The 142,341-nt window shown below is 42.4% G+C and overlaps 10 protein-coding genes across 13 annotated transcripts; 4 read left to right on the top strand and 6 right to left on the bottom strand.

Moving 5' to 3' along the window:
* Window positions 1-5,259: 5,259 nt before the first annotated feature.
* LOC119225117 (piggyBac transposable element-derived protein 4-like) lies at window positions 5,260-7,326 on the top strand. The gene is made up of 2 exons (XM_062562175.1): window positions 5,260-5,448; window positions 5,623-7,326. Exons 1-2 carry the CDS (start codon window positions 5,260-5,262, stop codon window positions 7,324-7,326), a joined length of 1,893 nt encoding a protein of 630 aa, XP_062418159.1.
* A 4,936-nt stretch (window positions 7,327-12,262) lies between these two features.
* Window positions 12,263-15,362, bottom strand: LOC119224480 (arrestin domain-containing protein 3-like). Its single transcript, XM_037481457.2, has 6 exons — window positions 14,996-15,362; window positions 14,851-14,911; window positions 14,617-14,764; window positions 14,442-14,538; window positions 13,363-13,619; window positions 12,263-12,988 (listed from the first exon to the last, which is right to left on the bottom strand). Exons 1-6 carry the CDS (start codon window positions 15,249-15,251, stop codon window positions 12,728-12,730), a joined length of 1,080 nt encoding a protein of 359 aa, XP_037337354.2. The 5' UTR covers window positions 15,252-15,362; the 3' UTR covers window positions 12,263-12,727.
* Window positions 15,363-15,778: 416 nt separating this feature from the next.
* Window positions 15,779-18,723, bottom strand: LOC119225559 (arrestin domain-containing protein 3-like). The gene is made up of 7 exons (XM_037483506.2): window positions 18,461-18,723; window positions 17,922-17,960; window positions 17,219-17,279; window positions 16,865-17,015; window positions 16,637-16,733; window positions 16,303-16,559; window positions 15,779-16,111 (listed from the first exon to the last, which is right to left on the bottom strand). Exons 1-7 carry the CDS (start codon window positions 18,714-18,716, stop codon window positions 15,839-15,841), a joined length of 1,134 nt encoding a protein of 377 aa, XP_037339403.2. The 5' UTR covers window positions 18,717-18,723; the 3' UTR covers window positions 15,779-15,838.
* A 225-nt stretch (window positions 18,724-18,948) lies between these two features.
* LOC119225560 (arrestin domain-containing protein 3-like) lies at window positions 18,949-26,457 on the bottom strand. Its single transcript, XM_037483508.2, has 7 exons — window positions 24,624-26,457; window positions 24,456-24,525; window positions 23,922-24,069; window positions 23,358-23,460; window positions 22,974-23,239; window positions 22,688-22,782; window positions 18,949-19,007 (listed from the first exon to the last, which is right to left on the bottom strand). The coding sequence occupies exons 1-7, from the start codon at window positions 25,039-25,041 to the stop codon at window positions 18,962-18,964; spliced, it is 1,146 nt and encodes a 381-aa protein (XP_037339405.2). The 5' UTR covers window positions 25,042-26,457; the 3' UTR covers window positions 18,949-18,961.
* A 10,426-nt stretch (window positions 26,458-36,883) lies between these two features.
* ssbp2a (single stranded DNA binding protein 2a) lies at window positions 36,884-76,697 on the top strand. Of its 3 annotated transcripts, XM_037482634.2 has the most exons (17): window positions 36,884-37,054; window positions 53,971-54,043; window positions 57,394-57,455; window positions 57,812-57,896; window positions 70,097-70,186; window positions 71,640-71,699; window positions 71,801-71,864; window positions 73,212-73,282; window positions 73,381-73,448; window positions 73,786-73,834; window positions 73,910-73,945; window positions 74,045-74,099; window positions 74,183-74,253; window positions 74,362-74,440; window positions 74,575-74,603; window positions 74,725-74,823; window positions 75,046-76,697. In XM_037482634.2, the coding sequence occupies exons 1-17, from the start codon at window positions 36,999-37,001 to the stop codon at window positions 75,073-75,075; spliced, it is 1,077 nt and encodes a 358-aa protein (XP_037338531.1). In that variant the 5' UTR covers window positions 36,884-36,998; the 3' UTR covers window positions 75,076-76,697. The 3 variants fall into 3 exon arrangements, with proteins under 3 accessions (XP_037338531.1, XP_062418353.1, XP_062418351.1); XM_062562369.1 differs by lacking the exons at window positions 36,884-37,054; window positions 53,971-54,043; window positions 57,394-57,455; window positions 57,812-57,896 and adding an exon at window positions 62,782-62,854; XM_062562367.1 differs by lacking the exons at window positions 36,884-37,054; window positions 53,971-54,043; window positions 57,394-57,455; window positions 57,812-57,896 and adding an exon at window positions 69,001-69,498.
* Window positions 76,698-77,444: 747 nt separating this feature from the next.
* Window positions 77,445-80,349, top strand: LOC119225035 (uncharacterized). Its single transcript, XM_037482635.2, has 6 exons — window positions 77,445-77,612; window positions 78,933-79,075; window positions 79,198-79,265; window positions 79,489-79,617; window positions 79,720-79,815; window positions 79,917-80,349. The coding sequence occupies exons 1-6, from the start codon at window positions 77,502-77,504 to the stop codon at window positions 80,003-80,005; spliced, it is 636 nt and encodes a 211-aa protein (XP_037338532.1). The 5' UTR covers window positions 77,445-77,501; the 3' UTR covers window positions 80,006-80,349.
* Window positions 80,350-87,098: 6,749 nt separating this feature from the next.
* Window positions 87,099-89,351, bottom strand: f2r (coagulation factor II (thrombin) receptor). The gene is given in 3 exon segments (XM_037482632.2): window positions 87,099-87,255; window positions 87,257-88,386; window positions 89,189-89,351. Coding segments are annotated over 3 exon segments (1,272 nt in total). The 5' UTR covers window positions 89,259-89,351; the 3' UTR covers window positions 87,099-87,183.
* A 238-nt stretch (window positions 89,352-89,589) lies between these two features.
* Window positions 89,590-115,634, bottom strand: iqgap2 (IQ motif containing GTPase activating protein 2). 2 transcript variants are annotated; one of them, XM_062562366.1, is made up of 39 exons: window positions 115,616-115,634; window positions 115,292-115,386; window positions 113,469-113,568; window positions 109,290-109,446; window positions 108,748-108,825; window positions 107,984-108,060; window positions 106,073-106,140; window positions 105,362-105,475; window positions 105,082-105,260; window positions 104,192-104,279; window positions 103,794-103,957; window positions 103,602-103,689; window positions 103,256-103,431; window positions 103,012-103,172; window positions 102,622-102,746; window positions 102,332-102,495; window positions 99,074-99,164; window positions 98,158-98,325; window positions 97,901-98,043; window positions 97,543-97,713; window positions 97,254-97,337; window positions 97,041-97,112; window positions 96,889-96,958; window positions 96,363-96,571; window positions 96,079-96,231; window positions 95,814-95,977; window positions 95,437-95,661; window positions 94,926-95,066; window positions 93,849-93,933; window positions 93,474-93,706; window positions 93,024-93,156; window positions 92,618-92,720; window positions 92,309-92,450; window positions 91,642-91,729; window positions 91,332-91,544; window positions 91,069-91,229; window positions 90,784-90,927; window positions 90,293-90,401; window positions 89,590-90,124 (listed from the first exon to the last, which is right to left on the bottom strand). In XM_062562366.1, exons 2-39 carry the CDS (start codon window positions 115,335-115,337, stop codon window positions 90,011-90,013), a joined length of 5,001 nt encoding a protein of 1,666 aa, XP_062418350.1. In that variant the 5' UTR covers window positions 115,338-115,386; window positions 115,616-115,634; the 3' UTR covers window positions 89,590-90,010. The 2 variants fall into 2 exon arrangements, with proteins under 2 accessions (XP_062418350.1, XP_037338526.2); XM_037482629.2 differs by lacking the exon at window positions 115,616-115,634 and having other exon boundaries at window positions 103,268-103,431; window positions 115,292-115,608.
* f2rl2 (coagulation factor II (thrombin) receptor-like 2) lies at window positions 100,246-102,338 on the top strand. The gene is made up of 2 exons (XM_037482633.2): window positions 100,246-100,527; window positions 100,901-102,338. Exons 1-2 carry the CDS (start codon window positions 100,464-100,466, stop codon window positions 101,947-101,949), a joined length of 1,113 nt encoding a protein of 370 aa, XP_037338530.1. The 5' UTR covers window positions 100,246-100,463; the 3' UTR covers window positions 101,950-102,338.
* A 972-nt stretch (window positions 115,635-116,606) lies between the features above and the next one.
* Window positions 116,607-139,936, bottom strand: sv2ca (synaptic vesicle glycoprotein 2Ca). Its single transcript, XM_037483180.2, has 13 exons — window positions 139,762-139,936; window positions 134,308-135,105; window positions 126,742-126,922; window positions 125,963-126,114; window positions 122,409-122,542; window positions 122,000-122,089; window positions 121,454-121,564; window positions 121,266-121,354; window positions 120,785-120,949; window positions 120,566-120,699; window positions 119,992-120,198; window positions 119,616-119,775; window positions 116,607-119,479 (listed from the first exon to the last, which is right to left on the bottom strand). The coding sequence occupies exons 2-13, from the start codon at window positions 134,903-134,905 to the stop codon at window positions 119,296-119,298; spliced, it is 2,205 nt and encodes a 734-aa protein (XP_037339077.1). The 5' UTR covers window positions 134,906-135,105; window positions 139,762-139,936; the 3' UTR covers window positions 116,607-119,295.
* Between the last annotated feature and the right edge of the window lie 2,405 nt (window positions 139,937-142,341).

Here is a 142,341-nt window from a genome sequence, read left to right as displayed (position 1 = left end):
ATTTCCATGCACCAACTCCTTTGGATCGACCTATTGTACAAAAACGATTAAAAAGATGCAAAAAAGCGAACCAGACGCAATGTAGCTTCCTGTACTTAACTTGAATAAGCTAAGTGTGAGAAATATACACAAAAGTCTCTCTGGTATTGTCTCTTAATTAAGTGTTGCCTGACAGCTTGAAACCAACAGTGAAACCACCAAGAGATGTTTTATTCCCTCTCTTTATTGCTCATGGTAGAAATGTTGCCCCCATGATATCCAGTGAGAATAGTCTCCCATGGTTCACACTTGCAGGGCAGGGGGGGGGGGGGTGTTAGCTTCCTCACTTTGAAACGTTTACCTTTTCTTTTATGTTTGCTGAAGTCGTGAGAATGTTAACATACGGTATCACAATCCAGTTAGTGATTTCCATTTAAACGGCTTGGTCCTTATCATCTTCAAAATATTGCCCAAATGGGAGGAAACGATTACAGTGGTTAGATCCCAGAAATAATACCTCAGAAGAGTAGTGGAAGTTGTGAAAGAGTGTCCCTCTGACACACGTGTGTGTGTGTGTCAGAGGGACACCACCTCACACAAACTTTAGTTCTATGACCTGGAGTGTGCATCAAGGGATGGTAACAAGATCCATATGTGGTCATTTCCTCCCACCCCGGCCCTGACATGAGGGGGCAGTGTTAACAGGACTACAGAATCCATTGATTTACCTTTAAGTGGGAAGAAGAAAGACTGAAAGACGGATTTGCGAGAGTCTTCGTTGAGTAACTGTCTCACAGTGGGACGCTTCCCATCATGGATCATGTAACCGAGGGTTGACATTTGGTACCGTCTGTTAAACTAAACCAGGAAACCCGACAAAGATCAAACTGTTAGTGTAATGGCCTTCACGAGAAAGAACTATTTTATTTCAGGGAAATCTCTCAGGGCTGAAATACGGTACGAGCACAAGGGAATCACACACAAATGAAAACTCTTACAGACACTTCCTATCTCCTTGTTTAGCTTTGTTTTAAAGTGTTTGTGACCCACACTGTGGATCTTCCCTGTGAGTTGCCAACATCTGCCGACAACATAAAAGCTTTTGTTTGTTTGTTTCTTACAGTACACAGGAATACCCACAATCCATTCGTTGATAAATTCCTCATCGATGCCATTTGGAACTAATTAAGGGCAACATTTAAACGTTTCTTCTAATCAGTGAGACTCAGATGGATGATTTATTGCTTATAATAAAATCACAGCAACACATTAAACTGCAGGGGAAAAAGCAAATGATGCATACATAGCATTCGTGATGTGTCACACCAATAGTTATGCACAATTTCCCATGGATCAATACAAAGGGTGGAGAAAATTACGGACATATGTTAGAGGATTAGGCACATTCTTCAAAACGATTGTTGTATTGGTTTTTTACTTTCTCTGTATGCTGAAGACAAAACTCTCTTTGCACAATCCCCATTGCGTCATTGTGGAAATCTGTCCTTGGGCTTTATGTCACATGACAACAACGACACCACCCATGTGCTAAGCGAGAGGTGAATGGCAAAATGTGATTCCCTTAGTGACGCAGCACTGTGTTAAAGGTTTCCTGGGGGACATTTCAAGGGAGAGACAATCTCTAGAGACAATATTTCATAACTCATAAAACAATCATTATTAGCTGGGAAGTTCCATTAAGCCGTTTCCCTCACTGACATCTGTAGGCTCTTAATTATCTTTCCTTGATTGATTTTATATGTATCTATTAAAACCACAAAGCAAAATGGTCTCGTGTATCTTAAAACATTAGACTTGATCTCTCAATAAGACTTTAAAGACTTTTATCTGCTGAGCATGTTTTACTTACTATTTTTATTCTTTAAAATAAACCAAAATTGGGATGATTAAAAAGATGATTTGGTGAATAACTGTATAATTACGCCGGGTCACATGTTAATTTCGGCTAAAATAAGAACCAGCAGAGGCCAGTCTCACAGACTCTCTGTCGGTCGTGGTCCAGCAGGCATAATGAGGAACATGTGGCCCGACAAAAAATAGCCATTTCAGATCTTTGTTCAGTGTGTGAGGGGCAGAGAGATACACTTTAATTAAGGCTTTTTAATCAGCTGCTCTGGTAGGACAACATGATATTCAGTACAGTGGAGACTCTCCAATCCTCCCTTTGTATCATGTGTCATACCGCCATCTAGTGGTCATAGAAAGGCATGTACTTGTGCTGTGGCATGACCTGTTGCACACCACCAAAGAGTTTGCTTTTAACGATATCTATTTTTTTTAAAGATGCAGCAGATAAACATGTACGAAGGCCTGATTGCTTTGACAAAACATTCTGTTCTCCATTATCGTTTTAGGACTGTTCACAGTGATTTTAATCATTTAGGATATTAGTAATAGTAATACTAACAAACAAGGACAATGGTTGCCACTGAGAGTTTTATGTAAGTATACTATCTATGTCAATCTATGTTTTAAGGTAAATAATACAAGTTATCTTCATTTTTGTGATATCAAACTTACACTTTGACAATAAGAAATAAAACCCAACATATAACCAGGGCTCTCAAGTATCACGCATTGAGCGTAACAGTCGCTCATTTCGGTCTTTAGTCACGCACTCCCGCCACACATCCAATTTCTCACACAGAAAAACGAAAACGGACTTTGTTCCGAGCCGCGTAGGTTCCTCCTCAAACCGTCGACTGTAGCGTCCGCGCGGGCCTCCCCATCGGCCAACAAAATGTCACTCCAAGGTTTTTGAAAAGTTGAGAGCCCTGATATAACCCCTTCCGAAGTGCTGATGAATAATCAACTTCCCTCCAACCACCACCAGGGGGCAGTGTGACATTGTCGACTGAAGGGTGGGGGGCACCCAGGTGAGTGTTTTTCAAGGTCAATAGTATAGCACCGCGTTGATGATTTGGCCAGGTAATGGTGTTTTCTAAGTGCCACAGATTCAAACCGTGGTTGTCATTAAAATACCGATCGGTTTGAACCAGAAAATACGCCATCGTCAAAGACCATTTGACCAGTTATGTGACGCATCACGATGTCCCGTTGGTTTCAACGAATTGATGTTACTGGCAAACCCACTACATTGCTTATGATTTGCTTTCTCGATTCCAATTAAATCAGCTGACACTTAAGATGCCATAGGCAGTGGAAGAAGACATCACTATTAATAAGCCTCTCACACACACACACACACACTCACACAAACACATAAGCACAGCATAAACTATATGAGGGAATGACAAAGATGAGCGAAGGGTTGGTCTGTCTTCATCTAGGGCTGCAGTGGTTGCACCATTTGCTCACATGCCGGTGCACGCACGCACACACAGGAACCATCCCTGAACTCATCCATGGGAAAAGGATCTGAGCTGTGGAGGAGCTGAGTTAGCCGCACACACACACACACACATATATTCACACACACAGAACGCCTGAGCCCCGATTGGTCGGCGTCTCTCCACCCCACCGCGAGAGTCTCTGAGGGGTCTGCTGCAGTACTGCTCTGCTCCAGGGGCCTGGAAATGCTGGAGTGATTTTTTTTCTTTTTTTCCCTTACTTCTATTTTTGGGTTGGATATCGGAGGTCCACAGCCTTCATTATTTTCCACTTTCTAACATACTGGTTCCCAGTGCACGCTGCTTTGTACAGCTCATGTGCCCTCTCTGCAGACACTAACAGCAGTGGGGCCTGTGAGCTTAGGCAGGCAACATGATACCACTGAGACAACGTGGATCTGTGCAATAAGCGAGTGAGGAAGGACACATAAATTGTTCCTCTGCTGCAGGGCCCAGGGGCAGCAACCCAGTGCTCAGCCAGCCATGTAGGCTCAGGCCACAGCTAAAAGAATTTGGGAAGGACCCTTCCTGCCGCCCATCCCCCCATAAGTGAGGAGATGACTTAACCAGTCTCCTCCCAAGTGAGCAAGGAATTCACCACCACGGGGTTTTTTGTTCCGAGGCCAAACGCAAACGTCTCGTTTTTGCTGTTAATGAAAGTGATTGAATATGTGCTTCATGTGTGGTTAATAGCACCGCATCAATCATTAGAAGGAAATGCTCCTCATTTGCAATCATAGGATTGTGATGGCGGGAGAATATCGAAAACATCTTGGATCAGTATTTTAAGAGGCAAAGCCACTCACGTCACAGGCTTGAGCCTCCTCGGTTTACCACAGGGGGTAAAAACCGGAGGGAAACCGCTGCCACGAATTAAAAAAAGAATCACCATATGAATACAGGTCATCCGCAGGAGTGAATTCTTCTTTTTGAAGTGCAATGGCCTTCTTGTTGTAAACATTCACAAATTGATCATTTAAATGCCTGGCAGAGGGGAATCAATCAATCTCACCTTCATCCTCAGCCCTGGAGTAAAACACAACACAAGAGTATCTGCCCACTTTCATAAAATAGAGGGAGGTCCCTAATTCCACAATAGCCTATAGGGCTTCAGATTCATGTAGGAACCTGTCAGAGGGAAGAAGCATGTTTATGAATGAACAAGCTGCTTCTCTGCCTGAGTTCAGTGTCTGTTTAGTAAAGGGATGAACAAGGAGCCCCCGTGGGATGTGGAAACATCCATCATGGCGATAAATGCCGTTAATCAGGTCGCATTGGCCTTATTTAGGATGTATGCATTTACTACTTACTTAATTCAAAACTTTAAAAACAACTGATATTTGGGCTTGCAGCCTGTGAGGCGTGTTGCCTGAATTGTAGCTCACTGCAAAAGTTTCCACGCCACTAAAGCGCAGGTCGCTCACACGGCTAAATGCACAGCATTGTGATGATAATGTTTGCATTTCCATCGCGGCGGTCCGCGTATCTCTCTCCCTCGGCCTCCGGGGGATGAGGGGTCTCCAGCTTATTGATACTGGTGAATGCCAGCGGGCATTAGAAACAGCGAGCGGCCATCTGCCAGCCTTAGCGCGAACTAGCAACCCCACCAGCTGCAGTCGCAAAACGCCCTACAAAGCAGGACATGCACATGCAGCTTCTGACGTCTGCGGCCACACTGCGCTACAAAGCCCCAGAAAACCCACGAGCGGAAACAATGAGAATCACGCGTAGAAACGCCGCATAGGTCCGCGAGGCAGCAAGTTGGGGCTTTTTTTTTTAATTTATTGTTCGAGAAGAGGCTTCCGTTAAGTGCACGTCGTGAGTGGGTTTTGTGCGATTATTTTTTTTCCCCCACGTTGAGGAAAATATACATAAAAAGACTCATGCAGGGGCACTTTCATACCCCGACATGGCGACGGCAAGAAAAGGGAGAGAGCTTTTTACTATTTTGGAAACTAGCGCGGACGCAGAAAGTAGCACGGCGTGCGACGGCCGAGACTCTCCGCTTAATCTTTCGGCCGATGTGAAGTGGTTTGAAATTCCTTACAGAAAGCCGGACTCGGACGAGGAAAACGGAGTACGGGAGGAGGAGGAGGAGGTGGTGGAGGAGGAGGAGGAGGACGACGACGAGTACGAGGACGAGGACGGCGAGGGGGAGAATGGATTCCCGGCCGCGGCGGCGGGGACCGCGGACGCGGCGGGCTTCCTCGCGGGGGGAGGCTGCAACATAATTCTGGTCACCGGGAGTAACGGGATCAATCACGATGAGGAGGAGTACGCGGAGGACTGCTATTATTCCACCTCCACCAACTGCTCTGACACCGCCTCGAACGATTCGGATATCGATTTCTCCGATTTGGAGGAGGAGGAGCGCAGGAGCTGCTTCGGCTTCGAGGAGGACTCGGACGAGGACTGCACGTCGGCGGACTTCTGGGGCGAACCCGACCAGGTCATTTCGATCGAGCCCTTCGCCGCGGCCAGCGGCCCTCAGCACTCGCTGGGGGACGACGCCGACACCCGTGACTATTTCCGGATACTCTTCCCCGATTCTCTTTTTGAACACATGGTAGAACAAACAAACAAATACGCCCTCTACCGGCAGAGGAGGAGCGGGAAATCCGACCCCCACTGGCACCCCACCGACGTCCGGGAGATGAGGGCGTACGTGGGGTTGAACGTCCTCATGGGCATCAACCAGCTTCCGGACACCGGCATGTACTGGGCCAGCGACATTTTCATAGGCAACGCAGGCTTTAAAAAAACCATGACGGCCAGGCGCTTTGAAAAGCTCACCCAGTACCTCCAGCTGTGCGACCGCGAGACCGAGCCCGTGCGCGGCGAGCGCGGGTACGACGCCCTCTTCAAAATCAGGCCTCTCCTCGACGTGGTGGAGAACACCATGTGGGACTCGTACGCGCCCAATCGCTGTCTGACCATAGACAAGTGCGCCATTGTCACCAAGGGCCGTTTCTCCCCCACCCAGTGCATGCCCTCCAAGCCCCTGAGGAAAGGGCTGACCGTGTGGATGCTGTGTGACGCGCGCACGGGCTTCTGCCACCGGGCCAAGATCTACGTAGGCAAGCCAGACGAAGACGAGGCCGCCGCCTGCCTGGGCTACAGGGTGGCGACCTCCCTAGTGCGCGGCCTAGAGCGCCAGTACCACCACGTCTTCATGGACGGCTTCTTCACCTCGGTGCCCCTCCTCCAGCGGCTGCTGCGGGACGGGCTGTACGCCTGCGGCCCCACCCAGCCCAAGCGCCGGGGTTACCCCGAGGTCCTGCGGCCCAGCAACGTCGGGAAGCTGTCGCAGGGCGAGTTCTACCAGTGTCAGCGGGGCAACCTGGTCGCCACGGTGACGCGGGACGCCAAGGTGGTCAGCTGCCTCTCCACCAACTCTGCTCCCGGCATCGTGGGCATCAGCCCGGGTCGGCAGCGGGCCGAGGCGGACGGGGAGGAGGAGGGCGACGGCGTGAACTGCTCGGGTTCGTCCCTGGGCGTGCCTCGGCCTCTGCCCCTGCTGTTGTACCAGGAGAACATGAGGGGCGTCGACCTGTGTGACCAGCTGAGGGAGTGCTACCAGGTGGGCAGGCCGTGTAAGAAGTGGTGGCGCTACTTCCTGTGGTTCTACGTCAACCTGTGCATCGTCAACGCCTACGTCATCCTGAGGGAGAGCAGGGGCGGGACGCCGCCGGCGGGCTTCAGCGGCAAGCAGTTCACCCAGCGCCACTTCCGGGTGCGCCTGGCGCAGCAGCTGATTGGAGACTACCAAGGGGCGAGGGGCATGGAGCGGGCGGCGCGTAAGAGGCACGCAGATTCCCCCATAGAGTACGGACATCGCCTGGAGCGCATGTCGGAGCGCTCTCGCCGCTGCAGGAACTGCACCAACAAGGGACTGCGTCACGAGAGCGTGTTCGGCTGCAAGATATGCAACGTCCACCTGTGCAGGGGGGGGTGCTTCTCTGAGTTTCATAAATAACGTTGGACTGCTTTTTTTTTGTTTTTATATCCTTTCTGTAATCAAACAACTTGTGTCAAGGGAGGTTTTTTTTAAACCGTGAAACCGTTTGTAATTCCAAAGGTTACCACTACAAGTGCACAATATAGTCACAGACTTTATGTAGAACTAGTTTTAGGGTAGAAGTGTTATTGCACGTATAATGGAGAAGAAAAAAAAAGAGAAACTGTAGATTATTTGAATTAGTATAGAATGTTTTGGCAACTTGCCGTCTTGTAACACTGACAGAATTGCCTTGTGTCACTTTTTTATACGTTTAAAATGATGAGAAGGATTTTATATGAAAAAGAAGAATCAAACTTTTCTGCACTTATAATAGATCAGAAAATGTTTACTATGGGAAGTTTATCTCACTCCTTTTCCAAAATAAAATATTCATCATTATGTACTTTTGTGTGTGGTATTGAAGCATGGATAACATCACCATAGTTGCAAAGAGGGTAAACAATGTGAACATGAAAATAAAATCTGAACTTTAAATTAATTTACACTGGTTTGAATGAGGCTCAGCTCTGGTCTGGAACCTCATGGGGACACAGCTTGGTTCAATTAGGGAGTAGAAAAGGGCCCTCAGTCCTCTCCAGCCAACTGACCAATACTGCCATTTAGTTCTCTGACCACACTACTTACTCAGAGCCATCTGTGGCCTCAAAACATGATGCTTGTCACTGACTTGATTGAAAAATGGACGAAAGCGGATGGAAAAACCAAGTTTTTGGTAGAATAATCTTAATGTGTCAGTTGTTAGAGGAAAAAAAGGGAGCATGTTCCTAGTTCATTGAGGGAGGGTCTTGAATCAAAGCTGCTCATGCTATCTTGAGAGGGTATTAAGAAAGAATTGTTACTAACGTTAAACACAATGTGTATTTTCATCCAAGCTTGAGCAGGTTCTTCCTGTACCTCTTTCTGAGGTCTCACTTCTTTCTCTTTCTCTCTTTCTCTCTCTCTCTCTAGCACAATATCTATCTCCACCTGTGTCTCTCTTTCTCTCTCCATCCTCGGGCTCTGCTCTGCCATCCTACACAGTCACACACAGACACACACACACTACACACAAACCTCCCTTCTCCTTCACTCCGCTCTCTCGCTGGCTCTCGCAGCCGTTCTCCAGCTGGGAGAGGGTTAGTCAACTGGACGGCCATCCCGCTGATCTGCGGGAGCCCCTTTGGGGAGTTACCATGGCAACCGAGGCCGATGAAGACAGGGAGTCGCCAGCAGGCCCGCATGGTTGTCATGGTGCTAGCTCTGGCTACGGAGGTGGGAGGTGCAAAAGGCCACACCTCCCTACCCCTTCTCCAAAACCAAGCACGGTGTGTGTTTGTGTGTGTGTGTGTGTGTGTGTGTGTGTGTGTGTGTGTGGGGAGCGAGCTGGCTGGCTGACAGGCTGCACACTGTGCACAGAGCCAGAGCGGTTACCAGGCAGGCTCTGCTACAGCACAGCCGACACCATCACTGTTGCCAAAAATGAACGGAATGACATGAAACTGCTGCTCTGGAGATGTCTTCATACAGGTGTAGATTCAGGCATCAGAGGAATGTGTCACTTTGTTCTGCATCAATCCAAATCACACTCAAAGTCACTCTTCTGTTTGATTTAAGAAGCAGCCTGCTGCTGTGCGGATATCTTTATGCAGCTTGTGGGATGCAGAATTGACCTTTTTATAATCTGCTCTGTATCCTGTGCTACTTAAAAGAAAATGATGAGCTGTCCAATCAAAGCTTTTGGACCCTACGTCTTGATTTTTTCCAAGATTTGTATTTTAATGGCTGTCATTCAGTCCTCACACACAACGGTATTACAGACACTTACCATAAGTTTGACATACAATTTGAATGACATGTAATGTGTTTCCACTCAAATATGAATACATAACATGCTCAAGTAACACAAAACAATATCAGCATAATTTTCCATTTCTACAACAGCAGTGCAGAGAACATGCACACCTGAACAGCAGGATGTGACGCCTGTGTTTTGGTGGGTATAGGGACTAATTGCTGTTTTGTGGGATAGACGTGAGCTTGTGAAGACTTCTTTGTGTGCGGAGGAACCAAACACTGCACCATCTCTGTCTCTCTACACCACCCCCCCCCCCCCCCCCTGGGCAGGTGGGAGTGCTGCGAGCATGTGGTGTCACAATAGCCAGATCTAATGTTTCCCGGACGGTTCAGTTCCCAACCATAAAATGCTCAGTTCTCAACATGTTTCCCCTCCTAGGCAGGAAAAGAAGTCTCTGTCAAGAACCTGGGCCTGGTTTCACTTAAGAACGGCCGGTTGGGTAACACATGGACTGTTAGAATCATAAATGTGCCTTTGTTCAATACTTTCCTCTGTGGCAAAATTAGTCCATGGTCAAAGATGAGATGAAACCCCCCCCCCCAGCATCTAATTCCCTCTGACTGAAACGTTTTATAGGCTACTCCAGTAGCAAAGGGTAACTAACTAACACATTTACTCAAGTACACATCAGTACGATTCATAGGTAGTTGTACAGATTTGTGTTGGAGAAATATATATTTTTCCAAACACTGAAATGAATAATTTATTACCAGAAGGCTTCTTTGTGACACACATCTCCATCTAGTGGGCAAGAGAGCAAACAGGGATTTATCAAGCAATGGAGGTGGTTCGAACTCATTTTTAACAGTAGCAACGTTAAAAAAGTTATTCTGTGCCTTCCTCATGAAACTCACGCACTTCTGCCTCGTGATCGAATCAATATGTTTAACCGGGAAGGTTGTGAAACAGTCCCTTTGGTTTTTGCAGATGTGGTTGAGGCGAGCCCAGCAGGATGACCAGAGGAAGTTTGATTTCTGAGTCTCGTGGCCCATCAAGAATGACCTGCAACCACAGAAACACATGCATCCCATGATTGTGCAGTTACGACGGTTTCGCTCTTGCACCTCAGAGAGCAACAGATCGGTCTGTAATATGACACTGTGTCCAACACCGAGGCTGTCCCCTCTGGCCCCTCCCCCCCCCCCCCCCCTCTTTGTCTCTCGGTCTCCCACGTGCTCACCCTCACAAAGCCATGTGGCGGTGTCCTCGTGCCTTGCCCAACATACGCGTATAAATACCTTGAGTCTGTACTCAAGCTTCATCATGCAGCAGTTGAAGAAGGTCGGGTGGAGTTGGCTGGGTACACTCAGGACTTTGGACGTGGTCTGACAGGTCTGAGCTGCAATAGGGTCACCTTTCCCAAAGAGGGTTTCGTTTGTGTGCACAATCCTCTTCGAGTCAGCGGCGAAGGTCTGTTTTTCACACAGGTAGAATTTGGGTGTTACTGTGTGTGCAGAGTCGTTGAGGACCTTCACAGAGACTCCCACTGCTTCACCTGTACATGTTCAGGTGGAGGATAACACCATTAGGGCTTCGGTTGAGACGATTCATAAAAAAGATTGATATTTTTAGTAAAAATCTGTTTACCTTGCTGTACTCCCAGTTTTTCGGAGGAAACATTCATAGCAACCTTGGCAGAGCCATGAAATAATATCGTATCCGCAGATTGTTGTTCCTGACAAGTACAAACATACGCCGTCAAGAAGCCAGATCTTTAAATTCCAGTTTGCGCTGACGTTAGCTGAAATGAATGATTATTATTACATGAAAACACGTGGGAAAAAAACAAAAAAACGATTCATATACAGAGGTAAATCTATTCCATACCTTTAGTCCGATGATTATCATTTCTGATTTGGAGGCGAAGGGGAACTCAGACTTGGTCAGAAAAGGAAACCTAGTCTTGGTTTTGTGGACGAGCCAGATTGACTGAGTCAACTGTGCTTTTAAACTATATGTTATTTTGCCCCATTTCCCCTCGTAAGATGAAGGCATGTCTCTGTAAGCAAATATTTACAATGCATAATGAAGATTTTTTTTTTAATTGCTTGGTAGGAAATCTGTTTATTCTAAATATAATTATAGACATAGATGCCCCACTCACGTGTTTGGTATCACAAAGGTGAATGGATACACATGCCTCCCAGAACGGATGATTTCTGAACCTTAAGAAAATACATTTTTTTGTTAAAAGCAAATTCATACATATTTGTTAAGAGACTATGAAGACAAAAATCATACAATTCAAGTTCTATATTATTGTTATTGACAGTGACAATACTAACCATCCCCTTTGTTTTTATCCTGAAGAATTATATGCTCAAAATAAAAGTATGTCTTCTTGTCCATGTGCATCCCTTCGGCTTGTCCCTCTTGTTCGTGCCATTTCACTTTAGCTTTTCCTTTGGCTTTGACCAAAAGACACTGCACTTTGGTTTCCCCGCTGGTCACCACCGTCACTCTTCCAGAGAGGGTGTCACCGGGAGAGAAGATGCCTCGTTCATTCACCTTGTTGTAATCCACCGAGAGCTGCCTTACTGTCATGACAAGTCTACGCCAGATCACCTGACCAAAGGCGATGGACCGATGACTGGACGATTCTCTTTTAGTGATAGATAACTCCTTAAACAAAGCTGGAAAAGAATTGGGGTCTTTCGTCGATGAGCAAGGATCGGGCATGGTTGACTTATTTAGTGTCGCCGTATCTGTGTCACACCATGTGATCCAGAGCTGCAGGTGTCTCTTTCACACAGGTAACTCTAGCTGGCAGCCTTTCAGGCTGAATTAGGCCAAACAAAATGAAATCATGACCAAAGAAACATCCAGATCCAATTTTACAAAGTGAAAAGAAATTGCATCTGCTAAAAAGGTGGTCCAATGCTAACAGATTCGGGTTAGTACACTTCCTCAAGCTTTCCATTTCCAATGATACTTTAATACCTTAAACTTGCCATAGGCATTTATTCTGTAGTTATGAAATATGTATAGTGCTGAGACATTCCGCACGATCAATCTTTCTTTTAAGAATAGAATTTGTGCAAACAATTTACATTTGTGAAGACGATTTGTTGTTAGTAGAAATACAATTAACAGTTTGTTTAAAACATTTTAATTACCCTGTGTGTTAATAGAATTACAAGTTTAAACGTGGTATACAGTTTAGTGATCTTTACTGGTCAAATGGGTATATGTACATACACAGTATGAATTTAAAGTCACCCCACTTTTGTATTATTGATTGAGAAAATATATTAGAAAATGATGTAATTAAAGGAAACATCCCCAATGCATAGTGATGTACAGTGTATCATGTAGAGTCTTACTATATGTTTATTAAACTGTAACTATATCCATCTGATCAAAATTTAGTTAATCTACACATAACACTAACAGAGAAGAATAGACAAATTCACAATTAAATAAATAAAAAAACGTTTGGTGGCAGCATGACTGTAAACTGACCAAAAATGATCAAAGGTCAATATTGTTAGAACCAGGTGTGTTATCACGAACATATTTTATTTACAGGCCACTTGCATGAGGGTACACTGCATGTGCCCCACAGGGCGGTGGGGGCTCTGCAGCCTGGGATGCAGGTTGGGATGGAGGCGGCATGCTCCAGGGCACTTTGTCCGGGTTCCCAAACGCTTCAAATCCAAAAGCAGCAGCAGCAGCAGCAGCAGCAGCTGGTGGCGGATTTTCAGCAAGGACCTCAGAGGATGGCAGGATGACTATGGGGAGCTTGATCTCTGGGTTCCTAGCATATTTCAATTTGAGATGGATCTGTGAAGGACATTGCTGATGTTATATTATTGGATCTTTCTTGGTAGAATAGAGTACAATGTTACATGTTCCAGTATTTATTTTGTGTAGGTTTCTCTCGAGTGTTTGTGGGATTCATTAGATACATTGACTTTTTACAAGTTACTATATTACCCTTATATTACTGTATTATTATTAGCTTTAAGCAGTCAAATCTTGTTCACTAACTAAAGGTACAAATAAGATATATTACACAATGAAAAGAGAAACTTAAATACTCCTACAAGCCTTCATCAGTAGCTAGTCCACAAAAACATAATCCATCAGCATAATCAAGTAATGAGAAGTGGAGGATAACCTTCCACAGCTTGTGACCATGATTGAATAAAGTTTACCTTCAGCTTGTACTCCTGCGTGATGATGGAACAGTTCAGGATGGATGGAGGTAGTTCCCAGGGGATTGTTATCAACGTGCTCACAGTCTCTTTTCCAGAAGAGGCAATCGACTCCATCTTCTCCTTAAGGATCTCATTTATGGAGATTTTCCTGTGCCCCTGGGCGAAGAAACTTTTTTTCTCATACAGCACAAATTTAGGCTTCACCGAACGAGTTGAGTTGTTGATGACTTTCACTGTGAGTTGGATGGCCTCGCCTGTAAAACGGAGAACAGAAAGCTGGTGAGTCTGTTGTCTCAATCAGTGTAGCAGTTCCAATTCTGCATTAGGATAATGTGCATGCCCATGCAGCGTGTTTTTCTGGGTAGACAAAGGGTTGACCACATGGCAAACTCACAAAAAAACTCCCATGTTGTATACTTCCAGTATACATACATAGTATTTAATATATATACTGTATATAGGCACTACCCGTTTTATGGATGACTGTCTGCTTTCATTTTATAAACCACTCATAATCTGATTATCAAACATCCCTGCATTTATTTTATATATTAGTTGTATGTCTCATACACACTGATGGACTAATATATAATGAACTACAACTCTGAACTAGTATAAAACTGTCACTACTATATAGTGTGTCCTTCAGGTTTGTTTGTATTGGACTTCAATTCATCAAAATTGATTCCAAATGCAGTGTCATGTACACAGAATACAAAAAAGAAAAGAAGATTTAAGCAGTTTACATTCAGCCCAATTACTCCTGTGGAGAGAGCAGCACAGGGAAATTAGCTTGTGTTTTCAAGTGCTGCAGCCTCAAAGACTTCTCTTTGCCAGCATCAACTCATTATCAGGGCCAAACAAAAACTGGTCAGCATGTGACGGACTTCCTGACAGGGAGGAGCGGACTGTCACCAAACAAGAATTGCAACTTGTGTATCCGCGAGTGAGGTAGTGGTTAAACAGTATCCAGTCAATACCTGCTGTTAAAAATAGCCCAGGAAGGGAACTGTGGGGAACTGAACGAGGACATGTTTGTGAATCCAAATCCATTACGTGAAGGATTCAATAGTTACCTTGCTTGAAGCCCATTCTCTGAGTGTGAACATCCATTGAAACGTTTCCGGAGCCAAAAACTCCGACGGATTTGTCTTTACAGCCATGCTGAGGATCCTATGAGAACAGACGCTCAGCTCTGATCAGAACATTCTCCTCTGCTTAGACAACATTTATCATTAAATCATTTTTTACCATAAGTCCGGGAATTCCCATGTCTGCTTTGGACACAAATGTGAAGTGGGTTTTTGCCTTTTTCGTCAGCTTCATTGATTGTTTAAGCTCAGCTTTCAGTTTATGAACAATGTTCCCTATGTTGGTTTTCAAAGACGATGGGAACTTCCTGCCAGGTAAACATACAGAAAATTAAAATGACCTTGAAAAAGTAAAATATCTGTTGAAAATATGGATAAATGATAAAACTGGCACCCGTCAGGTATGCTGAATGAAAAAGGAAATGCATGTCTTCCTTTGCCAATGACCTCTGTGCCTGAAACAGAATATGTATCATAAGTCCTCTAACAGTGTATTAATAATGAATCATTGACCAGAATGTATTGTTTTGATACTTTACCATCGTGTCTTTTCTCACTCAAGATATGATGTTGGATATCATAATATTTTTCATTGGACCAGTACACATGATGATGATCTCCATACTGTTCACTCCATTTGACCCGAGCTTCTCCAGTGGCTATAAAAACAAGCGATTTGACTGTAGTTGTCTTAGACGTCTCTACGATGACTCTCCCATTAATGGTATCTCCATTTGTGAAGGTGTTTTTGCTGTTGATGGCATCATATTCAATTGCAAAAGTTTTGATGGTCATTATCCAAAAGGAAACACCGTGTGCAAAATCAAAATCTCTGAAAAGTATTTGAAGCCTGAGAGCTACTCGCTCTTTATCTGATCTCAGGCACGCAAATCTGCTTGAACCGGTCTTTCTCCTCCGTGACTACAGGTGAGAGACACACATGCGCACACTGTTAACCAATGGCTTGGTTTAGAACGCTGTTGGAATAATCAGAGCCATCCATCACGCTGCTTTCCCGATAACACCTCTGTGGGCGGAGCAGAATACCTGTATTTTGGGCTCGAGTTTCATGACTCACATTATACGCTTTCTTAAAGGGTCCCAGGACACTTTTTCCGTTCACATCAAATAATGTGACATAATCGGATTTTAGTCCAAAGGGCATTACAGTATATATTCTAAATATATATTGTAATTTGACTAAAAGAAAGTAGCTTCAGCAGGTGAATTGAGCTACACTTGATTGCAGTGGATAGTGTCCGATTCAACCACACTGGTATTATAACTAAATGTAAGAATAAATAAAGTAAAACACACTGTAATTTACATATATATATGATCTCTTTATTTCATTTCAAAGTCAAAGTATCTTCATGGTGCCATTACTGCTCTTTATTTCTGTGACTCTCTGGTAGAGGAGGGTACATTCCATATGCTTCATAGGGAGGTGGGGGATCCAAAGGTCCAGGATATGCAAGTGGTTGTGGTGGTACAAAGCCCCAGGGTGCTGGGTTTGTGCCCCCGAATGGTTCCAAACCAAAGTCAGACGGAGCAGCTGGATGTGGTCCCAGCAGACCAGGAACCTGCTGGGCCGGCAGGACAACTATACCAAATTTGATCTCTGGGTCGGAGGCATATTTGACATCGAGGTAGACCTGCAGTAAATATGGCAGATGTTACACGGTTGGACTTTGTTCTACCAGCAGAATAAGCACAATGCATTTTGTGCATTCACGATTATTTACATAAAATACTTCAGATTGGTGAAGGTGAATTTCTTCACAACAAATAACATAAAAGCACCACCACAGTGACGAGTAGACGAGCAGTTTGACATTGGCTTTACCCGGAGTCTGTATTCTGCTTTGATGATGCTGCAGTTGAGGATGGAGGGTTCCAAATCAAGAGGGATGGGGATGATCTTTGTCAACTTTTCCGTGGCGGATGGAGGGATGGGCTCTCCCACCTCTTTGATGAGGTCTTTGGTGCAGCATTTTCTTTTCCCTTGGGCAAAGAAACTGTGCTTTCTGTACACACAGTACTTGGGCTTGATATTGCGAGTGGAGTTGTTTTGAATGCAGACCAGAACTTTTAATCCCTCTCCTGTGAAACAGAGCTAATGTCAAAATAGTCCTTGCCATGACACAGACACGTGTCAATATAACTTTACGGGCCGTCACCTTGGAAGAATCCTGTTTTTTCCAGATCCAAATCCATGGCTACCATTCCCGAGTTGAAGATTTTCATTTTTTTATCCTTAGACTCATGCTGGGGTGCCTGAAAAAAGACAAGATGTCTTTTACTTAAACAACAAACCCTCCTTGTTGGTACTAGGTTTGGGTCATTCCACTGCTGCAATGCATGCATGTATTGGAATGACAGAAAAGATGATAAAACTACACAAATACCATTAGCTCAGGGTGACTGGTGAAGTCTTCCTTGGTGACAAAGTTGATGGTAGTTGAGTCTTTGGTGGGAATCCTCATTGATCTGCTCAGCTTGGCTTCCAATGAGTACACGATCTTACCAACAGAGCCCTTGAAGGAGGAGGGTGTATTCCTAAGAGCGGAAGAACATTTGAAATGACTGCACATAGTTTAAAGTATTGTACATACAATACGGTGGATCTAAAATGTTGAGATGTTTTTCCAAAGATTATATGCAACTACCAAATTTTCCTTGTTTTAAAAACTAGGCGTCGATAGAATACATTTGTGTTCAACTCATGAACACAAAATGATTATTACTACATCATTACTTACAGGAAAGGGATCTGAAAGGAGAATGGATAAACATGACATCCTGGGGCAGCAACATTGCTGTCTGAAAAAAATATATATTAAAAATATTACTGCAGGCTTCAATTTTTGTATGGCCTACAGAAGGAAGGAATTTTAAAAACTGCATAAGACCTTACCAAGCTCCTGTGAACATTATCCTAGATGTCAAAAATGTGTTTAAAGAAAAAAAAAAAAAATATGGTGCAGTGTATTTGGTTTCATTTAGGGGACAGTCCGCAGTGTGAGGAACTACAACATTTTAAGTATTTACTCCTCGTGCTTCTCCTGTACAAAACACCTCCAAATTTCAAATAGCTGCTCCTATGATACACCACCAAGTATTTGGTTTGTGGGGAACTTTAAGGACGTGTTTCATGTTTGGAGGCTTTGTTGGGCATTGAAAGCAGCGCCACCATGTGGCTAGTGGAGGTAATACTGTGTGAGAGACACACATGAGGACCAACTTTAAGTTGTTTCTATGTTTCTATGTTATCTCATTGCGGCTCACGCGAATTTCAGCCGTTGTGGAAGAAAAAAACCCAACCAATAATAGTAATAACTACAAACTAAGCTTATAAACTGTAAAAGAAAAAAGGCTCTCCATAAATACTCACAAGCTGTCAATTTTGAACTAATCTGACCACGACTGTAAAATACTACAGTCATACATACATTACATACATACATGTTTCTCCCTGGTTTGACAGCAGGGTTTGGTTATCATCTGCAAAGTAAAAAAAGAAAGAAAAACGAATTATAAGCAATAAAAGCCATTTACTTGAGCTATGAAATATTTTTTCAAAAGGAAAATATCTGGAACAATTTTTGTAAAGCTTAGAAAACCTTTAAGTTCAGTTGCTCATCACAATCAGACAATAATTGCAAATCCGCACAACGGATAAGCTGGAGGCCAACACTGTTTATATCACTCATTACATGACTCATTACTTTTCACATCTGCGGACGGATTGATTGGACAATATAGCCAAATTATCCCAGCATTTTAAACAATGTTGATGTCGAAACTGACAGTTGTTTTCTCGTGCAATAGGAAACAAAAATAATTGAAACACATCACATCAACCTGTGCGTGCTTCCCAGCCCACATATGTCGTACCATTTTTTATATCCATCCCATTTTATATATATATATATATATATATATATCCTCGAAAAGCAGCAGGTGTGAAATTATCACACGTGTTCATGAAGCCAGCCGCCTACCTTTGAGGTCTCTGAAGAAGTAATGTTTGATGCTGAAGTACTTGTCCTTGGAGTGGTACACATGGGTGGTCTGTCCGTGCCTCTCGGTCCACAGCACTTCCGCTTTCCCCTTGAATTTAACCATCAGAGATTCCATCGCGCACTCCTTGGTCAACTCCAGCGTCACCTCCCCCGACACGCAGTCGCCATTGGTGAAGGTGTTCCTCTCGTTGACGGGCTTGTAGGTGACTTTGAGGCTCTTGACGCTGGTCAACATGTCGCGTGTCCCGTGAGGAAAACCCGAGGCGTGAAATGAAGCCGAGCGCAAACTGAGGCAGGTTAAGAACACCTTTGACTTCCGTGATGGGTGTGTCGTCGTCCGGAGGAGGTGAATTCCCTGATGTCGCAGTTACTCGCCGAGAACTTTTCCGACTTCTGTGCTTCACGTTGGAAATTGCTTAAAATTAGTTGTTTTTTTTCAACGTCTGTTTTTAGAAATGACGTCGATGTTCTTACGGGATTTCAACGTGACTTTGAATACGGAAATGTTTCATCCTCCACCTTGTGCCTAGGACAAACAAAAACATAATTATATTAGTTTGTATTTATTATTAATAAAATGACATTGCTGATGACATTTTTCTTAGATTAAAGCAGAAACCAAAAATAAAATATTTCAGGGGAAATAAGTGCAGTAAAAACTACATGGACACGTTATTTCTGTGGTTGTAGCCCAATTTTCTAAATCCTTGGATAGATTTTGGAACAGATTCTGAACCAAGATCTGGCTTCACTTGAATCTGGATACTCTGTATGAGATAACCACCATCCACAGGAACCCGTGGGGAGGGAAAGCATGTTGGGGTGATGTTGGTTTCTGATGCCAGTATTAGGAGCAGCAGCGGGTGGGTTCTAACCCTCATTTACAGAGGTATCTGAACCCCCGTGTGTAAAAGATTGTGTTCGAAGGAGCTACAGCATCGATTTGGGCTTTACGCTCCCTCTAGTTTTAACACATCTCACTAGATAAAATAAGTCATCTGTAACCAAATCATTAAATCTGATTTTTCTCTATTTTTTTTTGTCTATGGAATTAGATATTTGATCACGTATTCATTGTGCATTCAAAAAAAAGTATACACATTTTCTGTAGGACATCATTGCCCACATCATATTCTTATCATTAGCTTGAATAAACAGACAAGTATAGTGACATCTCTCTTGCCATTTATCTGCACATCAGAGTTTAACCAAAAACAGAGGAGGTGTGAGCAGGCAATTGCTTTAAATGTATAGCCCGCCCCGCCATGCTGTTGTCGTCTAATCTTTAGCCTTGGGCAAATCTTTTATGAGTCAAGAGACTTTGAGCTGCACGTGACTCAACAGTCAAGAGGTGGCTATTTGTACAGCTTACCACTGTTTACATCTGTTAGTGAAATACCAATCCGATCATTTTCTATCACACATGGCTAAAATGGCTTCGCATTATTCACATCTATGCCAACTGTTGCCCATGTAAAGCGCTTCCTTTTCTTAATGGCGGTACTGTGCTGTGGAGTCAGGAAAATGAAAAAGTGTTTTTTCAAATCACAGCCACAGTGTTAATGTCTACCAGCCACCACAATAGGCATGCAGTGTGTGTGTGTGTGTGTGTGTGCTGTGAGATGCGATCACTGGTTAGGTTTTCTTTGCACAAAGCAAGCTTCACCCTCAGCTTTGGTGTCTACTCTCATCGCCATGCACTGGTTTGCCTCCAGTGTGCACTGGATCTGTCCAAATGAGCCTTTAAATTAGGATGCCAGGTCTCTGCATAGCGTGACAACACAATGTACACGATACACTGACAGAAGTATTAGCTTTAGATTGAGAAGCTACTCCTGTGAAGATGGGTTATATTCTAATCTTCTTGTTTCATGTTCATTTTTAAAATGATTGGTAGAAAACACAAATGTTGAGAAGACATGGGAGCCCAGGCCAAAAAGTCTTCTAAAGTATGTACTTTCTACATCCGTATTATGTCGCCAACAGTGGTCACTGGGACATTTAGAAGTTTAGAAATACTTCCGTAGCCATTCCCATCAGTACATTATGTAACAATGCGGTTGCGCCTGGTCTTGCGCCAGCGCTTTGCTTTCCCCCATTATGAGATGTTTCTTGTGTCACACCTTTGTTCATGAAATGATATCCCACTAAGGAAGCTTCTAACTATTTGTACTTTTTACACTTTGTGATTTCCAAGCGCTGCTGGAGGCAGCCAAGGTGAGGCCGTGAGGGACAGATTTAACATGTTGTGAGGTGTGTGTGTCTGCATGTAGATAGACACTGATTTCAGGATGGATTCAAATAATTCATAAGCAAGGATCATGTGTGCCAACCACCTGGGTGTAAGTAATGAGTATGGAATCCAGGCAAAGAGCATCAAGTATGTTTTTAAGCGTGAGGGGGAAAAGGTTTGAAAGCAGCAAAAATCAATATTTATGGAAATGAACCCAAATGAGTGTTTTTCTTGTGGGACAGTTTTATTTACATTGTACTTTTCAAAACAATGGTTATAAAGTGCTTCACCCTTATAAAAGCTTCTATATAAAATAGCTTTTATAAAAAAAAACACACCCAATAGTTTTGCGATGTTGTGACCTATTGTATTACGACAAACAATACAAGGTGAGCGCCTACACAGCCAGGTGATTTTCAGTGTCCTGAAGACAGAAGTGGGTTGTTGTTGAGTCACTTTGGACAACTGTCAATGATTTAATGACTACATTTCACCACCTTTGACAGCTATTTCTTTACATCCTGCCATTTGCTGTGGCTGGAGTCATCATAGGAGCAGCTATTTGAAATTTGGAGGTGTTTTGTACAGGAGAAGCACGAGGAGTAAATACTTAAAATGTTGTAGTTCCTCACACTGCGGACTGTCCCCTAAATGAAACCAAATACACTGCACCATATTTGTAAGCAAGACACTAATAAGGGTTGTACAAGCGGAAGAAATACCGAAATCTGTCTTGCAGGAAGACAACGAGTCTCTTTGCATCATCATGTGCCACACCCAAGACCTGATGGATGACTTTGGCACAAATATGACTTTGGGACCAATGTACAATTCCTTTGGATTTAACTTATGACTACAAAAAATCTATATGCACAGTAAATTATCCACAGCAAGAGGCAGTGAGGTTCAAGTTCAGCAGCAGTTGATGCTGTATGCTCGCCGTCTATGGCTGACAACTCATTTGGAATCTGAGCTTACTTGCAGCTAGATTAGTTAGTTAGTTATATAAAAAAAGAAAATCCTAAAATGTTTAATTCTCACACAGTAGCAATATTCAAGCAGCCGCCTGAGATGATGTGAACCCACATTACAAGTTAGGGATTATAAACATACTGGCTGAATAACAAAGAGGAGACTGCTTGAAACTGAAATTGAGATGATCGTGTATAAAATGCAATTGCATATACAATTTGGCTAAAAAGAGCATTTAGTTGACTCAATACTTAGTGTTTTCTCTGCTGAGATGAGCCGTTCAGATAAAACAATGCAACCAGTTCTAAACTTAGAACTTAAAATACTTAAAATAATATATTCCAAACATTCATATTATATTTTTGGGTGTATAGGAGACAATCCCTTGAAGATTTGGATTCAACTTACACATATTCTCCATTTAGACAAGAAAAGTACAACAGTATCTGAATGATAACAGTGAACACAAATAGAGGTAATTATATTGAAACCATAACAAAATTTGAATGATACTTAATAACCAAGATGTTTGCACGTCAATATTAATAATCCTGTGGTGACTTAATTATATACCTTGATCCGCCCATAGTATATTTGACCTCTGAGCAGCCCTGATGCATGAATTATATTCCATGTCATTTAGCGGACACCTTTATCCAAAGAAACTTACATTGCATTTTTAACCCATGGTCTACATTTTGCCCGGGGAGCAATTAGGGGTTAGGAGTCTTGCTCAGGGGACACTTCGACATGGCACATGGAGCCAAACCACCAACGTTGCGGTCTCCGCCGCACCACACTACTCCATGTGCCACCATCGCCTCTGAATACATTCTGCACAGTAAATGAAGGCACTATGAGGCTACTTACTCTTTAACATAATGGCATAATGGGTTTAATTGCATCAAAGTGAGCAATGTAAAAGATAAAAGATCCTTTCAACTACGATCAAACATCCCTGCATGATTAAAAAAAACAGCTTGTAATGTTAGAAAACTCACAAATAAAGAAGAGGTTGAGCATTAACAAGGGCGTCACACACAATGATGGGAAACAGCACCGTGAGGTCGTATGCCGCTCTCACACTGAGGCTCACCTACGGGAGACACAAGAAAACAACATGAACAGATCTACTGAAAACCCACAAAAAGATAGCATAGCTAACACAAGGATTGTGTGTATTCAAAGTAACAAATGGAACCTCTCTGAACAACTGAAACAAGCTGAATACAAAACAGTGAAATCCTTTTCTTTGAACATCTTCTAGCGGCTGTCGCTGGCACCAACCTCAATAAAGTAGTCCACGTCGATGATGCTGCAGTTGGAAATGGTGAGCGATGCTAACACGGGAACAGGGAGCAGGATCCTAGCGTGAACGTCGGAGGCGTGAGCAACGACGGGCTGACCGGTGACACACACTAGGTTTTTGACAACCATTCTCTTGTTGCGCTTGTTGTTGGCGTAGCAAATCTGTTTCTGCTGCAGCACCACCTTGGGAGTAGCGGTTCGAGAGGAAGCGTTGCTGAAGTCGCAAATGACTTTCACAGTTTCACCTGGAGGAATAACAAACACAGGGTTGGGATGGATTTCCCTTCAGCAAACGTATTTAAGCTTCGCTATCGGGGGTGTGTCACCATGAAGGTGGACTGATGGAACGGATGGAAAGAGTACCAGGGATGAAAGCTTTCTTCTCTACACTGACTGTCATGGCGATGGGACCAGAGACACACCAGAGGCAGCACAGCGTCATGGAGTTGGAGCCCGAGAGAGGAGCCTGCAGAGCAACGAGACGGCGGATGAGGACCATTGGAATGCTTCTGATTTTCCAATATTCTACTTTAGGTTTTCTTAAGTTTGATTTGCATTGTGGGAATAGTGTCACACACTCCCCTCCATCTCTGAGGGAGGTTATTTTATAATACAATCATTTCTGTTATTTATTTCTGATAATAGCTAGCCTGCATAATTCCCTCAAGAATGGCTTTAATGCTTTTACTTGTAGGGAAGCCTTTGCGCAGGCTGGAATTTATACCTTTGCTTAAGTAAATAATCTGAATACTTCTTCACTATTAGTTTTCAGATCTTTGTTTTATTTTACTTGGATGCGGTTCCTGAATAATTGTGGTCAATCAAATTGCTCTACAACAAACCTGGAACAAAGTAATAGTTCAATAATGGTGGGAAAACAGTGGGGGTTAAGGCCCTGGTGGGAGAACATGGTCAGGAATTACTTACCTGCAACTGTGGCTGATTTGTATTAATGCGGTTGACAAAGTTCAACTCTGTCACAAAATCCTTGGTCATATGCCACGGCCTGTGGATGCTCACTGTCAGGGTGTACAGTATTTGTCCACAAACTCCATGGAAGGTGGATGGGAAGTCTCTGCATTGATTTAAAAGGAGGATCATTCCCCCAAAAAATTATATAATAACAGAAATAGCAGAATACTGATATCCCTTGGCAATGATAAACATACATTTTTGCAGAAAAAGCTGTAGGTAAATCTCAGATATTACAGAGAAACAAGAATGCTATATTCACGGGACTGGCTTTTAGTTATCAAGGTTGCTTCTAAATAATGATGACTGGCCATTAATATGTATTTATGTATTTAGTACCAAGTGCTCTCTAAGGGCCTCTGGAACAGAAACAAGACAAACAACACGTGAGGATTGAGTGAGCGCGCGCGCGCGCACACACACACACACACACACACACACACACACACACACACACACACACACACACACACACACACACACACTCACCCGTGTGGGAGCTGACAGGTAAACGGATACACGTGCGTGCCCGGCTGCAGTTTGGCCGCCCCTCCTGTGGCTGGAGGGGGAGGACACACACAGTGAGACTTCACTGAACGACGACTTATTGCTCGCATTCAACCCAAAGCCTTCCCGCCCAAGTCACCGCGCGCTCACCGCTGTTCCGCTGCACGATCACGCTCTTGAAGTTGAAGAAGTCCAGTTTCGCCGCGTAGTGTCTCCGATTTCTTCTTCGCTTCCCACCCCCGCCTCCCCCCGTGGACCAGTGGACGTTCGCCTTCCCTGCCATTGCCACCTCTATCAAAGTGATGTTCGTCTCCTTTGAGAGGTCGAAGGAGACGTGTCCCGTTATCAGGTCACCACTGGAGAACCTACCCGTCCATTTTACATCGTTAAAATTGATGTTTAAGTTCTTAATGGAGTGGAGGAACATTTTTAAGAAGCGAGTTTTTAAAAAAGAGCGTAAAAAAGTGTCACTACAGTAGTAGAAAATGGAGAAAAAAAAACTATTATAAAATGGTCTGAATAGTTTCCTTGTAGTAAAAAAGACCAGTTGCTTTATGGACGCAATCATTGACAGATTACAACATCAAAACATGGCATTACGCACGTTGCGCATGCGCGCAACATGCTGAAGGACCAGCCCTGATTGGGGTTGGAGCCAAGGCCTCACGCGCAGGATGCGTGGGATGAAGAGCTGGAGAAGTGGCGAGAAATCTGATCTAATCATCTTTTGGATCTGCTTTGCTGTCTATTTGTTAGATGACATGTAATACCCTGATTTGATTCTTCCATCTTAACTCAGGCTACTTCCTTCTTGTCCAAGCTGGTACGCAGCTTCTGGTCTAATTTATTCAGGATATTTTAGGATATAGTAATCCTGACATTCTGGCCTGAGGTACTACATACCATCATTTTTTGCATATATCGACATTTATTTGTATTAAAAGAAAACAAAAGCTAAAAGCATTCCTTGGTGTCAGTATGATTTGTGTAACATGGGTGAGTTGACCCTGTAAATGTTCAACCACTAGATGGCACTAAATACTTTATTCTGCACTTCAGGTCGTGTAACCCATGACTATAAAGACTGACAACTTAATTTGTCATTATAAACCAGCATGTCTTGTTTCATTGAGATAGGGATCCATTATTTTACAACAATGAGCCTCATAATGGCATTTTAAACATTATGTTTTGTAATACTTAAATACCAAGTCCTTTAACACCCCTTTGGCAGCTTCAAGGTACATGTACATCCATAAAATGCTGATAAATACCCATTAATCAAAAGGCATAAAACAAACTTCTAGCAGAAGTGTACCTGAACACGTACCTTCATACCTGCTTTCTAGCTCTATTTGAAAGGAGAATGGACCTACCAGCAGTTTCCTCCAAAGCAAGAGATGGTCTTTGTGATACTGTAGATCATGAGATTATGTTTGGACTTTTAGAGATATATGGAAACCACAATACTAGACTTCCTCTTGGGCAGCGCTGCTCTGTATTTTGAAACATAGATAGGAACCATCTGCATTCCACCAAACGTACAAAGTACCTCCATCACTTGTTTCATGTTTCATTTTCAATTAGCTGAGTGTTTACATGTGTAACTCTATAAAGTTGAATGTTTGAGAAGACAAGTTTGTAATATTTAGATCAAAATCTTGATGTAGCTCTTGAACTGCATTTTGAAAGAGGAACAGCTCAAAAGCAGATGTCGCTTCAATCAACAAACTTTAATCATCATCATCTGGTATGCGTTGACTGTCCATTAGCTAGACACAAAGACTTAACATTGGGGCCTACAAACAGTGGAAGGTCTGTACTGTAACGTTAGTAAATTGAGACCCAGAGCATTCACATCCGTATTTTACTCATGTTATTGAGGATTACATGTGACACTTGTGGAAAGTCTATCTCATTCTTATAATGTAGCATAATTATTTTTCTCATGTCTATTTATATAAAAATCCCAGAGAAAGGAACAAGAAACAATTTATAAATTTAAATAAAACACTTCTAAATAATCCTATTGTATCATAGTAATTTAATAATAATATTTTAACAACAACAATCTTTAACTCTCAATCTGGAGAGTGACATCATCTGCTCCCGAGAGACATTGTGTGTGTATCAGGTTTGTTTGAAAGGTTGGTTGAGGTCAATGTGGAAGCCTGATGTGGACGAGTGATTGACACATTCTGCTTTTAAGTAGGAGAGCCTGAGCAACATAATGTGTTGATGGGGATCTACAGTACGTGTTGGACATTAATGTGTATGTGGCACTCAAACACATGACCATTAGTACCTGGCTTCTGCCTCCTCTGATAAGGGCACCTTTCAGGTTTAGTGGAGCTCACGGTCACGTTACTTTGTCTGCCAACTCGGCAAACTAACCATTCACAGTATAATGGCTGCACACACACACACACACACACACACACACACACACACACACACACACACACACACACACACACACACACACACACATGCATGCATGCACATCAAGCTCTTCATCTAGATATTGCATTTCTTTGTTAATTGGATCATCCTGCTGACAGCTGTTGGTATTTTGACCAGTCGTGTCTATGACAACTTCTCTAATTAATATCGCATATCGTTTCTCCTCAATGTTGTTTGAGTATACTTTGGGAAAAGGCAAACCCATTTGGAAACAAAACATTTCCTCTTACCATGTGATTGACTTTGGCAGCCCTCATCAGCACATACAGTATATTGAGGCAGCTGGTGCGTGCAACATGTAACCCTCGTCATCAATGTTTGTTTGTACCTCTCAATTCTTTGTACAAGCTCAAACAGAGGATTTTCTCAGGATTAAACACTCTTCAATGTTTGGGTAAGAATTGATATGTTCACTGTGTCACCGAGTTATAACTCTATTGTTTGTTGAACAGGAGCAGAGTAGACATTTCAGCTTTCAGCTCGAAATTCAAAGTGAAGTAAAAGAACACAGAGGATAAGCCGCGTTATTGATCTGTAGTTTCTACACATCCCCTCGCTCTTCTAGTTAATCTACAGGGTCAGCTCTTATGACATTGAAGAGCTACTCTGGCAGTGCACATTGCTACAATTTGCAATTTAGATGGAGGGAAAGGAGGTGTATTGGGGGAACGAGTGGGGAAACTGAATGAGAGGGGAGATGGAGCAGGAACAGCAAGGCAGAAAAAAGGTGACAGGCAAAAGTGGTAAAAGAAATACGGGAAACAGAGGCAACGAGAGGATACGTGCAAGGCTATTATTGAAAAAAAATAGGTACTCATTCGAAGGATTTAGAGGGCGGGAACTTGGAATGTATTGTGCGAATAGATTTACACTCTATTCAAACTAAGGAATGGTTCGAAGACATCAAATCAGACACATTAAACAATCTTACCAAAAGCAAAATTAAACTCAACGAGCTATCTTCCCAAATAGCAGCGGCTAAATGAAGCGGGAATGATAGCGAGAAGCCCAAAGAGTAGTGGATGAGGAGCTAGCATACAACCAACGGCAGTGCAAATCCAGCAGCAAGAGGTCCCTGAGCATGTGACCAGAACTGCCTATCCAAAACAGATAAGCTGTGGACAGACACAGAGGTGCACAATCTCGCAAATGCAGACGTGCACACCCATGGCATGGCCAGAATAAAGCTTTCAATGAGGAACCTGTTAGGAGCGAAGGGTAAACCATTTCCAATTCATGCTGTTGTTAGCTTCTTTTTTCTTTTACCGACTAAAAGAATTCCTGCGGCCGAACAGGAAGCCAGAGAGGGACCCGTTGACCACCATAATCTTGTGCAGATCCTCTGATAGCTTTCTTCTTCACTATCAATGCCAGTCTTGACTGAGGGGGCTCTGACGGAGGAACCGACAACTTAGCAGAGCCGAGATCTTTTTCACCCTCTGACTGATGAACCCTCAGACATGTTCATCTTATACCAAGAAAATACTTTAGTCAGAATGATCAAAATGACTCCCAGTGTTTTCACCTCCTCCTGTCTTCTTCTGCCCTTTTCACTTATATGTAAAACTGTCTTTGCAATGCAACAGTTTGCTCGCCAGCATTTGATTAGGGCTCCGATTCTCCTCTTTTTGCATTTCATTCTGTGTGTGTGCGAGAAAGAGTCTCTGTCTGAGCCCAAGTCTGTATGCTAATTCAATTAACAGTCTGTTCATGCAATAACTGCGAGAAAAACAATAGGAGAGGACCTGTTTGGGGTTTCCTGAAAAGTTTACCACATGATGAAGTCACAGCGAAAGAATCCTTTTTCAAAAGAGCAGCACAGTTCGCTTCCCCTGCGGTCAGACTTTAAAAGCTAATGCTGCCACCATGATGTCATTACCACAGGGCCAATGCTACAGCTAATGAGTCAGTAACAGCATGGAGTCTTTTAATGTAGTCTACAAATCAACCCGTCCATCAGTCTGTCCCTCTCCCCGTGGTTGACACACAAAACACAGAGGCGTCGCACAAAATGTACCCGCCAACCCACATGATACATTCATGTCTAAGTTCATGTCTAAAGTAGTGCTCCATCTCACAGTATAACAGTTACCTTAGTAAAACAAAAGAGGTGCTTTGTTCCGTTGTCAGGCTAAATCCTCCCTCAGCAATTACCGTTCACCTTCCAAAGACCTCAGCCGGGAACAGAGCAACACTCTCTCTTTTAAAGGCAGGCAGTGGAGCATGAAGACACAGGCACTCTAAAGGAAAAGCAAGATCCCTCTTATTTTTCAGTCAGCTATACTGTAAGCTTTGTACAAAATAACTCAGTTGGTGTCTGTAGCTGGTATCTATCTCCATATCCACGTAGTCTATGTAGATCCCCCTAACCTTTATACACATGCAACATATGTATACATATGGATATTGTAGGTATTTCGGCAAAAAAAAAAAAAATGGCTAAAGGTCCACCTCAAGGTGGCAGTAATCTTAGTGAATCTACATCCAGTGCCACCGTACATCGTTCATTTATAGGAACTGCAAATATCTCTATCAGACGTGGTGGCAAGCCAGATGATCCTCAGATGATCCATGTTTATGGAGAAACCGGGGACCAAGAATGTCCGTTGTTTGGTCATTCATCAAGTTGTCTTCTGTCTTCTGAACCAAGGCCAAAGACAGAACAACAAAACCTTTTAATTATTCCACAACTCTGAAATGTTTGAAAATCTATGGAACAAAAATGTATTTTCATTGCCACAATATTATTTTTCTGGGCAGAAGAATTTCCTATGTGGGCATTTCCCTACACATGAAGACATGTAAATCCAAAAAATCCTTCGCCCTGAGCTGTTTCAAAACAATTCTTTCAGCCTGACAGAGATCCTTGCAATCAAATCCAGTTAATCTCCTCTCTGAATGCCACTTTATGACTCAGGGAGGAAAGAGACCCCTTGAACAACTGTACTCCCGAGTCTCACTCAACTTGTTCTCATTTCCTGTTTAAGGGGAATGCAGCTTGATCGCATTATGAGGGACTGAAACACCATAAAAACCAGCTTGTAATGAAACATGTAGACGCCTTTTTTTCCAGGAAACCTCTGATGTATATTTTGTCCACATGTTTGGGGCCGTTTTTTATGTCCTGTCTCTCACCTAACAGCCACTGTTCCTGCAGTTGTTTACATCGGGGCCAATGGGAGGCTTCCAGACGCAAAGGATCTGACAGTCTATCAGTGGAAGAGGGTAGTTAATATTGCTACCCAACCTCTGTCCTGACCTTGTTGCAGGACCATCCATCATCTAGGCTTAGAGAAGGGGTAGAGTCGAGAGGTATATCCAGATAGAGGACAATTTAACCCAGGTTAAAGCCATGGCTCCTGACATTCCTGAGTGAGAACACTGCTTCTTTTGTTATCATATAATGACAGTGGACTGACCAGTCTGCGTTCTAAAGGAGGGACCTACGGTAAGTTGTGACACACTTGCGAAATTAAAAGTAAAGCCAGTTTCATCAAAGGTCTCAGACACAGTGTCACATATGTAGCAAAAGGGTATCCGTCCATAAAAAGATTCATTCAATCAAAGCTATGAGTAATATTGTCAGTTTAATATCAATACCCCTATCTTTAGAATGCAAGTATTTGTGATAGTTGTGGGGTACGATAGATAACAACACTTGGCAGGCTTAAGTGTACGGCCAACAATCAGAGCTTTTCATTGAAACACTGTCCGCCGTGTCTGAAGTAATGAGAGTGAACTCAAGGAATCTAAGTAGGGGTCAGAAAACCAAAACAATGAGCTGGAAGATGAGGAAAATCTGTTATGGGGGGCCAGCGGATGATGGCCGGAGACAACATTTTGCATATAAAAGTAAAAACGCAGTGATTTCATAAATAAACAAATGACGAAATTCAGGCACTAAATACATTGTCACCATTGCTGAAGCTGGCTTCACTGCAGCAAGTGCATGTTTTCTTACTTCATTTTTTTAATCCATAAATGGTTCAGTTGCAATGTTTTTGCATGTGATCCACCTGAATAATGCACAATGTACTGTCTATTCTTTACCTTTTGCATGTTGTACCCTTTGGAGAAGTCTGGTGATAAAAGATATTTCATTCAGCCCCATGTGAACACACACACACACAGGCACTCACAAACATTACCAATCCCCCCTCTCCCATTCCGTTTTTTTGGTTTCAGTCATCTGCAGCCTTATTACCCAGAGTCCTCTGCAACAGCCCAACCGGCGCTCTGCTGCCGGAGTGTTCTGTTAGTCACATCAGCACCCAGCGCACGCTCAGCACAGCTCAGATCATCAGGAATTTTACCAATGGAAAACCTGCCCAGAATTTAGAAAAAGGCTGTGCATACATCTAATTGTGATGGAGTTTTTTCACCGCTGCTCTTCTGCTTTTTTTTCTCTGCTTCGTCCTAAGGATGAAATGCTGTTTTCTCTCCGCACCATAAGTAACCATGGATATCATGTGTACAATACATGGGACAAGTCAAATCAGGAGGGGTTGTTTTTTTTTCTGTCCCTTTCAATTATTATGACAAATGGTAACAACTTGGTGGTGATTACAACAGCTAAGGGTCTTTATATTTGGATTTGCATCATGACAGCATCATATCTTGTTTTACTCTTAGTGGAATCACTGCCTGTAACTGTGTCATCAAAATAAAGTGATCTCATCTGTATGATTTCTGAACATCTGCCGTGTGCCAGAGGCCATTTAGTAATAAACCATTTAACAGCTGCCTAATTGCTGTCGAAATCAGCATCAGTCTGTAAAATAATCTTAACCAATAAAGAGTATGCTCTTCTCCCTTATAGAGAGGTTTAATTTATTATGCCCATGATTGTTAGTATGGACCAATTTGAATATGGAAGAAGTAATAGAGCCAAATGATAACATTTGTTACATATTTTACTTGATGCCCAACATATCTGTTCCTCCCTACTTCCAACACCATTATAGACATTGCTGCTGTGTCAGTATTTGTGTCTTTGTTATTGTTGTGTCGAAAACCATAAGCGCGACAGATTGTTGCATCTCTAATAAATAAAGTACCTTCTTGAATTGCATTTGAAGATGAACACAATAATGTTGATGGATTCCCTGTAAAAAAAACAGCAGGTTATTTTGCAAACAAGCATTCATCTTTGGAGTCAACTGGCATTAGGGAAGAAGAGGAGGCCCAGCAGGGATCCCATTTTCAGAACTGCTTAAGTGTACATGTCCGTTAAAGAAGCAAAACATAAATTGGTACCATTGCTTATTAGGAAGTTGCATCTCTTGCTTTCTTGTTACATCAGCTGTTGAGAGCAAACAACTTTTCTTTTGAAATGCCAAATTTATTGCGCAGCCTAATCTGGATGATGTTGGGGCTGCAGTATTTCCATGTTTATTCTTGTTAGATAAACCATAAAACCAGTTTTTAGGTCGTGTCTTGTTTACACTGCTGATCCAACGAGGTCCAGAGGTAAATAGTTGTGTAGACCATAAGCACTTCTAGAGTTTCGTAGCCAGTCGTTGAGTGAGATCTTGTTTCCACCATTCACAAACCCTTAGTTGGGACGCCCTTTTCATTAGCAGATGTTGTTGCAAATGTTGTTTGGAGCAAATAGTTTCAAGACGCCCCTGAATCAGTGGAAACTGTCCAAAGAAAGTATTTTCTGGTGTTTCAGTTAATGCAGTCCGCCCACCGGGCATCTGCATTGCTCGAGCACGTGATCTGCCTGCGCTGTTGTTTTAGTTTTCTGTATGTATATACTTAAAATGTGTCTGCCACTTGCAGGCAAGACAAGACTGGAAAGCAGCTTTTTTTCTCAAGTGAGAGCATCTTTGTCACATGGGAACCAACTTTTACCTTGGGCAGATCAAGGTGCCGTGGACGGCGAGGTGGTGTAAAGATCTCACAGGTGAAACAGGATGCTTGAAGTATAACAACAGAAGCATTTTCCATATTTTACCCTGCATGAAGCCTACTACTAAAAATGAGATGCATCAAATAGGAGGAGCCGGGCAGTTTCTTCATGCTTGTCATCATGTATAACTTTGTGGTTGAACACTGATATATCCTTAGTCTTGACACCAGCAATTACTCATCTGAAAACAAAAACACAGCGTGACAAGGTGTACCATTGTTCTCGCTGAACTATTTACTAAGCCACAAGCTTTTGTTAACTTTACCGCCAATTAATCTGAAGAACCTCTTTTGTGTGAGAGCTTAATCGTTTGCTAATTAGCGTCCCTGCTAACAGACACTCTCAGTGGAAATATACGATTACAAAGCCCATCGACAGGCTCAGTAAACACAGGCTGTTTGCCAAACTGCCAAAGCAGTTGTTGTAAAACTGGAGAGGGGGCAAATCAATCATTTGTGTGTGTGTGTGTGTGTGTGGACTCACAGCTTTCCTGGGTACCAGTCTTCCAATATTTCTTTGTGAGTGACAGAAGAAACAGCAAAAGTGAAACACATGCAAGGGAGGTAGTAAAACAAAAAATAAAAATGTGACTCTTTGGTGCATTTTGCCATCACAGTGAGTCCAGTGAGCATGTTGGTGTATCTGCAAGTGAACACGTGTGAGTCTGTGGTCTGGATAGCCGGGGAGAGGTGACCTCAGACAGATGGCTTGTGTGCTGCAAAACTGTAAGTAGTGGGCGGACAGAGGGGGGAAAAAAGGACATGTTGAGAGAGAGAGTGATGTTATCTGACAGATGCAGCTATGTTGTTTTTATGTTGGAAGGTAACTGAGTAATTCCCACAACTTTTTAGTAGTGCGACTTTAGTTCGGGGCTCTTACATTTTACTTTACAATTTAGTACATTGGCTGTAGTTAACAATCCCATAGTACGTCTAAACCTTCGGATATGATAATTACTATTTATTTTCTTTACTCCTAAGCCCAGTGAAAAGCTTCTTACTTACAGTAGCTATTTTCACTTGGTCTCGCCGTCTGTGTCATCCCATGAAAGGCTTGTGAGATCTGAGAGACAGAACGATGATTAACAGAGACACAGCATACAAAGTGTTGTACTCACAGGAGGAGGGGGGGGGGGGGGCAGAGTGGGGTGGAGGACTAATTCTGAAACAAGTGTTATTCAAATGAATAAGATATTATGTGTATTTTGTCTCATCCTCACTTCTCTCTCTCTCTCTCTCTCTCTCTCTCTCTCTCTCTCTCTCTCTCTCTCTCTCTCTGGATCAGATCATTTGCTCCCCTGGCTGAACTTGTGCTTTCCAGTGATGGAGTGTAACACGCTGGGGCTCAGTGTTGATTGTCACCACAGGCCGACAGATTACATGGGGCCACAGTCAATTGGAAAAGAGCTGAGTCCCGTGTGAGGGAGAACCCCAACAGCTTTCAGCCAACCTGCCCTCCGGGCTTCCAGCCAGTTAACAGACAGTAACTGTTTCAGTCGGTCAAAGAGACAACCAGTGAGCATCAGTTTATCAGTCAGTAAGACAGGATTCAGGACCGTATCTCATCCCCTATATTACTCATTTTTGGGGGAACTAATGTTATCTACTGTGAAATTCTTTCTGTCTGACTTTGAATCTTGTTAAATTGTCATTCAATCTTCACTAGTCAGAAAAAAAGACCATCACAATTTTCAAAATGGTTGCTGATAGATTTTCTGTCCTTCAAGTAAGCTATCATTTGCCTAATGACTTCAGCGTGCTCATTGCTTTTTTAAAGTATTTCTCCTCATAAACTTTGAATGCTTTGTAGTTTGAATAATCAACCTTTGGAAGCAGGTCTTGTCATGGAAAGGAAGCATGAAAACATTCAAATGTAATCACAACCCAGCAGACGGCATTTTAGAGGTAAAAGGAATAGCAGAAAACAGTCTGGATAAAAGGAGAGTGAAGGGGATGAGAGGGGGAAGACTGATATAGCAACAAAGAGGAGAAGGAAGTTAATCTCCAAACTCAGCAGAGGCTAAATGTTCATTACCTCGGTCAGAAAAGCGGTGCACCATGTTGTTAACAGGGGTCATAGAGTGTGTGCTGGCCAATGAGCTTTACTTCCTCCATGCACTTCTCCCCTGAAGGACCTGAATCCATCCATCCATTGATCTATCTATCTATCCCATATTATCAGTGTCACTCAGTGTCTCCCTCCCTCTGAGTCTCTGTCAGTCACATTGAGCCGCACTTCACTTCCAGCGGTGGCAGTAAGGATGATGACTGATCATCGATTCCACGCACGTGAGAATATGATGATAGCGTATATTATCTGAACCATCTGGTAACATAACAACAAACAGGTGACCCAGTCAGATTATGTCTGATCTGATTAGACTGTTTTACATAACATGACCTGTTCACCTTTACATTATCTCTCTCTCTCTCTCCCCCCTCTCTTTCCTTGCCTATTCCGTCTCCCTCCTCCTCCTCCTCCTCCTCCTCCTCCTCCTCATCCTCTAGAACACATCGTTATCGCCTGCCAGTGGTTGTCATGGTGATCGACCCCGGGGGACTCATCCCAAAACCCAAAGTTCTGCTTGTCTGAAATAGAACCTCCGCCTCTCTCCAGGGGGCTCAGGGTACATTTGGCACATAGGGAGCCAGGGAGAGAAGGAGAGAGAAAGAGAGGGAGAGAGAGAGAGAGAGAGAGAGAGAGAGAGAGAAAATGAGGCAGTGCATCCATTCCAACTGGGTCACATCATGGGAGCATTGCGTAAGCATAAACACTGCTGTCCTGTGCTATGCCCTCAGCGCACACTCTCTCTCACACACACACACACACACACACACTCACACACAGACACACACACACACACACACACACACACACACACACAGCGGATCAAGCGTTCTGTGCGACAGTCTGTTGTGTTCCTCAGGTACTGTAGAGCACCAAGCTGTGGTTCATCTCTACTCTCTCTCTCTCTCTCAGCAGATTTTAGCAGAGTACACCATGACAGCAGAGTGAACCCTCCTCTTTGACGGATGGACAGCAGGATGACGTGGCTCTTTTTGCCTGCTGCAGAGCCGAACACATCACATTACATGTTTCTGCATACATTAGTGTGTTGTACCCCGTTGTCATCAAAACTTTATGTCACTGGCTTAGGATACATTCATACAGTGCGTGGCCTTCAAAAGAGTTCAGCTATTAAGACTCACATATGTTTCAGTTGCCCCCAACAGGTCCTGAATTACGCTTAAGAGCCGATCCTCCTCTATGTCTTGGTGCATTTATCCAACTTTGCAGCATCGCTGGATTTCCCAACAATTTCCTCACGGTGGTGGAGCAGCGGCACAGTGGCAGTACTTCAAGCAGGATCAGGAAAGCTTCTTTTGTGGCCACATCTCCCCACAGTGCACACTCCCTGTGCATGCTGGGTGTGTTGTTTACAGGCTCTCGGCAGTGCTTGTCTGTTTCCAACATGCTCTGCTCCACACATGTTTGGATATCTTCACACCTTTGTAAATAAACACCAATGCAAATGCAGTTTGTATTTCAGAGAGTTGTTTGCGCAGTGCCTTGTGTGTGCGTCTGTAGAGGGTGTCATTGTCTATAAAAGGAACAGCCGAAGCCAGTTGTTTAAAATCCAGTTGGACGGTTTCAAATCCCCCCCTTGCCCTGTGAGAGGAGAATAAAGGGAGGAGGGGGGGTGCGGACGTGTAACCGAGTGCGTGTGTGTGTGTGTGTGTGTGTGTGTGTGTGTGTGTGTGTGTGTGTGTGTGTGTTGTGTACGTGTTTGTGTAGGTGTGTGTCTGTCTGTCTGCATGTCAGATGGACCTTTCCAATCAGGGAAGGGATGTGAGAGACACAGACAGGCAGATATCAGACAGACAGACAGGCAGATATTAGAGTGTGGCAGAGAGAGAGAGAGAGAGAGAGAGAGAGAGAGAGAGGAGGGGGGGGGGTGGAGCTGTTCGGGAGGAGGCGCGGCCACAATCCTGTCACTCACTGGCAGTTGCCATGGTGAGCGGGCGTGTCCCGAACAGCGGGACATCCAATGGGAGAAGACGCTGCTTGTGTCACCATGGTGACGGGGCTGTGCCCAGGGAGGTTGTGATGGGTTGACAGGTGCGTGACAATCGGAGCTCTCTGCAAGCATGTACGCCAAAGGCAAGAGTAGCAGCGTGCCGTCCGACAGCCAAGCCAGAGAAAAGTAAGTTTTATTCATGGGGGAGGAAACCGCGGTTGGGGGCGGGGGGAAGAGGACGGGCGGCCGGGGGCAGTCGCACGCGGAGCCGCGGCAGAGGGAGGGCACACGGCGCCACACGGAGCTCTCTGCTCTGCGAGGCTCGGAAAGTTAACCGCTTCGTCTTATTTGAAGATATAAAAAAACAAATCATTTTTGTTGTCGCCGTTTCACTTTAGTCAGATAACGAGGGGGAGAATGTAGTGTGCAGTTACTGCTTCACTGTCACGTTTCAGCATGTTCTTCTTCTCTTGGGGGTGTCTCTCATGTCTTTTCTGTCTTATTCCGAGTTATTTCGTTTTTTAACTGTTGGTAACGTAGTTTTGCATTGCCTAGGACCCCTGCGTGGCTTTCATGAACAATCCAAAAAAAAAAAATCCAATCGTTTTGGGTCGTAGTGGACGGCTGAGTCCACGTCGCGAGGTGTGCCGCGCGTCCGGTGCCGCGCGCCTCGAGTCCACGCACCGCCACAGGCTCGCACTCGGTCCGGCGTTCTCACTTGTTTTCAATAGTTGTTCATATAGAAAAAGGTATATAAAAATGTTATGGTAATACTTGTTATAGCTGTGCTGAGCCCCTTTTCTACATCGATAGTGTTCACATGGTTCATGGAAGTAATCAGGCTTTTCCCCTTTTGAGTCAATTTGGAGATGGACAGGTCAGTGTGAGTAGAACACAGTTCAAATAGAATGATCTGGTTGTTTTATTTAAACCATTGGTGTGCAGTCTGTCACACCATTGGCCTACTTTTAAAAGCTACTTCTTATCAGATGAAATGTGAACATGTGAAAAAACCAACACTGTGCTGCACAGAGAATAATCAATCGAGAGCGCTTCAGGTTGAAGGCTGATCAGATGCATTCAGACCAGGCTGCTGGCTTCTCTTTGGGGTGCCCAATGTGACAAAGTCAGTGAGCGGGGGTCATATCAGAACCCACTGTGAGGGAGGAAGTGTTTGCTCTCTCACAGTCGGGATATATACAGAAATACATCCCAGTTGTTTTCAGTAGTTGCCACCTGTGAGAGTCATTTTGGGGTTATTTGTCTTAATAGTGTCTCCACAGACTACTTGTTCTGTCTTTTGAATCTAGTTGACTCTGTTTTTCGACAGTGGAAGCGAGTGTTCAGATCCTCAATCCCCCAAAGAGAACGTTTGGACCGATTAGTGATGTGTGTGATAAACCTTCCTGTTGGGGAACGCAGCTGATATTTGCTTTGTACAAGTGTTACTCAGAGGTCCCCTGACAGTTTGGGCCGCTCAGGTCACTTATGATGGAGAGACATCAGTTCACATTGTAAACATGCTGTGTTGACATGAAGTGGGCTGTGTGCTTTGTTTAAAGGATGTGCCTGACATGATAATACATGAGTAAAGATCTAGGGGCTTCTCGGAGGTTTAACGTTTATAGACACCTAGCTTTCATATACATACTGATGTTTTATTGAGCATTGGTCTATTTCAGCCACAAATGTGTAAGTTTGGTAAATGAACAATCCAACGTGTGCTGATTATTTTGGAGGCGGGTAAACGTTTAGATCTCCCTGTCTGGCATCCCGTTTTATGTATTGTTGTTGCAATTCTTTTTCATTTTCTGCGTTTATGTTTTGAGGCGAGGGTCTTGATTCCATGGGGGGGGGGGGGACCACCCACAACAAAAAAAAGGACTTGGTGACAAGAAAACCCCAGATGAAAAGGCCGCGAAACGTTTCATTAGTCTTTTAACTAGCAGCCTTGTTTGTCGGGTTGTGTGTATCAGAAAAGCCGAGCCGAGTCTCCAGTTGTTTTCATTTCTGCAGCACAGCCGGGATCAAAGAGACGGAGGGCAACAACAGATTGAGGGAAAGACGTAGGAGGGGGGAACAGAGCAGGACTAGGGGAATTTGCCCGATCATTAGTTTCCAGTGTTGTCGTATTGACCTCAGGATGGTCCCCCCGCAGACACAGGACTCTGGCACCTCGCCCATCACAGATCTAAAGTAGCCCAAAATGCAACTGACCTCTGTGAAACTCCTCACTGTGATAAGAATCGGATTTGTACGGTGGGATCTCGCTTGAGATGATTTGGGAATCACATATTTCCAAAGGTGTATGTGGTGGCTTTGCAGTTAGTATACTTAGAGGGATAGAAATCTTACTGTAGGAGATTCACAAAATGCATCACATTTTAAGAAACATTAAACCCTGTATAAAGGTGTTGAATCTGCTAGAGGTTGGCAAAGACATAAGGGAAGCTTCATCTTCTCTCTCTCTATAGATGTTGCATGGACACAGTCTATTATTTCAGCGGGTCAGTGTTCTTAAGGTAAAAACATTTCAGAAAGGATTAAGGTATTCTACAGCTCAAAATGTTACTAACAATGGGATTAATCAGCATTGTCCACAATTGTTGAATACAAGTATCTATTTTCTCTAGTCCTTTTAGAGAAAAAGGTCACAGACGGGAATTAGCCTAGAAGGGAAAATTATTTTCCATTCAACTGACATTTCTCCAGATTGTAATTCTTTTATTGCATACATTATTTGATAAGAAAACACAGACTCCATAAAACGGTACACAAATATTTAAGAGCATTAAAGCGTCTCTCTGGCTCTGAGACGGAGTCCGTCTCTCCTCCCGCTGGCTCTACCTGTGTGTTCCGGTCTGCACTTGATCCTGATTGGGAGTGACAGTACACGACCACTGACTGTGTACTGCAGGTGCTCAACGAGTGTAGGTTTCACTCACTGGCAGTTAGAGGACACATTCCACATCATTCTGGAATTGGGACCCTGAGTTGCATTGCAGCACATAGTAAAAAAAAAGAACCTTTTCTCACTTCAATGAATGTGATGAATCATTAAACATGAAAACGTAAAAAACAAACACAGAGGCATGTAAATCTTCTTTCACAAATGTAACTGGTTTCGTATATTTTCCCCTAGAGAGTAGAACTTAGTTTTTTTTTTTTTTTTTTTTTTTACCAGACTAATAAACACAAACTGTAAAGTCACACATGTGGAAAGTCCAACTATTGCAAGTGCTGTTGTTCAGTCTATTCAACCATAAACCTGGTGCAGACGTAATCATTTCTGGTGCTGTGAGGATCATCATTCTGCACACAGACACACGCACACAGCTACTTCTGAACTGAGACACCTCAGAATCCTGCCAGCGAGCTGCCAATGCAGCATTGCGCAGACTGAGACAAAGCAGTGCATGCTGGGAGTGTTTATCCTACAGAAGCAATTCCGGCTGCCACTCTGGCCCTGACAGTGAGTTGCGTTACAGGAGAACTACAATAGAAATGGAGTATCTCACACACACACACACACACACACACACACACACACACACACACACACACACACACACACACACACATAGTGAATAGTCACAATGCCACAATGCATCAACTTTGCATTATTTTCTCAGTGCCAGCAGCCGCCACCGTATGACTGTAATTGACATGGTTTATGTTTGTTTTCTACATCTCAGTGCCCTTGAAGAGTGATAGATGCCCTCTCATTAGCCAAAAGAAAGAGTTAGATCATATGTTTGAGCATAAATATCAGAATGTTGGGTGATAAACATTTAATAGTCAGCCTGATGAAAGGAGTAGCTGAGTGTAGGGAATGTAACCAACACACTTTGGTGCCGGTTCGTCCCAAAGGTCAGGTCCAAGCGACGAGCCCCTTAACCCGAACATGAGAGCCACGCGGTGGGATAAAGCTTTGTGTAAGCGGACAGAGGACGCTCTAAACGTGCGTGACGACGGGTTGATGCAGGTGTACACGCCTGTGAGCCCATCTGAGCTGTCCCGTTTGCAGCCCTTTTCGCCATGCGTTTCATCCCTCAAAATCAACCTCCATCGGCCTGACACGCTGCCTGTGTGAACGTGAACTACGACGCGCAGTGATCATTACTCTGCTAATAGCCTCTCTCGTGGGGTATTTGTGAACTATTGCGAAAAAACGGAGAACTGTCACCGATCGTTGTCTCTCAGCAACGGCAAGTGAAAGATATCGACTTAAAACTGCAGCTGATGTATTTAATCTGCGGTGCGTTTTCGATTAGCATCACTCTGGGGTTACGAGAAGAAATGGAGCTATATGTTTTTTTTTTTTTCTCTGGGTATACTGAGCTCTCTTCAAACCAGAGTGATGGTGACAGTTTGACAAGGCCCTGATAGGAAACTCGTTTTAACCTGCTGAACATATAGTGGCTGTTAGAAGTCCTCTTTTATCTGATGGCACCGCGTCTCTCTCTCATCCTCGCTGCCAGAGATGTTACTTGCAACACAAGCGCTATCAAAGCAGCGGCCTCTTATTGAGCTGTGTGAGGCGGGGGGGGGGGTGTGACTGCCTCTGATCGACGCATGCAGGAAAAAAAAGGTTGCGAACGTGTCAATCAACAGAGAGCACCTCGTGGAAGGCATTCTCACAGGACGCCTCAGGGTCCTTGAGAAGGATTGAGGTGACAAAAGGACCTCCGCCGGTAGCGGAGAGTAGCGCGAGAGGAGGAGAGGGCACGGCATCCACAAAGCCGCTTATCACTCCCTTTTTAAAGGACACAGGTTGTGTACCCGGAATTCAAATATTCAATTCCTTTTTCTGCAGTTGTCTTCTCTTATTGGATCCCATTCCTGTTCTCTGCAATAGTTACAGTGGATCAGGTTCATCTGTGGGAAAGGGGTAATGACATTTTGGGGCGAGGAGGATTCAGATCAGTGCAATGTGGACGAGTGAGACATGAAGCAAAGAAGGGGCACATTTCATCCTACGCTCTGCTGACCATGACTGTAAACTGTGATCCATGCTGTCACTCCTTGTTCATTTTGTTAGTGGTAGCACTTGTGGTTTTGTTAGGAGGCCTATTTTTTTCTTTCTTTCTGCCCCGTGGTGACACCAAATATGCACAGCTTTGCTCTAAACCGCAACACGGCAGGGACGCTCCCCCGGAGCACTTCCTGTAACCTGAGAGGCCCGGACAAAAGTAAATGCTGTCGTTGGAAACAGCACTTATCGTCCACCACGGGCTGCGTTGAGAAAGCCACACTTATTTACTCTAGCAGCATACGTGTGTATGGTAGTCATCTTTTTTCTCTCTTTTTGTGTCCCACACACTGGCCTTGTGCTCAGCGGTGGGGCTCAACTCGCATTGCGCTTGTAGGAGCCGTGTAGTGCGACGGTGCAAACGCTGCTGTGCCTCTCCTGCCCGCCGAGCGTAGTGGAGGCTGGTTGGAGGCCCCGCTGCTGATATTCCTCCATCATTGATATGCAAGCTGCGTCGCACAGGCGCTAGCGCAAGGTTAAGCAAGCGTGACGGCCGGGCTTAGGATCTGCTTCAGACACTCTTCTCTCCTGCACACACACACACACACACACACACACACACACACACACACACACACACACACACACACACACACACACACACACACACACACACACACACACACACACACACACACACATATTGTGTTCCTCTGGCTTCTATGTGCACAGTCCTCCGCCCTTCTATCTGGGTCTCAACTGTCTTGTCTATTTTATGAAGTTAAGCCAGACAGTTCTTCATGATATTTCTCCATTAATTTGCCGTCCTTAAATTACCGACATGGGAAAATCCGTCCGCTGATCCTTCTAAAGTCTGCCATGACATTTTCTCCCACCTGAATACACTATATCCTCTTGCTGAGGATTTAAATCTCTGACATTGAGTTCTTGACTTTTTAAGGTCCACTAAATGCCATTTGTCATCCGTAGAGAAGCGGGAAGAATGAATGAGTGACACAAGGTGCACAGCAGGGCAACAGCTAACCAACAGAGAATAAAGATAACTACTATCTTTTTTTTGCTCTTGTTATTAAATAGTATTTTAATTTAAAGACATACCAGTGCTTTAGACTTCTAATTCATACAACGTCATGTTGCAGTATGATGTACTCCGCTGAATGGTTTGTAATTTATTTATACTTCCTCTGGAGCGTCTGTGCAGGCCTTAATAGCCTCACATTCTTCCCTAAATTGCTCTAGATTGCCTTCATCTATATCAGCGTCTTTTATCTCATCTCAGAGGTCTGTTGTTCAAAAGAACAGAGGCCCATTAGAGCCCGTAGAAAGGAATTCTAATCCTATAAGATTAGAGCATCGTCTCCTCCTCGCTGGAGTTGCTGCTGATTGTGGAATGTTGCAGTGTGCGAGCTGAACAATGACAGCGTGTCGCTGGATGGTCTGTGGAGCACGCGGTTGTCGCATCCCTCGCACCGCGTTCTACTGTATGGGAAACATACAGGCTTAACGTGTGTGGAAACCCCTCAGCGCCACTGTGTGTGTGTGTGTGTGTGTGGAAAGAAAGTCAGGTGTGTGTAAGTTTTAAAAGAGAGACGATCCTCAATCTTTCCCATCACAGGGGATAACAACAGTCTACTCTTCCATCCTTCCTTATCATATTTATCACTCTACGACTGCCCAGTTTTCCACGGCAAAATTTGGCTTTTAACATTAAGGACAAACGGTCAGTTGGTCCTTATTTTTACATATTGTTTATTTATTACACTCCATTACTCCCAACACAACAGCGCTGCAATACCTGCATCAAGGTTACCACGTTCATGTTTCAATGTCTCAATTGTCTATTTAAAAATCCCACTGTACTTAAGTGCTCTTTATTTAAGGTCTTCTTTGTAGTGCGCTAAATCAATTCGTCAAATACGAGCCAATCCGTGCAAGTAGTCGTGCCACATTTCACCAGTTCAAGGCCTCCAGACATGAGAGATTGCTGCACTTTACTTTACGTCATTGTAAATTGTCTCCAGCCTCATACTGCACTTGCAAAGCTGGGGATTTCTGTTACAGGTACGACAGCCTCTACACACACAGTCTGTTTGACTCTGTGAAACGCTGCAAATCGACTTTAATGTAATACAGTAATTAACCTTCTATGATCACTAAGTGTTTTCATCCAACTCCTAAGTTCTCTCTGTAAACAGCGGTTTAATATTCTGGGCTTCGTGGCTTTGTTGTATTTGAAGATTTACTGTAACAGCATGTCGAGGAAGTTGAACAAGGAAAACACTCCTAAAAATCATTGCTGTTCTTTCAACTGTGAAATTAAACAAACTTCCCACGAGAGGTGACTCAATCTAAACAAATCAAAGCCAATGAAATGGAACTCGAATTAAGAAAGCGATGGATTTACCTCTGCTTTTATTTGATCCATCCACTTTAAATGTTCTGCAAACACATTCCCCTTTTAGAAAAATCCCGCTTGTTAAAACCACCGTGTAATGTGTAAATGACAGATTGTTGTATTAAGGTCACAACTGGATTTTTGCCTTAATTAGTATGTTCGTAAACACCGAGTTATGCCTCTGTTTCTCCCTCTCTGTGATAAGCTGGCATTTCCTGTTATCTCAGCCCAGGGCATTGTTGTCTGCTCCATGAGACGAGTCTCTGCAATGCTGAGGGAAAATGGACTGTTTCACTTTGTCTGATTGTTTCTGTACGAGGCGGGGGGTGGGGATGCTTCCTTTTTTTATTGTATTGTCTTTCAAGTCTAGTTGCAGCTGCACTAATTTTGGGGAGTGTATCCTGCCAAAGCTGTCACCAGTTTGTCAGCATAGTTTGGTACACTTCCCCGAACGGACCGACAAGCAAACACAGAGCAACATTTTGAATTTGTCAATATTCTTATCATCAAGGCGCTCCTTTTAGTTTTGGTTTTACTGCATCTGTTCCAGTGACATGATCAGAAATGGTCGTTTTTCAATAAAAGATGTTAAACATCTAGTTTCAGCTGATTGATATTAAAGTGATAGTAGAAACGTCTTTGGGATTTTTAGTTTGACATGAACAAAACCAGCAATATGATGAAGAACATTGAGCTTTTGGAAATTGTGATGGGTGTTTCGTACAGTTTTCTTCTATTTTAAAGACCAAAACATTATAGAACCGATTAATCAATTACGAATATGAATACCCAAAACCCAAAAGCAGCTACATTTTGTGACATCAATAATATTTGCTTTGAGATCCACCTTTTCTCTCACAATACTGATATCAATACTATACATGTTTTTAATGTAACACAGGGCTATAATTATTTCTCACTCGCTCTCTTGGTGGTACGTAGTCGAAATATGATTTGAATTTCTTCAAATGATTAGATGGTAGAGCGTGTCTGTGTGTACTCATGTGGGGTTGGGGCGGTCCTCGCGGCACAGGGTGGAGGTTTGCAACGACAGTTTGACTTGTGGTCAGAGTATGTTGAGCATTTGGATGTTATCAGTGTGCGTCCTGTTTGTCACGTTGCTGGTTACTGCACAAGACGTTCTTCTCGCAGACGTTGTTATTCTCTCTCTTAAAGGCTCACGAAAGCCTATTAAGAATCTACTGTATGTAATGATGTCGATCATCAGAAATCAAGAAGATGAGCCCTTTGGTCCCTAGTGGTTACTTGCCATCATGCACCATGTATGTTTGTTTGACAATGGTAATATACGTAAACATACGCTAAGGATTATTATTCCCGCACATCTATTGAACAATAACTCAAACATCTTTGTTGCTTCCATATTTTTCGTTTGAATCGTGTGTTTTGTCCAGCGTTCCTGTTCACCTTGTGTTTGAGTGTCCTAGGGTTTGGGAGGGGGAGGAGAGGATTCTGGGATCCCTAGTTAATGAAAGGTAAACACTGAGGTGAGCCAAAGAATGCAGGAGTCTCCCTCTCCTTTCGGATATAGGCTTCATTCTTTTGACTCCTACTCACATGTATTTTGTCCTTCTACTGGCAAATTATTTTCTTCGCAGGGGGGGAACATTTGTATGATGGTGCATCTTTGTAACATTTTGTTTTCATGCGGGCCGATTGCATTTCAATGTCATCATCCCTCAAGTTTGGTTAATTCAACATTTTTCAGCCGCCTGCTAATACTAAGATTTTAATTTGTGTGGTTGGTCAAACTCTCAGAATTCTGTAGTCAGTCAGCTCTGTGCGGCTTGGCCAGTACGCCGATACTGGCCAAGCCGCACTGTCAGCATGCCAATCCTCCACCACGGCCATTACCATGTGCCGTGTCAGCGAGAGGGACAGAGACTGTGACAAGCTATTTGCTCGGTAAAGCAGCATGTGGAGACAAAACAGGCGACACAAGCAGATCAACCACCGTTTGTTTGAGTACGAGTGTCTCTCCTCGGGCCCGCTTCCAAATGGCAGATTATCACGCGTGTTTTGTTAATCTTCAAAGCTACAGCAAACTTTTTCCGCTGCTCCTCCCGACGCTGCGATGCGCGCGGGTCATGTACTCTCAAGTCTGTACGCAGAGGCCAGTCAGCGTCAGTGAGAACACACTTTGTATGAATATCTCCATTCAAGTGCTCTGCCTTTAGCAGGGGGCCATTAGAGATACCCCAGGGAATGCCAGGGAAGGGTAATGGAGGATATAGATTGAACTTGCGACCATCAACAAAAATACCAATTAGAAATGCATCAGCAAGCAGCGCGCAATAGAGCCACAGCACACTGACAGTTTGGGGATTGATCGAAGGCAAGTATTTGACTCGGATAGTTGAAGGAGTCTTAATGGAAGTCTTTGTTCAGTCACGTCAGCCTTAAATATAAGATTTCAATGTTTATTGCTGTTTCCGACCATATGCTGGTTTGATCTTGTGTCATATTGACTCACTTCATCGTGGAATTAACAAAGCAAAACCTCCCGATGCCACAGCGACAGCTATATGAGAGGAAAGGTCTTAATTCGCTGATTGCAATTCAGCCTCCCATCCTAGCAGTCTGCTGTTGTGTGAGGCATTTCCCCCCCCCCCCCCCCCCCCCCCACATGTCAGCTCCATCTCCCTGATAGAGGTGTGAGTGACACAGTGAGTTCATAGTGTTTTCCTTTTCAGTCCTGCTCACAGGCGGCAGCGTTACTCCCCTTCAGGCTGCGTCCTGACCTCACCTCGCCGGGCTTCCCAGCTCCTTCCATTAATCATTTACTCTTTCCCTCCTCTCCATCTCTATCCATCTCTTTCTATGTGCCTTTCCCTCTCCCGTCCTCTCAACTCTCCAGTCATGTTGCTACATCTTCTTCTGGTAAATTACCTTATTATCTTTGTCCTTTCCTCAATATTAAAAGCAAAGTTTTTGAAATAAAGCATGTACCTTATGCAGTTTATGGCACTTTCAAACAATTAATCCACTCGCTACGTAGCTGTCCAACTCCCCCGCACACATTTAGAACAACTTTCTTTTTTTTTGGCCTAATGAAAATTCCTCGTGGATTAGTTCACTGGAACCTGATTGAACGTGTATGCTCAAATATTGAAGATGGTCCTCGCTGTATATGGGCTTCATAATCGCTGCGTGTTTTTCCCCTCTCTGTTGTTTTTCCGAAGCCCTGCGCAGAGGATGAATTATTCAGCATTGTAATGGGTTTATATTTGTCGTTGTTTATCTTACCTCAGTGCCCCCCGGCACCCCTCAGCGCTGACCTCCCACCATCTCGCTCTCGTCTGTCTGTCTGCATAGCGCGGCCCCGTCCACCCGCAGAGGATGCTTCACTTTAATGAATGAAGTCAAGTCATTTGCCAAGGCGCTTAATGGCACATAAAGCCCCGCTGCTAGGCTTGATTAATCAGGGAAAGTGTTTGGCTGTGACACACAGGGCCGTCCTCAGCAGGGGCAGCGGCCTGATCACTACACTCTCCTTAGTGCCGGGGTCCCTGTCTTTTCCTGCCTGAGCCGTCCGGAGGCTCGGGCTGCTCTCCTGTGGGGGCGATTGCAGAGCGAGAATCCGCTTGGCTTCGCTGTGGACTGGAGCGGGACGATGACGATGATGACGATGTTGATGGTCCTACATCTGAGTCAAAGACAGGTGTCTGGGATGTGTGTTGCTCTTGTGGCCGGCAGCTCTGTCGTGAGTTGGGGAATCAGTGGATGCAACTATTAGATTTTTTTTACCACTGTAAACAGGGTTTGCTGCTATTGATGCATCCAGCCTCATCGTAAGATTTCAATAAAAAAGGGAATAGAATAATTCATTGCACAGGCAGTAAATCATCCAGGCCAATAGCAGTCGTTATTAACATATTGCTGATGTGGTGTAATAAACAGAAATTGCAGAACAGCAATGTGAAACTATGTTTGAGGTACCTGTGTAGTTTGTGTGTCAGAGGGCACATAAAAAGTTACACTGTACAATGTGGTGGGAGTCTAGTGTATTTTTTTTAAACTAGGGGCATCAAGATTGCTCATTTAAATGATGCCTTGATGTTGAATATTATTTGTAGTATGTAGTTAAACATTTATTTTACTTAAGGCTTTAACAATGATTTAAGCTCAATGGCCTAATAAACCTGCTGCATGTTGCTGAGTGGTATTGGAGTTGACTTTTTTACCAGGTGGTTGACTTTGTTCTTGCGCTTGCTACTGTCACTGCCTTCTTTTGTCATTAATGCTGGAAAGGTACTTACCATGGTGAGTCTAGAAAATAACCCCAAAAAATGAGCTACACACTACTCCAAATGAGCTACACAAGAGGCACAGGTAGATTCTCAGTGACACTTGTATGAAGAAACATACTTCATTGACACATTCAAAAGGACAGGGGAAAAGAAACATTTATCAGCTTTTCCAAACCGTTTCTGCTATTTCACCCATAGGGAATTTAAAATACTCACTTGTGTTCCCCCTATTGCTTCATTGTTCTTTAAAGTGTCACTTGCTTGAAAGCAAAGTGCTATAAAGACACGCAAGCTCTAGGTGGATCCTTACAAAGTCCTTTTTACGCAATTATTCTCTGCTGGGAACACACCCACCTCAGTTTGAATTTTTTTCAGAATATCCAGGAACAGTATTTCCTATTTCCATACAGTATTTCAACTAAACTGTGAGTAAGTTTACCTTCACACAGGAAAAAGTGTAAATGAATTTATAGAAATGAAACCTAGTTCATACTCTGCGGCATAGTATGCTCAGGTGTCTTTCATCTTTTCTCTGGTATGTTTTCTGCGCAGCGTCTAGTCCTGTGTAGCTTTTCTCTTACACAGGTATCCGGTCTACTTTAGCCGGGCGGTTTTTGTAGTGGGGTTTTGGGTTCATTTGCAGAAGGAGGTCACAGCAGGGTGCTTGGCTAACTGCGACTTTGCTCGGTGAGAATCCTCAACATTAGAATATGGAAGTTTACAGACCTCATCTCGGGGCTCATCCGCTAGTGCCTTCATCCTCCCCATCTACCTTTTTCCTGTCTCTCTAATCCTCCTTCTTCACTCTCTGTTCCTCACCAGAACCTTTCATCTCTCCCCCTGCTACGCCTCTTGACTATTTTTTCCTCCTTTTCTCTTTTCGTCTGTAATGGTGCTCCATGAAGAGGAGGTATGTTTCTGTCTCTGGGTGTTTGTTATTATATTTTATTCATGTTTTATCAAGTTTATCAAATTTTCTTAAAATATGTGAAAGAACTGTCACACATTGATGATCAGCAGTGCGTTAATGGCTGATAGGGCCACTAGTTCTTGCTCCAGTGCCCCCGGTTTTCAGCCCCGTAGGAACGATATTGCTGTTCCTCACAATCTTTGATTTCAATGTAACATTATTATATTATGTGCTCAACAAGTAAAGAGACATACTCATATGCTATATCTGTATGGGCATATGACATCATAAGCCCCAGTTTACATGTTGGTATGTAGAAGCATCTGCTCTAAAATTGGACTTGAAGCTGCCATAATGAACAGTTTTGTAAAAGCAATAGATCAGATGTGATGAGGTTGCCGGGAGGCATCTGACCGGTGGAGGGTTGGTGGAGAGCAAATTAAGTTCAATCATCTGGTGCCGAGAAACTGCGAATGCTAATGTTAATATCTGTGTGCGTGTTGTGTGAATATGACACTGCTAAGTTCTAACTTTATACGGTGTCAATGTTTTCTTTACAGCTTGTTACGCTGCCTCTAAATGGCCGGAAAATAAATGATTGCAGGTTTAAGTATCCAGGAGTCATTTGACATGCGTCATTTACCAGCGCTAAGTACATTCTTGTACATTTTACAGTGTGTGATAAATACACAGGACAAGACATCTTTTTCTGACTGGATCACTCTCTAACCAAGAAGACAATTTGTATTTATTACTTCCTGTGGGTAAAGATAATTTGTTTCCCCATTGCCAACAATTGAATTTACATCCAACTTCAAAATCTAATTGGGGCAAAAAAGAGAATTTTACCAGTGGATATTGAAAAATATGTGATGGTACAGAAGAAAACTGTATATCGATATATAAAACCAATATCGCAGCACAAGGAAATGTTAAAGGACTGTGGGAGTAAGTTATTACTGTTTTATAGTAACTGACATGCGTTTGCTGAAGAGGTGGCGTGTTCATCACTGGTTGATGTAGCATGTTAACAGGCATTTACAGGATTTTATTATTTCCCAAATAGGTGTGATTGATCTAATTCAGCATAGCCTTGCAATGTCTTGTCACTATGTCAATTAACTTGCCCGATTCAGATCAGAAGTATAATCACGTTCCCTTCAACGGGGGTGAAATGATCTAGAGCTAATCTTTGACAGACAAATCCAATCAGTGAAGCCATTGTCTGTTTTCATCTGAATCCCTGCTGGACTTATGCCATTATAGTAAATTGATTAGCAGTGATCTACTGGTCCCTCATAAACGCTGATCTCGGGAAATCATTTCATGGCTTTGCCTGAAAGCCGAGTTTGCGGTTGAGTAACGAGCGGCTTTCCCTTTCCCCTGCTCTCCTCCACATACGGATCAGTAACAAAGCAGCACAGACTGCTCCTGCCTCCGGCTTCATTGAGCCTCTGACCGCCGAAGCCTCCCTGCGTGTGCAGACACACTTACAGGAGCAGCGAGGAGGATGGCGTCGCTTCCATATATTTGATTAAATTTGACTCGTAGAAGACAAAAACTCTTGAATTTGAAGGAGACAAAAGGTCAGGTGTGGATCTTTTAAGTTCTCCACTTCTTCATTTACTACCCTGCCTCACACACACACACACACACACACACATGCATCTGTACGTCACGGGGAGAGGAGGCAAAGTGGGTGGCGCCTGATCTTTTCAATCATCCCAGTTGCAGTTGTGATTAATGTAAAGTTGACACACAAATTGACATCGCAGATGGGAAGGAAAGAAAAAAACGTTTTCAATTTTCTGCTGTATGTCCTACCTCAAGGGCAAACATCGATACCAATCAAAAAACGTTTGAGCACTGAGTTTGAGCACTTTTACCTCAAGTCCTAATGCAAAGATTATTTAAATTGACCGTTTATTTAAGGACGAGAGCCTTTGTAATGCGGACAAATCTAAATGAGAGATGTCGTGGTGGTGTAAGTCTGATTTATGTGTTATTGCATGCATCAACTCGCCCCTTCATTTTCCCCCAGGCAACGTTTCTCCAAAACATGCATCAGCGTGCTCACCTTTGATACCCTGAAATGTGTATATTTGTTTCACTGAGTCACCTTTCTCTCCCCCCGCTGCCCTCGTGCTTCCATCTTAAGACTTTCTTCACTATATCGGGGCCAAAGGTCACGTCATACAGCTCCTGTGAAATTGTAGGTCAAACCTTTCGGCTGCTGAGCGAGGCTTTGTACGTGTGTGGTCGCACACATGCCGACGCATGTTCACGACGAGCTTTTGTTTCTTCATTCCCACTGACACAAGGAATGAATCCGTTCAGCCCGTCGGAGCCCGTCGTCATCGCTGCGAAGGTATTCCTTGTGGTTACATTCGATTTTCAAGATTAGTAAATACTTCTGTAGTGATGGCGTTGTAGTCCACAGGGGAGAGTGACAGATTCACACAGGTTGACTGTGAAACAAAGCAGAACAGAGCAAATGAGTAGGTTTGTACCTGGACATGTTCAGAGTCGTGCAGTGCCGTGGAAGAAGAACCCCATCGTTTATTCATGCTCTGTTGTCGAGGTGTGAACCGTTTTGTCAAACTTCTCGCTGTTCCGTTAACCTTGTCCACGGGGAAACGTTCTGTCTCTATCTCTTTGGTTTAACATTACTGCCGGGCCGCAGGGGCCACAGAGAGAGAGAGAGAGAGAGAGAGCGAGAGAGAGCGAGAGAGAGAGAGGGAGAGGTAGGAAAAGGATTGAGAGGAAGAGCCTAAACAAACCTGGCCTCTTAGCAAAAAAGACCAAAACAGCACAGCAAGAGTGGAGGAAGAAGAGGGGAAACCTAGGAGGAATGCGGTGAAGCAGAGAGTCCGAAATGAAGGAGAAGGACGGAGGAAGAAAGAGGACAGGCGGGGGGGGGGGGGGGGGGGGGGGGAGTACCTGTGTGCAGAGCCGAAAGGTGTGCAGTAGTCCATCATCCGCCGACAGGCAGACGGGGCTGTCTGGGGAGTTTATTTTTACCTGGATATCAGAGCAGCGTGGATGGGCTGCAGCAGCCTGGCTGCTCCTTCCAGCGGAGGTCAGACCGCTGCTTTCCCGCCGTCACCATCTATGCGTCAACTTCAGCTGCAATGCATCGTACCTTTATGTGCGCATGGTGACTGGTCAATTAGCTAAATGAAAATTCATCTTCATGTAGCTCATTGTCCCTGCATGGTTACCAGACATGTCCTAATTGTAGCTCCTTGTAATAGGTTGATACTTTTTTATCTATAATGGTAAATCTTGAATCTCTGGGTTTTAACTCCTTGTCTGACAAAGCTAGCGATTTCCCTCCATCACCAATATGTCAGCATTGTTCAGTCCGTTTACATTTAAAGAGGATGATAAATTCATTTTTTTGTCATCAATGAAAATGTTCAGCTCTTTATGACATAATGTCATTAATTATTTGCTAGGTTAACAAACAGTATGTCCCATTTTAACTCAGTTCACCATCTTCTAACTGAGCCTGTGTGTTTGTAATACGGTTCATATGCAGTACATCTGAGGAATATCAAAGCCATTTCTAATCAAACAAATCTGCCCCTTACACTGTTTATATTGATTTTAGGGGGAAATTTGAGCATCAAGCACAAATGTACCTAATCTTTTCTCCATTAGTTAAATGCATTACAAACAGCTTATGATTCATGTAAAGTGACTCTGTCCAAATCTACAGGGTGCGTTTAGGAGTCACTGTGATCCACTATTGATCTCACACGGATCAATGTTTACCTTGTATTTATTGACCCTGGTAGATCATCTCTTTCCCCTCTTCTCTAAATTGCTGTTAGTACCAGCACGGACACACTAGAAGAAGAATTGATTTACAAATCAAGCCTGTAATTAATTCTTACTGTGATCAAAGCCATGGGAGGATGTCTATGGCGAGCCTGAGGCACGAGGCTAAGGTGTTATACAGTGCAGTGCCGTCTACATCCCTTATTGCCCCCCCCCCCCCCGCCCCCCCCTCGTTGTTCTTCAACCAGATAGGGTTTTTTGGGGGGCTAAATCTCAAATGTTTCCAGAGGTTGTCCTGACTTGTGTGATTTTTGATGCTCCGAAGCTGGTGTGTGTCTTTCTCTTTGTCATCACCACACATGGTTTCTTGGACTTTTTGTATCCATGCGCGGACTCCTTTATCTTTATTTAACAGGGATTTATCTTTGAATATGAAGTGGGAAGTTAAATTGTCTTTGATCACAAAGCAGTTGTTTGCTGACCCCAAAGTTGGAACTTGAAACTTAATTAAGGATAAGTAAGGGATATGGGACACCTTTACCTTTATTTGATTTACATGTCCATACCACAGTGGGTATTGAACTTGTTCACTCTTACTGTACATTTGTTTGCCTTCATTCCTTAAGTAGTAATGGTCTTGTTCCATGTTTTGCCTGCTTTTCATTCACCTATTGTTGACTGTTTGTACCCGGATAAAGAAACTGACCTACGTCCTCCCACTGTGTTCTTTATCTTCCTTTATCTGCACAGGTTAGCTCTCTATGTGTACGAGTACCTGCTGCATGTAGGAGCACAGAAGTCAGCACAGACCTTTCTCTCAGAGGTGAGTCCCAAAGATGCTCTGTGTATTTGTGTCTACAGCGTGTGTACTTTATGTGTCCACTCTGATACGTGGTCTGACCCTAATACAACGTATCCAGTAAGTGTAGCGGCAAATTGAATTAGCCTGGCCTTACACTGCTGAGCCAACAGGTCATTAGCAGCAGACAGGCTTTTTTATCATTAGTGTTGCATTTAGTGGCACTGGAGCCGGAGTACAGGGAGAATTAAAATGATGAGCCTGGAGCTGACGTCTTCGGGGCTGACATCATTCGCCGAGCCGCTCAGCAGATCCATCTCAGTCAATCTCACCCGCGTCCTCCCTGATTCCTCCACTTTCTCTTTGCGATCACTCCGCTCACAACTCGATCTAACCTTCCACTACTCTCCCGGAGAAGAGAGCCTGTCCTCACTTTAATTCTGCAGAGGTAACAAGCTGATGGGATGAAAATAAGGTCAGCTGATTCCGGTGAATGGCTGAGAATGACTGTAAATTACAATGTAGGAGACAAAGGCTGGGGGCTGGTTGTACAGCTGCCAGAGGAAGAGGAGAACAAAGGCAGGGGGTGGGAAAGGTTACATCATCAGCTGGCACCAATTCCCATCAATCTGACTTGGTGTGCGTCGGCGCACGTGTGCACCCGCAGCGCTCTTCGTCTCCCCGACATCCTTTCCTCTGTGAAATATGGCTTGCTCTTTCTTAGGCTGAAGTGGTGGATGAAAGCGATAGGCGGTGTTGCATTCAAGTGTAGGAACACATTAGCTATGAGTGCAACAAGTATAAACACACCCGGCTCTGGAAAACAAGAGACCGGAAAGGTTTAGATGAGTAGCTAAACTTAAATATGAAATTAGACAGAAAGCTCAGAGGAACAGGCGACGAGAAACAATGCAACTAAATTGATAGCGGAAACAGTAACAACGCGAGTACTCTTAAACTGTAACACAATACACAAGGAGCAAAAGAATTGACAGCAAGAATAACCAGTTTTAAGTAAAATGAAAGTGAAGTTTATTTATCTGTTTATTCATCCTATATCTCAGTTCCCAGTGCAATAAGATCCGTCCCTGCAACACACAAATCTGCCAGTAATCCCGCTGAAAGGCATGTCCCCTGCAGCATGGTCCCAGGAGTGCAAACCACAAGGAGACAGGATATGTGGTCGCAGTCGATGCCTTTTTCCTTTAAGCTTTCCAGGTGAAAGCACATTACAAAGTGTTCCAACCTGTTCTGAACGTTTTTAAGATGAGAAACAGCCATTTAAATGTAAGAATGCAATTACCATCACCATGTGGGAAGTGAATCCTCATTTGTCATGTTGGAAATATATGGAGCCAGTGTCTTCACCAGAACTGCTAACTTAGACTAGACTAAACTAAACATGTGAGGTCATCGCAGAGGAGGTTCCTGACCCCCGGGCCCACAAACAACTTCAAAGCAAAGCATTCCTGTGTCTGATCAGCAGCTGAGGTCAGGACGTTCTGATTTAAAGGGATTCGAATGTTTTTTTGCGTGTGTTCGTAGAGCGGGTTGTACAGAGAGGTCTTTTTGTTTTACCCACATTTACTATTTCAGAGGAAAGGAAATTAAAAGGAGTAATGCAAGTCTGTTTGTGGCGAGGAGAGGTAGACTAAACAATAGAGTCATTGTCCGATTTCAAGAAGCAGACCGCGTGTCTGTGTGTGTGTGTGTGTGTGTGTGTGTGAGAGCTTATGTTTTCCTTTGTATCAGTTGACATCTTCTGAAAACTTGCATCATCCCTTCTCTGGGTGATGCCGGTGCTCATATTAGTCACCAAACTATTCCATGGTGTTAAGGGATGGAATAATGTTTGTCCAGTGTTTCACTGGAACCCTCTTTTGGGATCGAGCTCCTTCCCATTAGATAAGTTGCTACATACTGTGTGTCAGTCTTTCTGTTTTGCAGTCCATAACCATGGCAGATTTACCAGGCAGATATACTAACTTATTTTGGTATTTCAATTGTTATTTAACCTCAGTGACTGGAGACAAGTGTTTGTTCTTTAGCTTTTCAAGTCAAAAGTGAATATATATTAATGTCTACTGTCTGTGAGCTTAAGCTAAACGTTGAATTCCCAAGTTTCCTTCGTATCCTTTTGTAGCGGATGAGCTCACATACAGCGCTGAAGCAAGTCAGAGGCTAGATGAATGCTTTGTTTTGTCTATTTTGCTTTTACTTGTAAACAGATCTGCCATCTTTTATCCTAATCTCTGATCACAAATGAAATCCCACCCAATTCAATAAAAACAGCCAGAATTATAACCTTGCCAGAAAAAACACACGCATGAACATACAACTTTTCACATCTGCATCAAATGACCAAAGATAAAAACGTTAAGATAAGAATGAGAAACCTGCAATGTGTGCAGCTAATTGCAACCAATGTAAATAATGATGACATCAGAGATAGGTCCTCCCTATCTCTTATTAGGGAGACAAATCATGTCAATCAACTAGTTCCTGAATGAAATGAGTCAATGTTATGAGTGAGTGGACAATACAACGTTTACTGAGGTTTGTGTGTCTGAAATGTGTCTTTCTGACCATAGAATGATTTGTTAACCTTGCCAAATGGGTAGAAACCAACCCGATCCAGCAACACTGGCTGTTAGCATAAAGGGAAACCTCCATGCTACACGGCATTTTCTCGCATTTAACTTGTTACCTCACAAAAAGAGGTTTGAATAAAAGTAATTCAGGACGGTATATCGGGAGGGGAAAGTAGGCAATGTTTGAACTTCTCCCCTCGGGTTCTCTTTATGTATTCTCACACTATCAGCTATGTCAAGTGTACTCAACCTAGTTCAAGATTGGATTTAACTACCTTATGTAGGCTTTTTCCCCACTGTTGAGTGTGGCCATTTGGCACAACTATGAGACATTATCGTCTTTAGATGTGTTTTGGGCAAACAGCATAAGGAAAGTGAGACAGAATTGAGGTAACTAAAGGAAAGAAGGACTACATAAAAGTAGTAGCAGTTATGAGAAAGTGGCAGAAAGACAGAGGGTGTGTGGGTTAAACAAAGGTTTGATTGGGCTCCTCAGGCTGGTACATGTTTCTGACCTCAGAGTCTGCACATCTCACACACAAGAGACACACACATTTTTCTCAGACTTGCCTGTATACTGGCTTTATACTGGCTTTTAGGCACAGATCCCAGACCCATTTATCCACTCATGATTCCATAGCATGAAAATAATTATAGAATTACATAATAGCATGTGCTGTGACAATTCCCTTGTTGCACCCTCTATAACCCTGTAAAGCAGGTTATCGTACTTAATGTAGGCTACAATATATCTGGAGCATCTCATTCTCTCTGCTTGTCTAGATCCGATGGGAGAAGAACATCACATTAGGAGAACCTCCGGGGTTCCTCCACTCATGGTGGTGGTAAGTGGTTTTATGTCTAATGATTCAAGTTGCATTCCCCTCCATGCTGTTTTACTCCATTCTTTTCCATTATTAATTTAAAGAAAGATAATTTGCTCCCCTCCTCCTTCAAATTTAATCAATCTTGCTCTCATTAATTGTCCCTAAAAGCTCTTCATCAAGTTGGTATTTGCTAATTGTAGTTTGCTCGCTTAAAGTTGCCTATTGCGATGATGATAATAGTCACACTTATTGCATCGATGCTGAATTACCTGCTTCTTAAATGTCTAATATTTTATCTGACGAGCTTTTATTTTTTAGATTATGCTTGTCTCTGACTGCCTCTGTGTGTGTGTGTGTGTGTGTGTGTGTTGCAGTGTCTTCTGGGACCTTTACTGTGCGGCTCCAGAGAGAAGAGACTCGTGTGAACACTCCAGTGAGGCCAAGGCTTTCCATGACTATGTGAGTTAGCGCTGAGTTAGCTCACCTTGCTCCTTCCAGGCTCGATGGCCCTCTACGATTAACGCAGGAATCTATGACGTGAGATGCATATAATATTGAAGTTGTTGTTTGTCAAATGCATCGTGAAATAATGGGAACGGTTCTGTGGTCAAAATTTGTCTCTTTACACATGCACACGTGTTTTATTTATTTCCCATTAGCGCTCAAATTGGGTGAGAGATGTGTTCGAATTGGTGCTGGTATGCTTTACACCTCACTAGAGTTATCCCTTGCACTTCTTTTCTTTACCGTGGATTATTGAGATGTATCGTTGGAGGTGCACAGGTCAGGGCTTTCTGCCTGCCCCAGCAGGACGGTCCCTCCTCTCCTCTCGCTCTGGCTGGTTGACTCTGTGTTCCTTTAGTCCTGCAGAACCGGTGGGGGTCCTCTTCTCGCAGTGGATGTATGTGCTTGTGTAAATGTGATCTCACACGCAGGTGATGCTACTGGTGCTGGCGATGATGATCAGGATGATGAATAGGCACTCCAAGGACGAGGCAGCTATGTGATGATGTCATACTGGCTGCGAGGAAGGGAGTTGGAGGGCAGCACGACCTCAGCCCTCAGAGACAGCCGCAGGAGAGGGGAGACAAACAGGGGAACATGAAAGGGATAGGGAGAGGAAAAGAGTCAAAAAGACACTTCTTTTTGGGGATTCATTCATGAATTTCTTCTAAATCCCCAAATGTTGAGTAATTTTACTAATGTTCAAAATCAAAGAAACAGTGTTTCATTGTTTCTTCTTATCTGATGAGAAACTGTTGGATTCAGCAATAATCATTCAGAATCTTAACGCTAATAGCAGAGGCCACCAGCAACATCTTATTCTTCCTGCAGGGATGTAATCAGAGAATTATAATTAGACCAATTGTAATTAGACCAAGGTCACTTTCAATCAACTCCTCTAATGCTGCGCTGCTTCTCAAAACCCAATCAGAGGTATTACCCGCATATCTGCTGTTCAATTAAAACAAGATGAGGGGACAACCGCGGCGGCCAACGCTGGGAAAAGAAGCGCACCTTGATTTTATTCTGGTGTCTGTCTTCCAGTCTCCTGACTTTGAGGCTGACAGAGATTTTAATCAGACGTTTTGATGGTAATTATTTTCGGATAGCTAATTACTGAGTATAGTGCTAATTAATGCTGGGGTGATGTAGAAGCTCATTCGCATCAAGGTTGGGTCCCTTCCCTTTGATACTTGATGGGATTGTGACAAGGTTTTGATTTGATTTGCACACTTATCCCAGTTGGAACTACCTACTGTAGATGCAATTCTCTCTATTTATATGTGAACAAGACTTTTTATGTTGTTCTGTACTGTACAATATATATTACTTATCACATCACCAGATTTGAGTGTGTGATTGTCTTCTAAGACATTAATCCAGTGATCTAATGTAAAAAGGGAAAGAAACAAAAGACTGATGAACAAAGTGAAGAGAGATGCAGCGTTATTGATTTCCATCCTCAGACGAGGCTTTTCGGGCATCAGAAAGGCTGTTTAGAGTTCTGTTAAGTGCTTTGTAAATTGTGTTCTTGACATTAAATGAGCGGTTTCCATTTGCAATGGGCCATGAAGTCATAAAAACAAGTTATTTTTAAATTGGTGAGCTTGGGCCCGGAAATTGCCTTATTATAGAAAAAAGTCAGTTGCTGTTGCTTTTCTTTCTCTCAAGAATAAGACATCAATCCGTGAGGGTCAGTTCATGCTTCTGTCTCTCGCGTTCTTGAAGTGGGTTTGAAAGTTGACAGCTGTCACGTAGATGTAACGTGGTATACGGTGTATATACTATACAGTGTATATAGTATAGTGGGACAATGGCCATTGGGTTGGTGGACTGTCGTTGGGAACGTTTTTTCAAGCAAAAGTGACACGAGTCGGAGGTCGTAGCCGTACAACCAAAATTAAAAAACACTGGGTAAAAGTTAATAAAATCAAACACCCACTTGAACACATTAGGTCGGATTTACAGTCTATTTCACTCTTTATGTGATGATTGTTTACTAAAAAAACGTAATGATATATGGAGAAAATGTTCAGTTTACTGAAATAATAAATGTGACCTTTTCGCATTGGCTTCACTTTTCAGAGCGTGTCTTTTGATGATAATAATAATAAATGGAGAGAATTATGACAGTAATCATGTGTTTTGAACAGACTGCCTTCACTACTGGCACCAAACTTGTGTCCCATCTAATTACTGCGAACATAATGTGGCTAAATTAAAGTGGACGGAGAAAGAATTGAGCTTGCTTAAAATTGCATTTGAGACCCACGGAAACAAGATTGAGCACATAAACTACATTTTGTCTACTACATTATGTGGTTGTAGGAGGTGCGTGAGTGTGTACGGCTTATTGAGGATGCAGAATAATTTAAAAAATACCGTACTGAATATTCTTTAGTAGATTAGTCTAGCAAACAAGGCTGGAGAAGCAGACTTTTGGTGGTACGGCTGATGAGTTTGGATCTACTGATGGAAAACCTCTACTCAGAAAACTATCTCACTCCTTATTTTAGGAGATTATCAGTGTCCAACACGCACTGGCTGAGCCTCCAGATAAGAATGTGCTTATTAACTGAAGACGGTCGGTTAAAAAATGAATCCTCCCTGATGAATCGCAGGATTTTGTAAACAAAAAGGGATCATTGCAAATGAAACTGAAATCTGCAGGTGGCTCGTCTTTTGTAATTTAATCACCATTATCACACTGTTTTTGGACTTTTACCTCCAGGTTTGTCTAACAGAACAAAGGATTACCCCCCAAAAAACAAGGGTATCAATGATATTCAGTCAACCAAAAGACAAATTGAAACACATTAGGAAACAATTCCAAATGGTAGAGTCACCCGGGAATGCAGCCTCACAGGGGGACAAGCCAGAGTTTTCTATTGCATGTTCTTCTAATAAATCCAAACATTGGCTATTTTTTAGAAATAGACACACAAACAGTGGAAACCTCTAAAATATCAAATTTACAAGGATAAGGAAGTAGCTGAAAAATGGAAAATGAGGACTGTATCACATATATGCTTGAAAAACTACTGAAGCAAAGAATGGAGTATGATATAGTTTTTATTAGGGCTCCTATATTATGGCCATATTGTGGACATACTGTGAGCTGTTTTGAGTTCATATATCCATCTCACTCCTGAAAGGAAAACATTATGGGGTCCTCACTAACAGGTTGGCGAAAAGTGTTAAAACTGCAATGAAAGCTGGTGTCACTGCATCCCACTGACTGCAGCCAGCAGCGTTACCGGGGAGCATTCAAAGGAGAGCCTGGTATCGTCGTGTGTCATCGCTGTGGGAGATAGTAGGCGCACAACAGTTAGAGGGGAAGAGGAGATAAAGAGGCAGCGCCAACAGCAAAGGCCCTTTGATAAAAATGCTCTGTCTCTCGCTGCCAGATCTTACATTCATGCATGTAAATGTATTCACTCCGCTCAATTTAACAGCAGCACGCATATTCTGTCTTGATTGTGCAGCTTAAGGATACGCACATTTGTAAATATGTAGTAGCAGGCAAGACTGTGTAATTCATCAACAGCCTGATGCACCCTGGGAAAACAAGTGCATAAGTACGGTCTGTGTGTGGAGGGAGGACAGGAAGGTGCAGCGAACTAAGCGGATAACATCTCCTGCAAAGAGACACATGTATTTTATGAATGTGTGCTGTTAAATTAAACACAAGGACGCTAGTACTGTACACACTTTGTTTCTAATCATAAAATGGGTTTTTACTTCTGATTCACTTCCCTGTATTTACTGATGTTCTTAGTTTCTGTCTCAAGAAACTTTTACACAAAGTAAGGAAATTTGGCGAACGTTTAAAAATGTTTAAAATCCAAAGTTCCTACATACAATAATTAGCTCCCAGAGCTAATAAAATCAATATTCTACCTCTACAACCCAACTTCCAGCTCTGCGTTATTGACTGTGGGACCTTCTTTCTTGAAGTTGTCTTCTCATGAAAGGAGTACTGGAAATATTACAAAGCATGTGGCAAACTATCACGTGTGCTCAGTCATTGCCGGCTGCAATAATTACAAAACAAAACAGGGTAAGATTCGTCGTGGATCAGCATAAAGCAAACAAAGACAATGATCGGCTGGATGCTGCGGCATTAAACGCAAACTGGCACTCGACAACCTGCGTGTGCACATGAAGAGACGGAGACCTAGAAAAAGAGCCAGTGGTGGCTTTAAGTATTGTGGGTAACCAGCAGCCAGTTGAGAGCCAATGGGGGCTACGGGACCCCAACTCTGTTTCCAGGGAAACAGAGCCCTTTCTCCTCCTCTGCCCCCCTCCTACCTCCCCCATCCCTCCTCTCTCCTACATCTCTGTTCATGTCTCTCTCTCACATGCTCACATGTTGGTTATTGGAAGTGTTGAGGAGGAGGGAGATGTGGAGGTGACTCACTTTAACATCATTGCCATGGCAATGCAGAGTGAGCCGCGTGTAGAGAGGGAGTGAAGGGAGAAAAATACCTGGAAGTTAGTAAAATGGTTGTCACAATCACAAAACATTACAATCTCCCCCTCTCTGTTTCTACCCTTTTCCTCCCCCCTGCTTGTCACTCTCTACTCTGCTTCATCGTGTCTGTTTTACATTAGCAGGTTTTTCCTCTCCTCTTATTCCTCTCTGTCCCTGTTCTTCTGGATTTTTCTTCTGTTCTGTTATGTCCCTTCCTCTCCCCCTGGCCTGTAGCGCCCGGCCCTCTGGCCTCAGAGGAGCGTGTTTCCCAGCACTGCGTAGCGCTGAGTCATGTCACATGCGTGTTTGGACATGAAAGAGGTGGAGTGTTAATGCGATGTTGACATATGCACGCCTTGCTGCTGCAGCGGCAGAGGAGGGAGCATACAGCAGAGAGGGGGAGGGGAGAGGTTAACTGAGGACAAGGGGGGACAAAAAGGTGAGGATGAGAACGAGCTCTTGCAGAGCCGTGCGCTGCGGCGGAGTAGTTTCCAGTTTTCACCACAGTTATTATTATGGATTATGAAAATAAAAGGCTTAGTCGGGATCATCGACTGCGTGTCTGCAACAGTCTCGAGGAGAGGTGATATAGTATATAATCTAGTGTATCATAGTATACTAGATCATATACTATATACTACTAAAGTATACTTTGCTATACTTTCACACCTGGCAAGCTTCATGAATTCAAACCTGAATCAAAGTTGATATTTTCTAAAATCTTTAAGAAAGAGGATGAAATATTGCCGTTTGAAATGAGTCCAAGTCAGAACTGCTCATTAGACATTGTATAATTCAGCATCAAGTCTCCCCGGTTTCATCCGAGAGGGAAGTTGCAGTGGTTTACACGGTAGCAGCATATATGAGGGATTATAATACGATTGAGCTGTAGAAGTTACAGCAGGACTGCAGAGGGAGAGCAGGAGAAGAAAGCTGACACAACCAGCACATTATCTCTTTGACTCCTTCTAACCTTTGTGGGGTTTTATAAATGCTTTTTCTTGGTTTTTTTCTTATCTCGCACTGTTTCTTGTGTGCACCGGTAGTAGTACATGGACTGCAAGGTAAGACATAGAAAGTGACTTGTCACTAGTTCTCCCTGTGGATCGGACTGATGAGTCTTTGTATCAACGAGCCTGCCAATTCTCCACAATCTGCACAATTGCGCTGACGTATTTTAAAAGAACTGGATCGTTTCAGGGCTAAAGACTGCACAATGTGCGGCTTTCAGGTGAATCGCTGTCTTTGCATCGATCTGGCAGATGGAAAAAGACCCTGACAGAGTCCCCTCGTCGTCCCGAGTCATGGCTTCATCTTCCTCTGTGTCTCTCCACACTCTCTCCGATGTGTTCAGTCCATCTCTCTTATCTCCCCCATGTCGTTGAACCAAGTGAGATAGTGTTGGGAGAACTGTGGCTCCCCGGTGACGATCATTTTCACCTCTGTGTGTCAGAGATAAACAAAACATGACCACCCCCCCCCTTCCTCTTTCACTGCCACCCACCATGCAGCTGATACCCCCCTACCTTTAATCCTCCAGTCAACACATAGATTAGTGTTGCGCTGCCGTGTTGGTAATCATCTGTAATGTTTTACCAGCGAGCGCCTCCTGAGAGGGGAAATTCTGTTGAGCGGGTTGAAGTGAGGCTGACCATTCTTCTTCGTCTTCTTGTTAAAGGAAAGTTCTGGTTTGGTTCTGATTCAACGCCGGTTGTGTCATGGTGAAATGATTAACAGTTGGTGGTATTTGTCTTAAGTGACCTTTGAGAAGTTTGGAGGAAAGCCTCTGCACCTCGTGGGTCAGGACCCGTAGCTGGTGGTACATCCATTTCACTTCACCTCTTCATCCAATGTTTCAACTGCTTTCTTCTTGGCGCAGAAGTAACATTTATTATCTTCATCCCGCTGGATGATTTCAATCAGTGCGAAATGCACTCAGCTGCAAATTGTACTCTTTCTGAATTCTCCTGTCTCACTGGAGAGCCCACGGACACGAGCAATGATGTTTTACATGTTTGTGATGTACATGGTACAATTCAATGGCTTTTTTTGGAAGACATTATAGTTTTTAGAAAACGTTGCTCAAACTAAAATGTGCATTGGTTGGAGCCAGTTTCAGTCAAAGATGTATACAGATTTAACACTGTAGTGAGTGTTGACAGCAGCACAGAAATATATGCGGGATTGCCTCAAAATAAAAATGCTTTTACTTTTACAGCAAGATATTGTTAGTGCGCGTAGATAACTGGCTGGGCTTCCACATGGCCTGTTTTGGTTAAAGAAGGGAGCTTTGAATGGTGATTTTAAGCCTATCTGCCTTGATATTGAAAAGTGAGTTTGGCTCAGGATGAGACAGCGGAGCGTGTTGATCTGTCTCTGGTCGCCACAGGAGACTTTGAATAATACATGGTTAAAAGCAGAGCGCACCCATTCTCATCTCTACTGCACGCTGCTAAAACTCTTCTTCTATCTCTCTTCTCTTTTTCTGCACTGAGGCTTGACCTTTTTTTGTAATTAAAATCCCTTCGTTACAGAAATACTTTAGTTGTGCTTTTGACTATGAATAAAATATACATCTGTGCATATACACCAATGCAGAAATCCATCTGCTTATTGTGTTTCCACTCTCACACTTTAATGTGAGTATGTGAATGTGTATTTGCTCGTGACTGCGTGCGTATTTGTGTGTGCAGACTGGTAGCGTCTCTTCTTTCCATCCCCCCTCCCTTTTTCAGGAAGTGGACTAATGGCATTTGAGAGGATGGATGGAGTGTGAAAGAGGGGAAGAGGGAGGAGTGACACGGTTCCTTCCTGTGTGGTGTGTCATATGTAGATCCTGTTGTACTGCATATGGCCTTGAGACTTAGTGGCAACCCTTCCGCACACATTTTATTATTAAACTTTTTAACAGAAGATAGAGTACCAGTCAAAAGTTTGGATGCACTTTATCATTAAATCGAATTAGAAAAATCTGACCACAGTTGGTATATATTCATATATATAGATAATGTCCAAATTAGAGACTATTACACAAACCTTTTATAATATCTACAGTGTAGATATTACAGTCGATATTGATGTATTTATTTTCAAATAAATCACTGTGCCCCTCGTGAAGGAACATGTTAGCCAGTTCAACAAATATGTGCATCTAAAAGTGCATATAACAGTGACAAGTGACAAGAAAATAAACAGAACCAGCTCTATCGTTGACTTAAACAAATTGTTATGGGCTGTGCACATAAAAGATGATCCAGAGCGTATTTGCACTCTGGAAAGTGTGCCTGTGAGAGACAGAGAAGTGGAGATAGCAGACAAGGGCCGAAGCAGGTTGAGACAGTGAGAGAGAAAGAGAGAGAAAGTGAGAGCGATAAACAGACTGAGAGAGATAGAGAGAGAAGATAGACACACACGGCCTTTTGAGATTCCACTCACGCATCTGTGAGTGTCTCCCGGCCTCTGAAGTATTGGATGAAAATTACTCCCCAACTTCACATGCACACAAACACACACGCACAATATGCATGCATTAGGTGCAGACGTTAAGGAGAAACCAACCCAGTCTCCAAAAAAATAGTGAAATGGCTACGTTGGTCCACTGTAACAAACGTAGTCATGTTTTCCCCCAAAATAACGTTACTATGTTACGTTTCTTTTGGCCCATTCATTTCAACCCGAGAAACACATTCAGTAAACATGGAACAATGATCATAGAATTTGCAGAGTACTTCATTAAGTGAGCCTTTCAGTCGTATGGGATTAAGAAAGGTTTTTTTTACCTGCTCTCTGGTGATTTTCATCACTTTTACGTCATACTTTTGATATTTTGATCTATCTATATATATACTGTATGTTTTATTTGTTTTGTTCAGAATGAGAACTCTAATTTCAGCATTTATTGGATAGTCTTAATATATATATATATAAATATACTGGATAAGACAAAAGTGTGCCATCAATGTGAGGATGTAATTATAAAACCTAAACCTTGAGCAAAGTTCTTTTTATATTGGCATATGCAAGCGCAAATTCTGTCTTTCTTTGCATGTTTTGTGTTGGTATTTCTGAAAATGAGAATCTGCCTTATCCGGCATTACCAACTATCAGGGGAAAACCACTGGTGTGATTCTTCAGCGTTCGGTCAAATTTCCCCCCCCAATTTCATGTTGCATGTTGCTAAAACCAAGATGGGCGCCGACAAAATGCTAAATGCAAGGCTTCAAGACTGTGGTCCACAAACCAATCAGTAATGTCAAGGTATTGTGTCTATTATATACATTTTTTACCACCTAAGGAAAAGGTTTTGAACCTGTTCATCAGAATATATTTTGGCTCTAATATTTTTTAGGGATGTTTCTTCATTCCTTTGACAGACTGTCTTCTGAAGGCAGTGCCCAGTGATGCGGGCTCCCCTGTACTGAATGTTTTGTGTGTCTCGTAGCTGTGGCATTCTCCTGGAAGGAGGTGGTTTAAATAATTCATGCAACAAATGAGTTTGCTAGGAGATGCAGGTGTTCATTTGAGGGCACGGGGAGGGGGGGGGTATTGTTCCACAGTCTCAAGTTTCCATTTCAAACACATTTCCTTACCACGGAACTATGAATGTACAGAGCATAGTACACAACAAGCTGCAAGAGCAGATGGTTGAACGATTGAATAAATGGACATTGTCTTGCTTTCACTTTCTGAAGTGTTTTTTTCAAACAACTGCCGGCAGAAGAGACGGGGGGGAGGAGGGGGGCGCTGAAATGGACAAGAAGAAGAGAGTTGAGTTGGTACAAAGACATTAATTAATTTTGGTGTTTAGAATTTTTTTAATAAAATAGTTTCATCAAAAGAAAACATAGTACCACTACAGCAACAATACTGGATTCTATAATTTGCTCTAAAATTAAATCAGCAATCAACTCTATTAGCTCAAGTGCGCTTAATATTATCAGCCGGATGTGTATAAGCTCTCTTAAAAATGTACAAAGACTTTTGTTCACAGAACAGTGTTTGACAGTTTCACTCACACAATAACGTGTGCTTTATTATGACGGGTTAATGTGTAAGGCCACCAGCTCAATACCTCATTGTCCCTCGGCCTTGTCAGCAAAGTGTAAACACAGATGTGTGAGAAGTGTAAATGATGGACTCATTAACAGTGTGCAGGCGTTCGTGCCTTTGATGAGTAAGAAGGTTAAGTGCTTGAATATGTTGAGCTTGGCTGTGAATCAGTATTTATACAGAGCTGGCTAACAGGAATGCATTGAGTGTAATTCAGAGTAATCGGCAGCAGTGTTATAATGACGGCTGACAGTAAATATTAGCTTACTGGTCCCTACACTGTTGAAGGTATCTCCAGATAATTGCACCACTCTAATGTCCCAAAACATCAGGTGAAGCTGTGAAATATTACACAACTATCAACAGCCATGAGCGGCTCAGTGTTGGAGCGGTCTCACCTCATCGGCCTGTTTAATCTGACTGTCAGCGACTGTAACACTAAGGCATCACCCAAAGAAAAAACACGAGTGGTTGCTTAAATCATTCTCTATAACCATCCAAAAAAAAGAGTCATATACGGTTTTATTTAATATAGAAATAAACAACAACTTTTCTGAGTCTGAAAAGAAAACTTTTTCCAAGTCTACAAATCCCAAAGTATTCTGGACGCTTTGAATGTGGCTCATATGGTTTTTGGGGGGGTTTCGATTTAACCATATACATTATTTCCTCTGTGCATTCAAACATTGTTCAAAATACCGGAAAAAAACCTTTATATATTCTCGCTGTACAAACTGTGTCACTGCCATAATCTACAGGCTACAATTGAAATCCAAAAATATAGCCTGTTTTATTGGTATTACATATATTAGTAGGCTACCTTTTGTATTCAAGTCAAAATTGTCAAAATCTTACCGAAACAGTGCAGACTGAAAGGAATGGGAAATATTCTACTCATTATTAAACATTATTCTACTCTTATTCTATACTTACCCAAAAGTTAGATGAGAGCATTAAAGCAGCTCACATAACCACTCTTACTGAAAAGAAGTAACTGCTCCCTGCATAACGTGTCATACTTAAACTTCACCGCCATTTGAGTCCTATGCGATATGTCACAATGAAGAGAGACAGTTGGTCACCGAGGGGTTAAGGCTGTTGGCAGTGTTGCTTTTGCAGATGGGGGGAGGAGAGGTGGAGCAGATATATCCTGTCAGGTTTTCTTTTTTGTTCTTGTTACTGTATTTGGAAAATGCTGCTTTGTCAGCAATTCAGGTAGATTTTTTCCCCTCCCCCCATTCTACTTTTCCCACAAACATTAAGTGCACTCACACATTCACTGCCACAGAGACGCATACACACACACACACACACAGACGCATGCACACTCATAATCTCCTGTTTCACTCCCTCTCTCCCTGTGCATGGAGGCTAAGTCAGCACACCTCCGGGCTGCTGGGGAGCAAAGGCATTCTGGGTAATCCAGGGTGCAAGAAGGAAAGAAAGGGGGGGGGGGGGGGCTCTCACAAGTCCAACTCACACTTGATTCTGAGCATAATGTACACTCATCCAAACACACACAGCGGCTCTCTCACCGCTGAACCACAGAAATACAATATCCATCTGCACATTAATCTGCTGAGACAAATACAAGCTCTGTTCGCAGCAGAATGTGGAATCAAAAAGCTGAACTGCTTCCTGTTCCCTCTTGCCGAACATTAACAATTGGGAGATCTGAAAGAGGGCGAGGAAATAGCGAGGGTGGTGGAGTGGAGCGGAGAAGGATACAGGAGTGCTGTCAGTCTGCTTTTATCTCAGCCCTGATTAAACCTTGTTCCTGTCTGACCTAAAAAGTCAGCTGGTGGAAACTTCAGAGACTGTTGGTGGATTTCATTGAAGATCTTTTGAAGATCTTTATACCAAGCCTAGAGAAAGAGAGAGAGAGGGAGAGAGAGCGCAAGGGGGACCTGATGAGGAAGAGGCCGGTGCTGGGTGGTAACTCTTAGTAGTTACAATGCCACAGGAAGCAGACGGAAGCTGTGCTGAAATGTGCCCGCGCCACCCGTCTGGGACACGCACAACAAAAAAGCCAAGGTATAAAAATAACCCCGAGACGGCATGGCAGGGTATCTGCAGAAACAGGAAATATCCCACTGAGGGAGAGACTGCAAGCGAGGCACCCTGGAAAGACCCTTTAAATGGGTGCTTTTGTCTTGCTTTTATGATCCATGTATTGTTTCATTTGTGACATGTTTAGGAGAGGTTTTAACCCATCATCAAATAACTGAGCAGCAGTAGTTGAGCATGTATTCAGATCCTTTACTTAATTACTTGTGGTTAAGGAAATTACAGATCTCATAATGCCAAAAATTCCCCTATGAGTGTTTATTATACAGTACAGTTGTTTTGCTCCTGTATTGATGGGTAAGTAGTAATATAGTGTTGCTGTTGATTTGAACTACTCTTTACTCTCAATGGTTTAATCCTCTGTGCATCATATTTTATAAAGGCTTCAAATTATTGTAATTATAGCTATTTTTCGGGGAGTAAAATGTATGATATGCACACCCAAAGTTACACAAGTGTTCTTCGATACTTAAATTCCGAACGCTGCTCACTTAAGAGATGCTGTTTTCATCCAGACTGTTTTGACTTCTACTCTGTTTCCTTTGTTTGTGTTTTCATCTTTCAGAGTGCTGCAGCAGCTCCCAGCCCCGTGCTCGGGAACCTTCCCCCAGGAGAGGGCATGCCAGTGGGGCCCGTCCCTCCAGGATTCTTTCAGGTACACAATGCCTACACTCTCTCTCACACACACACAGAAATTGTGAGAGAGGAAAGATAATTCTCTGGGTGTTCAGGCCACCGATCCGTACGATATTTAATCACATTTTAAAATTGTTTCCTGCATGTGAGTGTTTGAGTCACAGAGTCACTTTCAGACAGTAAGTAGGTACAGACAGTAGCGCTTGACAGCAGGTCAAAGTAGTTTCTGTTCTCCATCAGAAGGACCCTTCCAGTTGTACATTGATTAACCGTCGTTTTGACTCAAGTTTAGGCACTCGCATCTGACACACAGATCAATATCCTTCATGGGCATTTATCTTCTCCTCTTTCAAAATACTCCACAAACATCCTGTTCTTTATCTCCCTCTGAAGATCAGTTGTTCTATAAGATGAGGTCTTATCAAGTCTCATTGGTTAAAGAATCACAACAACTACCAGATTTCCAGTTCTTCATCTAGGTTCATTGACAATATTTTGGACTAAATCAGTTAGTATCACAGCGTACAAATATTAATATTTTGATTAATTGACTTTAATTGGCAAAATAAATGCAGATCACGACCATGCACAGCAATGCCTGAAAAGATGTTTGCACATAATTAGCTTCCATTGTCATTTATTTAGTCATTCATCCAGTGTAAGTGGTTTTTGTTCAACTGTTGGCATTTATATCTTAATGCATGTATGAAAACCAAATAAAAAATGTACATAATGCGTCAAAAGACTGAATTGTGCAGCTGTTTTTCTGTGATACAACTGCAGCACAGCTGGAAAATGAAAATCAGAAATAGTCAAAGAAAAGACACCGTTCAAAACAGGTGGACTACTGCTCTCTGGTGGCAAGTTACTATTTTACTTCTGTCACACTGCAGGCCGAGTATTGGTACCGTCTGTGTGAGGGAGTAAAAAACCCACTCACAGCTGTAAAAGTGCTTCTCGCCCATGCAGCCAGACCGCCAAGAAAAACACTGACTTCATTACCAACCAATCTCCCCTTTTCTCCTCTCCTTTTTCTACATAAATCAAATCCAAAGAAAATGTATTCAGCCGCCTTAGTCTGCTGTCATAGAACAAACGTTTTAAAGGCAAATCTGCCCAAACCTCAACAGAAGATACAATATATGCAGCAGCTCTGGTTGGTTTTTCTTTTTTGGAGAGTGAAAGAACATCACAGGTTTGCCTTCCAGTTTGTACACCATCTTTGTTTCCATGACAGGGGTGATAAAAGGTACTCTAATGTTTCAACAAAAGGATACTGTGTTTCTTCAGAGTGGTATTTTTCTTTTAATTTACTAAATTAATTAGTGTGTAGATACTAGATACATTTCCCTGTTTTGTTTTTGAAGACTTCCCTGCAGCAGCCATGAGTGTTTTTCAAACATGTGAGAGATTGTGTGCACAGTATTTACAACTCATCGTCATTCAACTTGCATTCATGCTGATGTTTTCAGCCGTTTATGTCACCTCGATACCCTGGGGGACCCAGACCAACGCTCCGATTACCCAACCAGGTGAGGGCCACACTGACACCCAGGGGCCACAGGCAGTACTGTGAATAGCATCTGTGAGACGGTAATGATGCTACTGGTGATGTGTGCTCCCTCCTCTTTAGGGACTCGGGGTCCCGGGTGGCCAGCCCATGTTACCCAGTGGAATGGACCCCACAAGACAGCAAGGTATGCATAGACTCAGTGGTATGCACAGAAATACAAATAACCACAAAAGCTACTGTGGCACATGTGCACAGTTAGAAACTGGTTTGAGAAAAGCATAGCATTGTTTTTGTGTATTTTTGTAGACTCGTAGCCTGAAAGACATTTTACCATGGACCTCACACTCAATTATTAAATAGGAAAGAGCTTACAGCTAAGATTCAGTCAAGCTGCCCTAAGGCACAACAGGGCTTTGACCTAAATGCTAGTTTTGGCTAATGGGTTGCTAGCATTGGCTGATGCAGACTTGCTAACATTTCTTAATAAGTACTAAACTACTAAAATGCAGCTGAGACAAATAGGAAAATATTTTTTTCTAAAGGTATTTGCTCATAACCAAAGTATTGCACTAGATGAAACTTTGAGGACATAAATGTGTCCACCAAAATTTGCACCATCAAATGGTCAGCTCAGAATCAAAGATCCCAATACAATACTGGGTGCCCAAGAGGAACATTATAATAATCATGATGACATAAGCGGTCAACGTGGGCCTTTAACGTTTGAAGAGCCACACTGTTACTGTAACAAAATAAAACATGTTAAATAAAATGTTAAAGAGCCACATTGTTGCCCTGGCTGACATACTTACTCATTGTGATAGTTATCATTCATTCTGAATTGCTTTAGTCAGTAGTGTAAATAATTCTAGATTCAGATTGGAGATTGAGGAGTATTGTCTTGGGGAATGTTTTATAGGTTTGCTGTTGCTGTTTGAAAGGATTTAAGGGATGAGATACACTTACCTTGTTCATCAGAATGAAGAAACCCGACATCCTAATTTGTTCTTTAAGCTTAAACTGCGTCAGTCTGTGACTACAATGACAATAGTTAGAAGGGTGAGTTCATTGGTCGTCGAGACTTTTCAAGGGAATTTTTGATAGTGCCAGCCATCTCTTCTTGTCCTAATGGTGCACCCACATTCAGTCACATAACAGTCCTTCAGGCACAACATCTGCAAAGGTTTAATGAGTCACACTGTTCTTAGTGCCAAACTGAACATTAGAATAAGAAGATTGTGTAATTTAAGCTGAAACTAAGAATGTTTTACAATAGTTTGCTCCGGGCAGAATCCTGGTTTTGCATCACAGTTCCCAAGCAAAAGTATAAAATACAAAAGTACACTTTGGGAACATGTGTATTTGAAGAGAGAGTTCACAGGGAAGTTAAGAAGAGTTCATGTAACAATGTACTCGAAAATCGTTCCATATCGTCTGGTTCAAGATGATGGGAGGAGAAATTACCAAAACCGGTCTGATCTCAATACACTGGTCTTGCTGGTTGCAGTTGGTCAGTTGTTCTTCGTTTCAGGACATCCCAATATGGGAGGGCCCATGCAGCGGATGACTCCCCCGAGAGGCATGGTACCACTCGGGCCCCAGGTATGGGACCAGAGCATTTGTTGGAATATTTACAAAGCAGTCGTTCTGATTGGTGCTTACTGCTGTAAACAAAGGACATTTGGTATATATTTATTTAGGGTTATGGAGGTGGGATGAGACCACCACTGAATGCCCTGGTTGGTCCCGGGATGCCTGGCATGAACATGTGAGTGTTAACATTGTACAATTTAACCACACACAGTGTACATGACCTCCGCACATTTCATGCAAACTGCCTTATTTTCTCCCTACAATAGAGGCACTCAGCTGTTTCACCTCAGTGGCTTTAATGAAACCTGACTGTATGTTCTTGGGTCTTGAAGTGTAGCGAGGAGCCAACTATCCTTTACTTTGTCTTCTTTTATGCTTTTCTTTATTACTTGTTGTCCCCATTAACTCTGGCAACAGATTAGCTTGTTGTTGCCAACCCTGCCCGAATGAATTGGAACAAAAGAAACCAGCCAAAAGGAGAAAACTAAAGTGTGTGACTGTGTGTGTTCCAGGGGGCCTGGTGGGGGTAGACCCTGGCCAAATCCTCCAAACTCCAATTCGGTGAGTGCTCTAACAAAGACACCCGGGGGGAAAGTTATTTCATTACTTTCACGATGTTCTTCTGTATTTTTGCAGACACCTTACTCTTCAGCATCTCCAGGAAGTTATGTGGTATGTATGTTTAGTTTTAAGCTCTTGCTGCTCACTATCTATACTGCTGAAATTCACGAGTTCATGAATGAATTATGGAAAATCAAAGTGTGATTCCAGGGACCTCCAGGAGGAGGGGGACCACCTGGGACCCCGATAATGCCGAGTCCAGCAGGTACGCTCATGTCTTTCGTGTGCGTCTGTCTCCTTGTGTTTATGCTTTGTTATCCTCTCATTTTTCTCTGTTCATTATGTCAGATTCTACCAACTCTGGTGACAACATGTACACCATGATAAGCACAGTCCCTCCAGGTGGAAGCCGACCAAATGTGAGAAATGTCTCTCTTTGTGGATATCATTGTGTCTGAGTGTATTTGATATTAAAACATTGTGTTAGTTACAATTGTATCATTGGCTACTGTGTATGTTCTCCTCAGTTCCCTATGGGTTCAGGTGGTGACGGCCCATTGGGGGGAATGGCGGGAATGGAGCCCCATCACATGAATGGATCATTAGGTATAGTAACAAGTAGTTTGTACTGCATGTACTACATTTCTAATGAATCTCTGGCTATAGTTTTAAATCTGTCGAGTCCTTTTAAGGAAGATAAGCATTCTTTTGATAACGTTTACTTGTTTCACCTCTCTCAGGCTCAGGTGATATGGACAGTCTCCCCAAGGTAAAAGAAGATATTTATCTATTTTTTAACTCTACTTTGCAATTGCACTGCATGTCAGATTGTTGTACCTTTAAATCTATACAATTACTAATACGTTTTTGTTTTGCATACTTTTTAAAAGAACTCTCCTGGCAACCTAAGTATGAGTAACCAGCCCGGGACCCCCAGGGAGGATGGAGAGATGGGAGGAAACTTCCTTAACCCTTTTCAGAACGAAAGTGTAAGGCAATTGTCATCTATCACGTTGTGAAGATCAGAGAGATCTCAAAACGCAAAACATCAACATTAAAGTCAACCCCAAAGTAAAGAAATGTCACTTAACAATTAACATTGTTGGAGGGATTTCTAATTAAGGATACTCTTATCCTGTCTGTTAAACTGTGCACAATGCTCACAAAGGCAAACTCAAACGTGCTCATTTCTCTCGGTCTAATCCCTGCAGTATTCTCCGAACATGACGATGAGCGTGTGAAGGCTCTGGAAGCAGGTCTGCTTCAGTCGCCGAGCGACCCGGATCAGTGAGAAGCAGGATGTGATGTCATCTAGACCAGTGACTCTTCCTACACCACCAACACACATTTGCCCCAGGCCCTGTCCTCCTAAGATCCCCCAAGCCCCACCCCTCCATGGTTTCTGTCCACATCTCTTCTGTCCTATTTCTTCTTCTGCTGTTCAAAGTGGTGACTCTGCTACGCTCATCAGTTCTTCCTCTGCAACTATAAGACTGTACAAAGCAACCAAATTGAAACAACCTGGAGGTGAACTCTTTGCAAACAAATACGCTGGTTTTTACATGTTATATATCTTTACATCTTTTATCTTTTCTTGAGAAAAGAGAAATTGAGAGACTTCACATCTTTATAATGGGTAGTTTGTTTTATATAAAATTCCCAAACTCATGTGGAAAATTAAATCTCTTCAAAGTCAGCTCTTCAACAATGATTTGCAGAAAGGTTCCTTCACAAAATAAAATATTTGTCTCCATTTTTAATATGAAGTCACATTTAGAAACAGTGCAGTAGAAATAAAGATTGTATCGTATGCTGAATTCACCAAAAGTGAGTGAGAATGGGTTGCATAGTCTTGTTTGAATTGTTCTGTTCACTGTTCAGAGAGCAGCGAGGATAACACTGGGCAGGAGGATCTGCACAAAAGTCACATTGAACAGACTTTGAAAGGTTTTTCTTACTCTTAATTATGGAAAAAAATACAGTATTCGTTCCCTTTTGGAGGATCATACATTTTGTTTACTGCAAAAACATGGATAATTAGAAATGGGAAATCAAAAGATATTTGATTGTTTTATTTAACTATATTATTAATTAAGAAAGGACACTGAACCTGAGCATGTTTTTACATTTTTTTGGTTGCTAAGGCCTCTCTCATCTCTAGTTATTTAAACGTTTATAATTTTACATATTGGAATCACAGTAGCAAAGTTGTATAACATGTTCAACAAAGGGAGAGAAAACAAAGAACGACGACTAGTACGAGCGGTAGCTATAAGACACAAGCTTATGAAGTCACTTTGGTCTCTCATACTTAATTGCCATCCGGATAAACTGTGATCTTATTGTGAAGTGAAGGGTCAGTTGGTACAGAAAGTGAAAATATGCTGGTTTTTAGTAAGTGTTTTACATTTTTTTCACTTCCCAAGATGTCCTATCATCATGTAGAAAAGGTTGATATGCCTGTGAACATCCTCCTCTCCCCTTCCTTACTGCAAAGTGTACAGCTGACCAATGTAGCTCCTATATCTTGTATGTGTATTTGATATTATTATTATTTAAAAAAGAATCTGGAGATAATTATTGCAAAGGGAGGGATGGATTGATGATGCACCATCACAACTTAACAGAGATATTTTATTTTGCTTTTCTGTTAGATTGAAGCCATAATTGGGAGTAGAAGATGCATTTGTAAATTGGATCATGTTTTCTGTTTAGTAGCAGTACGTGGGACTCCATTTGTGATGTCAATTTTCTCTTTTTTTATTCTTGTATTATGTTTTTGTAAATACACAGAGAAGTATTTCATGGGTTTTGAATATGCTAGTATAAAACTTCTCCTCCCTTATTAAAAGTCTCAACTCTTTTCATTGGTAAGGAGGGTTCAAGCTGCTATCTTGGGGGCGCCGTGGGAGCAGGACCCGCTCCCCTTCCAACTTCCCCACTTTGTTAAGGCAGTTGCTGAAAACCTTTTCAAAGAGCCAGCCAGCAGCTAAGCTCAATACATTACGCCATCAATGCCAAGATTGTGTTGTAATATTGATAAGACTTTGTAAACATCAAACAAAGGCACTGACCTCCCTGGTGCCCGAAGGCAAATTCTGCCCTGCGACCTTCCTGACCCGTCCCGTCCTTGCAGCCATGTAAAACATTTGCCGATGCCACACAGTTGCACCTGCCACCACAGAGCAACAGCAGTTTGCTCCGTATGTTGGTCAATAAAATACATTTATTGAATAGAATCTTTTCTACAGAATCTTAAGATGGGTGACTATCACAGATAACATAATAATAGTAAATACCTTTATAATTTGTGTATGTGTGTAAATGGGTCTTTATTATTGTGTGTGTGTGTGTGTGTGTGTGTGAGAATGTGTCTTTCTTTCTATTGTTTGTGCCTGCGTGTGACTCTGCAGGGGGATGTTCACATTTTAAAAGATGCAGGGGTCTTGTTATTTAGACTCTGCCAGCTGGCTGTTATGCAATGGGAAAACTAGGACAAGACCTCACATACTAAAAGTGAAAAGGGAATGTGTGTGTGTGTGTGTGTGTGTGTGTGTGTATGTGTTTGTGTACCAGCCCACTATTACAACACTGGTTGCTTAAGGAGGCTCTAGCTGGCGGGATCCCTGACTTACTTTTGCTCTCTGGCTGCCTGCTGTCTCGAGCAATGGATGCACAGCTGGTCATAGCTCTGCTGGCTCTCACCTCCCTGGGTGCTGCATCTGAACTGGACTGCAAAGAGCTGGTCAAGCCTCTGGTACTAGACAGCCACAGCCCTGTGAGTATCAGCAGTCATTTGTTATGAGCTGGGGTCATATGTGAGGAGGCTTAGTAGCACAGCGCTGTGTGTTAATATAACTTGAATATCTTTTTGTTTGAAGATGTAAAGAATAAAAAACCTCGGTTCACGTCACGTTCTCTGTTTTGCATGCACTGCACAATAAACATTCTGCCTTATAATAGTTCAAAAAGGGAGAATCCTCTGCTGCTATGTTCAGTGTGCATACTATGCATAACTGCAGCTTCATTGTAGCAAATTATTCTGGATTTTAGCCATTTTTTACTTGTTTTTTTGGACCATTTGTTGGTACCATCAGTCCGGCTGACTGTGCATGATTAGAGCGATGATATTTCACATTCATTTCAAAAATAGAAGTCAGATGAGTTACTTTGTTTGCAAAGTGTGTACCGTAATCATAATTAGTTTACTCCGGTATCTCAAACTGAACAATACAGTTAAAATATCTGTTTTTGTTAAAACATTTAAATACATTTGGAAAACATCTCTATGACTCTTAATAATAATAACAATAATTAAGTAAATATTAATCCTAATATATTAGAATGACCATTCTGGTGATTTAAACATGAGGATTGTGTTTGTGAACGGCAGAAGTCATTTTTGGTTAATAGCAAGTGTGAAAGTAAATTATTATTATCAGTAGAATTAATAAGCACTAAGATAATTCACAAAATACATGAAAAACATTGCACCACCCTGAGTTAACAGGGAACAATAATGAATACTATTAATCAAACATTATAATTGATATTCACTACTTAAGAGTAAGACATTTTGAGGTTGAAGTTTGAGCACCAGACCGTGTATAACAGCCAGAAAAATGTTTTTCTACTTGTTGTGGTGTGTTTGTTTGCGTGCTTATTTTTATATATTTATTCTATTTTCAAATTGTGTGGACTAACCGTTGCACTTCAAAAGAAAGTTGGTCAGGTGGTTTGTGGTTTCCTGTTGGAACGCTATTAGTACCTGTTCCATGTGCAGTCTATTGATAAACCGCTTATTTTACATTTTTGATTTCTGAAATCTGATTGTGATTCTGCTTAGATTACAACAAGTAAGACAACAATTGTACCACACCGAGTAACCGAGTAATTGCAATATCAATTATCTATAGGTTGCATAGATCAGTTGATTAAATCCATACAAACCTTTAGGCCTGTTGGCCCCCACCGCTCCACACATTTCTCCGCCCTTTTCTATAAAGTACTCTAGAATTTTAAGGATGATCACACTATGTCACAGAAAAGCAGCGCAGTCATGTGACTGATCTGTGTGGATGTCTCGCCCCTGTGTAAGATCTACGGCAAGTGGGTGCTCCATGTGGGCTCATGGGACAAGCCTGGCCTGAAGAGCGACCTGGTGACGGTGAACGGCTCCTGGGTGGATCTGTCGCCCTCCTCAGACAGCGGAGTCATCTCCATCTACTGGTCCGACCGCCTGTAAGGACACTCCAGACAAATATTTTGTGTTTTGCTCTCAAGGAAACAATAATGGTTAAGATTATTGGTTAAGGTTAGGATTACTTACTCCTTTTTTATCATTTTGTTTTTTTTTGTTTCAGAAATGGAAATAGATGCCTGCAGGGGTTAGCCAATGCCACCATCTCAGGGATGACCAGTCACACCACTTGTAACTATCTCTATCAAGATCCTTCTGTAACACTCTGAGTCACCACTGCTCATTTTTAACTGGTGGGTAATGTTTTGTGGGTGATGCAGCATGAAGCCTGATAGTCAAGGAAATGGTTGCAGAAGGGTTCCAATACGTTTATACTATGGTTCAATTTCAAATAGAAACAAACTCAATATTGCACATTTTCATTCAGAAGCTTTTTTTCCCCAATGTGTCACAGTTAATATCAATGGTCACACTTCATATCATGATGGGAAGTACTATGAGACCTGCTCCGACTGCCTCCTGTCTGAAGACACCACTCTCCTCCCTGATGGAAAGTCTAAGGGACGATACCTCTACCTCTTTAGTAAGGATAGTTCTTCTCCCTAAAAGAACTGTAGAAAAAAGTATAGATTTTGATTAGTTGTTTCTTATTTCTGCCCACTTTCCTCTGGCTTCTCTTTTAAAGCACGAACCGGCACATTGGAGCCATCTGAGTTGGAAACCTTCAAGAAGCAGGCTGAATGTCTTAAATTCCTCCCAGAGTACCACTTTGGAGGAACAGGTCAGCTGTCATTTGCGCTTTTTTCTTTCATGCCAAATCATTCACCAAAGCACATCTTCATGCCGCCTTCCTCACCCATCGATTTTTTTCTCCGATTTCAGAACTGTGTCCAGATGTCAGGGTCGCCGCTTTGCCTACTGCGGAGAGTACAGAGAACAATCAAACCGACGTTGAGCCTCCTGCAAAGTGAACCACAGCAAAGAGATGTGCCAACGCTTTGATCTGCATCGACCCACCCAAACTCATTCAGCTTAACATGTGCTTAATAATGTTGTAATGAGATCTGCATGCGCTGTGGATTAACTTAACGCCATGCGTTCTGTCGTTGCCTTGTTTCAGCAGCAGCAACGCCGTTTGACCTTTCGCTAGTTAGTGTAATAAATGTGCTGTATGAAAAGTTAAGAAGACTCTGGCAGGCACACTGGTGCCTGGAAATCCACTTAAACGGCTCGTTCAAATCCTTTTAAAAAGTAGTTGAGTAACTTTTTCTTATTGCCTTGTGAAGTAAATAAAACTGCTCTCAGTACCACTCTGTGTTGTGTTCTAGTCATTTATTTATTATCCAAAAAAAAACTTTGGTTTTAGAGCTCCAACATTTCTTTTCAGTGTTTCCAAATTCCAATTTGATGATGCCAGACATTTCAAATCCATAGAATCAAATGTAACAATTCTCAAACGTCGTTCCCACAAACTTAAGGTAGTGGAAACAAATTGTACAGTATGCATCCTACACTACTTTTTGATTAAATATTATACTATGATATATTTATTATGAAACTGTATTCAATTACATTTTCAGTTTCTCTTCATGATGAACTTAAGTGCATTTTTCATGACTTTTCAGTGACTCGTGCTTTACTATAACATGATATTTTCATGACAAAATGTCACCTTTATTCAAAATGTTTTTATAACAATTCAATAAAATATTTCATGACACATTTTCTCACATATATGCATTCAATACCATAACATGCATCCATCTATTGCATTCATTGATTTTGAGATATATCCCATAATGCATTGGATCAATACGGTCAAAGTAGAGTCCTGCTGATCTGAGACACCAAAAACAATGGTAAAACCCCCCCAAAAATGAACCTGTCCACACATTCTGTAGAGCTGCTGTGCTGTTGGGCACCATCCGCAGTAATGAGTATAATAGTGTAATAAATAATGTAGAGATTCATTTTCATGTTCTGGAATAATATTGTATGTCGTGCACCCAGGGATTACACAAACACACCTTTTGCTATAGTTCACTCCCCCAAAATGCAGCAGTCCAAAGTCTATGTAGCTTCCCCTCCGCTGGTCTTCAAGAGGGCCTTTCTGCAGGAAAACAAGTGTTCTTTCTGTGGTCGCTGAGGTTTGGACGTCTAATCATGTCAGTTCAGTGTTGTTTGGCTCTGCTGGCTCTCTCTGTTGTAACGGCTGCATCGGATCCAGGCTGCTCAAGAGCTGCTTAAAACTCAGAGCGATCGCAGCAAGGTATGTTTCCCTCAGCATTTACGTCTAGTCGAAACAGGTTTCTTTTTGAATTTTTGATGATGTGTCCAGAAGTGGTAAACATTTGGGATTTGATGACTCCAAAATTAAGAGTCCTTCTTTGAGTGAAAATGTATAAATCAGATTTTTGCACGTCTATGTCAAGGTTTCTGGAAAATGGATCTTTTATGCTGGAACATCAGACAACGCAAAGCTCCTGAAGGAACTTAGGACTTTAATCAGCTCCTGGATCGAAATCTCACCCAAACCCGATAGTGAAGACATGGTCTTTCGCTGGGGAGACAAACTGTAACTGCTGTTCTTTTGAAAATTAACTTAATACAACCAATGCAGAAGGTAGGAAGTAAGACTTAATCCCGTAAAATATTCATTTTTTTCCTATAACTCTCCTTACCAGGGATGGAAAATGTTATCATGGAGGCATAAATTTCACCATCGCTGAAAACGTCACCACGGTGAAATGTAAGTAAATGATAAATCATGTATACTTTAATCCAGTTATTACAATATTTGCATGTGTTGTTCATGTTTAACAGTTAATTCAAACAACTCAAGTAATGAGCATGTTGGGAGGCACCTGGTGACCTGCCCTGACTGCATCCTGTGGACGGACACCAAGGTGTCGACAGTGGAAGGCAGAAACGGCAGAAACCTCCACCTCTTCAGTGAGTTCAGAGCTTTGTGATATGTGTTTCATTTAAAAAATAGAGTTTCTTAAACCCACCCCACCACCTTCCATTGCCCCGCAGCAAAGACAGGGAAATTGGACCTCCCTGATCTGGAAGTTTTCAAGAAACAGGCTGCGTGCCTCAACTTCCCACCAGAATTCCACTTTGGAGAAACCACAGGTAAGATTCTGATTCGCCACAACACAGAGCACACTAAGGAACACCGGTTATGCAACTTATTTAGGAGCTGATTCCCTCCTTCTGTTTCAGATCTGTGTCCTTATGAGAAGGTGGCTGCGACACATGTGAAGGAGGAAGAACAATAGAGACCGGAAGTTACTCTCTGAGCTAAATTTGATTCAAGTATGCCCTCTAGGTGTGTAAACCTAGAAAAAATCCCTTTCTGCAGAGGGCAACAACGGTCGGCAAGAAATAGCTACTTAGCTTCTGGAAGGTTGATAATTATGTTTGATTGCTGTGTCAAAGAGAATTTAATACACTGAAATCATGATGCACTTTGAATGTTTTTTTCTGTCATGCATATGAAGCTCAATAAAAACAAGGCATGTAAAAGAGAGATTCTTTTATTTTGGAAGAAGAAATCAATCAATAGAAGTCCATACTTTTTTAATTAATTGGTTTGTCTTCTTTACTATTCATCGTTTGTCCATAACAAATATATCAGTTGATAAGTAACAAAACGTGCTTGTGTACTTGCTACCAGAACACCCTAAGCAATAGTTTTGTGATCGTCTTTTTATCCTTAAGTGGTGGAAAGCGGCATTGAGAAGATTGGCGAGGGAAGAGTAAAGAAAACAACAACAAAGCCACGGTGAAGAAAATGGAGCCTCTCTTAGAGGTAGAGGTAGCGTGTACAGCCGAAGCCGTCTAAACAGGAGGTCAAAAATCCTTTTAGAAGCAACAAAAACATTTTTAAGGTGGATATGAATCAAAAACTACATGGAATTCATTGCATATTGCTTGAGTGAACTGTAGCTATTGTACAGATCAAACCCTCTTGATAGGGGTCCGTGAAGCACAACTTGTAATTCATTACCCAACGTTGGCAACAGCATGTGGAAACAAACTCAATATATTGTTGACGAGGTTTTTAAGTTTGTCTACTTAAGATAACAAAAGTTACGTACGTCAGTTAGTTTGCGTCCCCCGTCGGTCCAAAGGTCAGGGTCAAACTGGGCCTGTAGATGAGGTCGGTTGGTCCGCGAGCCCGTCGAAGAGCTGTGTTAAGCTACAAGGTGACACCCGAGCCATCAGAGTTCCACCTGGAGCATGCTTCACTCACCAGACAAGCACATGCTGTCCGTAAGGCAGGAGACGCTTCATCGCCAGGTGTACGGCACGTAGCTCTGGGACATCGACATGAAGGAATCATCAGCAATGGAAGTAAAGGAAGTAAGAGGATCCCTGACGGTACGGCCCGTGCACGCTGCTGTACCAAGAGCCACTGGACCACGAGCCACTGGACCACGAGCCACTGGACCACTGGAGTCGAGGGCATCTATCATGCGGCCTCAGAGTCTCCTCAGGGGAAACTCCGAGGGACGCCATAGTGGGCTTAACGGCCGGCGTGCAGGCTCGGCCAAATGAGGGAGCACCGTGCGCGGTCGCAGGGGTTCTGCCATCCGATGTGAGACGGGACACAGTGCCGGTGTGTTTCCACCATGTTTGCGGTTCCCTCTAGTATTCAACCAAAGGAGGCGGCAGTGGGAGCACGGACTGAAAGGTCAGGCTGCCGTACCTCTAACTGTGGGTGACAGACTACATGGAGCTGTCCACTCCGAAGAGCTCCGAGCTGAGGTGAACGGCTCAGCGTATTTTGTATTAACTGTTACTTAATACATTATGGGTGAAATATTTGTATCACTAGAATTGATGAGTCCTTCTACAAAAAAAGTACATGTTATGTAAGCTTTTCTGTTTTCAAGCCATGGCTTTAATAACAGATAAGGACAGAGGAGGTGTGTGTGTGTCTTTCTTTCTATTGTTTGTGCCTTTGTGCCTGCGTGTGACTCTGCAGGGGGATGTTCACATTTTAAAAGATGCAGGGGTCTTGTTATTTAGACTCTGCCAGCTGGCTGTTATGCAATGGGAAAACTAGGACAAGACCTCACATACTGGAAGTGAAAAGTGAAGGTGTGTGTGTGTGTGTGTGTGTGTCTACCAGCCCACTATTACAACACTGGCTGCTTAAGGAGACTCACGCTGGCAGGATCCCTGACTTAGCGTTGCTGTCTCCAGCAATGGACGCACAGTTGGTCACCTCCTTGGGTGCTGCATCTGATTTGGACTGCAAAGAGCCTCTGGTAAAGGTTTGTAGAGGGGCGGAGAGTTTCCCATGCATTTCTGAAAAAGTTAAGCTTGCCAATTTTTTGGCAAAAGCATTTAACACAAACTGACTATGCAGGCGTCGCTCAGCTCGACACTGGATGCAGCTAGTTGGGAACATTTTTGGCCATAAATGTAAAAATAAAACGTTCTGTGTTTTTTGACCAAACACTAAAACCAAATTCTTGAGAAGCTTAATTAATTTTACGTTCAACGTGTTCAACGTGGTTCAACGTTTATGTTTTTTCTAATAACATTTTACTCACATATGGATATAGAGTCGAAAATATCTCTTTGCATAATTGTATTATAAATGTGTGCATGCATATCCACTTATGACAAAACTAAAACAAAACGTTGTTTTCTCATATTTTTGTTGAGTTAAATACGGTTAAATTATCCCACAATTTCCATGAAAAGTTTCCAACTTTGAATATTCCTGGAATTTTGCAAGACTACTCTGCTGCAGGCCAACCAAGGCCCTGTGAGTGTCAGCAGTCATTTGTTATGGGGTCATATATGAGGCGGCTACATCCTCCATTTAAGAAATAGTATATCATTCATAAATATAATTTGATGAAACTCTCAAAAAGAGTGAAAGAGGCAAGTCGGTGCTCCTCTGAAGACACCACTCTCCTCCCCGAGGCCGAGTTTAAGGGCCAACAGCTTTCCCTCTTTATGTGAAGTCAATAAAATGGCTCCCAGGCCCACTTTGTGGGGTGTTCCAGTCATTTATTCCTAATGCATAGAATCAAACTGAAACGCTCCATCTACTACTCCACCTCTTCTCAAATGCAAACTTCCACAAAGACGGTTGCTGGGTAACCTCTTTGTTAGGGGGGGAGAGAGATGACGTCAAACTCGTAAACGGTCGGACACACAGAGAAATAACCTTCCCTTCACTGAAGAAAAGCCGCCTCGGGTCCTTTTCAAATGTCTCAACAGTCAAAGACAAGTCTGGAGGTCATTCGGGGGCAACTCTACGGGCAGCGGAGGATGGCTGCGCTGAGCCTTTCAATGCTGAACTAAAGAAATCTGCATGGGTCTTCATGGCTGTACTGTCACAGGTGCCTTTGAGCGTTGCACAAACCACCTCCTCCCCCTTTTAAGCACTTGCACATTTACATTTAGTCTGGAAACCCAAATGGAAGATGAATCAGCGTTAGAGGTCCTCTGCGGTGCTGCTGACTCTCTCTCCATCTCATCCCCTTCTCGGTCTGATCATGGCTGCGCCTGCTGTTGTGGTTCTGTTGGCTCTCGCTTCCCTCGGTGCTGCATCGGCACCTGACTGTAAGGACCTGCTCAAACCTTTTGTACCAGACGACCCACAACTGGTAGGTTTCCTCCATCTTATTTGTCTCAAATATATTTGATTTCATTTGAAAGGCATATAAACAATAAGTACATTCAGACAGTTTTTAACATAGTTGTGTGCAACCTGACTTTTTATTTGAAGATTTTTGGAAAATGGGTGTATGTGATGGGAGCCGGTGACCCTAAGCCTTACCACAAGGCATTGGAGTCTCTGAGAAGCTCCTGGATAGAGTTGTCCCCGACTTCTGACAGTCAAGTTGTGACTTTACGATGGGGAGATAACTGCTTGTAAGTTTGCTGCTTTACTCATTTAAATACTTTGGAAAGAATCATCACGATACGTTGTTGTTAGCACAATATTCTAAAGGTTAACTTAAATTTGTAGCTTCTAAGAAAAAAATTCTGTCACAAAATATTCTTGTTTCTTAGCAATCGGTGCATCTTTGGGGAAGTGAATGCAACAGTCTCAGGGATTGCCACCACCTTTCGTAGTAAGTTACACATGAAATGAGGCTGCCTATTTCTATTGCATGATACATCAGGATTAAGGACATGGCGCTGTATATCCACTAAATAGTATTGCAAAATAATAGGTCGCTGCGTTGTCCACTCTTAAAGAAAATCTTTCAGACCACAAAGGACGCGTTCTACAGACTTGCTCCGACTGCCTGCTGTGGACGGACACCTTTCACAACGTGGACGCCACCGGTAGATACATCCTGCAGTTCAGTAAGTTCCTTGTTGGTTAAAACACATTTGGTTAGAGCTTTCGAATGTGGTAAATCATTTCAATCATCTCCTTTCCATCAGCGAGAACTGGAAAAACAAATCCTGAAGATGTTGAACTTTTCCGGAAACAAGTCGGGTGTCTGAGCTTCCCAGAGAACTTCCACAGCTACGACGGTGAAACAGGCGAGTAGATCTGCACACACGTAACATACGATGGATGTGTTGTACTGTAACATTTACACACAGTTACACCTTGCTTTTTATGCAGCAAAGTGAAGCACAATGCGAGGAAATGGGAACATTTTACATAATGCACAAAGAAAATATTTTCTCTCGTCTTAGTTTTTGTTTTAATATTTCTTTTCAGAGCTCTGCCCCGATGAGAGAGAGAGAACACCGTGAGCAGCAATACAAAAGATGGAGAAACAGCAACAAAAGTATTGAGCAAAATATGTATAACGTAGATTTTTAGCTTTGATTGAGTATAATTTCAGATATTCTCATCAAAACCTAGCCAGATTTATGTTTTACAGCTGATAGATAACTTGTAATGTTTTTCAGATTAAAATCCTTTTATTATCAACGGTGTATATCTTTTTCCACACAAACAAGACTATGAAACAAACATCTTAAAGAACATGTTAATATGCTCTGTGAGATGAAACAAACATTTAAACTATCCTACTGTATTTTGTAACATCAAAATAACAGCTAATTTAATTTAAATGACATCGGGGACATTACTATTTCGATTGTTTGCACAAACTCTTTAAATCAGAACTCACAAAATAAATATCAAAACGTCTCAGAAACGCACGCCGGGGCCAGTGGGAATGTTCTCCATCCTGCATGACCTGCTGCTGTCTCTCCTCCCGCCTCGTTGCTGAAGCCTGTATCCCCGAGCTGCTCTTCGCTTGTGCCCGTCGCCGACATGTCAGCAGAGCTGCCACCTGCTTCTGGCACCGAGAGGAGGCGAAGTAGTACAGGAACGGGTCCAAACAGCAGCTCAGGCTTCCCACGCACATGGACAGCAGATAGGCTTGGTAGGAGCCGTCGCTGGAGCCGTGGGACAGCCGAACGTAGTGAACCATCAGGATGACGTTGGTCGGCGTGAAGCACGCCACGAACACGGCCAGCACAGCCGCGGCCATCGCGGCGGCCCGGGTCTTCCTGAAGCGCTTGGCGACATTAGCGGCTGCCAGCGCCTGAATGATCAGCACGTAACAGACGGCAGTGAAGGCCAGCGGCACGAAGAAGAACACGGAGGAGTAGATGGGGAAGAAGTAAACATAGTGAGCTCGTAGTTTTTCCAAATCCTGCACATCGTGGCAGGTGGTGATGCCCAAGTCCGACAAATAGACGGTCTGCCCGGAGACGAGGAGGGGCGACGCTCCTCCAAGGGCCAACAGCCACATGGCGGCACACGCGGCTGAGGCGGCGTGAGGGCCGCGCCACCTCAGGGAGCCGATGGGGTACACGACCGCCAGGAAACGGTCAACGCTGATACACGTCAGGAGCAGGACTGAGCAGTACATGTTGCAGTAGAAAGCCGCTGTGACCACTCGACACATGAGGCAGCCGTAGATCCAGTTGTTGCCGTGGTAATGGTAGGCGATCTTGAAGGGAAGGAGCAGGCCGAACAGGAGGTCGGCACAGGCCAGGTTCAGCATGTAAATCACCGCTGGTTTTCTGGGATGGACTTGATGCACAAACATCACCATGGCGACGAGATTGAGGGGCACACCGACAATGAAGACAAGGGTGTAAACGGTGGGGACGAAGCTCGTTGTCAGGCGACCTTGAAGGAAACTTTTAGTTTCCTGCGAGACAAAAAATTGCTTTTTGGGATTGTGGTGCAAACTGTGTCTTTTTGCCGATTCCTGCGGCGACTCTGAGACAGAACGATTGTCATCAGTCAAACTGTCTAAAGACAGGTCGACGTAGTCTACGGGCCCACCGCTGACGGTTTTAAAGTGACCAGAGAAAGTCCGAAGGAAGGACACCGAGCCTTAAAAGAGACAAAAGGAAACAGAATACCATTTCAAACTTGCTTGCATGTGATGCAGTTTACACACTTGTCAAGTGCAAATATAATATATACAGCACTCTGATACACTATTTAAAGGGTTAAATTACACAATTTATAATTAGATCTGTAGTGGTATCCAGCCATACAGATTTGTTTTTTGTCTTTGAATCTAAAAGATTGTGGTTACTCTGGATAATTTATAGCAGACTTCACTGAAAACTGTTTGTTTCATTTTAGTCCTGAAATAAGTGAACTGTGTTGTTTTTGTATGTTGGAGAAAATGTCTCTGTAAAAGATCATTTTCATGATTTCTGACCTTAACAAATTTAAAATGATAGTTTAGTATCAATCATTGATTCTGTTTGTGAAACAGTTTGCAGTCTTCTACGACCAAACTATAAAAACAATTCAGAAAACAACCTTTAGTGAAAACTGAAAAACCCCATCTTAGAATTACTCAGTAAAAAACCTGCCGTTCATAAAGTCTTTTCTAACTAATAAACCAACAAGAAACTTATTGAAGCAACTGTATTTAGTTATAATATTCATGTATTTTAAAATTGGACAGGTACACTCGGGGTCACTTATGCAGATATATACACTTACACACCGTTCAACAAGTTGCCTCATTTAGTATCAGTTAGAGGGGTGATACATTCATGCAATAGCAGCTTTTGTAAAACCCTGCAGAGTACGAGCCTGTAGCAAGTACATAATTATACAATAATCAGTTTGAAACTATCAGAGTTCTACAGAGTTTATGGTTTAGAAAGCTACTTACCATTTTGGGAATCAAGTGCTAAACTCTGGAGAGAAAACAATACCAAAGCTAGTATGTTAAGGGGATTCATGCCTTCAAGGTATATCCTGCAGAAATGAAACAGCTACTCGCGGGTTGATATTCATCCGTCTGTCTGAAGTGTTTTTGTGTCAACATCCAACATGTTATTACTGAGTGGAAGATACTCCGCCTCCCCTCACATCTCCGCCCCATCACAGTAAACAATATGTACCAGTGTACCAGGTCCACAGACTAAAGCATTTGTCAATGAAATGGCTTTTTACAAGTAGTTTGAGGCAGATATGAAAGAAAACGAAGGATTTTGAGGCACAAGACAACAAATAACTAAACATGTGTAATTTATTATGCACATTGTTCAAACATTAGAAATCACATATATACTGATGATACATATCAGTTGTAGCTTTTAAAAAGTGTTTAGAAGTTTTATTAATTAAAAATGTTTCCTAATTAAAAGGCACTAGTAAACTACAGTATTCCATAAAGCTATACGGGCTGGACAGCTGCTCCTGAGCTCCATTTTTTAACAGATAGTTGGTTCAACATAAAAGGTGACATACAAAACATGAATATTATTACAATTTCATTCTTAAAAACACACAACATTTACAATTACCACATGGAAAAATACAATGCAGATAGATTTATTTGAACAACATTTAAGTTTGATCCAGGAAATAATAAAATAAAACATTCGCCATTTAATGTCTGACTAAATACATTTTTTGTTTAACAAACTCAGCACTGTCAGAAGGCACATTCTCACTCCAAATCTTCTCCTGTTGCTTGTTCTTCACTTTCTCATTTGCCGTAGAACTTTTTGTTTAGGAGGAATATGAGTAAATTGACGTTGACTTTGGCTTTGTCAAACATCTTCATGACCGCCACGCCCTCATACTGCAGCTGAAGGAGGTCCTGGACACAAAATACAAACAGAAAAGCATTTATTGGAAGATGTTTGCTTAATTTCTGTGTGATTCCCTGCTAGGAGTCGATGAGTGGAGTAGGACATTTAACCATCTATCACGGAGGGTTTTCTGTTTACTGACGAGTTGCTTTATTTCATGACTTTGGGAAATGTACCTGGAAATGAAGCTGGACTTTTTCCATCTCAACTCCCATGAACTTTGCTTTCACCTCAAAATCCCCAACGTCCTCAGTGGGTGAAATGTCAAACATGACATTTTTAAACCTGACAAAGAGAAAGAGGCAATGCCATTATTGAAGTAGTAGAGACCTATAGTACTACTTCTAGAAACTGTTCATACAACTCAAATCAGCCCATATTTGCTTAAGTATACGTTTCATCCATTTTGACATTGAAGTTTCTTTTAACATTGTATTTAATCTTTTCATTATAGAATTCTGAAAACCTTATAACCTAATAATAAGAGCATGATAATGGTTTTGTGAATAATTGGCGAGGCCTGAAAAGCGATCTAACTGAACACCAGCTCCAATAGGAAAACAGATTTATTTTCTCTTCCTGTAGAAAAATAGTATATAACTAATGTAAACATAAAGACACACTTCCCCCAGGGGATTAAAACAACAGTCAAAGTGTTTCAACTCACTGGTTCGTCTGAAGTCCTTCTATTTCCAGGATAACTCCTTTCTCATGCAGCCTGGCTGCAGTGTACTTTAGAGACTGTGGCTTCCACTTTTTACTGCCCTTATTTTCGCCTTTGCCGTCGACTTTTATGGATCTGCGTGAATTCCTGGAACAAACACACACAGTAACACATTAAATACATCAAGCCATGCAACATTCAAAAAAGGAAGAAAGATTATTATTATCACAGTGAGAATAGTTACAAGATCTACATCCATAAGCAAAGTAAAAAAAATATACAACTCACTTCCGGTTGAGGTTGTCCAGGCAGGTCTTGATGTACGTATCATAATAGTTCATCTGGTCCTGGTAGAAGGCGGTTTTGGAGTTGAGTGCCGTCAGCGTCTGCTGGAGTTTCACGAGCTCGGCCTTCCGTCTCTGTCTGTAGCGTCTTTGGTAGCGAATGTCCTGTCAATGAACGCGTCAATCTCAGAAGCCAAACAGGCCCAACGCAACACGCGCCATGGAGGCAGGTATCATCCAATGTGAATAAAAGAGCTGCTCATGTACCTTTGATATTTCATTGACGAGGTCCTGGTATTTGTTATCTGCCGTGACGACGCAAGCCTGCTCCAGGCTACGGAGGTTCCTCTGGATCTTCCTCTTCTTCTGCTCAAGGGGCAGCTGGCTGTCCTCCAGCACTGCCGGGCTGCTCTTCAGCCCTTCTGGGGTCAGAGCGTCCTGGACTGCCCGCCGCTCTATAACCTTGGTATGCTCAGACTCCTTGAAGCACAAAGTGGTGAAAGAAGTGCATGAAGCTGTGAGAACTTAAGGGAAAACATCAGAGAATGAGAAAAAACTGGATGGAAGAAAATATCACCTGGATGACAGAAGCTGGCGTCTCAAGAATTTCAGGCAATGTCTCTCCATGTTGAATCCGAACAACGTCCACTATAAGCTTTTTTGTCCTGATACACAGAAACAACAACAAAATCATGAAGAACTTTAAGGGTTTCATTTAATTACGTAACGTCACCTAACCCAATTTTTATTTATATGTCAGAATTTTGGTAGAATGTTCACACACAAAAGTGTAACATGCCTGATTCAACACATTACAGACGTTTACGCCAGAATCATTCCATCATTCCGGATGAAGTGTCAAGTCAAAGAGTAAGACAAAGACCAACTGTGTATCCGTGAGGATACACGTTCACTTGCAAGATAACAGTGAGCACCAAACCACTTCCTTTTGGACAGGAAATGACACAAGAGCAGGAAAGAGAACAAAGACACAAATGAAGTGAAGCAGTGGGTCAAGAAGGGTTGAGGACAGTGCATCACACAACATTTAGAGTAATCCCAAACTATATATTGACGACTTTTAAGTACTGTGTGTGTCATAAAGGCTAATGGTTTTAAAATGACAGAAATTCTGGATTGAGGCCTTTTACTTCTATAGATTATAACTTCACAATTCAGCTGATTGCAACATCAAACTGCAGTTTGGGATGATCTTTGAATTAAGCAATTAACAATTAACATACTTTGTCATTAGAGTCTTCAGGTCTTTATCGTCTCCTTCCAGTAGCTCCAACTTGCTGGTTAGGGTGAGGGAGATCTCAGTCTTCGCCAACTGGCTCAGAGCATTCTCTCGGTTTGGGTCATTTGGGTCGACCGCTCCTTCGCCTAAAATAGAAGCGCACAAGGTGTAAAATGCCTTAATAGGGTAATAATGATTAAGATGTATACAATACTGGTGAACGGTTTGGACGCTTTCATTAATTTAAATGAAAAAGTGTGCCCAAACACACACACATATATACATATGTGAATAAACAAATGTATGACAGTACCAAGTAAAGTCTCTACATCAGGGACATCTCCCAGGTCCTGCAGCAGCTCATGTAGCAAGTCATTGGAATCAGGGGAGATGGCCTCCAGATGTTCCAAAAGCAGCTGGAAAATACAGTTGTGATTAGTCGTATTCATCTTAATTAAGATTTACTGTAAAACTTGAGAAAAATATTTTTACTCAATGACAGAAAATATATGCAATGAGAAAAAGGACACGAGAGGTCAGAGACGGCTTTGACGCACTGTGCTCATCACATGTCCCTTTCAAGGAAGCAGTTTGTTAATGTAAGGAAATGGGATGATGACGTGAAGAAACAAGTGATAAAGAAGAACAACACATGCTTATAACAGGAGGCAACATGTAGCCACAATCCACTGCCATGGCGTCAACTTGATTAGGTTTACCGTGTGGGTATTGATGATTTCATCTATTGAGATGTAGATGATGGGCTTGCTTAAAGTCACCATGTCGGAGTATTCATCAATGTTAAACCTCTCCTCTGGTTCAGGGACATCACAGGCAGACTGGAAAAATACCCTGGAAGGAGGAAAAACAGCAATTAGTGGTTTCAAGTCTCTAAGAGGGACAATGGACAGCATTGCTGTTCAGAAATGAGCCCGTTACTTTTGGAACTAGGGTAAATTGTTTCCACAACAGACCATTGTTTATAAGTGTTACGTGTAGCGATGATTTTTAGTAAACTACATAAACTGGCACAGCCCTACTATTTAGTACTGGTCTTACTACAGTTTAGTGAGAGAAGAAAGACCTTAGGACAGATTAATCGAGTTTCAGAACATTTGTACCTCCTCAATAAAAAAATGAACCCAACATATTAATCACTCCTGTCTTACCTAAACTTGTCATACGTGTGAGATATGTAGTTGTTCATGGACGTCATATGTGCGTTCTCGCCCTCAAAGAGCTTGTTGGCGGCAGCATGCTGAAGCATCTTGGCCACGGATCCAAGGTTACGACGCTGGTCCACGTGGAGCTGCCCTCCTGCCAGCATGTCGATGATGTCGAAGCCATCCGGGGCCACGATGGCTGGGTTCATGTAGCGGTAGTAAAGCAGGTTCCCCACAATCTGTTGGAAGAAGAAAAGGCATCGATGACTCCTTTTGATGAATGAAATTGCACTCTCATCAGCATGTGGTGTTGGGCAGAATTTAAAAAAAAGATGTGATAAATACATGTATCCACACACACACACATCCAAAGAATTCTACCTTCATCAGCTCATCCTCGGAGGCATCTGGGAACTTTTCATGGAGGCTGTTCTTCAGAACTTTTGCAATGTATCTCATGCCATAACTACATGCAAAACAAAAAGCAGGGATTGGACATCAAACACAAACACAACATGCATTCAAACACTGATGGGGAAATGAGATGGGCGGCTCACGACAGGGATATTTTCATCAATGACTTCATTGTCTTGATAGCTTTCCAGTTATATACACATGTCTATGTATGTACACATGTATTTATTATATATACGTGTTTATAGATTTAGCACCATCTAGTGGTGTATAAGGTCTTCAGAAACACTTTATTTAGCAATTTGGAAAATCTTTTTTAGTTAAATAATGAAAAAATGATTATGCCTATTTCAATAACAGAACTGTTTACTTGATCTTAATGAAGCACAAATCAGATTTGTGTTTGAGCAACCGACCAGATGACCGCTTGCTCAAAAGCAATGCTTATCTAGTAATAGCTATGTTCCTGCATGCAACTGAAACCTTAACAACCAGAAAGCGGAGCAAATGACGTGCCAAAGCTTATGATCACATCCCGTCAATGCCTATTCTAGCCACATTGCTCTCATTGTATTGTTGAAAATAACGTTTAAAAAAAAAAGGAAAATACTCGACAGCAAGATGAAAATAGATTTCAAATAATTTAAGGACAAAACTATTTTTGTATCCTTTCCATGACGTATGATTTTAGAATCAACAACAAACGATGGCCTTGAGAGCTGAATAAACACCTCTTACATTCAAGTTTGTAATTTTTACAATATGTATATTTATGGAATTGTGTTGTATTACACTGCAACACGTTATTTTGGGCAACCTTGTTAACAGACAGAAACTGAATGGCATCCAGAATTGTATGAATTTGTTGGAACTTTTAATGCCAATTGTCAACACATCCGGTTTTATTCCTTTATTATGCAGTTTAAAAAAACCCCACTAAAGATTCAACAAAATCATGCAGACCAAAATACTCCGGCATCGACTATCAATACTGTCAGATAACACGCACGATGGTAGATTTAATATTAGCAGCTTCAAACTTACGGGATATTATCCAGTGAGGACACAATGGAGTTCAACACCTTATCTGTTGCAGAGCGGAGTGCCAAACCGGATGCCTCCAGCCTGTTGCGCACCTCCTCATGCGACACTGCCTGCTCGGGAGTCACTTCATAAGGCAGCTTGCTGAAGGAACAAAACACAACTAGGCTCATCATTGTCTATTTGAGGCACGCTTTCAAAATTCAGTATTTGTCTTTTTTACATTAATACAAAATATCAAAACATTGTACCATAAACAGTTTTCAGTGAATTGCTACCATATGTTTAATGCGGGGTATCTCCATTATCAGCTATGTCATAACTATGTAAAATAAACAACTCAAACATTCGATGCCTTGGAAAACATAAGCAGTGATTCAATGTATAGGAGAGTTCTAGATAGTGGGATACAACTTTCAAAAATGAACTGTAACACATTTAAAAAAAACTTTGGGACATAACAAGAGGAAACCTCCCCGACTACAGTGATTTGTTCCATGGTATTTGCACACACCTGGCCTCTCCAGTAACCGTCTCCAGCTGGTTGACCCAGGCTTTATACACATCCACTGGGTTAGTGTTGATCCCCAAGCTCTTGTCCTCAATAATGTCTTTGACCACTGGAGCCAGCAGCTGCCTGAGGGTGTTCTGGCCACGTGCGCCTCTGTTGAAGCTCACTACCATCTTGATGACGGTTGGGTTCCCGGTCACAATGTCCTGCATCTGGTCCACCTTAGAACTGAGACACATGGAGCGGATGGTACAGTACTGTCCGACAAAACAACAAGGTCAACCTTGTGCATGTGCATCGAGCTCATCATGAGATCGTAATGTAACCACTGCAGTCATACAGCACGATAACAGGGACTTAAGATTAGCTGCTGTTCTCACTTGATCTCCTCTTCCAGAGCCGTCTTGAAGAGTTTGATCAGCAGGTATTCCTCTCTTTGGTTGGACGCGTAGTTGTACAAGGTGAAGACCACAGTGTCCATAAACTTAGTGGATTTGTTTTGGGGCATCTGGAAGATGAGTTTGGCCAGGTAGTGTGGATTGGTCTAAAGGGGAAGAAAAAGGTGTATGTGTAAGTATGAATATCCTATAAAAACCGTTTAAGTAGAGTGATGAAAGATTTTGTTGGGAGATATTTTTGTTTCACCTGCAGCAGGTAAAAGAGATGCTGGTAGGCCTCCAGTTTCCTTCTTTTGCCTTTACTTAGTCCCTTGATGCCCAGCCTGTCTCCTCTGGTCAAGTCCTCTGTACTCCCTTTATTTTTCTTGCTCTTCATTTTTTTATTATGGGACACAACATCCTTTTTTATATAGAAAAATAAAAAAAAGAACAGAAAGACAAAATGAGTTAAATCAGCAAGGATAGGGGCAACTATCAACAATAACACACCTATCTCCTCTCCATGTTCTCGTATAAGCAAGGGTTGCCAACCTGCAGAGTGATCCTGTTCTTTACCAGAAGTCCAATCTTTATGTCCATCAGATTCAAATCTTTCTCCATCTGCTGATTGGAGCGAATATTGGTGACCACTTCTTCCCTAAGCCGCGTCACTTCCTGCTCTTCCTGAAGGTCCAGGGCGCTCTGCTCCAGCAAGTGGACAAACTTACGCACCACTGACAGAGGAGGATCCTTGGCCCCTGCTAAGATTTTGCATAAAGTAAAGCCGGTAAAAAAACAAGGTACATTTACACATTTTTGATTTCCGTCATATTCCAATCAAGCTTAAATTTTTTTGGGGGGTTGGGCGGGGCTAGAAAATACACAACACATCCAATGGTACAAATAAAAGCGTTTTGTTGGGTAATTAGTGCTTTTAGAAGTAACAGGAAATTAAGAAAATGAAGGTTCGGTCAGAAAGTACCTAATATGCCGATTATATAAATATTGCTATTGTATCAATAAGGCTTGGCTACGGGATATAACGGCTACGGGAGTATAAAACAACGTTATGACTCACTTAGTGTTCTATAGTCATGCCTTGCTTTGTTGGCCTTTAGAAAAGCTTGGATTTTCACAATTTGTTTTTCCTAAAACACAAAAGAATGAGTATTACACAACAAAAAAAAAAACCAATACTTTATTATGTAGTCGAGTCATGGCTTTACTCACATGATCTTTGAAGAACTGCAACCTTTGACTGTAGTAGCGCTTGGCTTTCCACATTTTTACCACAGCCTGGATCTAAAAAAAATGTCAGGTATTTAATACTGCAGCTATATTAATGGTACATGCAAAATCATTTAATGGAAGTTATGACTTTAGTTTGTGGTGACAATTTCCAAAGATTTGGGGTTCAATAATAAAAATGTAAAAATATTTCACCTTGACAATAGAAGAAACATTTTCTTGAAACAAATTCCTCCTGTTTTTGAACATTTTCCTTTGTTTGTACCCTTTCCAGCAGGCCTGCACCAAAAAGAAAAACAGAATGCATGCCACAGAACGGATTATTAAATCTAGATGGTGTATAAATTGCTGCTATAAATGTTTAAAAAATGTTATGTGGTTTTACATTCCCCCTCACAGAATAATGCAGCATCAGAAATCATTTAAGTTAATCGGATTTCTGAAAATCAATCAATCAATCAATCATAGTGGAGCCACACACTACCTGCAATTTGACAACATGTGGTTCTTGCTGGCGTAGATACTCCATTCTCTTAGCATGCTTTTTCCTGACCAGGTAACCTCTGGTCCTCGCCTGCAGCTGGGTCACCAAGTGTTCATTGGCCATCCACAGCTGTTCCCGGTTATATTCGGCAGTGACACAGCTGACAACACTCTAAAGAAAAGGAGGCATGTTTTGATTTTCAGAAAAAAAAAAACCTAGCGTGAGAATATTGTCAAAATAATTGATAATGCATTTTAAAAGTCACCACGGCCGAATCCGTTGTCAAGTCAGGAAGAAAATCGGTATGTTAGAGATTACATGATGGAGTAGTGGAACTATGCAGTACAGCAGGGCGTACCTGGATTTCATCTTTAGCGAGCTGGCCGCCACGGTACTCAAATCCTTCAGGCTGCTCCCAGGTGCCCTGTCCCGTCTCCAGGTTATAGTAGTAGTCATATTTGTCCTTAAAGCAATGTTTCACCCACACGCTATCAGTGCTACCTGAAAGGAAGCAGAGGGTGCCTCGTTAGAAGCAGTAAATGTTGTATTGACACCAAAATCTCTACACACAAGCTCATCGCATAGCTTCCGGTCTTGTGAAGCAAGTCAAGTTACCGTTAGTGGCACTGCTCGTTTGTCTCTGTGCCAGTTCACAGTGGTATGTGTCGGCACATTCGGGAAGCACTGCTCGCAGTCCTGCGCTGGGAACTTGCAACGCCTGCAGTGTATTGTGAGAGTCCTCCTCGGCCACTGCCCTGTTGATATCGGCGACTGCTCCAGCCACTAACAAAGTAAAAAAAGATTGATCCAAAGAAGCGGTCAAATGTGAGAACACAGTTACCACAAAGTAAAAACGTGTCAGAGAGTAATGGAGAATCCATAACAAGCAACAAGAAAAACAGAATCAGAGCATTGTGCCCGTAATGATGAGATCAACACATGAGTCATTTATATTACTATAGCTATGTGACTTCACGAGAATTGTACCCCTAAAAAAAGTAACTTCTTGTAAGTTGCTTACATGTTGTGTAATTTAACTGCATGGTTATTGAGGCCATTTGTTTTGTTATGAAGAGCTTTTAGTGTTACCGTTCAATAATTAATATTTATTCCAGAGAACAAAGAGCCGTATTAACATTAACTAAAGTGATGTGAGCAGTAGACAAATGATAGAGCAGCTCTGAGAGAAAATATCAGCAGCACTCCTGATTCTGAGGCCAGAGTATTGACATGCTTCAAAAATGACCGTATGATTAATGGCGATCAAATCTGTTATATGCTTACATTTGATCAAAAGGTCTTCAGATTATGTTGTGCTGGCACACTGTCAATTTTGCAATAAGGGTCATTTGTACAACTAAATCAGCATGTAGAAGAAGCTGTATTCATTTAGAACCAAAATGGGTTGGCTGTGTTAGTGTTGCTGATTTTAAAAAGATTCACATCTTTTGGACGCGCTCCATGTGTTAAAAGAATGACCCGGAGTTAAATCCACCGGTCTGTATGAGTGAATTGATATTTTTGTGCATACATGTGAGAGCGTCTTCTTCATCCCGGTTGGCTGTGTGTATGGCCTCTTGGATTTGGTCCAGCCACAGAACTGCAGACTCGTCTCCAGAAGTCTTTAAAAAAAATGCGGAAAAAATGAATACAAAAAGTATTTTATGATGATCTTTAAGAGAAAACTAGACATCCGACTCAAGAGGCATGTTCATGCATAAGTGCACAATAGTAACTTGATATAAGCTATACCCAAAACAGTTGATGTCCAAGATTATTGTTGTTATAGTGCCTTGTGTAAACTCATTAATTCATCAAGGATTGGGGATTGGGGACATTGCTCTACAACTGAAGCAGTTCATAGCAACACTGATTACCAACACTACACTGCACTACCATTTCCTCTGTGTCCAGAGGTAAGATCTAAGGAAAAAGGAAAAAAATGTACATTGTTGACAATGGTTGCACCACTTCATTGAGATTATATATATTATATATTATATTCCTGCCCAGACTGACAAACATCAAAACAACTGCAAAGAATGTTTATTCAGCCTGACTTTCAGATTCGTTCTCAGGCCAATTTTAGTGAACTCTGGATGGGAACTGGGTGTAACCCTGACCACTGAGCCAACAGGAAGGAAATCACCATTAAAGCACCACACAGCAGACTAAAAATATTTTTTTTGTTTACAGTACGAAAAGAAGTTTGTACACATTTAGTTTGTCCAAACTGATAGTTTGTAGTGTATATCAGCGTCAAACCAATTATTTCTCTGCCTACTCATTATGTATTGTGGGAGGGTAGTGGCGTCAGCCTGGCTGCCAATCACAATAAGGCTAAAAAAATAAAATCCTTTTTGGTATTGGTTTTGCTTCAGGTACCTAAAAAATAAAGTAATACATAGATGGTGTATAACACAAGTTTTGGATAAATAGCTTATATTTTCATGCAATTCTATAACAGCAGTGATTCCTCAAATAAACAAGCAGCTTGAACAGCACTATTTGACCCTCCAATGATTGCAAAAAGTTCAAAACAACTGTGATACAAAAATCTTATCATAATGTAAACCAAAAATAAAAATACTTATTCCACCAGTTATCAGTGGGATTTGTTTTTTGGTTTGTCAAGGACTGTCCTCCTGCCCCAGTGAGTCAGTGGGAAGTTACTCACGGATGCAGAAAGGAATTCAGTTTTCAAGCCTCAGCAGGAAACGTGCTCACTGTGCCGCACATACAGTTCACTAGCAGGAAGCCAGGCTTGAATACACAACGTTATCAGTTCCACAGTTGCCGCCGCAGAATGAAAAACAGAAAGTCTCACCAGTGGAGAATCGTTCTATTGACTGAAAAGAGGCAAGAACGAGATCGGTGAAGAGGATTAACCTTAAAAACTCTGGGATATAGACGGGAGACACATGGCCGACCTTTTGCCTGGATTACTCATTTGTTTAATGGTCCTGCCGACCATTCAGCAAGATGGTAAGTTTATCAAAACACTTGCTGTTGAGTTGAACAAAAGGATATGTTTATGTTTTATTTAAGCTGGGCTCTGATTACTAGATATTTATACTTAAAGCATTCATCTTTTTAGTAAGCATCAACTGCTTGATGCTTACCAAAAAGCTCATTTCTATTTTAGTACAGATGTCAATGCAGTACAACTTTTTAAATCATCAAGTTATGATAGAAATGTTTCCTCGGAAAAAAACAAGATACATTCACAGCAGCACTGATACTTAACAGCTGGAAATGTGATACCTGTAATTGATGTTTAAATGTTATACATTTTTAGTTTTATTTTCAAATTAAAGCTGCTTGAAAGCCCTGAACATTATTTTCTATATATTTATAGCAAATACAACCTGGACCCAAACCAGTGTTGCACCTGGTTTGAAACCAAAGACCTTCAAGGGGTCGCTGAATAAAACCAACCACACCAACCGGTCGTTTCCCAAGAACAACTCCAGGCTGCACGTGAACCCGGAGGACCACGTGACAGCCTACGCCACAGGGGTCCTCAGCACCAGGGTCATCCCTGCGTCATACATCGCGGCCATGCTGGTGGGCATCCCCTCCAACGTCTACATCCTGACCTTCCTCCGACTCAGAGCGAAGTCTGTGTCCACGCTAGTCCTTTACCTCAACCTGGCCCTGTCCGACCTGATGCTGCTGCTGTCCCTGGCGCTGCGCGTCCACTACCACTTCAACGGCAACGACTGGGTATTCGGGGAAATCTCCTGCCGGTTGATCACGGCCTTGTTTTACGGCAACGTTTACAGTTCAGCACAGTCGATAGCGTGCATCAGCCTGAAGCGCTACCTGGCTGTGGTCAGGCCGTTTCTCTACAGGAGGCTGGCAAAGACCACCCTGGCCACGTGGACGTGTCTGGTTGTGTGGTTCCTGTTCGGGGCGGCGATTGTGCCCGAGCTCCTGGTCAGGCAGAGCTACCAGGTTACGGAGTTGGGGGTGACTACCTGCCATGATGTACTTCCCCTGGACGAAAAGCCACATTCCTTGCTGGTACCGTACAGGCTGATGCTGGTTTGTCTGGGTTTTATAGTGCCCTTTCTGATTTGTGTCTATGCCCACGTGGCGGTGGTATACCACCTGGGGCAATCCCGCTGTGACTGGAAACCGTTTATTAGGGTCAGCACTCTAGTTTTCATCATTTTTGCAGTGTGTTTCTTGCCCAGCGGCGTCCTGCACATGGCCCACTACATACGCCTGTTTTCCAGTGGCGACGACAGGCTGTACGGATACTACAGAGTAGCGGTGTGTCTCTGCTGCTTTCACAGTTGTCTGGATCCCTTCCTGTGTGTGCTCATTTCCAAGACTGCAGCCTCAGAACTGCAATTCATCTCACTCCGCGGGATATCTCCGAGGCCGACTACCACAACATGAGACTGGATGTGTGTGCACACAAAAAGCCTCTCCTTGCTGCACCATTGTTGGGAACCAGCAGGGAATCAAAAAACCCTGACGCAAAGATGGTACAGTTAAAAACTAGACACTGTGAATTCAACACAACGATGCTACAGTCTCTGTTGAGTCTAAAACTACACTACTGTTTTCTGAAGTTTTAGGGATATTAGGCTCAGGAAATTCATGTCAACCCAGCGAAATGTCAAATTGGAAAAAAATGATCTTTGTTGATTTGTTAAATGTAACAATTAAATGGAAAAATATATATATTCACAATTTAGTATTTGAAGCTGCAAGAGGAGGAACTACCTTTATTGTTGCATAAATGCTATTTAAATGAATCAAAATAGAGCCACAATACCTGACAGAGGAGCTGCTTGGTATGTTGAAGGACATCATGGTAGTGTTTGGCTATGACTGGGTTCACCCCTGTTAACTTGGCTGTAGGTAGGAGCAGGGCTGCAAGCGTCTGTTCGTGATCACCAGAGTTAAGTGCCTCATTGATTTCAGCTAAAGCTATGATGCCTGGGTGTAGAGACAAAAAACATTTGACAGTCAATGAGTTATATTTGTAGTGTGTTTTTGTCTTGTTGTAGAATGATATAAAAATAATTCCAATTCCAAAGGTTAGAAACAGCAATACTTTCTTACGTTCATGCTCCTCGTGGACCTGAACGTTGACTGTGTCGATGCATTTTTGGACATCATTCCAGGTGAGAAACTCTTGGCCCTTGGCAAGAGCCTCCCCTCGCAGTTTGATGAGAGTGTCAGCATACCTGAGGGAAAGCCCATGAAGAAGTTCACACATAACGTTTCCCACGTCTGCCCATCCTCGTGTTAGCAGGTCACAGAGAAAAGAGACCAACACTGGAGCGCAGTGATGTGCAACCTGAAGACATTTTGCCTGTGACTTAATCAAATTAAATGTATTCTGCCTAAGAAACAACATTTGGCAAAATAAACAGTAATCGTAAGAGACCATTAAACTTGAATGGATGGTGATTACAGGTCTCACATTACAGAACATCTCAGCCATCTCACCTGTTCAGGTTGTCTTGATCCATGTTGGTGAAGCCCAGGGGGGAGTCCGTCAGTTGCTCAATCACAGCCTGGGGGTCTTTGGTGTCCAGCACCTCATTCAGGACTGCTACAGCCGAAAGCATTTCCACAGCTACGCTCAGCTCCTCGTGGCTCAGGCCAGACTAATGAACACAGAAGGTCGTAAAGTTGAGCATGAAATTTACTACAAACAACTTATCGGTTTGTTTCTTAAAAAACGTAAAACCTCATGTCTCACCCGCCCGCCTTGTAGCTGTAAACAAAAAAGCTCAGCCTGATAGAGGTTGGCTGCACTTTGGTAAACAATTGGCAATTGTGCTTCAGGGTTCATCAGCTGCTCCACAGTCTCCCCTGCATTGCCAAGACGAATGGCTGTATTGATCGCAGCAACTGCCTCCAGTTCTGGCCGAGAAAATGAGTCATGTCATTGCACATAACCCGAGGCAAGTCATACCGTGCAATGAAACACACATGTGCTTTGAGAAGCTTGTTAATGGGTACACACGAGATTATCAACTGATATGTAATTATGTGTCAATAAAGATCCATGGTTAGCAACTGAAGTCGTTTACTTCGTTTTTCCGCCTCAGCAAAGTCATTACAAGAGGTGACAACTCTCTGAATCTCCTCTTTGTCCACCACCACAGTCCCCCCTCCATCCTGCAACAAAGTGTGGAGTTCAGTCAGGAGATACCAGGAAGATCTCATAGTTATTCGACACGCACATAGAAGCGCAGAGACAAGCTTCGAGTCCTTCAGCATACCTTGGATTTATGTTGGCAAAAGGTGGTGAAATGTTCCAGGTACCAGTGACCGTTTGACTCCTGAACACCCAGCAGAGCCAGAGCCTCAAGCCTAAGAGCAGCCATCAAAGCGATCTGGTCCTGGGTCAACACCGCTTGATTCACCTGCTTTATCGCTGCCTGGACTAGAAGGAGGAGAAGGAGGAATGAAAGACAGATACATTCAGGGATAATTGGTTTCTTTAATTTTTGGATTATTTGTATTCAGATGAGAGTTCACAGACGTCCTGTGTTCATATGCTGCCACACAGTATAATGACTTGTGAGATACGCAAAAAGGATCGCATCCATGGTACATGAGATGATTAAAAAAAAAAAAAAAAAAGTATTCAGGTGTAATAAGGGTGGGAAGCTCTTACTGTTGACCAAGTGAATGCAGCCCTGGATTTCCAGGTGAGTCAGCAGTTCCTCATAAACATCTCTTTCCTCAGTAGCAACCGATGAGCGCTAATTGAGGATGACAGATAAATAAATATTTATTTAAAAAACACATACACATGTATAGATTGCATTCATTTTCTCTGGTTATACATCAAATTCATGATGATGAAGTAGAATGGCTGCCTTCACATTTCCGCTATTGACTGAGAACGGATGGCTCCTGTACAGTATTTGTGAAGAGAACGGGAGACGAGGGTTTGCTTTTGGTGAAGTACAGCTGACACTGCAGCCACAGGAATGTGCTGGCAGGGCCTACGGCGTGAGTCAGTGCAGGCTAACCCCTTTCAAAGCTCAGCGTACCCCTAATCGTAACCCTAACTAACCCTCTGCTGTCAGAAATATTAGTCTAGATAAATAACTTTAATTGTTTGCAGTACTCAAATTTGTTGTCAATGTTTAATATTCTATTCTACAGTATTGTATTCTTTGCTCAGTGGCACAATTTGTCTGACAGAGACAGAATTTTAACACAAACAACAGTTTGTGGTCAACCCAAATGCATCATCACACACACAGACTACAACCATAGGTTGGGTACAGGCGTGACAATGCATTCAGTAGCTAGTGTGGGGAGGTGCTTTTCTTGTTATTCTAAAAAGGGTTTAACTAAATATGTGGAAAGTGCAAGAAAAAAACAAAAAAAAACGACAACAAAAAACAGAACTAGAGGACGATGGGTTTTGCCGAGCTTCAGTAAACAAACATTATAACAAAGACGCAGAGTCTAAATCAGCCCTTTCATTCAAGCAAAGCAGACAATGAATCAACAGTTCTATAACAAAGAGGTAAGAGGTAACTAGCTGCTCACCCTTCCTGAGGACTGCTCCTGCTTACGGGCCTTGGCCTGGCTCAGTGTGTCTTGGTAGTCTTGGGCCAGAGCTTCCTGGGTATTCCTCAGCATCGCGTTCGGGTTGTTCAGGGTCCCCATTGTCACAGATGTCTGACCTCGGTCCACCGCTTCATTGATGGCAATCACAGCAGCGTGCACTAAGGACAGCAGCGTGTGTGTCAACACTTCCATGCGAACCAAAATTGCATTAGGGAACAACACCAAACTACTGGGTGACTTAGAACATCAGAGGACTTACGGGCAGCTTCATCCACTGAGAGCTCATTGGCCAAGATTCCTCCGATCTTACTGAAAGCTGGCATTTGAATGCCATACTTCTCCAGCTCACTTCTCATGTTACTAATCTCTTCCTCTAGAAGACAGATTAAAGAGGTTATTGCGGCATTATAGAGCAAGACTGAAATCTAATATATATATAAACAATTGCATGAATATCACTTAGCTTTGGCAAAATATAATTAAAATTTTGATTCTCAAAACACATTCTACAAATGTTTTTTCTGTGGAACTGTTTAACTCAATGATCATAACATTGTTTTTCACTAATTTAAGTTGACAAAATTAAAAATAAATTGAATAATTTAAAAAAAGATCGGCTTTGAAACATTGTAATTGGCTCTTCGGTGTCATTGAATTGTTTTAGGGGATATTTTGAGTGAAATGAAGTGAAATCTAAAGGCAAAATCTTGATACAAATCCTAATACTAAAACAAGTACATACTTGAGAACATATTTTTTTCTTAAATTAATTTCCATAATAGTTAATAAAATGATTTGTTGTTCATTGAGTGCACATCTAGATGTGTATAAAATTGTTTTTATGAAGGTGGTAAGGAAAGATTTATAATTAATTTTCATAACATTAGTTTCAAGAGGTGCATTTAATTAAATATAACTTTTCAACCATGTTGCAGAGTTTCAGGAGAAAGCCAATATCTACTGGTGTTACCTGTGAAGGCCACTTTCCCCAGCAAGTCCTGGATCTGCGGCGCAATGCCCAGCTTGTAAAGGTACAAGCTGAAATAAAACCGGAGGATTTAGCCCACAGGATACACACACACACCTGACTTTGTACAGTCTAAATTCATAAAACTAACTTCTGTGACAATTAATGCTCTTAATGGCCTTAAAAAGCAGACTGTCACACTTAAACCACAGGAGGGGAGTGTTGGCTCACATTACAAAATGGCCCATCTGACAGCAACCAGCCCGCTCACTCCACCAATGAGCAGTGAAATTAACAGGCGGCTCGCTGGAAACTTCATAAAACTTTCATCTTCTCTCGGGTACCTGATAAGTGGTAATTAATTATAGATGAATGAAAGCAGGACTCTCATCGTCACAGCTCGGGGTGGAACCGTTGTAGTGGCGGGTTATTCTACCCTTAAGTTACAGTGTGTGTGTATGTGTGTGTGTAAACATGAAAATGAACCCTGTCCTTGGGACACAGGTGGCCTCATACAACTATCTTAACTATGCTTAAACAAAGAGTAATATTTTAACAAACAAGCAGCTGATTTCGTCTGATACAGTAACAGCTGACCGGGATTAATGAAGGTGGCTGACTAAAAGTCACAGGGGTTACTGACAATCAGCTGACTAGCTCGTAGCAGATCTCTCCACACTGTGGATCTCCCTGGTTTACTTCAATATTTACTTTCTTTTAGACAAAAAACTAGTCTACCACTTCTATCATAACGTTTACCGGAAAACTATGGTATTTCCCGTTCATTTTTCTAACCGCCTGAATGTGCAGAAGCATCCGCTGCTCTCCCTTCATGCACCCAGAGAAGCAGAGTATTCACTCAGTGCTTGTGGGACGAAATCTGGCCCGACCGGAAGGAAGCGCACGTGTGTGCGTGTGCGTGCGTGCGTGCGTGCGTGCGTGCGTGCGTGCGTGCGCGCGCGCACATATATGGAAGGAAGGAAACCAATTCTCTCAGGACCTGACCAAAACACCACAACGGACAAAACAATCCAAGTAGCTGACATGAAGCTGTTTGGCTGACTGGATGAGTCAGAAAGATAAAACCATTCAGTTCATTCAAAGTCTTAATATAAAAAGCCAGGGGTGGGAGTTATAATTCTCCAGCCAACAGAGTTACAGGAAGGTCATTGACATTACTAAAACATTTTTCCCAAACATTAGAAATCATTCACCCTTTGTGGGGAGACTTCAAGTAAAGTGTTTAAAAACTCCATTTACGAGAAAAACCTCTATAGATTTTTTTTTTTTTTTAGAAGGTTTTATCCTCAAATTAGTTCATAACCAACTCAAATAATTTAGAAAAACTATTTTCAGTATGCAAATAACCAATTGGACAATTTATGGACTGAAACATGAATGTGCTACAATATAGCCTTGACCTACTAAATCTGTTTCACAAGAGACATCTACCAGAGTAGAGATAACAGTTTCCAGTTCTCGTTTCATATCCAAGCACGGTTTCTTTTCTTGAAATACAAATGGGTCGAACCTTATGGAAACAAATAGAGGCCTTAACAATATCAACTAATGTTCAGTGAACGCAGATTAAAAAACACACAGTTCCAGGTTTGGACACAACTTCACATCTAAACTTTTGACTGGAACTTTAAACTGACAAAATCAATACGGAGTTGGATTTCAACTTTGTACGGAGGTTAGCAATGAAAAAGTTTCACTGGCTTTCAATTATTTCTTAGAAGAGACATCTCACACAAAATTCATGTGTGGTACCTTAAGGCAAAAGGCAACCTGGGACCTCGTATTTGCATAAACCACATGTAGAAGTGAGAGAACAAATTGGGCGTCAAATGTTAGAAACTGTTAAAACCATTACTGTAAAAAAAAAGGAAAATTGAGATATTGTATTCTTACCTTAGTGCGTGAATGCAGTACACTACTTTGGGCATGTTTTTGCGATCATAAACATCGGTTGTTTCAGGATAGAATATCTGTAAGCAGACACCACCATTATGCATTAGCCATCCTTTTATCAGTGACACAATATCCATTACAGTGTTTCCTTCACCCTGTTGTATGAGGCGTTAAAAGGGATGAACAGAACATATCAACACCTGTAGAATATAATGCAATGTCAATCAACTTCAACAAAATAAAAAGTTACTATTGCAAAGCCGATCCTTCTCAACACCAGTCATCATGCAGTCATTTCTAAATAGGTTTGAGCTCTGTTTTCTGTTAAATGACCACTACAATTTGGCGAGGCATTACTAACACATGTCACATATTCGTTAAAAAAATGCCCTGGATTTAGACACACTGGGCCCTCCTTTGCACTCAATTTAATTAAATTCCTTTCCGAAATTCATTCTGCAACGGATAGATTATATTATGTCCTCGTTTTGGATTCTACTGGATGAATGAATAATAGATGCTTTGTTAGTTCCAGTAAAACTGGGTTTGTATAATAGATACCGTTACCATTGTTGAATAAAAATACTTGAACTCGTACATAACGCAGAAAGTTTGAAAAGGTAATCAAAACCACTCAACAAAGAACAAGTCAAGTCTTGAGTAGTCTCCCTAAAGACCGCTCACGTCCTTCATGAACACATTGATTAGCATGCAAACCTCCCATGCTGTGCTGCATTAACATGAGTCATGCCATTTCCCCTTACCTTGGGGAGACCTACTGACTCCATGGCTCTGAGCCACTGCACGGTGTTGTCGGTGTGTCTGAAGTGCAGCCCTGTGCTCTGAGGATGGAAAACAGGGGCACAGACATATTAATGTAACAATACAATAAACTGCAGAAAAACAGTTCAAAAAATGACCATGCAATCTGTAAAACAGCAAAGAAAAACTGCACAAACCATGCTGCATTACAGAACAGAAAGCTCATCATCAAAGACGATAGAACATGCACAGAGTGGGTCTGATTAAAAACCCTTGTGCAGACTCCCTTACTTATCTAGAATCCAACAGTCTGATAAGGTTTGTTTGCCATTTGTCAAAGAGTCAGAGTTAGGCTAAGCCCCTTCTGTAGTCGTGCAGCCCGAACAACAGCCTGCTGCTTTTAGTTATATCCTGTGTGCAACTGTTTAACACTGAAGTGTTCAATATTTAGGTCTTCTATGATGTAAACTGGTGACTCACTACAATCTAGTGCAACCGTGTCCTGAAGATAGATGGATATAAATGTAAAAGAAAGGAGGTGTACCTTATAGCGGGCCTGATCTCTGTCGTAAATCCTTTTCTCGGACACCATTTTGGGGGCAAAAAAGTTGGCTAGTTTACCAAGGAACACACCATTCCTCAGTCCCTCCTCCAGTTCTGTGGTAGGAGGCAGGTCCTCCTCCAGACAGGCCTCCATCCACCTGAGAGTACACAAACACTGATCTTAGGGCAGGCAGGGGATGTTCCTTCTTTCAACCACAGTGGAAAAAACACATTAGGAGTTGGTTATTATTAACAACTAACTTGCGATAAAATTTCTAAAGAAATATTACTAATTACACTGCAAGTAAGTTGATTGTATGAAGCCAAGAAGAGAGAATAAACATTATCTATTGCTCAACCAGGCGGGTCGAATGCAAGATAAGACATTTATTCTAAGGAAAGGAAGTACAGTAAAAGCTCCACTCATCTAAATGCATGTTCATATGTATAGCTCCTCTGTAGTACTAAGCAGCCTGCTATGGTTACATTCAGAGTATAAACCGTATAAAAAGCATCATTGCACCCCATTCACGCTGCCACCTGAGAAGTACTACAGAGTACAGTGCACTCATTACTGGTGAAGGTTCACAAGCACAGCAATATTATGTTTTATTTGTGAGCGATGAGGTAGAAGTAAGAGTAAATGGACAATATTCAGTTTAATATAAAATAATGTCAACCTCGTTTGAAACTGATTTTTCCATTTAAAATGTTCCAGAGCAGCCTCTGCCAGACTATTCCCAGAGTTATTTGGAAAGACATCCATTTCAAAGAGGTAGTGAATGATTTGTGAGCATGGTGAATCATCGTGGTCTGAAACTGTTACACATCATCTCACTGACTGGAAGTGATACCCTGTTACCACGATAGCTACACTTCTCTCCCAACAGTCAGCCCCCTAAAAACTTACTTTTTGTATCAGTCAGGTTTTAACCTTTTCACTCAGCACGCAACTGAACGTACCTTTTACCTAGTACACAACGCTCCGTGATTTACAGTCGTTAGAGTTAATTTATTGCTTTCATCCGTACCAGTGGCTTTGACCTTTCCGCCAAAAAGCAATAAAGTGCTTCCTCCCACATGCATGCACAGAGACACCTTGTTTGTGTTAATTAAGGCTGCGTGGGCACACAAAGGATCCAGCATGACAAAATGTGTGTCAGCACCTGATCAGCACGTCAGAAGAAAACACACCATGCACAGTCAACACATGAAGCCAGTGGAGAGTGTAGGCTGGGCTCCTTGAGGAATTAAGCATCCTTGTCTGCCATTCGTTAGCGGTCTTTAGAATGGAAAGTGCAGTACTGAAGAGGCAGCAATATTGTTATAATACCAGTTCACCTAAAAGATACACATGGCTTTGCAAGTCAGGAAATGGTCATTCGGCACTGCAGGACAATGAAACCGATACAAGCGCACACAGACATGTGAACACTAACATACGCCAACAAGCTGTGCTGCAGAGTCAAGACACAATGAATATTTGACCAATCCTTTCTCAATAAAAGGGACGAGTGGAGAAGCCAAAAATCTTCATGATACAACAGATTTGGCTGGAACATCGTCAAAGGAACATCCTGCATGGGTAACAGGGCTCTCCTGTGAAACGCCACTTCCTGTACTTAAAACAATGTTGGGTGAACTGGTCTCCTGGAGCAGGCTCGCACTCATGTTTACAACCCTCCACAGCAGGCCTTCCTGTCATTGTCCACTGGGGCCAAAAACAAAAACACAGCTTTCTGGACTCTTGGACTTAAAATCTGGTCTCCAAAGCAACAAAGTGGCTTCTGCAGCTACTGAACCAGTAAGCCAAAAAAAAAGTAAGAACGCCAAAAAGAAACTAAAATGATGGCCGAGTTGGTGGTGACGAAGATGCACTTTAAATTATGCCATTATACACAACTTTGAGGAATGTTTCTTTTTGCCTGCACTGGCCTGTAGGTACGGCCTGAAATCTATTTTTTTGTCATTTATACTAGGCCAATTAGGTGCAAAGAAGAGCAAACGGCCCTCTGCTACAAAGCTCTGTGTAGCACAACGGATGTAGTAAAGCGGACCTGGAGACGGGGCGGACAGCAAGTGATGCAGTTTACGGTGCCATCAGTGTCCGCAATCTATTCTCTGTGAATTCTCCCCAGAGTGTGTCCTGAAGGCTTTGCGTCACACTGGTCACGAGTTTGTGCATGTGTGGGTGCCTGTGTGTGTGTTAAACAAGGAACATTTAGCATATTTAGCAGGACGGGGTGTGTTGCAAAGTTAGTATAATATCCATGACTGGAAAAACACATTCTGTAGAAGCCCTGAGGTGAATCTGTATCGAAGCAAACCAATAGGGTCTATAAAAAAGAACTACAAACGGTTTACTCTTTGCTGAAAGTACAAAGTCTCATTCTAGAAACTACTCTTTATGCTGTGGGTGTGTGTTTGTAGGAGGTGCGTCAAAAAGTTAACACAAACTCAGCACTACCGAGTGCACTCGATGGGACTTTGAACAACAAAGCATGTGAGCGACCTACTATCTAGGGCGAAAATATGATGGTTCCTATGTGACATAAATATTACACCTATCCAACAGCTGACCGAGTGTCACGTGAGGCACTGCAAGCAAATTGAATGTTGCCTTTGGAGGGTATTTTCCATTGAAACTGCTTGTTCCCATTCATTTGCTTATGCCACTCCGCTGCAGTGCATTTTATGAAGGGGAAAAATATGAATATTCAGAAATTTGAAAAACTTTTTCACTGCATATGTTCCGACCCTCTTTCACTTTTAGTGCGGTCAGTTTAGTGGCTACACAACACCTGCACGTTTTCTTCACCCACTTGGAACACTAAAGAGCATTTAATGACAACTTCTGAAATTTTGAGTTGGTTGATCAAACATTTTTTTCAAGTTTTGAACTTGAAAATCTCTTTTCTAAGGTCATTCTTATTCAGGCATACCATGGCAGTAACTAACATTGTTGGATTGTTTCAGTGACTCCTGAAGGAAGAGAGTAGAACCTAATCCCAGGCTCCCCGTGGTTCATGACTGCAGTCTTAATCCTAATCTAACTTGACATCACTCCCAGAATAGAGATTCCCTTCCACAATTAACAGGAGTCTAAGCATTGGGAAGCTCTAACAGGAAGCTAGAAAGTGAACGTGTGAGTATGCGTCAGTTGATCAGTGATCATTTTGACCAGCTAAACTAACCTTAAAAACTACTTTCCAGCCCACTAGAAAAAAAAGAAAAATCTATTGATCTGGACAGTCTGTGCTGATTTTGATGGCTGACTGATTCTATGCTCCGTCTAGCCGCCCTGCCCCTGAAGACCTAATAATCCTGTGACACAAGCAGATGATGGAAGCTTCTCAAGCATTGACTCAAAGTGCAAATTCAGTTGTCAAAAAATAATCTGTCAGACAAAGTTCATGTATAAAGAGTGTCCCAAGCAAAGATGGGATTGCTTAATTACCACTGGGCTGCAGAATATTACACTACGTTGAAACGCCGGTTATTAATCCTTGTAGGACGTGTTCGGGTCGTCGCAAAATCAGGCTGTAAAAGGAGGCAAGATTACACTTCCTGTTCCTTTCTGCTTGGAAGGATGCCCTCGTAAAGACAGGAAGTGGTTTTATTTTAGCTTTGCTAAACGACACAAAAAGTCTTCATCGGGTTTATATTCTCAATAGGATTACTACTAGAGAAAGACTTGTAGAATTCCATTGGAAAGAAAGGTATTGAATAAACCTGATGATCAGGAAACCTTTAACAAACGCTGGGTTTTATTTTTTGAGTCAGTGATCAGTGAGGTTCAGGACACTGGGGAAAGAAAGACGCTTTATCCCATCCTCTCATGTCTTGATCACACAAACGTTCAGCTCCATGTCATCAGCTCACATGCCATCCGATCATAACAACTCCCTGCTATGCCACTACAGAAAGGATTCAGCTATCCCTGCTTGCTCTTCTCAACCACTCCCTACTGTTGACATATAACGGCGTTCATTAAAACACACAGACCTATAATACAGAACGGTTCTGCGTGAACAAACATTAAACAACCCTACTGCTGGGCCAGAGAACACACCCAACGGAATTCCTCTGACTATTAAAGTAAACACTTTACGGAAAAGTGGTTCGGCAAGTGGCCTCAAGCGCCTTTCATCTTGAAGGCCGTTTCCCTGGCTGGTCTTACCGTTTGGCCTCCTCCAGGTGACACAGGTACTCGTAGGCGATGTTCTGTCGTCTCCTCTCGTCCATTTCCTCCGCCGACAGTCTCTCATCGTCCTGAATGGCTGGAAAAAGGAGAGCGAATAAAAGAAAATCATGTGGGTGTAATATTTTATTCAAAATACAAATCGTAAGCTATCCTCAGAAATGTTTCATACACAGCCGGTTTAGACCACACTAGAGTTGCAGAGACTCAAACTAAGTTAACCTAAGCAGGAACTGTACAGCAGGTGCATTTCAAAGTGAGAAAGCGTGAGATAACATTTTGTTTCAGGGTGGGGTTCTCTTTTTTTATTGTTGGAAACCAACACACCCCATGCCCCAATGAACAACTGCATTGTAACAGGTGAAATGTTCATGTCAAAGTGGCCTTAGCGGGGTGCCCGATTAACAAGTCACTTTAGCTGAGAGTTGACCTTTACCTGCAGCATAATGGGAGCCCCCCCCCCACCCCCACACACTGTAATCCATTCAAATCTCTTTATTTCTGGTTGAGTGAAGGGAGAATCTCACACCAAGGCGCTCAGTTTGAGAACAAAGCCGTCTCCCACCAGACTAGGCGCTATGTCAGGGTTTTGAATACAGACATCAAACAAGACCTTTGTCAATGAATTGTCCATTAGTGACATGGAAACATATTTTATTAAGATACTTGTAATTCTCACTTAGGAATGTGATGTTGATTACAGCACTTCATGCCTGTATACTGTATATCTTTGGAGTGACCCGTGCCCTAATGCCTCATGAGTATCTAGCCATCCAACCACAAGTCTGTGGGTCCAGCTGCAACAAGGACGTAAATGTGTCTGAGCCCTCGCGTCAGAGGTGGAAAAGCCCCACTGCAGCCATTACGCACTACCTCAACGGACTGACTCACACACTTCCTGGAAGTACTCTGCGTTATATTTAAACCTGGGTTTGTAGCCTTAGTGTGTCACAGGATCACCGGTTCTAAGTTATGGGCTCCATGATTAAGCGTCATTGGGTTGGTCTGTTGGATAGGTCCCCTAAAGAGCACTTGCAAGGAATAGAAAGCTATTTTTTTTGGTTAAATATCTACCTAGAGAGCATTAGATTAGATGTGCAGACCATCACCATTGAATGAAATTCAATGGTCTAAGCCACAGGCAAAGCGATTGCACTGATTACTTGATTGATTGCCCTTATCTCTCTGGAAGTTGAACTTTGACCCAAAGATGTTGGTCAGTTACAATATACAATTTGGTCTTACTTGGTAAAGTATTTGCAGACACAAGTTGATTTTTAAAAAATATTTTTTATAAACAGACAACTCAGTTACATGCTTGGCACACTCATGGACCCAGTTACACCTCTCTCAACAGCAGCAAACTCAGGTTAATGAATACCCTGTGTGAAAATACCTTGTGTGTAGACAGGCTGATATGCTTCAGCGTTAAATAAATACACCGCCATTATTCTGACGGGAAATAAGCGCTTTTCAGAACTTTCTCGAGTCAAATATTACGTATTGATGCCTTCAAGCCCCCCAAAATATATCGCCTGGATCCTGAACTTAAAATAGCTTAAACGTTCATTTGACAACTAGGATACGAGTCCTCACCAAATACCGTTTAGCTTTAATTCAACAATCGATCATCCTCAGGGTGACACACATTGCCTTCAGGTATGCCACCTCTGAACCACCTGTTGCTCATCAAACCTCAATCTCCTGTCACACCCTCGTTAACGCAACATATAACGGTTTGCTAATGAGAGAGGAGCAGTTTAAACAGGGGGCAAAAGAAGAAAGACAAAAGTTGATCTCACTTCCATAGCGTGGCTTTTGCAGAGTTGCGGTTTCTTCATGGTGCATCTTGCGTCGTTTCCTTCCACTCGGGGACTCGTGCGGACTGGAAGTAAACCTGCAGGTTAACGCACAGCAGCCAGTCAGCGAGATGCCGCGCCTCTCGGCCTGTATCGATCAGCGCAATGAGCGGCGGGAGGTTATCACGCTAATTGAGGGGAAAGCAGGCCAGAAATAACGCTTGAAAAGTTCCACTGAAGCTCGGACTGTCACTTTCTACAAACAACCCGCATGGCGCGCGCACTTCTACGGCCCGACTCCGGAACAAAGTGTTGGTGACGACTTGCCTGCGCTGAGGTTATGGCTCTGGGGAGAAATGATTGACGGGACAGGAGATGGACATGTGGCGCCTCGCACCCCCTGCTGGTCAACGGGATGCTGGTGCTGCGTTCAGGGTCACAGGGGAAAGTGGTAAATACCGTCGCAGCAGTACAGTGACGCACTAATATCTCTGTATTCTCCTGTTCTACCTAAAAGGGATGTGTTTTACTCGTTATACTTCCCTTTAACATGGGCCTTTTATACTTGCATACCCCCCCCCCCCCCCATCCATTAAAATCTAGGCCTGTTAGAAAGATACTTTAAAAGAATACATTTCGTTTCAACAATTGGAGTTTTCGTAACCTCCCTGGTAGACTTTTTAAGACAATTCATCTTCCTTCATTCTGGACAATCATCCCGCACCAATATATGTTATGTATGTCTTCATTCGTGTTGGGCAAAACACAACAATGCAGGCAGCAGGTGATAACATGAAAATATATGGAATATAAGTATTCTGTTTTGCAGATAGAATTATCATTTCAATAACATTCACTAGGTGGCACCATCGGTTTGAAATGATTGCAAGGGAACAGTGTGTTTCTCTACTCACAACTACCTATAAAAAACACACACACAAATGAGATTGTCTGTCTCAATAACGTCCAGGAGGACTACGTACGGGTCGAATAAATAATATAGTTGAATAAATACCACTATCATTTTTTGGGGGGACAAAAAAGGAACATTTTTACCTCCATTAAGTTTACATACACTTTTTTATTTTGATCAGAGAAACTTGATCTTGTATGTTTATGTTCTATGTGTGGTTTCCTAAATATATGACAGTATCCATGACCAGATAAAAAATAAGCTACTTGAAATAATTACAAATGCAAAATGAACAAGCTCGTGAAAACGTCTGCACAGATGGATAAGAGCAGTAATGTAGGATTATGGAGATTGGTTTTGTTCTGAGGTTTAAGATAAAGTTTGTTAAATAAAAGCAAAGCATAATGTGGTAGAGAACATAGCTTTTAATGTATATATGTTCAAAAGCAGCACAGTATGCAACCCCTGCCTTTCCAGTTTCTAACATTATTCACAGGGCATCATTTGGCAAATAACTCTTCACATATTTTCACACTTATGGACCTCTGAACATACACTCAGTCGTCCTACGACTGGCAGGCCCTTCACAATAATATACACAACTCTATTCTCCACATACATTTGATTATCTCCATAAATGGATTAACATAACTTACAAGAGTGATACATTCACATTTTTCTTCAACAAAAATCTCAATATTGCCATTATTTTCTGCCAGATGAATTTACAGTAAGAACACAAAGTTGACCATAAAATAACAGAAGTTGTCTTACATACATGCAAGTTTGTGCACACACACTCACACACACACACAGAGTAGCAGGTGAGTAGGGGCTTGAAACCAGGTATACACACGGATATACAACAAAGCCACAGTAGATGGACTTATTGCAATGAGAACGCAGGGGACACACGAGTCGATAATTGAGCTTATAACCAGACGTCAACCGATACCAGCTTTGATATTTACATTATTTACACTCAGACATACGCAGGCCCACACACACATCCAGTACTGTCTCTTATACACACATATACACGCAGACACACCCACACCCACATTAATAGAGTACATACAAGCAATACCTCCAAACATAACTGCCAATGAAATGTCTCTCCAATATGACACAACAGAAAGATCTGCTTTTGAGGTTTCAACTTCTTGAGAAGCATGTCAATCCTTCTAATATCCTCGCAGACGCAGCGTTGGATTGACACTGGGCAAAGTCATCACTTTTTATATCAGTGCATTTAGAATATGTATTATTATTTTTTGTACTTAACACTCACAGTCAAAACATACATGTTGTGCAATAGCTGCACAATTTAAAATGTTCTTCCAGCTGATTTGACTAAATTTCAGAACAAGTCGGATTAACTGCATGGATGCACATATACAGTACCATTTTGGAAGCTTTTCTGTTTGTTGTTTTGACAAGTAGCCTTGAAAGAGCCAACTGCACACAAGGGTAAATTGTCCACGCTGCGATCACAGATTACACAAATACAGAGAAAAGCAGGAGGACTGGCCGGAAGTAAAAGAAAAAGCACAATCCATGAGCACAAAGTAACAAGACTTTGAGCAACTGAAGTGTTCCATTAGATAATGTCTAAAGCAATGAAAAAACAATTACAATTTTTCAAAATATTGTGAAACAATAAAGAACAAACCTCAAATTCATCTTCCAGTTTTCTTTTTGTTTCACAAATAGACAATTTAGACGAATAATAATTAGGGATGTCTGACAAAAGAGATCAGGAGGTCTGACAAAACGAATTTGCCATCTTGTGAATATTCCGTCTCACATTTATGCTCCACTCACAAAAATGGCATCAATATTTCATCTATTTATCTCCTTCAGTTTCTGTCTGCGTTTTATGACCTTTGGACATCACATGACTATGGACAGACTGCTCCAGTTATGGAGAGGCACATTTAAAAAAAAAGGCCATTCAGTATTTTAAAAGGAAATAGCATGACGTGTCACTGTCAAAGCTACTGCTACACGGAAGATACAACTCAAAACTAAATTAGAAGGAGAGCGGCTCAGAGAGCCTTTGCACAACAATACAACACATGGATGGAGACTTGGAGGAACATCATTTGGATAAAATGAATAAGTCATCATTCCAACTACCACAAACGCCGAAACAATAAGCAGAAAATATTCAGCAGCCTCAAATTCAACATACCATAGAACTACTGGTACAAGAAAATACAATTTATTCAAAATGGCCTTTAGATTGTTGGTCTGGTAATGCAAAGGGCTTGGCTTCATACGTGAATTATCTATGTTGAAAAGGTTGAAAATGTCTGAGCAAATGTCATGTCGAGGAAAATTCAGCATTGTGTCCTGTAGGGTGCCGGAGTAGAAAATAAAAAACGCCTAGGTAGATGTGAGTACAAATCTATTATTTTTTTAATCTGGTATTTGCGCATAAACAATATCTGTTGAGGTTTTTCTTTTTTTGTTGATTTTCAAGTTGCCTTCCTGCATAATGTCTACAACGTGTCCTGTGTACGTGTGTGGTGGGAAAGCCAGCTGTCATGCAGATGTGTAATATGTCCGCTCTGTCTGATCACGTATTCCCTACGTTGTCACACAGAAGGTTGGCTGTGCTCATTACAGCTTGTTTTCCCATTTTTTCCCCCCCATCTGGCTAGCCGTAATAGGACTACATCAATATTAAAAGCCTTGAGCTCTAACTAAGCAGGGATCCACTCAGACCTATGGCTACGGCTGGAAGGGGCAATCAAAACAAAACTTCCCTAAAGTTACAGCAGCAAAACCAGTGCAAACTTTCAGCTCTGTAACGTGAGATCTGAAGACAGTACATTCACACAAAAAGGCTGAGCATATTATTGAATAACGAGGTATCTAATTATTTGGACGTGTCCTGCATGTTCAAATTATAACACACTGTGAGAAAGGTGAGTTGCTATCCAGCTTTACCTAAGGTACAATAGCCAAATGTGAGTAAGATGTGAACCAAGCCGTTTGGACTCCATGCTCAACGCTCCCTGGGATTCCTCTCAGCTTCACCCGGGTTTAATCAAGGTTTCGTCCCAACTCATGAAGGGGCAGGCCGGTGTTACATGAGGACGTTGGCCTTGGTGTCAGGCAACCGGAGTGCAACCAGTCCTCCCCCGACGAGCACAGACGAGGCCATGAGGATGGGGATGGCCTTCGTGATGCCAACCAGAGAGCCAAAAATCAGGTTTCCCAAGACTGCAGCCAGTTTGCACAGAGCGTTGCAGAACCCAAAGCCAGTTCCTCTGCGGAGAGAAGAATCCGGGTAAGGAGGAGGTAAAAGATGAGAAGAGATAAATGTATTACAGTTGACAGAAATTCTCCTGTGTTTTTATCTCTTTCCACTATATGCTAAACCCTTGTAAGTCAGTACGTACTCACCTCCTGGAAGTCGGGAACGACTCAGTCGTGATCACATCAAGGGAATTCCAGGCAGAGATGCTCAGACCGTTGTAAAGGCACAACATAAAAATCATCATGGACTCGCTGGTGCCAAACCACAAAAAGAAACAGCTGATGCCTGAGAGGACCATCGAGCCGCCTGATGTGCATTCAAGTTGCACGCAGAGCACAAAGAGAAGGAGCGGGGGTTAACACAATTGACATTCTTTTGAGTAATGAATCAAATGAATCATAGGGGCCTAATCGAAATTACCTCTCATACCCAGTGATGGATAGCCTTGTTATGAATCATCCCACAGTCGACGTGAAACCCAATTACTCAAGTGCACACACAAACATGAACCTCCTTTCTTACCTAACATGGACAGACGCCCAATTTTGTCCATGAGAAGGGCGGAGACAATGTTGCCGGGCAGAACGGCCAGCGTCCCCAGGAAGTTGATGAAGTATACCCAGTAGGCGCTGTAGTCGTCATCAAATGTCATCTGGCATCCTTTCTTGTTGTGGGTGAATGTGCTGTTGACCACCTCTGTGCCATCTACCAACTTAGATTCATCAATGTCTGCCCAAAGAATAAAACAACAGAGGTAACAATGCAGTTTATTCTTGTCTTTCAACAAATGGGATTTTGTCTGTGCTTCTATCCTGTATTCCAGTCTGTTCCCATCATCTTATTGCCTGTGTTTCTTTTATTATGACAGTGTTATTTGTTGTTTGCATGTTTTTATTTAATTGTTGTATATTTGCAATAAAAAAATGAAAGAATAGTGAGGAGGTCTGTGGTGTAAAAGAAAATCCTTCCTTATTAATAGAAATCAAAGTATTATTTTTCAACATGACAAGATGATTATATCAATCTGAATAATAATTGACAAGACGTATCACTCTAGCCATTTAATCATGTTAAAGTAAGAATAATTGTATCTCACCTGTGTTAAAGAAGAAAGCATCAATAAAAGTACAGTTACGGAAGAAGGAGCCCACCGACTTGACGTCCTCAAAGTAGCAGTTGCGAAAGGTAGAGTCAATGAACGTCACGGACCTCAGCTTCATACTGATGAATCTGAAGCAGCACAGTTACGTTCTGCTTTAAATACTCCACGTGGTAAAATAGTCCATGCATCCACTAGTAAGTTGACGTGTCCTACCGGTCGTTGATGAAGAGGCCATTTTTGTGTATCTGGTTCTCCAGGGTGAAGTTGAAGGTGAAGTCTTCAATGCGTTCATTAGTGTGTACCTTCACTTTGGATGCATAGTCGTCCGCCTGAAGGTGTTTGATGACATCAGGAAACCAGACTGACAGCCCATAATACCTGAAACCAGATGGATTCTGACTTATTAGGATCCCACATCATAACCTGACATAGACAGATGCAGTTGATAAGGAGACACGACTTGTAGTTTCTGTTTGTTGTCTCTCGGGCTGATTTTACTCCGGTCTCTTCTATGGACCAGTATTGATCTCTGTGATTGATTTTGATGACGTACAACTTCTGCACTGCAGAGAAATCAAGATGACAGACATGTAATTTGTCCAGGAGACTGACTGCCTCGTGCTGTCGTCTGACAAGAAACATCCAACGCCGTTTGGCCTTTCTGTGAAACAAATGACATCAAGAGAAAGCTCACCCGAAGGATAGTGTGAACCACACTATGGCTAGTCGCATCATATTTTCTCGCATGGGGTAGTTGAAGCACTTCATGACATTCTGATAGATCTAAAGAGACATAACAGACTTGTCACACTCAACAGACTCATTTTGGGGATTGAAGCAGTGTTGTTTTCTGCCGCAATCAAACCGAAAGACATCATTTACCCCGTAAATTTCTGTCTTTATCCGGAAGAAAAACTTGGAAACTCGGTTCCCAGACTCTGAATCCATTTCCACCAGTTCATCCAGCTGTTTGGGTATTTTGATCCTGTTTACCTGAGAAAATAATGAAGAAATCTAATGAAAATCTCAGTGTGATCAATGTATTCAACATTCGTTGCTTGACGTCACTGATTTCGTTACCAACATTGCGATGTTGTATCACGTTTTTTTCACGTTTCTATCTGTTTATCTCTGTCGTGACCCACGATAGAACGCACATGATTACTGCGATAAAAAACGAATGTACTACGGTGTATGATCAATCCGAGAAACGTGTTGACTAAGAGGCTTTCCCACAAGTGCTCCTCACGAAGCAAATAAGCCTGAACGACACAAAACAGCTTTCAGAACCTTCATAATTCAGATATGATCCTGCACTGCGAGAGCATTAAAACCTGTCCCAGCGGTGGCAGAACATAAGCCTCTTTGCTTCCTTAAGCACCGGGGAAAACGCAGCCAAGACGGCACCCAGCAGAGACAAACACTCACGGTGAAGACTTTCTCCGGCTGCCCACGCGCTCTCATGTTGGTGTCGTGGATCTGTTTGAGGATCATCCATGCTTCGTCGTGCTTCCCCACCTGACAGCAGGGTGGGAAGGAGAAAGGGAGGAGATGCATTCACAGGAGCAGCACTGGTCTCACTTACTTTTTGACACCAACACATCCACAGTCGTATGAATTGTAAATAAATATATATTCCTTCGATTTTTTTTTGTGTCACGGAGCACGTCCTCCTCCAAGTGTTTCAGATGACTCATTGTGTTTGGTAAATGCCTAACGGGTCTCTATTTCCCCTTTTTTTATCGTGCACTACCAAAGCTGACAATGAAACACAGAGAAATGAGGCCGCATTCTTGAAGATTGCTGATTACTGAATATTTAATGAAAATAGCATTACCTCAAGGTAGAACCGGGGACTTTCAGGCATGAAGGTAAGGGCCACCACAGCACCCACACAAGGCAGCGCACACACCACCACAAACACCCTCCAGCTGTGAAACTGGTACGCTGAACCCATACTGAAGCTCCAACCTGTGAAAAGTGGCATCAAACACAATCAGATGGATGACATGGAAAAATAACAAGTAAACGCATTAAAATACTTTGTGGAAACATGACTTGATTTACATTAGCTTGCAAACAATGTTTCAATTGTGGGTAACGTTATGATGAATATCCATTCATATGATTTGCTTCATCTCTCACATGGTATGTCATCTTTTACCAATATAGATGAGTGTTGGTATATATGTTGGTGCAAGTGATCCTGAATATTTTTTTCTGCTAACAAAATGACTGTTAACCCTTCTTCTCATCCCTTTCTTGTCATCCTTGGTTATCAGACCAGACCACAATACTCAATGTATGTATTCAAGCAACCTCCCGGCCACAGGGACATGAAGGAATTTACTGTAGTCTATCTTTATGGCAGCCACTTGATCGGAAAAGCTGATCCTGTATGAGAATTGTGTGAAACTGGCAACACAAAGGGGCTGTAAATAAAAGTCGGCCCAATGAGAGCGCTCGACAGCCGGAGCAGAGCGGCGTGCAGGCTCTGAGATGAATGGCTCTGCAGAGGAGTGCACAGGGACGGGTTAATTGAATGTGTAGAAAAAGAATTGAGTGTTTTCTGCTAAGTTAAATCTCGTTGCACCTGATCACAGCCCGCAAGCACTCTCCCAGACTCATTAATCATTGTAACGCGAACACACACTCATGTACACTCCCTCAAAAGCAGGAGATGAACACATTTACACACAAAAAAGCAGAAAAATGAATCACATGAATCATGAATTACCATATGCAGATGACACTTATACGGCTAACATGGTGTCATAATGCTAAACTCCCACCCACACATAAATAAACATACACGAGAAATTGTACCACATATATTTTCCTATTCCTGATGCAAAAATGATCTGCATGATTTTGTAAACCGTTCAGTGGCAAAGGGAGATCAGAATATGAAATAAAGAAAATGTACAGTAAGAAATAACTAAAGAGGCACAAGCACAAAACATATTCACCGGTCTTTCTTTTTCCCTAAATAGGGTGTTAAATTAATAAAATTGTGAAAATGTGTTTTCTCTGGATATGGAATTTTTACATTTAATGTGTAATCTGTAATAATTTAAATCAAGGAATTCTCATGATTGTAACTCAGAAGAGATGAAGTATTCTACCACCATACCAAATCACTTTATTTTATTTTTTGGTTTGAAGCACAGCAAGGGGTTGATGTGTCAGTCGTGACCTCCCACGTTTCTCTAGAGATCGTGCTTCATGGAGATGCCGCTCCAAAGGGAACCGTACCATTATCCATCAACACGCGTAGGAGGGGAGTCTGGGGGTTGGAAGGTTGAAGCTAATGGTAATGCCAGAAAAAGCTACTTGGAATTAATCTCACAGCATATTAAAATCCAGCTTTCAAAGCAAAGCATATCAACTACTAAAAACCTCAATTTTCAAAGGAGGGTGGGTGTATATAAGTGGTACAAATGCATCCTAGATGAGACCAGAGAGATGAAAGACCTCAGTAAAAAGAAGTAAAGTCACTGAAATAAAAAAAGGTAAAATAAATAGAAAACTGCAGAAGTAAATAAGCAAAGACTTCCACTCTCCTGGTGTCTTTGGTTGGGCAGGAATAATGGGTTTTGTAGACAATGTATCGCCTGCGTGTACTCTTTTCATTTTTTCCGTCTCTCTCATGTGTGTGCGTGTGTGTGTGTGTGTGTGCATGTGCGTGTGTATATGTACGTCTGGAGTGACTCAGAGTGAGAGAGAAGTAAAGAAAAAAAGAGACAGAAAGAGACAGCGTAACAGATAAAGAAAGGGAAGGAGTTGTTCAGCAGTGATTGCCTTTTCTACAAAAATGTAGCGAGGCTTCCTGCCCCTCAGGGTTAGTGTTTCACCATGCCATTGGAAATCTCATTACAGGGATTATGTACATAATTGACTAAGTCTATGGGTGACTGACTCAGCAGTTTTACTCCATTCCCAGATCTAGATACAGTAGATAGATAAATATGCATGGATAGATAGATAGATAGATAGATAGATAGATAGATAGATAGATAGATAGATAGATAGATAGATAGATAGATAGATAGATAGATAGATAGATAGATAGATAGATAGATAGATAGATAGATAGATATGTGGGCTATTTAATCTGTAGATTTTAGCACATCCTAACGAGGTTACCCTCTTGTGGTGGGCTTTCTTTGTAGAAGGTAAACTCCTCTCACTCCCCCCTTTTGGCCAACATACCGTAAGGCCATTGGCTGCAGCCACTGCAGCACTTAAGGAACACATAAAATCCACTGAGCGTTGGAGTATGTATGCAAGACACGTAGTTCCCTCTGAGAGAAAGAGAGGCGGATTGGTCGTGAGTGCCAGAGAGGATAAGAGCAGTAAGACTACTACTGTCCCTTCAATACAATCTCAGAAGATCTGACAGCAGAGTATTGTTCTCAAAAATTGGGTTGTCTGAAACCGGCGTGCTTCTGTAAAGCCACTAAGTCTTTATCATTATATCTTCATCAGTAACATAATAGCAATTTATAAAAACGGAGTTGTCCTTCATCGCATGTGTATATATTAACACAGCTGACCTCTTGCAATGTCAGCCGTTACTCTCTGCATTTTACCCTTCCAAAAGACCTGTATGTGCCTGCAGCCCAGTAAAACATCATCCATGCAACTTGCAACCAACCACACACACACGCACACACGCACACACACACTGTCCCTCCCTCAATGACGTCACAGGGTGGCTACAGCATGGTCTGGCCATTAATCACCTCTAGCTGTAGCTTTGTCCTATCAGAGCAAGGAGAAAAACCTAATTATGTTTGATCAAGAAGAACACTTTGTGGAGACAGAGAACAGAGAGAGAACGGAGAGGTAATAAAGGGAAGGACAGAGTTAGACAGAGAGAGGGGCAGAGTACAAAGCAGGAGGACCGGGGTGGGGAGGCCGTGAAAGGAAAGAAGTTAAAAAAGCACGCTGCTAGTGAAAAGAATACAAGTGGAAGAAGAGGAGAGAAGGAAGGCTTGTTCCCTTCATTTTGTTTCTGTGTTTGCAGCTGAAACCTAATGTGGTCATTTCATAAATCTCAGCTTTCTCTCCCCCAAAGGCTCACCCTCGCCACATCAGCTAGCTTCTGCTCCATGGAGCCCATGCATACTTAAATCTATTAACCTCTGCCTCTCGCAGCCTGCAGCCACTCAGGGCTATCGGGGGATTGATTCCTGTGGCAGTGAAAATAAAAACCTACCCTTTGTACATTTTGTTTAGCTTAAAGTCACATTGCAAAGCTGCCAAAATAAATCCTGTTACAGTCTTCAATGGGTATAACTTTTACACAACCCAGAATCTGCCTTTTTTCTTTTGGAAAAGCACAATCCCATTATCGATGTACATTACCATACAGTGAACCCAACTCACCATAGTGTGGTATGATGGCCCAAGCCATAGCAGATGCATAGATCTCTCCGATCATCCAGAACATACACAACCAGCTGAGGTGTTCTCCTCTTTTCTCCCTAGACAACACCTCTGAAAAGAAAGAGAACACAATGGGCACCGCACCTCCTATCCTGCAAAAAGCAAAGACAATGGGAAAGTTAGTGGGAAGATATGTGAAATTAGAACAGAAACCTAGCTAAATATTTTCACATATTTCACATTGTTGCAGCATTGGCCTGTTTTCTTCCTTCTGTCCAAGAAGAGCAAATCTAACATGGCCAAAGATATTGTAATTTGATGAAATGAAAAATGCCTAATTTCATCTTGTTCATCAGTGTTTTTTTAATTTAAACTGCAGGTTCATTCCCAATACATCACAGAAGACGTAGCAAGAAAAAAAAAAATCTTAAACCTCAATACTGAGTGCCAGTTCCTCATAATTCAGAGGCACAGGTCGCATCGGCATCTTGGTCAGCCTTTTCAATTACTCTGGATGTCTCAGGGGAGAGGGGTGCAGAGGCATTACGGAATTAGCCTTTAAAGAAACAGTAACGCTGTCAAGGAACAGGATGTAATAAATCCCTGTCCACACCGCTTTATGTAGTAAGAAAATGACAGAATCGGGTCGGTCTCAGGTACAATCTTTATTTTCAACAACTCTCAAGTATTGAGAGTGGTATTGAAGGTTTATTTAAGGACTTTTCTTTTCTTGCCGACTTGGTCACTCCCTGAAATGACCTGGACTCTAGCAGACTTACCCAAAGCCTGCTACGAGACGGCAGAGGAGGAAGACGCCGTATCCCTGGACAAAAGACGACAGGAAGGCGAAGAAGCCATTTGTGGACATGCAAATGAGGAGGCACTGTCTGCGGCCCACTTTGTCAGACATGCCTCCCCAGAAAAACGCCCCGACCATCATCCCCAAGTAAACGACACTGCCTGGAAACAGAAGGGGAGACAAGAGTCAGGTCTTAATGTCCTCTTACTTACTTCACACATTACCATGTACCCCTGTGTGAATATGTTTGCATGAGGTTGTATGTTTTGTTATTTTTGAGGGCACAAACATATTATAAGACTATCTCATTGGTCACTAATGCTTGATTTTAGATCCAGTCCTCTTATGAGGTTTGATCTGTGATGGTGCAAATCTTTTTTTTCACAATTATTATTTGCTCTATTATCCTGACAAACCTGCAATAATTGATTTCCTGGCGGAGCAGCGGAAACAAGCTGTGAACGCAGCATTGTCGTGTTATCAGCTTAAGAAACACTTAGCAAACAGTCGTCTCTGTAGACTTCCAGCAGATACAGAGCATCAGTCGGGTCACTGGGGACCACCTAACTAAAGGGTCATAGGAATAAAGTCTTTTAAATGTGCCTCCACTAGCGAATGGTGAGGTGTCGGATTAAGATATGGAGAAGGTTTGCGCCTCCGTGGAAGTTATGTTGAATGAATGTTTAGTTTTTTAATAAGCTAGAAAATAGACAGAAAATTGATTCACCAACTACTAACAATGAACCTGATACTCAATCGGAAAAAGCTCAAATCCGGTAACTCACGTTAGCAAGTAAATACAGTGTGTAAAAGACTGAAACCTCTGATCAATGGGGAGACAAATGTGAACAGTAATGCGGGGAGACTACAGAGTCCCTGTGCTCTCTTTTAATCTGTCTCATCCCAAACAGGATCGATGCTCCAACAAAATACATTGATCTCCCTGCCTGATCTCCATGATTCGGCTCTGGACAGCGGAGCCTATTATGCCTGTTTTATTCTACGTAGTATGTGGCAGTGTGTGTATAGCAGCCTCCATGGGTATACAGTTTGGTGCCAAAAGCAACTCCAACTGTATTTGTCTCACTACTTAATAGATACCATAGGTACCATGTACACCTGACTTATAGAGAGGATATGTACATGTATATTCATAATGCCAGAACCAAAGAAGAAAATGTGAAAGTTGAAGTCTTATACGGAATGATATGGCTTGGCCTTAGGGACACTTTGCTCAAGCCATTACACTAATCTTAATGCATTTCTTCTCGTTAATGTCGGCAATCAGGTCTCTTCTGCTCCGCTGTGAATAGATATCTGTTTGACTCTCTCGCTTCAGGGGTCAAGCCATGTCTATCTGTCCCATTTGGCAGGCATCTAGATACTGGCCTGAAGGGACCATGAATTCAATTCTAAATTTAACTGTCTTCAGTCTATGCACAGTTCACTCTTGCCTCATTAAGGAGAGGCTAGATGTATGGTGTATAGGGAAACACCTACTGGCCAGCCATTTTTACCATCATGCATCCAAACCCCCAAAGGCCTTTTCATTTAGCACTCCACTTTCATTACAAACATTAAATAGTTTTGTTTTTTAAGAGATACTAGCACAAAAAGACAAACGAAGATGAATAACCTCTGATTTCTGTTAATTAAACGCCCTTAAAAAGGAATAAAACTGTTGGCTAAAGGACTACATCCATCACAAGACAGTAGGATGCATATCTCAGGGTACGATGTCAGCAGTCCACGCACTAGGGAAAAGGAGAGTGTTGTACTGAAGGGTAATATAATCTGAAAATGTCTCATAATGCCATTATGTCTCTCATTAACAAAAGACCAAAAGGCAGTAAAGATGGCACTAGTCATGTGAGAAGATTATGCTCTGTCTTTTACCCAAAGAGGAATTTCTTTATCATTTGAGTATGAGTCACGCTTTACCTTTAGCGTGTTCTCATAGTGATGGAGTCACATCATCTGTAAGCTCTTCAAATGATACCAAGCAGTTAGTACACTGCAACATTGTAGGTTATTAAAAAGCCTTTTAATGGAATGGATACATGGGACATTCTTTAGAAACCTATTTTATCAAACTGCTAATTGGAGTTAGCCGTTCTGTTTTGCTGTTTTCAATATAGTCAACATCATCATCATTTTTAGACATCAACAAAAAAAACTCAAAGGTTAAAGGCAACCGAGGAATTAGGAACGTGACCACCTTGAGCTTAGATTTAAACAAGTTTAGGTTTGGATTAAAGAAATGATGGGTCTGCTCACAAATTTAACTCCCATAATATAATATCGATACAAAGAGAGAGAGAGAGAGAGAGAGAGAGAAGGTGTATTTCTCTTGGTCCTAATATTTACTCTCTGATGGTGAACATTGTGTTCAGCAACCTGCCTCAATTGAACAGTATAACACGATCACCCATGAAATGTCTCAACATTTCATTAGACCGATTCTCAGACTGGACCCTGCTACTGAACACAGTGGCATTGATACCATCGGACACCAAGTTGTCACTTCTTTAGTTGAACTCCTTCTCTGAGTGCTATCACCCAGTCCTGTCTAGTCATTGCTTTAGTTGGACTGTGCGGGAAGGTTTCTTTGGCTTGTGGATTAAGTAGGATACCCTCAATAGATTTTGAGATCAAACTGCAGAGGGATGAAATGTAAAAGCTTTCCAGGAAGAATGTTTCTTTTCTAAAAAAAAAAACTGATGACACGTTATAGATGCAAAACTCCTCTAATGAATACCAACTGGTGAAGACGTTTCATCCGTTGGAGCTTGAAATGCAACTGAACGCTGGACTTGATGACCCACATACTCTGAGCACCATCAGAAAATGACAGTGTGTCAGGAGACCTCCAGGAAGGTTTCGCCCCATGACACTATGAAGAGATGTCAAAACACATCTCCAGGAACGGTTAATATTCAGCAAAATCCCAGGCTCCGTCTAAACACGAGACAAATCCAAGAAGGAAACAAACACATATATACAGAGTAAAATACTGCCACCAACAATGTCAAATCTTTTGGGTCATTGGGTAACAAACAAGAAGGAGAGGAGATCTATAGATGTAGATACAAACAGGAGCAAGGACTAAATCAAGCAGATGAATGAAGGGTGGGGTGGCCAAAGAAAGAAAGAAAGTAACCATAGGGAAGAATGTGCAGTAATTTCAATTTCTAGGGTGAGAGATTGAGCAAGAGGAGAGGAGGTAGAGGAAGGCCCTGGTGCAGCCTTTCCTGTCCTTTCAATCCACAGGAACCCCTGAGAGCCGTGGGAGTGCTGAGCTGCATCACGACCTCGTCCCTGATTTCATGCTTTGATGCTCTTTGCTCATAGCGCTACAAACTGCTTCAGCATTGCTCAAAACACTCGCCCTGATTTATTCCTAATGAGGATACCATCACAGCGTGCCTGGTGTGTGCCTCAACGCCGCAGTGGAACCCCTCCCAGCTAGATATTTTCCCTTCACCTTCCCTCTGTTTTCCGTCTTTGTGTCAATCGCTTCATTACAAATTTGATTTTATTTGATTTCCTTCTCTTGTCCCTTCTCCTTCGCTCTTTTTTTTGCCTCTCTTTCCGACCTTTTCTCCATTTCTCTCAGCTTGTGTCCACTCCCATTGCTTTCCAATTTCTTGGACTGCTTCTCACTTCCCCACCTAGTTTCCCCTCTCTGCTCCTGTTCCCCTCTCTTATCCTCTGTGCTTCCCTCCCATTTATTTGCCTTAGTTTCCTCTTTGCTCCACTGTCATCCGCGTCTTTACACTGAGCAGCGTGTAATCACATTTGTACTACATCGTGTCAGTTTGATCGGATTCATGCCTCCGGACTTCTGCCACCTCCGCAGCAAAAGAGATAGAAGCTTTTTGTCATATTTAAGTCATATCAGTGTGGGCAGGATTTCAATGAAATCTATATTAAAGCAACCTGTTTGTTGGGGTAGCAGTGCAGGGTTTAAAATGACTAACTCAGCATCAGTAATGATACAACCATCATTACATTAAAGACTGTGGATAATGCCCATGAAATACAGTGAAGCTATGAGCCTCCGATAAGAGCGAGCTGTTTGACATGCTTTACTTGTGGCTGAAATTGCTGGCTGCAGCAGTTTTTTTTCCATTCACGCGCACACACACACACACACACACACACAGACGTACGCACACATTCTATGGAGCTGCACTACTCAAGTAGTATAAACTCTGCAGTGACGTTGCAATCTTACTGCAGTTTAGCCATGCTCAGCTGCCCCTGATCCAAGCAGCCCCCACGCACAGCCTGTCAGCTGGTTCAAACACACAGGGAGGAAGAGAGGGGGGGGGCAAAGAGGGGGGATGCACTTTGCCGATGGGTCTCAATAGGAGACAGGGAAGAGATGCTGGGACAAAGGAAAGCCAGGGAGAGATGAAAAAGGTACAGGAGATTGGAGGACAGGGTAGTAAGGGTGAAGAGAAGACCAAGTGGAGCGGAAACAAGAAAGGAGGGGGGAAAGTATCGATGGCAGGGCGGGAGAGATGGATGGTTAAAGGGAAACAAGGAGAGCTGAGTTAGGAGTCATAGAGAGAAATGAGGGGGGGTTTCTGCAGAGAACAGACATCCAAGAGGACAAACAAGTAATGATAGGGGGATGCTTTCCCATTGTCTGCCGTGGCTGAGATGATAGCTGAGCTTCTCCCCTACATTGTTGTTGTACTGAACACCGCTAAACTCCCACCCCTCTGGTCCCATCCACCCACATCGATCACCCTATCACTCCTCTCTAAGGTGGCAATTTATCTGCTTCACAGCTGTTCCTCCTTCACTCCTCCCCCCTTTTTATCACATGTATTGCATCTCTTGGGGCTTGTTTTCCTTCCTGCTTCCCTGACAATTTGTCCATTCTTATAAAATTATCTAATAGTTTCGTACCTCCCCTCAGTCTGTGCAGCTTCTTTCTCTGTCTGGTTAATGGAGCTGCACAATACAAAATGAATGGCATCCAACACAGGTGGACCAGACCAAACACCAAATAGATATTTTCAAAATTGAAAGCATTGCATCCCTAAATATATTAATTTAGCTTAGAGACACATATTTTGGCTGGATAAAGATTAGTTGTTGCCTGTTATTCCTATAAATTTGGCAGGTCCACTTCCAGCCATCAGTCAGCCAAGTGCTTCCTTGAAAATGTAAAAAAATATGAACCCAATAAACTGGGTCTCACGCGTTCACATGCATTAATGTAACCTCCTTACTGACAAATCCATGCTTAAAAACTGTTTGGCAGGTCAGTTATGAGGTTGCTCCTCACCACCCATGACCTTAGTTTGAAAGCATTACTTACTTTAACTGTATTAGTGGTACAATGCCATGGTTAGAGCTTTACAGTTGTGAAAGCCAATTCAGATATAAATAAATATTTGGGTTTGTGTTATATTGAAAACATGCAACCCTTTATGCTCTCTCCTTTCATACAGCACAGCACTTTGAAAGTGTTTACAACAGGAAACCGTCTTTTTATTATGTAATCTATCCTCCCAAAATAGTGTTATTTGTATATGTAAATGTTTTAGAAAGACAGCAGAAAGCAGATTGGAAACTCCGGACTCGAGTATGCAAAACATTAAGATGTAATGCAGGTAAAAAAGTTTTCTTTTCAAGGTCAATTCAACTTTTGTGCAGCAAGAACCAATGAGGGTCCCAATAGCAGCTGCAACGAGGAATTGATCCCTAGTTGAATTTCCGTATGCTAAACCTGACAATTAAAGTCATTTGAACATGCTAAAACGTTTACTTGGTCTGTTGAAGGGTGGGTAGTCTAGTCCCTGTTCTCCCTAAGAGAAATGCTTTATTGCCCCCACCACACCACTATGATGATCTTATTTTCAGGTAGTCACAGCAAAGTAAGAATATAGTTGTCCTGCTTTGCTAAAAGGAAACTTATCATGTGAAATACACAAATAATTTGAGCATCCCAAACAAATCCACCCACAGACCAAACTGGCTGTTGTTCATTTCCGCACTTCAAACCAATGTAATATTGCCACGGAACCTGTAAAACACCAACTCACTTTATTGTGTTGCCTGTAATCAAGCTTGATTACTCTGGAAAACTCTAAATGGATACACACAAGGTCATGGTAATCATGTAGTCTATACTCACACACACACACACACAACAACCACGTTCACCTCAGTTGGGAAAAGCCTTGGGGCAATCGGTAGGAAGAAGGCGAGTAGAATGGGTGGAGGATGGAAGAAGAAAAGGGAGGCACATAGAGAATGGTGGGTGGGAGGGGGAGACCAGGGGTGAGGTTGGAGTCACGAATGAAGAAAAGCAGAGCGTAGAGCTCTGAATGCCCGCAGGACTTTGCCTGGTTTACATAGGTACGGCGAAGGAGGCCGATATATGAAGGTGCAACATCTTGAGACAATCCCACATAGAGCAACACACTTTAGTGTCCGATAAAAACTATGAAAATTTAAAAACATGGCGAAAAGATTTTATGCACGCCTGGGTGTATTTCAGATGTTCCACTTCACTCTTGATTCAATTTTGCATCATTTGTTGTGGAGCAGTTGATATATCGTCATGTCTCACCATGACGGTTAGTATCTAAAGACTGTGTGCCTGAATTAATGTCCTCGCCACTCTGGTACTGACACAGTGAGTCCGCCCCAGCTCTCTGGTGATGGATTATTCACCTGCAGCCATAAGGGCTGCTGGGACTCCGGCTCAACAAACAGCCCACAGGGAATACTAGCCACCTTCTTAATCCTGATGCAGCAACCGAAACACTAAGGATAACGTGCGACAAGTTCAGTAGGAAAAAACAAAACTGATCTTATTTGCAGAGACAAATCCTATTGCACAGAAAGTAGCGTGAGCCCTTCCTTTAGTCTAATTGTACTAGTATAAGTTAGATCTACTGCTGCCTCAATATTTTATCTTTAAATCTAAGTGCAAAAGATGAAACAGTCACAAAAAGAACCCTCTACTTCACCATAAATATGATTTAACCGGTGTTTCTTGCTTATTTATCAATTATCATGTTTTGTGATCAGGTTGTTTCCTTGGGAATAACATGGTCCTAAAATCCATACGATGCTTTTAATAGCATGGGGACAATCGGTTAGTAAGTAGTAACCCCTTTGATTCACTCCACTAACCCACCAACTAGAAGGTCGTCATGCCCATTAATCTGCCATAATAGCCTTATTGTAGAAACGCTCATGCAACGTCTTTCAGTTTGTCCATAGCCCAACTTAAGCTTTAACTTATGACTATTGTTTTCACAAGTTAACATTTTGAAAGATTTTCTTGCCAAACTAAAAGTATTGTAAACTTGCCAGAGTGTGTATTATCAAAAATGGGGGAATAATCCCATTGCCTCTTTGTCATGGGAACAAAAGCAATGCTAAATTCCAGGGTTGGTCTACAAATGTCCTCCATTGAACCTACAGCACTATCTACATTCTACAAGTGTTAAGTGTTTGCGCACTTTATTGCCCCAAAATTAAATAAACAGTAGGATGAAATAATCCGATCCCTTACCGAGCCATCCCGAGCTGGAGTTGGGCACACACATGTCCGTCTCTGCGCTGGGCAGCACAAAGCCCACCACGAACACCTCCACGCCATCGGACATGAGGGCCAGCCCGAGCACCAGGAACAGCTGCCACTGGAATCTGCCGTGACCACACTCCTGGATGATCAGCTCGTACTGTTGGGCCAGCTCCTCTTCGTCGGCCTGCCTCTCCTGCTCCAGCCCCTTACGGTCCCTGTTTGCGTCTGACGCCGGTTGCCCGAGTGCCACTTGGCCCTCCCTTTGCTTCCTATCTCCTGCCGATGGGATCCCCTGGTACTCTCCCTCATAGATCTCATCTTCATCGTCGTGGCCTTCTGTCGCATCGCTGGAGCCCTCCTCGTTTTCGTGGTAGCCATCTGCGTCCGGCCTCGGGGGGTTCCGGTAGAAATCCTCATCTTCGTCCTCCTCATCCTGGAATCGGTTGTAGTTGTGGTGGGATGAGTACTCGTCTGTGGCGCGGTCCACCACCTTGCTGACTTTCTTTGTTGCATGCCGCTTGGCCTCCTTGACTATGTCCTTGGCCCCCTTAGCCAGGGAAGTCCTGTTATTGTAAGTGTCCTCCATTGTGGGTCCACTGGTCGATCTTCAAGGATACTTACTAACAGAAGAAAGAGGGAAGGGGGACAAGTGGGGTGCCGAACGCTGATGGAAATTGCAGGAATGGTGAGATCAGTGTGTCTCAAGATGCAGCAGGGAAGAAAACTCTTGTATCTGGAGTCACCACAGGAGATAAACCACAATGACGGTGGCAATCATCGGACAGGCTGAGAGGTAGAGGGGGTAGGGTGTGGGAGACAGACAGATTCAGATGAGAGAGAACAGGAAGGAAGAAAAAGGGAGATATTCATCAGATAGTGCTTGTAGCTCATCTCTCCCCTGCCACAGTCATAACTATCCCAGACTACCAGGTGACACCCCATAGACAGCAAAAACCCTCTTTAATTATTCTCTCTCAGGTTTTGTAATCATTTGAAGTGATGTCAGAGAAAAGGCTCTTGCTGCATTGCTCTCTGATTTTATTCAAAATGAATATAACATTTTCACGTGATTTTTGGACTTGCTGAGTCGGCTGAATCATGATCAGTTTTGTGGAGCCGAGGCTAATAAACAAGGCCCTGCGCAAAAATCAATTTGCCCCCAATAAAGACCTGGTTTATTATAATGGGAGTGACGATCCAACCGGAACAGCGCTGTCATATTTAATCCAGGCAGAGAAAGGAGGTAAGGAGAAATGGTCCTTCAGTGGGTATGTAGATACACACAAACGCTGACACAGGCTCATAAAGAAACCCCCACATATACATCACTACTTCTGAGTGTAGTGTAGTCACAGCATTGGTCACACATACTGGTAAGAAGCACAGATGAATAAATACAGAGAGACTCCTTTACACACTTAAACATGCCAGGCCCACATGTGAGTGTGCGTTCACAGCATGGATGGGGAAGCCCTTCTCTATCTTGGCAGGTTGGTGCCGATGGGAGGGAGATCCCAGAATAGCAGTGCAAATGATGTAACATGGTTTCATGTGAGTGTTTAACCTTAAATCCACTGTTCCATCATTGCATTGCCTCCAAAGGCTCACAGCTTGGTTATTCTTTGTCATGATACGGAAACACAACCATTATGAAAACACAATTGAATAATTGAGGAATTTAGTCAGTTATATGAGAGAAATCTTATTTTGAGCCTATTAAACATTTCAAGATAAGATAAAGTGAATACTTGGAGTATTTTGGAGATGGTCAGAGCTGTCCAGTGTGTGTGTGGGGGGGGTCTGGTCAGAGCTGTCCAGTGTGTGCGGTTCCCGTGTGTCTAGGAGCTGCTCACCACAGCCTCTAATGAACACTGAAGCCTTGTCAGGAAGACACAAATCACAGGGCCAGCTCCAGCTCTCATAATGCGATTTTACCGGGCAAAATGACACTGCTGATTCAAGGTGACTCTCCTAATCCCTTTTGGCTCATTGGATGACTCCTGTGGTTATGAGCACACTCCTTCACACATGGACTGATCATATTTTGATACCTCCATTTACCTGGGTGGTGGCGAAGACGTCCTAAAGGCGGCTTATTCAAAATCTTTGTTTGCCTTTTTCTCAATTGCTCACTAGATCATTGCTGAAGTGCACATTGCAAGGAGTTAACGCGTCATTAGTTGTATGATTAGTTGCCCATGTAATAATCTGTACTGCATTAGATTGCTATCCTTCATATATCTGAAATAAATATTAAAGGGTTTCTCAAAACAATTCTGAGAGCGGAACATTGTAGCTTCTTATTATGCGAGGCACTTATCCAGCGACTGCACTTTTTTATGAATTCCATAATAACACCCAGCCAGTAGCATAGCAGAGTTCATTTAGTGTCACTAAACTGATGCTATTTACCGATCCAGGATCATGTCATGTCAGCCATCACACATAATTTTTTACTTAAAATGAGTATGCACATATCCACATATGTAAAAGAGGACACATCATTAAATCATTAAAATTTATGTTGAGGCCTGTTTTCTGTGGTGATGAAGCTCCGAGGACATCTGAGCACAGAGACAACCAGCCTCACTGACAATAGCAATGGCAGCATTCACAATCAAACTGGGTAACTACTTCCAAGGCAACCAATTTATTATTCAATGATGCAGCATACATTTTCCTGCAGGCCATTGCTGAGAGGTGATATAGTGCGTTGCCACAACCCATGTGAGGTGGCTGAAAATAAGCCTTGTTCTGGCAAAACCCCGGTCACTATGATGGATAGTGCCCCTCTTGTCTGTCCTTCAACCTCTTTGGAATACTAAAAAAACACAGGATCAAGTATCACTTGATCCCTAATGCATGAATGAACATTAGAACATTAGATTTGCACAGAGGTTTTGGCCTCACATCCAAATTGATTTAAATGTGTAATGTTAATATCCAGAGTTTGTTTGACCAGCTCAGCCCACTTCAACTCACTCTTTCATTGTTTTTCATCAACTCATTAGCCAGAAGTGGCACAGTCTTAATGACTAGTTTGAAAAAAGGGTTAGGTTGATAATGACAGTGGTAATGAACACCCTCAACCTGACAAAGTTAAACCATAATTAAATCAATTTAAGCCCTTCATTGTGGTTGAACACATGGTATGGACAAGCAGGTTGTCAGAATAAGAAGAAAGCGATCAATGTAGGTCCTAGAATTTCAGGTTGCTTGACCCATAAATGCTAGAGGAGACACATACTATATATTTTTTACGAGAGGTTGAAGGGAGATCAATAATGCATTTTTGTCTGAGTGCAGTCCAGTAGCCAATAAGTTGATCCTTACAAAATGCAAAAAAATGACCGACACAAAAATGAGAGTAGCTAAGGGCTTCTCTCTCTCTCTCTCTCTCTCTCTCTCTCTCTCTCTCTCTCTCCCTCTCATTGAAACAGTCCCTTAGTATCCACAAATACATTTCATCTCAGTCAGGTGCGACTTGGCAGGGTCCTGCCTTTCAATGACATGCACAAGCACAGTGGCTTGGCGGCTGGTTTGTTTTATTAGCATCAGGAAGAGCAGGTCCAATCTCTTAAGTGGGCAGAGGCGCATGTAATCCCATCAAAATGGGAATTCGTGACCTCATCTGGAAGGCAGAAGCACAACCAGCCCGGGACGTTGTCCGTTAGGAGATTTCATCAAGCAGTGATGCCATTACCGACTGAGTGGTGGGGCAGGGAGAGGGTGAGAGAGAGGTGGTGGGGTAGGAGAAGTATAGAATAAATGGGGGCAGGGCAAAAGAACGTCAGAAGAGTGGACATGAGTCTGCAAGTGGAGAATTTAGTTAAATGATTTTAAAATCATTTTCAATGTGCATAAACCATTCAGTCATAGCTCCTCATAAAGCTGTTTGCACGTCATTCAGATTCATATAACAGCTACAGCAAGCTGGCGTCTGCCACACCTTGACGGGTTAGTATTGTTAATATTGACTTTAGCACATCTTAGCCAAGGAAAAGAGAATTTCCCTGATGGTATTAATGTTGTCAATGTTCCGTCTTCAATAGAAATGATAAAGGACATAGAATGTGCATACTGGATACTGTTAAAATCGTAAAATGTTTAAGTTATACTAACAGAAAACAAGATCAGATTTTGGAGAGAATAGAAATCGTGTCCTACCCCACCTTTACAGTGTCTGTTTGATCTTTTGAGTAAACGTTTGGTATCGCTGCCTTCCCAGAACTCATTGCTGTCATAATATGCAGGGGCTGCAGATACAAAACCCAATGTGCCAGCACCACAGTGTGGTGCATCATCAGGTCATTCCCTGCCTGCGCACGTCACCAAAACGTACAACTGCAGCTCATATCTTGGACATCGTCACTGGAACAGCGCACTTTGTACTTTAAAGCGACACAATAGTATATAAAATGTGCTGCATAAACTTAGAATAAAAATTCCAGATCAGTGGATGCTTGAGATGAAGATGTTATTAAATGCAGATGACAGGCATTCTGAGTTTCCTCAGTAGTAGTTTCATCATTACAGTGGCATAAAAAAAAAAAAAATGAAATCAATGAGAAGTGAAAAAAAAGAATGATTACTGCAACTAGCTTTCACTTTTTTTCATTGGGTCACATTCAGTGTCAACGCAGCAGGACTACAGCGGTCTTCCGATTGCAAACAAAGCACTTCTCCCCAGATTTCCAGTTCAATGACTTTGTGCCTGTCAATCGCTCACTGCCTCTTGAGGTGCAATTCACGGATGAGTCAGTGGCCTGCTCCGCCATCCTCTCCTCTTTTTGGCGGCAGTGCAGAGTGCTTTAACTGCCCCAGGCAGGTGGCTGGATTGCACTACATGCACAGTCAATAACCCGAAACTCTGCAAAGGATTTCACTGTACATCCTTGTTGAGAAAAAGTAAACTATCAGCTTCAGTCAGCGACCATTATTAATAAAATAACCACTTTGATGGACGATATTCATGCAGCATGTACTTTAAATCCCCGCTTTAAACCCAGATCTACTTGATCATCTAAAATGACAGTAGCATTACTGTCACCTTTAATAATAATGATAATAATAATATCGAATGAATCAAATTCCACAAAATAGGGTAAGAAACTGCAACTGAAACCATATCATATGGCCATTACTGTGCCTTCTTTCACTTAATGGAAGCTATTTCTCGACTTCTGCAGGAGGAATATAGACTGAGTTTAGTGCAACCTCAGAAAAACCAACCCAAAAAATGAATCACAAACTCATGAATAATAAATGAGGTACCCCAGTTTCCCTTATGATAGTTGGAGATATCATTTGAAATAAATGAACAACTTGTCTTCTAAGTCCTAAGACTGGCAAAACAGTGTATTTAAGATTCATTTTTTCTTACTCAAAGTTCTAACACAGTCAGCATGTTTCGCGTGAAAAGTATTTAATTAGGCTACTTACCATCCTTTTATGTCGAGAAGAGGGAACTGGGCTCAGAGTTACCCATCGCATCAGACTTCACTTTGGCTTTAAGGGAAGAAAAAATGTTTTTACTGCAGAATTGGATTAGAGGTAATTGCCAACGCACGAGCAGTATTTTTTCTTTTTTCGATGCAGCCCTCCGTCGCTGCAGTACTCCAGGAAACAAGAGAGGGAGAGAGAGAGAGAGAGAGAGAGGCGGTGGGGGGAGGGAGGGAGGGAGGGGGAGGGATAGAAGGGACGGGGTAATCAATGCTTGTGTGTCAATGAGTGATGCGGTTAATTCCATCTGATGGAACAATCTCGTTAGGCGACCGATTGGCGTGAAACGCTGCAGCGCATCAATGCAAAACAGACACGAAATGTCGAAATGCAAAAGGAGGAGGTGTTTCCGCGCACTCACCACGAGCGGATGACCACTGAAAACATGCATGTGGACGCTTGTCATTGCTTGAGGCACATGGTGAAAATAATCCTGTATTTATGCCTGGGGAGGAGAAGTTGACCGTGTAGGTTACAAGTGCTGCTTACTCCGAAAGTTTTTCACAGCTTCTCTTGCGAGTTTGTTGCATATCTTGATTCTGTGAACGCAGTGATTCCATTTATTAGTTGTTTTTTCAATTCGGTGTTTACAGTTCAGCTTTGAATTTCATCCATAATGGTTTTTACAAAAGTGCTGTGTGGGACCTCACTTTAATACGCAGTTGCCTCTGTCCGTGGTGCTGAGCGAGACATCAGCGACTCGGGCTTCCGGTTTCTGGCGCTGATGCCGAAAAGGATAACCTTCCGGAAGCTTCAGCTAACAAGCCTTGTATCCCATTAAAAACGAAATGGCTGTTAAATAATAACGTCCGTTGCTGTTTTACATTTTCCTATATTCCAATATATGCAATCATCCCTCTACGTGTGTTTGACTCCAGGTCAGATGCACTCCTACCGGAAAAGGAGAGGAATGTAACGCTCAGATTAAAATGCGTGATTATAAATGAAAAATATTCTCCTGAATGTTTTTATTTAATTTTTTTGCCAAGCTTGTTTTTTCTATGTATTATTGTGAATACAGGTAAATTAGGCACTGCTCACCTTGCATGTTGTTCACATCTGGAAAGATGGTCTCTGCTTGGACCCCTACTTTTAGTTTAATTCACACATCACTGAGTTTAATTTGGACATGCCTGCATGTGCAGTAAAGTCCTTGATTTCTTGATGCTGTTGCAGCAAAGCATTCACTCAAAAACTAAAGACCACAGGCATGATCCTATTGAGGAATACCACACAAAGATTATACAATCCTGTTACAATTTTTGCATGACTTAATACAGGCTTTCAAAGGTAAGTAGGCCTTTTAGAACATGTGTAAGACATTGACTATGGAGGACTAAAAGTGCCACAATTAAGTAAATAAATACACAATTAAATAATTACTTAAATGTGTCATTAATTAATTAAAATACAGATTCGTTTTATAAAAAATACATATATCACTATTTACATTTACATTTCATGATCCTGCGTTGCAGTGCTTCATGAATTACTTAAAACTGTCAAACTGACCCATCAAAGTCAGTGGGCGGGGCTAACGCGAATCCAGTCTGATCCATTGCTTTGGTAGAGTACCTGGCCACGGCAGTATTTTGTTCCTGGCCCAAACTCTTTGTGGCATATAGATGGCCACCATAAGCTCATCAGGTCAGTGATATTAGCAGATAAACATCTTTCTAGATGTTTCATTACAATTCATGTGTTTGCAACAGGTGGAGATTTGTTGTCCACGGTGGGGTGGATGGATTCAGTCGTTTAGTAGCTCTGCATCAATCCAGTATCCGGAATGGATTTGTCTTGACTTGATACACAGGGTAACCAATCAGGCGTTAGGTTCCGCCTACCAACTTTTGATGGGTCAGTTTGACAGTTTTAAGTAATTCATGAAGCACTGCAACGCAGGATCATGAAATGTAAATGTAAATAGTGAAATAAGTAGGATATGTATTTTACATAACATGAATCTGTATTTGAATTAATTAATGACACATGTATTAACACATTTATGTATTTAATTCTATTTTTAATTAATTAATCACACATTTAAGCAATTATTTAATGATGTGTTTATTTATTTAATTGTGGCACTTTTAGTCCTCCATAATTGACTGCCCATGTGCCTGCTATGTCAGATCCCTCTGAAACCTGCGAGCGGTTCCTGGAGAAAGGGAGGGAGGCAAAAGGGAGATGACGTTCTGATGCAAGCAGAGGGACATTCAGCCTTTCAGTATTCACATCATTAAAGCCTGCAAAGAGCAGTGCTACCAGGGGGACTCAGTCTCAAATATGACTAGCACCAAAATGAATCCCAGCAAGATCTTGGATATTACACTTTGTTGAGATGATTTTTTTGCATTTAAAAATAACATCTAATATCTCCATGTTATAATGGCTATAATGTAGGACATACATTAAATAGTGCAGCCTGGCATTTGCTTACTGGCTTTAAACACCAATAGATAGCGTTGACACTGGTTGTTAATCGCATTCACTGCAAAGGATACTGAATGGGTTTGTAAA

Source organism: Pungitius pungitius, chromosome 5 (assembly GCF_949316345.1).
Source record: "Pungitius pungitius chromosome 5, fPunPun2.1, whole genome shotgun sequence".
Classification (NCBI taxonomy): Eukaryota; Metazoa; Chordata; class Actinopteri; order Perciformes; family Gasterosteidae; genus Pungitius; species Pungitius pungitius.
Note: the sequence above shows the minus strand (reverse complement) of the source record. Positions and strands in the feature narration are given on the sequence as shown.

Coding starts and splice junctions, on each gene's coding strand:
- LOC119225117 (XM_062562175.1), top strand. CDS start 5,260: ATGGCGACGGCAAGAAAAGGGAGAGAGCTTTTTACTATTTTGGAAACT. Junction 5,449..5,622: donor TACGGGAGGAGGAGGAGGAG/GTGGTGGAGGAG, acceptor CACGATGAGGAG/GAGTACGCGGAGGACTGCTA.
- LOC119224480 (XM_037481457.2), bottom strand. CDS start 15,251: ATGACCATCAAAACTTTTGCAATTGAATATGATGCCATCAACAGCAAA. Junction 14,912..14,995: donor GAGTGAGAAAAGACACGATG/GTAAAGTATCAA, acceptor ATTCTGTTTCAG/GCACAGAGGTCATTGGCAAA. Junction 14,765..14,850: donor TCATTCAGCATACCTGACGG/GTGCCAGTTTTA, acceptor TTTACCTGGCAG/GAAGTTCCCATCGTCTTTGA.
- LOC119225559 (XM_037483506.2), bottom strand. CDS start 18,716: ATGTTGACCAGCGTCAAGAGCCTCAAAGTCACCTACAAGCCCGTCAAC. Junction 17,016..17,218: donor TCCTTTCAGATCCCTTTCCT/GTAAGTAATGAT, acceptor TTCCGCTCTTAG/GAATACACCCTCCTCCTTCA. Junction 16,112..16,302: donor AAGCAGAATACAGACTCCGG/GTAAAGCCAATG, acceptor TATTTACTGCAG/GTCTACCTCGATGTCAAATA.
- LOC119225560 (XM_037483508.2), bottom strand. CDS start 25,041: ATGATTGCGTCCATAAAGCAACTGGTCTTTTTTACTACAAGGAAACTA. Junction 24,070..24,455: donor ACCTGTCAGCTCCCACACGG/GTGAGTGTGTGT, acceptor AAATCAATGCAG/AGACTTCCCATCCACCTTCC. Junction 23,461..23,921: donor CAAATCAGCCACAGTTGCAG/GTAAGTAATTCC, acceptor GTTGCTCTGCAG/GCTCCTCTCTCGGGCTCCAA.
- ssbp2a (XM_037482634.2), top strand. CDS start 36,999: ATGTACGCCAAAGGCAAGAGTAGCAGCGTGCCGTCCGACAGCCAAGCC. Junction 73,835..73,909: donor ATCCTCCAAACTCCAATTCG/GTGAGTGCTCTA, acceptor GTATTTTTGCAG/ACACCTTACTCTTCAGCATC. Junction 74,824..75,045: donor ACCCTTTTCAGAACGAAAGT/GTAAGGCAATTG, acceptor TAATCCCTGCAG/TATTCTCCGAACATGACGAT.
- LOC119225035 (XM_037482635.2), top strand. CDS start 77,502: ATGGATGCACAGCTGGTCATAGCTCTGCTGGCTCTCACCTCCCTGGGT. Junction 77,613..78,932: donor TACTAGACAGCCACAGCCCT/GTGAGTATCAGC, acceptor CCCCTGTGTAAG/ATCTACGGCAAGTGGGTGCT. Junction 79,076..79,197: donor ATCTACTGGTCCGACCGCCT/GTAAGGACACTC, acceptor TTTTTGTTTCAG/AAATGGAAATAGATGCCTGC.
- f2rl2 (XM_037482633.2), top strand. CDS start 100,464: ATGGCCGACCTTTTGCCTGGATTACTCATTTGTTTAATGGTCCTGCCG. Junction 100,528..100,900: donor GCCGACCATTCAGCAAGATG/GTAAGTTTATCA, acceptor ATATATTTATAG/CAAATACAACCTGGACCCAA.
- iqgap2 (XM_062562366.1), bottom strand. CDS start 115,337: ATGCACCATGAAGAAACCGCAACTCTGCAAAAGCCACGCTATGGAA. Junction 98,044..98,157: donor AACGAGCAGTGCCACTAACG/GTAACTTGACTT, acceptor GCTTCCTTTCAG/GTAGCACTGATAGCGTGTGG. Junction 91,730..92,308: donor CTGAAGACTCTAATGACAAA/GTATGTTAATTG, acceptor TCTGTGTATCAG/GACAAAAAAGCTTATAGTGG.
- sv2ca (XM_037483180.2), bottom strand. CDS start 134,905: ATGGAGGACACTTACAATAACAGGACTTCCCTGGCTAAGGGGGCCAAG. Junction 122,090..122,408: donor GTCCCCGGTTCTACCTTGAG/GTAATGCTATTT, acceptor CCCTGCTGTCAG/GTGGGGAAGCACGACGAAGC. Junction 120,199..120,565: donor TGCTTTCTTCTTTAACACAG/GTGAGATACAAT, acceptor TTCTTTGGGCAG/ACATTGATGAATCTAAGTTG.